The sequence below is a fragment of the Cnephaeus nilssonii genome (assembly GCF_951640355.1).
Source record: "Cnephaeus nilssonii genome assembly, chromosome: 7".
In the NCBI taxonomy this organism is placed as follows: domain Eukaryota; kingdom Metazoa; phylum Chordata; class Mammalia; order Chiroptera; family Vespertilionidae; genus Cnephaeus; species Cnephaeus nilssonii.
The window spans coordinates 87420079-87541974 of NC_137078.1; the positions used below are offsets into that span (position 1 = coordinate 87420079).

The window sequence follows — 121896 nt, forward strand, 5'->3', positions numbered from 1 at the left end:
AGTTCACTTCAGAGCGCAGGGACTCCCCAGCCTTTGTCTTGGGGGTGGAGTAATAGTCAATAATCTTATCCAAGTCCCTGCTTTCATGCTCTCTGGCACTCCCAAGTCCAGACACCAAGAAACTATGCTGAGACATCTCCCAGGTACAAGTTTCAGGCAGAGTTGGATGGAGGCGTGTGTGTGCGCTTGGTCGGGGAGGATGCAGATGTGAAAACCATGCTGTGCAGCTTGGCCCCACTGTTGTGGGGTCCCTCGAGGCTCCCACTGTGACAACACCACTCCCTCTGCCCCTGAAGCTGACCTTTGGGGCCAGAGATCAATAACCTGGACTTTGGCTTCAGTCCCCTTTAGCCCTCCAGTGACTATAGGCTGCTCAGAAGAGCTAGCAGGACTCAGGGTCATTAAGTAACTGTCACTCTTCCTCAGCCCCACTTGGGGCACTGATGGGGGAGGGGCCAGGGATAAAAACCGCTGTAGAGGCACACAGGTGTGGTTGATTTTGTCCCTCCCCACCAGAGGAGGATCGACCTCTTTGTCTCCCTAATCTCCGCTTCCTCTTCTTGCTCAAGATTTCCTCTTGACCTTTCTGTCCCCCGCTACATCCTTAGCACTGAGCCCCAACTCCCCTCACTGAACACCCAGCCTCCTCTCCGAGGCTCTGTCCTCTTTGCTGCACCCCTCCCTCCCTCACTGAAACTCTCTATTTATCTTCCAATCTTTTTCTATGAGCGCCCCCCCCCCCCCCCCCCCCCGCCACACACACACCTTGTGCTGTATAATCTGGAGGTATTTTACCCTTTTTCAATCAAGGCAGTAGACAGGAATTCCTCATTCACCATTTTCTATATAACTTCCAGGTAACTTCTCAGCCCCATGTCCCGCCCCTCCTTCCCAAGCCCCCTAAGAACAAATCCACTGGCCATAATGTTAACAAAATCCTGTTTCAGAAACACACTCACCCCCATCCCCACCCCACACCTACTCACCAATTTTCCAGGCTCTCTGCCCACCATTTCTTCCCCTCATCCACATATCCACCTCAATGCGCCAGCCAATCAATTCTGATTGATTGATTAGGGAGGAGGAGGAAGGAGAATCAGTGAAAGAATCTAGGCCTATTGTTAGTCAAAGCTAAAGGTCCAGGAGGGAGGGATATTAATTGTGGGGAAGATCAGGGGATGGTCACTATGAAGCTGAGGGTGAGGTGGTCCGTAGTGTGGGGGAGGATGGATACAGCGGCTCTGAAGGTTGGAAGGAGAGTTGTTAGTGGGGTTGATAGAAGTGAGAAGGCATACATCAGCAGGAGTTTGGCATTAGGTTTGGGTCTCCAAGACTACCCACAGTAGGAAATTTACCACCCCATTATTCCTCCCTGCTCAGAGGAGTCCTGAGTCCTGGGTCTTCCCGTGTCCAGCAGGGGGCGCTCTGTCCCCACATTCCCCTCTCCTCACCCATTAGGCCCAAGTTTCTTTGTTCGAAAATATTGCTTGAGTACCACTGTGTACTAGGCACTGTGCACCAGACACTGTGCCACGGACTGCAAAAATGCAAGCATGGATGAAACAGACAGACAGACAGACAAGGTCCCAGGCTTTGTGGTGCTTTCCAGGTAGTGAATAGTAAATAATTATAGTGGTTTAATTCAAGGGCTAGGGGATCAGACTACGCCCTCCTGAGAAACTAAAGTGAGACTTCACAGATGCCTAAATCTTGACCAGGTGACGCTGTGGAAAAGAGGGGTGTAGGGGCTGTGTTTCAGGCAGAGGGAACAAAATGCAGCAACAGGCAGGAAAGATGAGGGCCCCTTCAGAGGGAAGGGAAAGAGCCTGCCTGTATCTGATTCAGCTTTGGAAGGAGTTTAACCCTTTCTATAGTGGAGCACACACAGCTGGAGCCTTCACATTCCCCCCCAAGGTTTTACTTTCTTGATAATTGCTTTTTTTAGTTTTTATTTTTTATTTTTGAAGGGAAGGAGAACCAGCAGGTCTTTGGGACCTTTCTAGAGTAAACCAAACTTGGGAGAGAGAATTCCTGTTCACCCCCTTCCTAAACGCAACATTTTTTGTCCAGGAGTGGAACAGAAGATTTAGTTTAAGCTCTAGGGCCTCTCCCCAAAATATGGGGAGAACCAAGTCCTATGCTCACACATTTTGATAAAATGTGCAAAAATGAGATATTTTAATCACAGTTTGAAATTTGAAATACCAGCAACTGGTCTGTTATTAAGTAGTATAGAGGTGTGTCAGGCAATTAATGAATACAAATATGTTTTATGATGTTTGTGGTATTTTTTTCAGCTTTTAAAATTTGTGATTTATCATCATGTCTTTTCTTGTTCTTAATAAACATTCACTTGGGGGTACACATTTTATATTTATAACCTTGTATTCCTTTTCTTTTTCTTAAATTTTTTGTATTGATTTGAGAGAGAGAAACATCAATTTGTTGTTCCACTTATTTATGCATTTATTGGCTGATTCTTTTTTATTTTATTTTATTGATTTTTTACAGAGAGGAAGGGAGAAGGATAGAGAGTTAGAAACATCGATGAGAGAGAAACATCGAGCAGCTGCCTTCTGCGCACCCCCCACTGGGGATGTGCCCGCAACCAAGGTACATGCCCTTGACCGGAATCGAACCTGGGACCTCTCAGTCCGCAGGCCGACGCTCTATCCACTGTATTGGCTGATTCTTGTATGTGTCTTGACAGGGGATCAAACCCACACCTTGGTGCATCTGGCATGATGCTCCAATCAGCTGAGCTACCCAGCCAGGGTTTATATTCCTTTTTTCTTAAAGAGGGCCTCCTAAATTCTAAAAGCTCCAGGCCCAATTAGACCTGGGTCTGCCCAAGTGGGATTCCAAACCTTGTCCACTTGCTTCAGACCTTAACCTGTTGGTGGTCTCTTCCTCTCTCTTTGATCAGTTTCTCCTAGCCTGGTGGGTGCTGATGGGTAATGGAGGTGCCAAGGGGATAGGAGCCCTATAGTTCCTGTGGAGAAGCATGTTGAGGACCATAGAAAGCTGGAGCTGTGCCTCCTCAGCCCCTTCTGAGTTTGTCCCCAGAAGAGGAGCCACCTGGGACTATCCAGGATATTTAGGCTGAAATAGGAGTCTGTGTGGGTGCTGCGGTCATTAGCTCATTCCTTCATCATGCTGACCCATCCAGCAGCTCTAAAGGGCCTTGGTGGCTTTGATGTCTACTTCACAAGTGTGTTAGGCCTGAGTCAGAAGCATCTCCACAGACGGTTCCCAGGGAGTGCTGCAAACAAGGGGAGGCGGTGCACTTGACTTGTTAAGTGTTCTGAGATGTGGGGTGGAGGTGTGTGAGAAGGATTTGAATGATGTCATTTCTTAGCACAGATCATCTGACAGAGGGTGCATCCCTGTCAGGCACTCGGTGATACTGATCCCTCAGACCCACATGGAAGAGCCTTGGCTCTGAAGCTGGGAGGCCTTGTGATCTTGCACTGGGCTACATTTTATAAAAGACCCCTCCCCCCACTCCTTCACTCAACCTCTGGGGGTTTCCTGGAAACAGGGTGGTGGTGAGAGTGGCCACAGGCTCCCCTCAGGGGCTATTTTGGAAGGTAACACCTTCCCTCTGCTTACCACAGCCTCCTCCGAGCGCCTCCCCACCTCCTAGCACCCACAGCTGCTGACAGCTGGCAGAGGGAAACTACAAGACCAGAAGGTGAGCTAGTCTGATCAGGAGAAGCAGCGGTGGAGAGAGGTGGGGAACAAGGCCCCTGCGTGGCACACCCAAGTGGGCACAAGGTAAGGGGTTCAAGGCCAGTAGGCTTTGATGCCACAAAAGCAGCCACACTGCCCTAGAATCCTCTGCCCAAGAGTCTGTTTCTAAGGGGGGCACTGAATGACAGGTTCCCAAGATGCATAGGAGCTCCTCTTCCTCGCACCCATTTTAAGTCATAGAAACCAAGGAAGTGACTTGAAGAAGCTCCCAAAGCAAGTTAGTGACAGAATTGGGCTAAAACCCAGGTCTACCCTGTCTTCCCACAATTCCAATTTTCCCTTGTCCAGGAATCCCTGGTATCCAGAATTTTCCCAAATGTTTCCTGAGACTTCATGGAATATTCTAGAAACACAATTTCTTTTGTTGTTGTGTTGTGGGGTCGAACCCTGGAATCAAAAATAAGACCACCGGAGGCTGCTGATTGATTAAAAAAGCAGGCAAGGATTTATTGAGCTGGCCAGGACGGCCGCGAGAGCACCACACGCAGGTGGAGTCCACACTCACGACCGCGCCGTTTCAGGTGTAGGCAGTCTTTTTAAAGGTCCAAATCACAAAAATTTTCCTTTGTTCTACATTCTAAATTCTAAATGCTGGGAACAGCCCGCGGGGGTTCCCAGCCACATCCTGCTGGACATTGGAATGTGGCCCTATCTTGCGAAAGCAATTTTTACAGAAGCAGAATCAAGCAGAGTTAGTAATCTCTAAAGGTTATCTACAGTTTCTACTCCTGGAGCTACTGAGTCAATGGAAATCAATCTCTTGTGATTCTGGTCCACAGGCACAGGAAAATTACTGTAAGCAAGTAAGTGCGTGCAGGAAAATTACCTTAAGCAAGTAACCCCCTCCCAGAATAGCAGGGTTAAAATTCAAACAGCAGTTTTTACCTAAGTATGGTTGCTACCATACTTCAGTTGTGTGTGTGTGTTTGATATTTTTATTGATTTCAGAGAGGAAAGGAGAGGGAGAGAGAGATGAGAGAATCATCTATAGGCTGCCTCCTGCACACCCCCAACTGGGGATTGAGACCACAACCCAGGCATGTGCCCTGACCAGAATCTGTGACTTCTTGGTTCATAGATCGAGGCTCAACTGAACCACGCTGGCAGGGCTAGAAACACAATTTGTAATAACATTTATTGGAAAATACATGTATAATAAAAACTAAATACATTTCTATGATTGGTCTTGTTATGACATAATTATTGTCTTTAATAAATGGTATGCTGTCCCAAGTGTTGTGCACGCCCCAACTGTAATGGCTGAAATCCACCACCACATTCTCTTTGAGGCCACACTTCCCATGAGTTACTCCCAGGCAGTGACTGAGCGGGCAAGGACAGGAATGCAGGGTCATCCCAGGAGCTGAGGGAGTCCTCTGGTGGGCAGTTTTGGATAGAGGAATTCCCATTGGCTCTGCTGCAACTTTCTTAGAATTGCAGTCTAAGACTTTTCCTGCCCAACCTCCATTCCTTCCTCTGTTCTCCATGAGGTGTCACCTACACCATGATCTGACAGCATTCCTAGCTTCCTCTGGCTCCTTGTCCATTTTCCCCTCCCAGGTATTTTCCCCAATAAACCCCTCCCACATCTAATCCCCTCTTTAAAAAAAAAAAAAATTATTGATTTTTTTAAAAAAATTTCTTTATTGATTAAGGTGTCACATATTTGTCCTCATCCCCCCATTCCTATCCCCCACCCCTCCCCACGGATGCCCCCACCCCCCTGTTGTCCTTAACCATTGGTTAGGCTTGTATGCATGCACACAAGTCTTTTGGTTGATCTCTCCCCCCTACCCCCACACTCCCCTCCCCTTCCTCTGAGGCCCGACATTCCAATCGATGCCTCCTTGTTTCTGGGTCTGTTCTTGTTCATCAGTCTATGTTGTTCATCATTTCCCCTAGATGAGTGAGATCATGTGTTACTAGAAATATACTTATAAGAACCGAATGTGAGACGAGCAATAATAGTTATGCTGACAGGCAAATGAATCAGTCTGTAGTGAGTTTCTTTCTGGACCAACAGTTCTTTTGAGACCCAATTTCAATGTCCACCAGTTCCTTATGTGTACATGTCGGCACTGACTTTTCAGCTCTGGATGGTGGACAAATATTTTATTGATTTTTTACAGAGAGGAAGGGAGAAGGATAGAGAGTTAGAAATGTAAATGAGAGAGAAACATCGATCAGCTGCCTCCTGCACACCTCCTACTGGGGATATGCCCACAACCAAGGTACATGCCCTTGACTGAAATCGAACCTGTGACCTTTCAGTCCGAAGGCCAAGGCTCTATCCACTGAGCCAAACTGGTTAGGGAATCTAATCCCCTCTTAACATTTGCTTCTCAGAGGACCTGGATTAACACATCAAGAATTCCTACAATGCCGGAAACCAATCAGTTTTCACTAAAAGAGATGTTGACAGGAAGCCAGGAAGGCCCTTCAACAACCTTAATTGCTCTAACCACTCACCCTTTAGTTAAGACATTGTTAGCTGAAGCAGCCTCCACCTCTGTTTGTCCTATGTAAATTTCTGTTATTTCCTGCCTAAGGGCTACATGTAAGTTTCTGTTTATCTTGCCGAAGATGTTTTCCCCATAGCCTTAATAAAAGGGATAGCAGGGCCAGAGCAGAGTAGTAGTTCTCCCACTAGAGTTGGACTACCGCCTGGCCCCCCATATTGCCAAATTGAATTTCTTCAAGTCTCTTCATTTGTGTGCGGCCCTTCTCCAGAACTCGAACCCTGAACCGGAACCCTGAACCACGCGGGATGTGGAAAGGGGATCCCACACTATAAGAGTCAGTGTGGCTCAGTGTTTGAGTGTCGACCTATGAACCAAGAGGTCACAGTTCGATTCCCAGTCGTGGGCATATGCCTGGGTTTCAGGCTCCATCACCAGTGTGGGGACTGTGGGAGGCTGCAGATGAATAATTCCCTCTCATCATTGATGTTTCTATCTCTCCCTCTCTCTCCCTTCCTCTCTGAAATCAATAAAAATATATTTCAAAAGAAAGAATTCCTACAAGAGATTAACCAATGAACTTATATGCATAGCCCATGGACAGATAATAGTGTGGGGAAGGCCAGGGAGAGGATGGAAGTGAGGTGAAGGGGGACAATGGGGGGAGGGGGAAGGGACATCTGTAATAATTTCAACAATAAGAATAAAATTTTAAAAAAGAATTCCAACAATATTCATGAACTATACTTCAATGCATAAATGCATTCTTTTATTTCAATAGACATTCTTCAATTTCATATTAATGAATTCATCAACCACATATTGAGTTGACTTAAGATATTTGATAATTTTACTATGTTTTACAACTTGTCTTATTATTTCAGCATGTGATACTCAATGCTTATTGTCTATTCAAAATAAGAATCCGGCCCTAGCTGGTTTGGCTCAGTGGATAGAGTATCGGCCTGCAGACTGAAGGGTCCCAGGTTCGATTCCGGCCGGGGGCACATGCCCAGGTTTCGGGCTTAATCCTCCCCAGTAAGGGGTGTGCAGGAGGCAGCCGATCAATGATTCTCTCTCATCATCATTGATGTTTCTATCTCTCTCTCCCTCTCCCTTCCTCTCTGAAATCAGTAAATATATATATACTAGAGGCCCGGTGCATGAAATTTGTGCACAGAGGGAGGGTGTCCCTCAGCCCAGCCTGCACCCTCTCCAATCTGGGACCCCTTGAGAGATGTCCGACTGCCCGTTTAGGCTTGATCCCACCGGATCATCCCTCTCACAATCCAGGACTGCTGGCTCCCAACTGCTCACCTGCCTGCCTTCCTGATTGCACCTAACCGCTTCTGCCTGCCAGCCTGATCACCCCCTAACCACTCTGCTGCCAGCCTGATTGATGCCTAACTGCTCCCCTGCCAGCCTGTTTGCCCCCAACTTTCCTCCTCTGCCAGCCTGGTCACCCCTAACTGCCCTCCCCTGCAGAGTTGATCACCTCCAACTGCCCTCCCTTGCAAGCCTGGTCCCTCCCAACTGCCCTCCCCTGCTGGCCATCTTGTGGTGGCCATCTTGTGTCCACATGGGGGCAGGATCTTTGACCACAAGGGGACAGCCATCTTGTGTGTTGGAGTGATGGTCAATCTGCATATTACTCTTTTATTAGCTAGGATAGAGGCCTGGTGCACAGGTGGGGGCCAGCTGGTTTGCCCTGAAGGATGTCCCGGATCAGGGTAGGGGTTCCCTTGAGGTGTGGGGCAGCCTGGGTGAAGGGCCTGTGGTGGTTTGCAGGCCGGCCACGCCCCCTGGCGACCCAAGCAGAGGCCCTGGTATCTGAGATTTATGTATCTTCTACAATTGAAACTTTGTAGCCTGGAGCAGAGCCAAGCCTCCTGCTCGCTCCGTGGCTGGCAGCCATTTCTCTTGGGATTGATGTATCTTCTATAATTGAAACTTTGTAGCCTGGAGCAGAGGCCTAGGCCAGCCAGGGCTGCAGAAGCTTTGCTTCCTTCATTGCCAGGGGGCAACCCTTGCCTCCTGCTCTTTCCAGCTCCATAGCTGCTGCCATTTCTGTTTGGATTTGTTTACCTTCTCTAATTGAAACTTTGTAGCCTTGAGTGGAGGCTTAGGCCGGTAAGGGCAGGCGGAAAGCTTAGCTTCTTCTGTTGCCGGGGAAACCTAAGCCTCCCTCCCGCTCTCTGTGGCTGTAGCCATCTTGGTTGGGTTTATTTGCATATTTGCTCCTGATTGGCTGGTGGGCGTGGCTGGTGGGTGTGACAGAGTTAGGGTCAATTTGCATATTACTCTTTTATTAGGTAGGATATATGTATATATACACACACACACACAAAATAAGAATCAATTTTTGATCACTTCTTGTAGCAGTTAACTTGTGACACCTCTGTTATTGTGTGAGAGGCTAGCTATCTCCTTTAATCTAGAGGAGATGACCTTCAGGTAGGGTTTTGCTTATATATTCTTACTTTATAAGTGTTCCATAGGAAATGAGTTTGAAAAGGGCTGGGCCCGGCTGTTCTGGCTCAATGGTTGAGCATCGATCTATGAACCAGGAAGTCAAGGTTCGATTTCCCGTCAGGGCACATGCCTGGTTGGGAGCTCGATCCCCAGTAGGGGGCGTGCAGGAGGCAGCTGATCAATGATTCTCATCATTGATGTCTCTATCTTTCTCTCCCTTTCCCTTCCTCTCTGAAATCAATTAAATGAAAAAATAAAATAAAATAAAAAGGCTGGCCTGAACCCATCTTAAACATGCGAACCTTCTCAGCTCCTGAATCTGCTCAAGGCAATGGGCTTTAGACAGCTCCTTCTGGCTGAGGGCAGAGCAGAGTTTGGTATTGTCAGAATCCACAGGGAACAAGTCTTTCAGAATTTGTGCTTGCCCACCCTGACCAGAGAGGAGACCCTCAGTTTTGTAAGCCATTTCATGTTGACCCCTTTGGTCTCCTTTGATGTGATGATATTGTTGGATATCTGGGGGGTTTTGCTCAAGATGAGAATATTTTCAAGTTAACTCAAAAGACTTTTGCTATGAATGGTGTCTCAAATTTCTCTTGTACACTTTTCAAGGTGTTTTCACAAATTGTTCATTTAGCCCTTAAAATGATCCTGTGATTCTTAGAGCACAAGCTCTGGAGTTAGGCCTGGGTTTAAATTCTAGCTCATTATGTGACCCTGGGCAAGCCATTTAAAGTCTCTGAGTCTTATTTCCTTTCCTGTGAAATAGAGATGCTACCTCCTCTGGAAGGATGCGCTGAGATTCTGTGCATTTTAATGGTGAGCTGAGCAGAGGCTGCATCAGACGAGGCCTCAGAGGCTAAATCAGGGGGTTTGGGAGCCACTGAAGCATTTTGAGTGGTTAGCGACATGGTGAAATTACCTTCCCTGCCATGGTCCAGACAGAAGAAACCTCCTGCTTTGTGTTCTGTGCTCCCTCAACACTTTGTCTCTCTCTTTAAAAAAAAAAAGTATTTATTGATTTTTAGAGAGAGAGAGGAAGGAAGAGGGAGAGAGAGAGAAATATCAATGATCAAGAACCATCCATCAGCTGCCTCCTGCACACCCCCTACTGGGAAGTGAGCCTGCAACCCAGGCATGTACCCTGACCAGGAATCGAACCAGTGACCTCTCAGTGCATGGGATGATGTTCAGCCAACTGAACCACACCAGCCAGGGCAACACTTAGTCTCTTAAAGGTCTTCAGCATTACCCCTTATTGGGTCTTTTCTACTTAGACTGGGAGATTTCGGGGGCCAGAGCAGATGTAGAGGCTACTGAGGTTCAGATACTATGGGTTAGTATTATAACTAATGCTGCTATGCACATTCATGTACAAGTTTTTGTATGAACATGTTTTCAATTTTTTTGATGTGTGTGTGTGTGTGTGTGTGTGTGTGTGTGTGTGTAGAATTGTGGGGTCATATGGTAACTCTCTGTTTAACTTTTTGAAACTGTCAAACTTTTCCAAAGTGGCTGCATCATTTTACATTCCCAACAGCAGTGTATAACGGTTCCAATTTCTGCACATTGGCACCAACACTTGTATTTTATTATACTTTAAAGTATTATAACCATCCTAGTGGGTGTGAAGTGATAATTTATTGTGGTTTTGATTTGCAATTCCCTAATAACTTACTTATGTGGAATTTTTTTTAAATATATTTTATTGATTTTTTACAGAGAGGAAGAGAGAGAAATAGAGTTAGAAACATCGTTCAGCTGCCTCTTGCACACCCCCTACTGGGGATGTGCCCGCAACCAAGGTACATGCCCTTGACCGGAATCAAACCTGGGACCTTTCAGTCCGCAGGCCAACGCTCTATCCACTGAGCCAAACCGGTTTTGGCATGTGGAATATTTTTTATGTGCCATTTGTATATTTTCTTTGGAGAAATGTCTGTTCATATACTTTGCTTGTTGTTTTTTTCTTTTTCAAAAAAATAACTTCAATAGACATTTTTGGAATTGGTAGAGGGAATAATTTTTAAGTGTTAAACATTTATTATAAATATAATGTATGTATATAATTAAAGAGTATAGAAAACTAAAATAAAAAGTAAAATGAAAAAGTAGAAATAGTTTTCCCTTTTTTAATCTCCAGCCTTACTCCTACAAGTAACCACTATTAATAGCTTCTTATATATATATATCTTTCTAGGATTTCTCTCTTTTTTAAAAAAAATATTTTTATTGATTTCAGAGAGGAAGGGAGAGAGAGAGATAGAAACAGCAATGAGGAGAATTATTGATTGGCTGCCTCCTGCACACCCCCTACTGGGGATCGAGCCTGCAACCTGGGCATATGCCCTGACTGAGAATCGATCCCCGGCCTCCTGGTTCATAGGTCAATGCTCAGCCACTGAGCCATGCCGGCTGGGCTAGGATTTCTCTTTTTTATTAAAGTACTAGAGGCCTGGTGCATGAAATTTGTGCATGGGGGGAGGAGGGTCCCCTCAGCCCAGCCTGCACCCTCTCCAATTTGGGACCCCTCGGGGGATGTCCGACTGCCTTGGGATCGGGCCTAAACCAGTAGTTGGACATTCCTCTCACAATCCTGGACCGCTGGCTCCTAATCGCTCACCTGCCTGCCTGCATCCCCCACCCCCCGCCGGCCTGATCACCCCTCACTGCCTCTGCGTGCCAGCCTGATCGCCCCTAACTGCCCCCCCTGCTGGCCTGGTCGCCTCCAACTGCATCCCCCTGCCAGCCTGGTTGCCCCAAACTGCGCCCCCTACTGGCCTGGTCGCCCCTCACAGCGCCCCTGCCAGCCTGGTCACCCCTCACGGCCCCCCCACTGGCCTGGTCGCCCCATGCAGCCTGCTTGTTTAGTCGTTTGGTCTTCCCTCACTAACCCTCCTGCCGGCCTGGTCGTAGACAGCCATCTTGTGAGGGTGTGACAGTCAATTTGCATATCACCTCTTTATTATATAGGATAGTTGACATACAATATTAGTTTCAGGTATACAACATAGTGATTCTACTACTTTGCTTGTTTTTATTTGTCCTTTATTATTGAGTTGTCAGAGTTGTTTATATATTCTGGATACAAGTTATTTGTGAGATATATGATTTGCCAATATTTTCTTCCATTCTGTAGGTCATCTTTTCACTAAAAAAAAAAAAAAAAAAAAAAATCATTGAGGTGAAATTCACATAACATAAAGCCAGCCATTTAAAGTGAACAATTCCTTGGGGTGGTAAACACAGAATACAATATACAGATGATGTATTGTAGAATTGTATACCTGAAATCTGTATGATTTTATTACCCAATGTCACCAAATAAATTCAATAAATAAAATAAAGTGAACAATTCACTGGCATTTAATACATTCATAATGTTGTGCAACCACTACTTATATCTAATTCCAAACATTTCCAAATCTTTTCTAATCTGGATGCCTTTTTAAAAAATATTTTTCTTACCTAATTGCCCTAGCTAGACTCTCCAGGCAATGTTGAAGAGAAGTGGTGGGAATGGATATCCTAGTCTTGTTCCATTAAGTACAATGTTGGTGGTGGTGGTGTGCTTTTTGTAGTTAGGAGTATTCTAGCTCCAGTGGATTTGAATCCCAGCTATGCGACCTCTCGCCAGGACGAGGAAACTTCTTGTTCCTAGTTGGGTTAGTGTTTTTTTTTAAATACATTTTATTGATTTTTTACAGAGAGGAAGAGAGAGGGATAGAGAGTTAGAAACATCAATGAGAGAGAAATATCGATCAGCTGCCTCCTGCACACCCCCCACTGGGGATGTGCCCACAACCAAGGTACATGCCCTTGACCGGAATCGAACCTGGGACCCTTCAGTCCGCAGGCCGACGCTCTATCCACTGAGCCAAACCGGTTTCGGCGGGTTAGTGTCAAGTGCACTTTCTGCATCTATTGAGATGATCATGTGGTTTTGGTCCTTTATCCTATTCACATGGTGTATTACATTAATTGATTTTTGGATGTTAAACCGCTTCTGGTATAAATCCCACTTAGTCATGGTATATTGTTGTGGATTTTTCCATCCATATTCCTAAGGGGTCTTAGTCTTCTTTTCTTGTGATGCTTTTGGTTTTGGTATCAGGGCAATCCTGGCCTCATAGAATGAGTTGGGATGTGTTCCCTTCTCTTCCGTCTTTTGGAAGAATTTGTAAAGAATGATGATTAATTCTTTGAATGTTGGGTAGACTCCATTTGAGTCGTACCTTTGGAGACGGGTGAAAACATGGAAAGTCCTGGGCCTCTGGGACCTGAGGCCGAGGCAGTGGAATCCGGCACACAGATCTGTCCTGATTGGTGGGCACATTATTTTAAAACATTTGAACCAACTTTGAAAAATATATAGAAATTTCACATAAAAATCCTGATTTTAAAATTCTCTAGAAAAGTCAGAATCTGGCAACACTGGCTCCTAATTATGCTGAGTCATGGTGAATGGCCCCTGGTCCCTCGCTTGCCTCAGTCCCCATCCTTCCATGTGAATCCTGACACCAAGGCTGAGTGTTCTGTACCATCTGTACCAAATTTATTCCTGGGCCAGTTTATGTTAACTGCACGGCCGCTGTAAGTGTTTGAGTTGATGCTACCTGGTTACCTTTACCGAGTATTTGTTTGCTCATCTATTAAATGGGGACTTTGCACAAGCTGGTTTGGCTCCATGGATAGAGCACCGGCCTGCGGACTGAAGGGTCCCGGGTTTGATTCTGGTCAAGGGCACATGCCTGGGTTGTAGGCTCCATCCCCAGTAGGCAGGAGGCAGCCAATCAATGATTCTCTCTCATCATTGATGTTTCTATTTCTCTCTCCCTCTCCCCTTTTCTCTGAAATCAATAAAAATATATTTTTAAAAAACAACAACAAAAACACACACAAAACAACAACCAATACAGGGACATTAATAATTCTGACCATGGAAGATTTTGAGAAAGATTAGATAATTATAAAGACATTTGGCATATAGGAGGCACTCAATAAACCTACCCTTTGCTTTTTTTGCTGGCTGTATAGTATTCTATTTCATGGCTATACATAATGTGTATCATTCCTCTAATGGTGGACATATATGTGGACTTCAAAAGTTCCCTCTTTCACACAAAGCTGGAAAGAGCATCCATGTACATGGTATGCAGTGTTGCATGGTAGTTAAGAATATATTAGCTCCAGTGGATTTGAATCCCAGCTATTTGACCTCTTTTTACCTCCTATCTTCTTAGAATGGTAGAGATGAGAGGATGGATGGGATGACCTCAGAATTCATTTGAAGACCTATCTGCAAATTTTTCCACAGGACTGGAAAGTCAAGGTGGGTGCAGGGGAAGATGCAAGAGTCTTGAGGCCCCTTCTGCAAATGTGCGAGCAGGGCACCCTATCTCAGGATCTCTCCACCCTGGGGTGTGAAGCCAAAGGCCAACTCATTGCATCTGATAGACTGACAGATGGGGAGAAGAGATAAGTGGGTGTCAGGCAGAGGGAGGGAGGTGTCAACCACAGAGCAAAGTGAGGTGAAAGCTCTGTGGGCTGGGCTGAGCTCCCCACCCTCAGCCCTGCCCTTAGAGTCCACACACAGCCACTTAACCCTGGACCAATGATGGACCCAGACCCCCTCTGGACTCCTTCTCTGGTGCACTTCAGAAATATCCATGCAACAGAGCTCCGTGACCCACACACTAGCTGGCCGGTAGCGCAGCTGGCTGACCTCAAGACTGGCGTGGCAGCCATAGCCGGTTTGGCTCAGTGGAAAAAGCGTCGGCCTGTGGACTGAAGGGTCCCGGGATCGATTCCGGTCAAGGGCACATGCTCGGGCTGTGGGCTCCATCACCAGTAGGGGGCGTGCAGCAGGCAGCTGATCCATGATTCTCTCTCCTCCTTGATGTTTCTCTCTCTCTCTCCCTCTCCCTTCCTCTCTCTCAGAAATCAATTTAAAAAAAAAATAAAGACTGGCGTGGCAGTGGCTATAGGTTGGAGAGTTTTTGAGGTTTTCAAAAAGAAAGTAGGGCTTCTGCCTGCAGTCTTATTCCGTCTCTTAATTACTGACCAAGCCAGCCTGACACCCTTGGCTCTATTTTGCTTCCTGAACCCCCACCCAAAAATAATACGCCCTGATGCTTGTACATCACTTTCCGTTTCAGCAACATCCAGCAAGCCTTCTGATAACTGGATTGTGAGTTCCAAGGTCTGGATCATGTTCCTATGGGCTATGTTCCCAACAACTAGTCCAATGCCAGATACATAGTTGGCAATCAAGAAATGTGTGAATGGCCCCAGCCAGTCTTGCCCAGCGGTTAGAGCATCAGCCCTTAGATTGAAGGATCCCGGGTTCAATTCTGGTCAAGGGCACGTACCTCAGTTGCAGGCTCGATCCCTGGCCCTGTTTACGGCGTGTGGGAGGCAACCAATTGATGTGTCCCTCTCACATCGATGTTTCTCTCTCTCTCTCTCTGTCTTTCCCCCTCCCTTCCACTCTCTCTAAAAATCAATGGGAAAAAATATCCTCGGGTGAGGATTACCAAAAAAATACATAAATAAATAAAAGAAAGAAATATGTGAATGAACAAGTGAATGAATGAATGACAGGCTCTTGACGTGCTTGCAGGGTGCCCGATGCTAATTCCACTTGTTTGTTTCCCCAGTCCGTAAGTTGGGTCTCCGTCCATCTTGATTTTCCTGGGGGTCCTTTGGCTCCTGAAGGAAATCCAGACCCCACTATACCACAGTTGTGGCCCTTTTTACTTCTTCATGGGAACCCCTCCAGCAACTCTTCCCCGAGCTCTCCGCCCCCTCTGGGGATGTCATAGCCCCAACTTAGGTTATGTGACTTCGAGTCGATCACTTTCCTTCTCAGAGTGTCAGTTTTCTTGCCTGCAAAGCAGGGATCATTGCATCCATTTTGCAGGTTCATTGTGCTGACTGAGTTCAACAAAGCATGTCGAAGTGCTTTGCAGGGTTCCTGGCACATGGTGGGGGTGGAATGCTTAGAGCAATTATTATAGTGGTGTGTAGACTGGGGAAGACTGCACTGGGTGAGACCAATGGTCTCCAACCAGGCGTTAATGAACAAAGCAATAAAACGGAATGTAGTTCATCTCTAAAAGAGTGTGCTGCCCAGATTCTGGTCTTCCAAAGTGAGCCAGAAAGACCCATCACAATTTAAACACTTTTACAAAGTTGACTTGCAGATACTTGCCTGCCTAGGCAAAGATTGATGTCCAATATTAACAATATAGCCCTAGCCTGCTTGGCTCAGTGGATAGAGCGTCAGCCTGCGGACTGAAGGGTCCCAGGTTCGATTCTGGCCAAGGGCACATGCCGGGGTTGTGGGCTCGATCCCCAGTGAGGGACTTACAGGAGGCAGCCGATCCACCATGATTCTCTCTCTTCATTAATGTTTCTATCTCTCTCTCCTTCTCCCTTCCTCTCTGAAATCAATAAAGAAATATATTTTAAAACACACACACACACACACACACACACACACACACACACACAAACCAATATAACCCACATTGGTCAAGTGCTTGCTATGGACCAGAGCTCAATGTGAATTATCTTGAGGAATCTTCAAAAGAGCCCTGTGAGGTAAAAACGATCATTATCCCCATTTGACAGATGAGAAAAGAAGGACAGAGAAGTTAAATGACTTGCCATAAGGTCACAGAGCTGGGATTAAACCCAGCAGAGCTAATATTCTTAACCATTCTGCGTATTATCTCTGAATGGAGGTCCTTTCCAGTCCTGTGTGGAACAGAGAAAAATTGGAGTCCACCAATAGAGGAATGATATCTATTATGTGCATTCCTGCAAAAGAGTACTACATAGTCAAGAAAAAGCAGGAGACAGCCCTAGCTGGTTTGGCTAAGTGGATAGAGCATCGGCCTGCAGACTGAAGGTTTCCGGGCTCAATTCTGGTCAAGGTCACATGCTCATTGCAGGTTGATCCCCAGTAGGGGGTGTGCAGGAGGCAGCCTATCAATGATTTTTCTTTCATCATTGATGTTTCTATCTCTCTCTCCCTCTCCCTTCCTCTCTGAAATCAATAAAAAATATATTTAAAACAAAACAAAACAGAAAAAGCAGGAGGCAGATATGTTCTGGCATGAAATTATGGCCATGGTAGATTGTTGGATAGGAAAAGCTGAAGAACAATATGCATCACATAATCCATTTTTATCTAAAGCAAAATTTAAAAGCCCATCTACCTGTTCATAGGTTCATAGACAAATGTCTGGAAGAATAAACACAAAACAATCCCTTTGACCACTGGGAAATTATGAAGGAGGGGAGCTTCCATTTTTTAAAAATCCCTATTTGTTTTATCTATTCATGACTCACAAGCATGCGTTTTTCTGTGTTCTTGAATTATCTCTTGGGGCCTCCACACTCTGTCTGGATTAGAGAAAGGATTTCCAGGAGAGAGAGATCAGAGATGGGACCGGGGAGGAAGACGTGTTTGTTGCCTCCTGCTCTCTCCTCTGTGAGATCAGATTCCTGCTGTCTTCTCTGTCTCACCCAGGATCCTTCTGTTGCCTGCTCTCGTCTCTGCCTGTTCCTGTCCCTGCTGTCACCTGTCTTCCCTGTCATCATCACTGTCCATCTCTGTTTCAGTTGGACCCCGTCCCCAGAAGGACCCCAGCTCCAGCCTCTGAGCCCTGCCTGTCCCCCTCTTGCTCAGGGTTCTCTGAGAACCAGAGCAACCCCCTAACTCCTCCTCACCCGCACACACTGACATCTCAGCGGCCCAGTTCACAGTGGCCCCAAAACCAGCACGTTCAATGAATGACAAACACATCCATTTGGACGGAGTGGATCTCTATGCCAGTCATTTTATTTTATTTTATTTTTTTAAAATATGTTTTATTGATTTTTTACAGAGAGGAAGGGAGAGGGACAGAAAGCTAGAAACATCGATGAGAGAGAAACATCGATCAGCTGCCTCCTGCACCCCCCCCACTGGGGACGTGCCCACAACCAAGGTACATGCCCTTGACTGGAATAGAACCTGGGACCTTTCAGTCTGCAGGCTGACGCTCTATCCACTGAGCCAAACCGGTTTCGGCATATGCCAGTCATTTTATTATTCAGTCTACGGGAAGTGTTTGATGCACATAAAGTACCTCTGACCCCTTGTCATAACTTGGTGTCCCTGACGGGGTACTTAGCCACCAACTGAGAACCACTGACTTAGACCTGAAACGTGATGTGAAAACAGGAAGGGATGCTCAATACGTCCCTAACGTGTTTCCAAAAACAAAACCAAAACAAACCAACAAAACACCATCACGGTGTCCTCTAGAGTTGCTACGTGTAGACAAAGGCTGGTGGGCGGTGCCCCCCCCCTCGCCCCCGTTGTCAGGTCTCACAGGGCCCCAGACTGCCTGCCCGCCCCCCTTCTTCCTATTTGCGGCATATAAATAGGAAGTCAAATGTAGCACCTTCCCATCATCTCTTGCAGCCATTGGGGCTTCAGCCACAGGCAGCGGCTGCCCCAGCAGCCAGCCTACCTCCTCCCTTCCCGGCCGGAGGGGACTGCAGAGCCAGGTGGAGAGCCTCACGCAGGAGGCCCCTCCTTTGGGGGTTTGCTGTGAGGCCTGGGCAGGGTTGGAAGGGGTTGGGGAAAAGGGAAGGAGTCTGAGCTTTGGTGGGTGCTGGGGTGCTCAGGAGCACGTGGGGTAAAGAGGGAAGGGTGGTTACTGAGGGGAAGGGGAAGTGCCTTGGGACATGTGTTGAGCTGAGGTGGTCGCGTGCTTCGTGACCTTCAATGAAAGATGGCAGAGAAGCGAGTAGACGACTGAGCAGACAGCTGAGCTCAGGGCATCTTCCTGGCAGACCAGTCAGGGGCCCGGAGCCACTCTTGGCCACTCTCTGAGACAGACGCTGGTGAGAGAGCTGGGGGGCAGGCTCGGGGGGCAGGATCTGGGACCTCCTTAGCTGCCCAGAAAAGCTGTGTGGGTGAGCGGATGCAGGGCTCTGCTTGGTGGACAGTTTCCCTTGGCGGGAGCCTGTGGTGGGTAGTCTGCAGTCCTGAATCCCTCCCAGCATGGAGGAGAGTGGCTTCCCAGTTCCCTGTGGCCCCAAGGAGTCTGGAATATTCCCTCAGATCTCTGAGCTCACTTGGGAATAATCTTCATAAAGACCTTCCTCTCTCCTCTCTTCCCCAGGAATGGGAATCAGTCTGGCTCTGCTCCTCACCTCTGATTGGCTACAGGAGCCAGGAGCACATCATTGGCTTCTAAATGTCAGCACTGAGAGAGTCCTCACACATCAAATAGTCCAACCCGCCCATTTTGCAGATAGGGAAACTGAGGCCAGGAGGGCAGTGACTGGCTCAAGGTCACTCGATGGTTTAATGGGAAAGCCAGCCCTTGAAGCCATGCCATTTGGAGGACCTTTACTGCTCACCTGTGACTGACTTGTCTTCCCAGCAGGTGGTGGCGGTATGAAGGGGGGACCTGCTCCAGAATTGGGTTGTCACAAGACCGAGCCCCTGAGGAGCACAGGGAGCTCCCTGTCCCCCAGCCTGGACTTCCAGTCCTGCCAAGACGACCAGGTAAGGTGGAATCGCAGCCCTGCTTATGGAGGGAGGGGACGTTAGGAGGAAGTGGGGGAAATTTGAAGGGACCTGGGTTCCCATTGTCCCCTGGTCCTGAGCACCCCTACCCCAGCACATCATGGGGATGGACCCTTGAGGTGCCAGACACCCTCTCGCGTGCCCTGGGGGCCAGACTCTCCTGTGGGCCACGAGAAAGGGGCAGGGCCACTCGGAGGCTTGGCTGTATGATTGTGGCCTTGGCTTTAGGGCCCGTCTTGTGGGGTTTGCAATCTTCTTTGTTGTTGTTGTTAATCCTCACCGAGGATATTTTTCCATTGATTTTTAGAGAGAGTGGAAGGGAGATGGAGAGACAGAGAGAGAGAGAGAGAGAGAAACATTGATGTGAGAGAGACACATTGATTGCTTGCTTCCCACACTTGTCTCAGCTGGGGCTGGGGATTGAGCCTGCAACCTAGGTACATGCTCTTTACTGGAATCGAATCCGAGACCCTTCAGTCTGCGGGCCGACGCTCTAACCTCTGAGCCAAACTGGCTAGGGTGGGTTTACAGTCTTGATGAGGATTTTCTTCAAGTTGTCGTTGGCTCCATTCAAAACAGAGTAGATGGTCTGAGACTTGGTGGGACCAGGGTGGTTAGGAAGAGAGGTGGGAAGAAGAATGCTAGGTAAGGGGCTCTAGGGGCAGAGGGAAGGCATTTCTGGGTAGGCATGAAAGTGCCCGGGGAAAGGAATCTCTGAGTGAGGGAAAGGGAAGCCATTTGAGTGACAGATATAGCTTCTCCTCCTGCTCTGGAAACCAAATAGGGGTGGGATCATCCCAGGGACCCAGGAGTCACAGCCCCCAGCCCCTTGCCCCCTGCCCTCCAGGTCTTCCCAGCCTGCAGGCCGCTTCCAGACACAGTGGACATCCACGGCCCGTCCTGTGCCAGCTGGCTGTGCCCCTGCCGCTGACAGCAGCCAGGTCTGCCCTGCCGGCCTGCCCCAGAGCCTGGATCTCTACCTATGTCCCTGCAGCCGGCAGCCCCGGGCACAGCCCCACAGGGCCTCGGAGAGGACTCCCTGAACACCAGTAAGTCCAGGCCCCAGGGCTGCAGTACGTGGAGGCTGAGGTGGGGCACTGTTAGGCTTCAGGGTGGGAGGGGGAGGGGACCCGGTGTCACTGGTAAGGACAGAGCCTCAGGCACACTTGACTAGCACACTTTGGCCTGGAGTTCGGACCTAGGCGTGCAGGGGGCTCTCAAGGCGGTGACACCTGAGCCAGAGGAGGTGGGCAGTGGGATCAGGTGTAGGCTGTGAGGATGGCACTTGCCTACCTCTTTGAGCTAGAGGAGCACTGACTGGGAGTTGGGGTGGAGCCCCGGTGCTGCTCTTTTAGCTCCAAGACCTTGGGAACATCACTGAGGCCAGTTTCTTCTATAAAAGTCAGCTCTCACTATCCCTATGTTCTAGGCTTGTTGCATTTTATTTTAAATATATATTTTTATTGATTTCAGAGAGGAAGGGAGAGGGAGAAAGAATCATCAATGATGAGAGAGAATCATTGATCGGTTGCCTGTTGCACACCACACACTGGGGATTGAGCCCACAACCTGGGCATGCACCCTTGACTGGAATCGAACCGGGACCCTTCAGTTTGCAGGCCGACTCTCTATCCACTGAGCCAAACCAGCCAGGGCGGCTTGTTGCATTTTAATACACCATTCCCTTAGGCCACTGTGACCTCCTGGAGGGCAGGGACTGCGTGGCTGTGTCCTTTGTCACCTACCCCACCCCCTGCAAGAGCACAGAGCAAAACAGCTCAGTATAGCGTTGGTTGAGTGAATGAATGAGAACTCAAGCAGACAATAGATATGTATTGTTTTTACTTCCTATCACTCCTGATTAGCTCCTACCTCACTGTCTGTTGCATCTCAGTCCCCTTGCAAAGCTCTTCTCTACTTTCCTCCTAAATATTCACCTGTTCCAGAACAGTCCAGCGCCCTCTTCCCTTCCCTTCTCTCCCTTCCCCTCCCTCCTTCCCTCCTCCTCCCCTCCTCTCCTCTCTCCTCCTCTTCCCCTCTGCTCTCCTGTTCTCTTTAGAGTGGCACTGTGTGCTAGGACCTCCTGCGATGATGGAAATGTTCTGTGCCTGTGCTGTCTGATATCATACCTCCTACCTATTGAGCTTTTTAAATGTGGCTAGTGCCCCCGCGGAGCTGAATTTTTTATTGCCTTTATTTTAATTAATTTCAGTGCGGACACGTCTCAGGTGTCCATTTTGGACACAGCAGACCTAGTGTCATCCTCAGGTGATATCATCTGGGCCCCTGGCACCCAAATGTATCTCTCCCGCTCGGACCTCGCCTCGAAACTCCAACCGCCCACCTGACTGCTCCACGTGGCTGTCTAACAGGCGTCTTCAATGGTTTCCTCTCCCTAAAATGGTTCCGCCCTGCACCAATACTAGCCGCTTTTCCTGGCAAGTGTGATTGCAGACAGGAAAGTCCAGCGAGGGAGAAGGTCTTGCCCAGTTACCAGCCCCAGGGGGCAGGCTCGATGGGGGCAGGACTCTGGCCCAGCCCGTGGGGCCCTGACTGGCGCCCCTCTTCTTCTCAGAGCGCCAGCCACCAGGGCCACATGCCGGCTCCACGGATGATGACCAACTCACAGCCTCGTCCCCTCTGAGCAGGGATGAGATGGGGAGCCAGCAGGGAAGAGCGGATGAGGAGGCCCCCTGCCCACCCTTCTCTCCTCACAACAGCTCTTCCCCAGCCCCCTGGCAGCGTGGAAAGTGCTCCAGATCCTTGGCTTTCTGCTCCCGCCCCTCACCCGTTCCCATCTCCCAAGAACTCCCATGCTGCCTTCACCCCCTCTGCCCTTCATATCCATTTCTCCTGCCCCCACCTTATCTGTTCACCTATGGGGCCCCACCTTCTGTCCAATGCCACCCTTTCTTCATGTTGCCCCAAGATACCTCCTACCCCACCAGGGCTGTGCCCAGTGTGCTGATGAGTGTCCGGGAGCCTGGGCGCCACAGCTCCTGGGGGGAGGCCCTGCGTCCCTACCCAGGGGCCTCTCAAGACTCTGGTCAAACCCCACTGTCCCAGGCCCGGATTCCAGGCCCTGGGGCTGCCGGGACCTTCTCCCCGGGGCCGGAGCACGCTGGCAGGGCGGCTCCAGCAAAGCGGGCCCCCCCGGGCTCCCGAGCAGCCCTGCCTTACCCGCTGAAGAGAGAGAACGGCAAAATCCTGTACGAATGCAACGTGTGCAGCAAGAGCTTCGGGCAGCTCTCCAACCTCAAGGTACCGGCCTCCTGGGCTCCGCTGCCCACCCCCCACCCCCCAGCATCTTTTAATTTAACGGTGGATTTAGGCCTTGATCTCGGTCTCTCAGCATCTAGTGCAAAGCCCTTTCCTGAACAGCCATTCCTTCTAGATTCCCAGTTAAGCCTCCTCGTGTTTGTTTGTTTGAAGTTCAGTGGGCGAAGGAGTCGATCTCAGTGAGTCCCACAGAACTGAGGACCAGCCTTTTTCAAGTGGGATCCCACAAACCAGCGCCCAGTGCCGTTGGCGTCCACCAGGGGGCGACCATGGGCACACCTCCATGTCAGCAAAGATGGGCAGCTAGGCATAAGTCGGCACTGCTGAGGTTGAGGAAAGGTTATGATTACTGGGGGGAGATGCCTTCTTGATCCTCTAGGGCATGAGTTCCTAAACGTTAATGAGCCGCAAACTACCAAAAGAGCTAGTGAACATGCAGATTCCCAGACCCCAGCCCAGGGATTCTAATTCAGATGGTCAGCGTGGGGCCCGAGAATCTACATGTTTAATGTTTTGATGTACTTCCGGGTGACGCTGCTGCTGCTGGTCTGTGGACCACACTTTGAGAAGCACTGCCCCCACCTGGCCTTCTGACCACTGCCACCTCCCTCCCTCAGGGCAACAGGAAGAGGGGGTGTCTGAGGAATGGAAGAGAGGCCCCAAGGGGGGAGTGACAGGGAGGAGAGGGGACTGAGAGGCCTTGATGCCAGAATGAGTTCCTGTGGAGATGTGGGGAGAGGTTCAGAGAGGACCCCAGGCCCTGCTGGGGCCCTGGGCTGCTGGCAGCATTTCTCCCACACCTGGCTCAGGTCCATCTGCGTGTGCACAGTGGGGAGCGCCCGTTTCAGTGTGCCCTGTGCCAGAAAAGCTTCACCCAGCTCGCCCACCTGCAGAAGCACCGCCTGGTGCATACTGGGGAGCGGCCCCACAAGTGCCTGGTGAGACCCTTCTCCCCTCCTGCACTCCTGCAGGCAAGTGAGGAAGGCGTTCCAGACCCTGGGGGGAGGGCCCCTGTAGCCTCCATTTCCAATCCTCCTGAGCAAGCAGAGACTGGACAGGAGGCAAGGGTGGGGCCAGGGAAGGAGGTGGAGGAGGATGAAAATGACCCCTCAGCCTGGAAGGGCCAGGAAGTGCTATTGGAGGTCACTCCTGGGGTCTGGAGCGGGGAATAGAGGTGCAAGTCTGTGCGGGAGGATGATAAAGTTGGGGGTGGATACCTATTACCTTCTTTCCAGCGTTGCTGGAGAAGTTAATGGCATAATGTGTACAAAGTATACAAACACTGCACATAAATGACATCAGCTCAAGGTTGGCTCTCTCCCTCTTTGAGCCTCCTCACTGCCCTTGGGTGGTCAGAGGGCAGGGACTCCTTTCCTGTTTGACACAAACAGAAATGAAGGCAGCCTAGTGGCTATGAGTCTGAGCTGCGTGGGTTCAAATCCTTGCTCTGCCTCCAACTTGTTGTGTGGCCTTTGGCCAGTGGCTTCACTCCGCTGAGCCCCTGCTTTCTCGCTGACTTATAGGAGTTGCCCTAGTATTAGTCATGCTTCTTCAGGGTCCTGGGGAAGACGACATGAGACCAATTCCTAGCCTGTGGCTGCTCCCAGTAAATGTTAATTATACCCACTGAAGCAGCAGCCCCACTCACAAAGGATGCATGTGATTATCTCGTTCAGTCTATCATACCGATGAGGTTAAGTATGAATAGTCACATGTTACCAATCAGGTGAACAAGGCTCAGAGAGGGGAAGTCGCCTAGACAAGGTCATGCAGGGAATAAAAGAACCAGGATACCAACCCAGGTCTGCCTGGCTCCAATGTGCCAGACACTGTGGGTCCCAGGGTGGAATCCTGGGGCGGTGGGGGCGGGGGGAGCTTCAGAGTCTGTATTCCAGGGAAGTGGGGAGGGAGTAGGGAAGGGAAGCGGAGAGCCGGAGCCAGCTGGGTGGGCAGGACTGATGCCAGTGCTCATTCCCATCAGATGTGCCACAAGCGCTTCAGCAGCTCCAGCAACCTCAAGGCCCACCTGCGCCTGCACTCAGGGGCCCCGCCCGCCCCGTGCACTGTCTGCCCAAGTCGCTTCACCCAGAACGTTCACCTGCAGCTGCACCATCGGCTGCACGCTCCACTGCCCTGCAGCCTGGCTTGTACCCACCTACCTCTGACATCTCTCACCTGCCTTGCCGGGTGGCACCAAGGGGCACTAGATCTTGTGATGGCGCCATCAGAGAGGCGGGTGGGCCAGGAAGCTGACAAGAATAAGGTGTCCTCAGCATCTCAGGGAAAGCAAGGGCAGCCAGCCTGATGGTGGTGTCGGGACTGCTCTGGGGAGGGGCAGGGGCAGAGCGATTAAAGGATTTTCTCTATCACCAGTTGGGGCCTCTTGAGCTTCAACAGTGGAGGGGGAAGCCGCCGGGTATTTGCCAGACTTCACAACTCACCTTGGAGCAGGTCAAGGCAGGAAGACACATGGAGTGGGTCCTGCAGTCACTACCTCGGGCTTGGGTTTGGCTTCTGCTCCCTCTTGGGACCAGGTCCTTCATCTCAGCTCACAAATGGACAGTCCAGTCTTCCAGGCCTCTGCAAGGTGCAGACTGTGCTGCCAAGAAGGGGCACATTGCTCTCTCATCTGTCCAGATGTCTGTCTGCTGCTTCCCACCACCTCTTGTCTTAGTTCTTAGGAGGCCACGGTGCCCCTCAGCTGGTTACTCCCTGCCATGCATGATGTCCCGTGTGCCAGGACCAGTCACCACAGAGGGCAAAGGGCTAAGGAGGTGCTGGGCTCAGTGAAGGGGAAGAGGCCCTTCAAGGACTATAGGCAGAGAAGAGCTGGCAAAGAGAGCCTGGGGAACTGGGACCCTCCCGGTGGCCTTTCTGCGGTCCTAGAGGATCCCCTCAAAGGTGCAAGGTGTCCCCTACCCGCACCTGAGAGATACAGAGGCAGCAGCAGGTGGGAAGGCAGCAGCTGGGAGGCAGAAGGTCCAGGCTATATCACAGCGAACAGTAGCTGTTATTAAACAACAATGGCTGGACATCGTCCAGCAGGGCGCCATTCCCAGCCATGTGGGTTTCAGGGCGGTTTCCCCACGGGGTGCTGGTGGAGATTCTGGCTGTGTCCGTCTCCAGGACAGAGGGCTCTCACAGGGAGCCCACCACGGCAGACAATGGCAGGGTGGGCTTCGCCACCCAGTCACCGCTTTGGACCCCCCCCCCCCACCGCCCCGCCAGGTGACAACCACTGGGTAAGGCCCCGCCCAGTCGACGAGACCACGCCCACCCCAGCACACGGCCCCGCCCCGTGTTCTAGCTCCTCCTTCGTGGGGGCGGGAAAGACCCTTCGCTCAGCCCCGCCTCCTGGCCCCCGCTCACCTCGATCCCTAGGTCCCCGCCCCCCTCGTGTAGACCCAGCTTGGGGGATGGCTGTCTCGGGGGGCCCTGGCGCCCCCAGGAGACCCAAAGGCGCGCGGGCAGGGCCCGGGGGAGAAGGGGTCAGTCGCCGGGGTCCGGGCGGCCCCTACAAAGCGCACTCGCTGTCCCCGGGTATGGGCAGCATCTGGGTGGGTCCCCGCCGGCACGCGGGCGGGCGGGACCGCTGTTTGCTCTGGGGGACGGGCCGGAGTAGGCGGTTCTCCGCTCAGGAGCGGATCCGGGTGGGCCCGGCGGCCCGAAGCGGTCAGGCGCCCCGACGTCCCGGGCCCGGGGCCTTGCCCGCGCCATGGCCGAGCGGCGCGAGGGCCTGGGGGTCCGCCTGGTCCGTCGCCTGGCCGGGTTAGGGGTGCGCAGGGGGAAGCGGACCCCGGAGGAGGCCAGAGCCCGGGATAGGTGAGGGATGGAGGAGGGCCGCGTGGGGTGCCCTAGCGTGTGTGTGCGTGTGTGTGTGAGTGTGTGTGTGTGTGTGTGTGTGTGTGTGTGTGTTGCTGTCTGAGATTGTAGTAGATATTAAAATAAGCGTATGTGAGATGTGAGTGTCTCGGAGCATAAAAATGTGTCGATTTTGGATATGTCAATGCGAAGACGGTCTTTATAAACTCCCTGTGCTCTTCTGAAACTTTGAAACAACTTTTGCGATTTCCTTAAGTCAGGCTGGCCGCCCGCAGACAATTTCTTTACGGAGGAGTTAGAGGCAAACGCAGTCACTCCTTCCGCCTGTGTGGACTTTGATTCTCACCTAACAGGCCAGTTCCCTCTGGTCTTCCTGACGCTTTGTTAGGAGTGTGACCGGCCCCTGAGTGGTCTCAGGCTGCCCTGCACTTGCCCTTGGTGCCACGGAGAGGTTTTCCCTGTCATCCCAGATGGCAACAGCAATCAGCCTTTCTTTGCCACCTGCTTAGTGCCTCACTTGAGCGATCTCATTGAATCCTCACAGCAGCTCCATGAGACAGGTATTCAGTGTGATTCAGACATGGAAATGGAGGTTCAGAGAGGCAAAGTGCCCGGTCCACCGCACCACTGGGGCGTGGTGGAGCTGGAGTACCAGCTTAGGCAGTCGGACTCCAGAGCTCACATCCTGAACCCCGGCTGCTCCGTGGCCTCGAGAGACTGAAGGCCTGCAAGCAAGGGGGCCAGCGTCTGTCCCAGCCTCGGTGCCACTGGCCACGTGACCCGGACCAAATGAAGTCCCCTCTCCGAGCCCATTCACTGGCAGCTGATGTTTGAATGGCAGGAAAAGGCTCTGTATGGCTAGGAGCTGGAATCGAGGACCCCAGTAGCTCCTGGGCCTATATCCCAGGAGAGGGTGGGGTGTTTGTGTGTCTGTGCTGTTCAGTTACCCAGCAATTTGTTCTGATCTTATCATGACACAACTGTTTTCAGCGCACCTTGGGAGGAATGGGGGCGTGGTGGAGGCAGAGTGAGGGGAAGGGTTTGTACTGCTCTCTCACCCCAAAGAGAGAGGGGAGGGGCAGGGAGGGCCTAGCCACCCTATGCTGGGAAGCCTGGGTGACCTGGGGGGTGGTAGTGCCATGCCCTACCCCGCTGGAAGACACGCCCTCTCCCTTTACCCTGCCTGGCAGAAACCTGCCCTATAGGCCCAGGTGGCTCTGCTCCTCCCTCTCCCCACTTGAGAGGAGGTGGGGTTGGGGTGTAGGTGGTTCAGGGATTGGAGGGCAGGGGCGGGACTGCGGAGGCTCCTGCAGTAGCATGTTGACACATCCCGTGTATGCACTTGGATTCAGCTCTCACCAGCTGTGAGAATGGGACTGAGGCACAAGCCTCTGGTTCCTGCCGATTTCCCGGGGTGGGGGTCAGAGTGCATGGAGGAGGCCGCCGAGGCACATCCTCATCTTGCCCCCCCGTAAGTGTGGTGATGTCCAACCAGCCTTTGAAGTGGGATGGTCCTATGTCTTACTTCCAAGGCTCATTAGTCGTGTGAGTCTAGGATTCACCTCTCTGGCCTCAGTTTCCTTACCTGAAAAATGGGGGCACTAATACCCACCTTTTAGGCTTATTTTGAGGCTTAAAGGAGATCACGTAGGCACAATACCCAGTGCTAAGCCTGGCATAGGGAGTGCTTCAGCAAATGGCGAGCTTTTGAATTATCGGGACACCGTCTCTTTTCTGTATTCTGGCCCTGATACAGGCCCAGTCCCCACTTTTCTCCAAGCCCATCCCTCTTTCTCTGTCTTCTGGGGGTGGAGTGGACAGTTGTGGGAGGGAGCAGAGAGGAGGCTGCTGTACAAGCTTCCCCTTCCCCAGATTTCAGGAGCTCATCCAGGCTGTGGGCTCTGAGAGAAGTGAGGGAGGCCGCTGGGTCACGTCTTGGGGTGGGAGAGGAGAAGGCTAACTCATTCCCTTCCCCCTGTGCTTCCTTTTCAGGCCCTGGGGTGGCCAGAGTTGCCCTGACCTGGCCCAAGGCCAGGGCAGCACTAACAATGTCAGCCTCAAGGTAGGAGAGAATGCACAGGGGAGGCCGGGAAGGGGGGGGATGGGGGAGGGGCGGGTCCTGAGAACTTTGACTCATAAGTCAGGCAACTGGAGTTCTCTAATCCTCCCTTTGTCACTTATTCACGGGGTGAACCTGGGCAGATCACTCTGCACCTCTGAACCTCAGTTTCTCCATCTGCAAAATGGGGACCACAATGCCTCTCAGGGCTTCTGTGAGAAATGAGGTAATGGATGTAGAACATCCAGCATGGGGTCTAGATGCTCAGGAAACATGAGCTTCCTAATGCCGGGGTCCAGGGAGGCATGTCGGGTCTCCGCCTGTTCCCAGGACCCCCTTTCCCACACTTCCTGCTTTAGCTAGACCTCCCTCCCATCTTTTGTCCTTTTAACCCACTTCCTGGCATGGACCCCCCCCCACCCCCAGGGGTGATGCTGGGCCAGTGACTTAACCTTCTGGCCACAGTTTTCCCGTCTGAGCCACGGATCGGGCAGCACTGGGTGTCCTCCCCTTGGAGTTGGCTCAAGCAGCCGGGTGTCTCTCTGTGGTCCTGAATGCCATTCGTAATTACTAACACGTAATTGAGTACTCGTTATGGGCCGGTGCTCTGCATAGATTATCTCATGAAATCTTCGCAGCACTCCCAGGAAGCAGGTACTGTTATTTTCATGCCAATTTTACACATGGGGAAACTGAGATGAAGAGGTATTGCAGCTAGGAAGTAGCAGAGCTGGGATTCAGGCCCGGGTTGCCTCGCTCCAGGCCCCCACATGAATCATTGTCCTCTTCTGTCTCTTGAGGGGTTCAGCCCCTGGCTGCACCTATTTCACAGATGAGTAAATGGAGACATTTGGGATCAAGGGTCCCTGCTAGAAGGAATTTTGACCCAGACTTGGCTTCTCTGTTGCCAGAGCATAAATACCTCCTTGAAAACTGGTTTTTGGTGGGTGGGGGACAAAGGGGGCAGTGTCCTTATGGGTCTGGGATCCTGGGCCCTTTCCTCTTATCCCCACAGCCAGACTTGGCCCCAGGGAAACAGCAGACACAGGTCAGGCTTGTCCCATTTCAGGGGAACCCTCTTCCCGGACTCCCTCATGTCCCAGGTACATCTCTCTGCCCAGGTGTGCCTGGGGATCTCAGGTGGGAGGGTCCTGGGGAGGTGGCTGCAGGCAGAGGCCATGGGCGCCTGAGCCCCTCATCCCCAGGGCAGCTGGGGAAGCAGCAGTTGACCTGAGAGTTGGGCCCTCATGTGTGACTATTCATGTCGGTGTCTTCTCTGGATCGCCTTCCTCACTGTAGAGTGGGAGTGGAAGGGCCTTCCCGGAGCTCTGCCCCTTTGCCCAGCTCTCACGGCCCTGGCAGCCTCTCCTGGCAGCTCTGCTTCTGTGCAAGGAGGGCAGTCAGGGTGATTAGGGTGCCTGGAGGCCAGGGGAAGATGCTGTCACCAGGCCCCTGCCTCTGCTTTCCCTCAGACCCAAGCCCAGAGCCGCTCAGAATGGGACCTTCAGGAAGGGAGCCGAGGTTCCTGGCTTTGGAAGCGACGACACAGCTCAGGGGGGCTCGCTCAGCCCCTGGGGCGCCTACAGAGGCCAGCTGTGGGCAGCGCCTCTGACATGGCCATCTATACCTCCATGGAGCTGGAGAGCCCAGCACCGGCAGCAGACCCTGCTGGTGCCAGGCACCCCTCATGCCCAGTGCCAGTGCCTGGACATTTGGAACAGGAAACCCCAGACTGCACTTGCCTGCAACCCCCATACATGGCCCCAGAGGTCCCTCTGAATCCTGAGCCACCCAGCACCGTGGAAGACATGCCGCCCCGCCCAGCATCCTTTCCCAAGGCAGAGGGGGCAAAGGGCAAGCCTGCCACCCCAGGGCCAGCACTGCCAGAGCCAGCCCAGATCCTACCGGAGCGTCCCTCTGCCAGGAGGACCCGCTACCACATCACTGTCGTCCTGCAGGGGCGTGGGCTGACACCTGGGGAGGAGGGGGGGGAGCCCAAACCGGCCCAACCAGCTCTTCACCCCTTCTGCCCTGAGGAATTCAGGGCCTGGCTGAATCCTCCCCAGGGGCCCCGCCCCATCACGGGGTGCCCAACTGACCCGCCCCAGGAGCCCCGGCTAAGAGCCCCACGGCATCAGAAGAGCACGGCCCAGCAGCAGGAGATCCAGGCCCACCGGACACCTGGGTCCCAGCACACACGGTGAGTACATGGGGCGGCCGTGGCAGGAAAATCTAGCCTGGCTGCCCTCTCTGGGGTCTCTGCCTCATCTCCAGACTCTTCAACTCCAGGCCCATTCATTCCGCTCCCTGAGCATGAACTGACTGCCATCCCCTCCCCACTCACCTTGCCTTCCTCTCCCTCTCCTCACTCACTCACTCCCTCCTGAACCCACTGCTGCTCTCCTCCCCCGTCCATCTGAGGAGGGGGCGATCCTTCATGAAGAGGCTGGGAGAGGGGTCACCTTCTCCTCAGCAACACCCACCACTCCCTGCTTCTGTTCAGGCGACCACAGAACCCACCTGGGAATAGGCACTAGCCAAGGTGCTGAGTGTCCTGGGGCAAATTGCTTAACCTCTCTGGTCCCTGAGTTGTCCAGTAGATTTGGTAGCTGGAGATGAGGTAGTTACAGGATCATGCTTTGAACTCCAGAGCTATGGGCTGCCAAAATAGCAGGGATGCTTATTAATAACACCTCAGCCGCAGCAATAATTACCTACCAGGCTCTGTGTCAGCGGCCACAGGAACGGGCACTGAGATTCCCAAGCCTCGATTTTTATTTGTTTTGAAACGATTCTCCCAAATCTGCTTGGTGGGCTCAGAGGTGAAAGAGTGGGTTCCCTAAAGCTCACCTAAGAAGGGGTGAATATGGCCCTGGGGCACTGGGCCTCAAACAGGGCTCTGAAAAGTTCCTAATGATGGTGGTGGCTGTCATTGATGGTTTGTTTTGTAAACATAATCCTATTTCGTCCTCACAACAGCCCCATGGAGTAGGACTATTCCTGCTCCACACCCCCATCCCCTGGTTACAGTAGGGAACTAAGGCTCAGAGAGGTTCTATCACTTGCTCAAAGTCCACTAGAAAGCGAGGGGGCCTGAATTTGAATGCGGGTGCCTGTGCTCTAATCATTTCTCCATCCTGCCTCTCTCAGAGGCCTCGTTGGCCCTGTGCAGACAGGGGAGGGCTGAGTGTGGTTGCTGTGCGGACTGCAGGGTTTTCTCTGACTCTGTGGAGGTGGATGTGGCGGCATTGTGCCAGGTATGCCCAGGCCTCTGGATGGGAGGCAGGGTAACTGGTCCTGTGACAAGGAAGAGGGAGATGTGGGACCTTGGCTGGCTCCGATCTGCTCGGTGACCCAGCCGGGGGAGAGGGCTGCAGAGTGAGGGAAGGGGTGGAGGAGAAAGGCCTGGCAGAGAGGGCAGAAGCGGTAGGTTTAGCTGGGGGGCTGGGGCTGTACCTGCCACTCCCCGGCTGTTCTGGGTCCAGGTGGAAAATGACAGACTCTGGCGGAAGGCTAGGGTTCCCTTAGAGAGGAGGAAGCAGACCTCCAGGGACATCACCCTTCTATGTGCCCAGGGTTTCTGGGGCAGGATGGGCAAATATAGGGGTGGGGAGGCGGGACACAGTTGGGACTGCAAGTGGGAATGCCTGTGCATTCAAGGTTGTGTCTGTGCTTGACTGTAGGCTGTGAACTGACTGTGTGCGTGTATTGTGAATGTGTGCTTGTGCCATCCTGTCTGTGACTTGTGTGTTGCTGTGTCTCTTGAGTGTTTGGAGCTCTGTATGTTTGTGTGTTTGACTGTGTAAGTCAACATACTAGTGTCTGTGTTTTTGTGCCTGTGCTGCTCCCTGGGTCCGTGCTGGTGGCTGGCTGCGTGACAGTGCGTGCCGGTGTGACGCAGCATGTGTTTGTGGGATGTGGGCCTGTAGACTGGTTTGGCCTAGTTTGGGGGTGACTCACAGGTAAGCGGGGAGAATCCAGGACTTGTTGGGTTAGACAAGGCTCTTTCCCACACTCCCCTCCACCCCTTCCTCAGCCTCTCCCTTCCCAGCCCCACACCTTGTGCGGAGGTCACAGGTTACCCTGCCAACAGGTTCACTTCTGATATGGGGCCTGGAGAGAAGAGGGAATGCGCACTTCTGCTGGCCTAGGAAAGACGTCCTGGGTCATGGGGGCGTGTCTTCAAAGCAAGGACAAAAAGGCGGATTCCAGCATAGTCTGAGGAACATTCTAGCAGTCATGACTGTCCAGGGATTGGTCAGGTCAACTGTCAAATGGTGACCTCCCTATCCCTAGAGGTATGCAAGCAGAAGCGAGTGACCACATGCTTGTGGGATGAGTGTCTCTCAGGGGTGTTGTCCAGGGGCTGGGTTGGGTTGAGAGAGGCATTGCATTCTGATTATTGGGAAGTCACTGACAGTATCTAATTTGACTATCAATGGCTTCTTTTGAATCGGATTTCCTGTTGCTTTGCCAAAGCCTATGGGGCCTTCCAAATGTGGTTCCTGTTTGTTTTTATGTTAATTTGTTGACCCCTGGACTCCCTGGACTCTTCATGGGAAAGTTGGCTTTGGATGAACATAATCAGGGACTAGGGCATCACCTAACACAATTAGCATTGAATGAATGAATAAGTGAATGAGTGAATGAACGAATAAATGACTTAGAACCCAGGCTTTGCCCCTTACTATTAATGCCATTAGGGACAGGGAATCTCAGCAAATGGCAGTTGCTATTATTGTTATTCAGAAATGAAGAGGAGGCTGGGGGGAGGGGGGGTTCAGTGAGGGGGTGAAGCAAGGAGGACAGGGGTTCTGTCAGATGAAAGGGGGGCTCCTTAGGGAGAGGGTCAGGGCCTCAGTGAAGGGCTATGAATCCAGGGCCTAAGGTGTCTCCTGTGTCCTGCTCTCAGGAATTCTACCTGGAGAAAGGATTGGGGCTCCATCTCGGCCCACCACCTTTCCCATACACAAGGCTTTTCTGGGGCCACTCAGACCCCGTCCCGGGCCAGGCCACATGCTGTCATAGCTACCAGCGGTCCCTGAGTCAGGCCAGGCTTCCCTAGGCCTCAGCCCCTTTCATCTCTGCCCCTCATAAAACCTGAGTCACTGCTGGGGCCACAGGACAGGGTCAAAGTCCTGGCTTCCACCAGCTTAGTAGAGAGGAAGATAGAGATGGGGGTGGGAAGCTGGCAGCATGGGTCCGTTTCTGGTCTTAACTTCCCTGAGAGTGGTCTAAGGGATGCCTAGTGCAGGGGAGGAGCAGACCTGAAGACAGGTTGGGCCTGCGGCTGGGGATGAACAGGTTGACTTCACTGGTCCTTGGGGCCTGTGGATAGGATTGCCCTGGTCAGTGTGACTTGGAAGTCAGAGCGGGGGCTGGATGGCCCCTCCAGGCCTGCGTAACCCCCTTTAAAAGCACATTTCCAAACCATTGCATCTCAATTGACCAGGTAAATACATTAGGGAGTTTTGTATGGTGATTAAGCACCCAGGGCTGGCATTCAAGTCTTGCCTCTGCTACTGTGTTACTCTGGGCAAGTTTCTTAACCCCTCTGAATGTTCCCCCTGCCCTCATCTGCTAAACGGGAATGTTTGTTCATAATTTATTAATACCTTATTCTTTGGGAGTTGTCAAATGCATGGAGTTCTTTGGAGGATTCCATAGGACAACGAACGTAAAGGAGTTAGCAAGGTGTTTGGCACAGAGTAAGCCCTCAACAGATGGCTGTTGTTGTTGCTGTCCCTATTAAAACAGGTTCACCAGAGAGTTTCTAGGGAGCTTAGAAGTCTCCTCAGACAGTTGTTATTATCGCCCCCTATTTAATAAAGGAGGTAATGGAGACCCAGAGATCAAGGAGGTTCAGAGAAGAAATAAGACCTTAAAAGAGTGATGGTAAGAGGTGCTCTTCGGGAGAGGACCACAGGCATAGCCGGATGTGCTCAGAGCCTTGGCCTCGGGAGCAGGTGGGAAGATGCCTAGACATGGACTTAGCTACGACTTCAAACCCCGGCTTGCAATTTTACAGGTGCATCACCCTGGGCCAGTCCCTCCTCTTCTCTGACCCTTGGTTTCTTTATCTGTGCAACAAGGGAAACACTCACAGAGGAGAACATTGAGGGAGAGTGCATGCAGTCCAAAGTGCTGGGTCCCGAGGAGTTTCACTAAGACCCACAGGTGTACCCAGAAGGTCACACCACATGCTGGTGCTAGTACACACGCACACCTGCTGGTGTTTGCTCACAGTTCTCCGAGGGGACACCGCGAAGTTTATGAGCCAGCATTGTAGTTTATAAGATGAGTTTTTGTTCTTTCTCTCTTATTTCATCCTGACAATAACCCTATGAAGCACATACTCTTATTATAACACTAGAGGCCCGGTGCATGAAATTCGTGCAAGAGTAGGCCTTCCTTCCCCCGGCTGCCGGCACTGGCTTTCCTCTGGCACCCGGGACCCAGGCTTCTCTTGCAGCCTCAGCCTCATCCGGAAGGATGTCTGGTCTAATTAGCATATTACACTTTTATTATTATAGATTTTGTGGCTTGGAGCCCTGATGCTTGAACCGGAAGAGTGGCCACTCAAGGTGATCTAGCTAGTGAGTGGCAGAGCCAGGGGAAACCAGCTCTGCTCAAGGCCAAAGTCCGTCTTTCCTTCGCTTTCCTTATAATGGCAGGAACAGGGTCAGCACAATTGCCTCGTTTTCAGCTTTCTGGTTTTCCTGTTTGGGGCTCCTGGAGGACTAGAGTCCCAGCCCCCTCCATAGACCAGTGGGTCAGACCATATGCCTTTCTCTCCATCCGGGCTCAGGCCACAGCTTCACCCATGGAAGGACGGTGGCATAAGGGGTCACCTGGAAGTGGGGAGAGGGCTGAGAGTATTAGGCCCATTTTACAGATGAAGAAACAAAGGTCCAAAAGGTGAAATTGTCTTGCCTGCGGTTACGCAGCCTGACCTTGGCAGAGGTAGTTGTTCTGTACTACAGAGAGCCACCTCACACCCTTGACCCTGTCTCTCTCTTTCCTGGCACCATCTGCAGGGAGCTGGGCCTCAGGGAGCCAAGGACACTTCAGGACAGGTTGCTGGGGCCCAACATGGAGGAGGCAGGTGGGCCCCCAGCTCAGGCCGAGGCCCGGGTGGTGAGTGCCAGGCTGACATGGCGACAGCGGCCCCCTGCCAAGGAAGAGGTGAGGCATCACTTTCACAAGGTGTCCCTGGTGTCAGAGGCCCGGATGGAAGCCCCCCAGGAGGAGACGTTTGAGTACAGCCCCCGAGGAGAGAAAGTCAATGGCTTCGCTGCAAGGAGAGAAGAGACTGTGAATCATCAAGCCCCCCCGGCTGGGGCTGCGTCCAAGAGCTGCCAGAGCCACGGGCCCATCTTTTCCAGGAAGTACACGCTACCCCCCAAGGAGAAAAGGCTGGTGAGGAGGCTCAAAGAGGCCGTGGACCAGGGTGATGGCAGCTCCCAAGACCCTAGGACTGAGCCACCGAGCCTGGGAGCCAGGGCCAGGGCGGAGCTTTTGGTGCCCCTGCCTGGGCCCCGTGAGCCGAGCCCCCACCCGTGTGTGAGCCATGAGGAACGGCGGGTGACACGCACCGTGCGGACCACTGTGGTGGTGGGCGGGCATGTGGACCGAAGGGTGACCAGCTCTGTGACCTTGGAGCCAGTGCTCGCGGGCGAGGCCCTGCCAAGGGGCCGCAACGCTGTCCGGGCCGTGGTGGTGAGCCACAGGGCTGAGGGCTCGCCCAGCCGCAGTCAGGCCCTGGAGCTGCTGAGTAGCCGGCTTCCCAGGCCCGTGGCTTCTGTGTCAAGGAGTCCAGGTCTGGGCAGTACAGAGGGCACAGCCCTGGGGCAGCTGCCTGAGATGGGGACAACAGAGCCAAAAGGCAGACCTGCCCTGGCCCCTGCAGGCATCCCTGAGGGTGCTCACCCCCCTCAGAACCAAGAGGCCCCTGCAGCCCATCCAGACCGAGACCAGGGCCAAGCTCGGGATGCCACGGCCCAGAAGGTCCCAAGGGTGCAGGAGGCCTCCAACCCCACCCAGCTCCCTCTCCACACCCCTCAGGGCCATGCATTAGTACCCTCTTCTCCCAGAATCCAGATCCACCCCCCCTCCCTGGGCCTAGACCACCTTCCTGAGCAGCCTGTGGTGCCCACTCACCCCAGGGCCCAGCCTACTCTTGATCCCAGGGGACCCCAGGCCCTGCCCTCTGTAAAAAGGGAAGAGCTCACAGATAGCCCTGCTGCCACCATCATGCCCACGGTAAGGAGTGAGGTGGTCATGGTCTCTGGAGACCCCCCATCCCCTACAAGAAGAAAGGCTGTCTCTAGCCCAGGCCATCTTTCTGCTCCATCTTCCCCAAGGAATAAGGTTGCTCAGGACTCTGAAAATGTCCCTATCTTCTCCCTCCCCCAGAAAGAGATCGTGCAGGGCCCTGATGTTCCTGCGGACCCCTCCCCCACCCAGAGAGAGGTTGTGCAGGCTCCTAGTGCTCCCGCTGCCTCGTCCCCCGAACCAACCAAGGCTGTCCAGGGCCCAGAAGACAGGCCTAGCTCCCAAAAAGAGGTTGTCCAGGGTAGTGAAGGCAGCTTTGGCGCTTCCCTCACCAAGGAAGCGTCTGTTCAAGGCCTGATTGCTCCTGCTATCCCATCCCCCCAGGAGGATAAGGTTGTCCAGGGCCCTGAAGGGAGCCCCATCTCATCTCCCACCCAAAAAAAGGTTGTCCAGGGTCCTGCTGTTCTCCCTGCCCCCTCCTCCTCAGTGGGCCAGGTGCTCCCCAGCCCAGGGGGCCCCTCTGCCCCAGCGCCAATGGCAGCAGAGGCCAGCCAAGAGTCCCGGCTTATCCCGGACTCCACTGAAGACAAGATGCTCCCGGAGCCATCGAGGGAGGAGGAGGAGCTGGCCCTGGCAGCTGACCTGGAGATGTTCCTGGACACCCTGCGGAGCATGGAGCCCCCTGAGATCCTCCGCACGCACCGGCTGCCTCGAGCCCCCCGCTCCTCCTACCTGGCCATGTATGCCACGCTGCCTCCTATCGAGGAGGACCAGCCCTGGCCTTGGGTGCTGGGGCCCTGCCCCCAGGAGGTGCCAGCACTGGAAGAAAAGGAGGAGGAGGAGGAGGAGGAGGAGGAGGAGGAGGAGGAGGAGGAGGAGGAGGAGGAGGAGGAGGAGCCAGAGAACCCCTACCTGAGTGATGATGAGAAGCTCCGGCGCAGGCAGGAGAAAGCTGGGCCCGGGCCCGCCTGGGACTTCCTCCCTGCCAGGCCCCCCCAGGCCTCTTCCTCTCCTCTGGAGATGATGAAGAAGCATGTCACAGATGCCAAGGGCTCCCACCCGGAGCCAGGGCCAGAGCGGCAGGCGGGCATGAGGCCCTCCTCCCGTCTTGAAGGCAGTCTTTTCTTTGGGGGTATGGTGTCTGCCACCAAGGAGGCCCCCACCTCGGAATCACTAGGCACAAAACTATCCGCTCTGCCTCCCCATGGGGCACCAGGGCTCAGAAAGGTGCCAGGACAGCTGCCCCTGCTCTGCAGTGAAAGGTCGCCGCCAGAGAAGCCCCCATGCGCCAGGCCCCCTGAGGGCTGGGTGAGTGAGGCCGTGGGTGGCCAGGGAGGGTGCCAGGCCTCACCAGGGTTTGGATGGCGTGAGGACCATGGTACTGGGAGGCAGAGTCTTCAGATGCAGACGTTTGGGCCTGAGGTATGGCTTAGTGTGATCCTGTGCAAGCCACGTCTCTCTGGGCCTCGGTTTCCCTGTCCAAACAGAGGACGTTTGCACGGTCGATTCCCAAGACCTTAATGGCTGCAATCTCTTGGAAGCCGGAGAAGGGGAGTGATAGGGTGGGTTGGGACAAGTGTGGTGCCCTCTGTGGGGGTGGAGGCTAGTAGGGAGGATGTGGGATGCCTGGGAGGGCAGGTGGTGGGAGGCAGTAAGCAGGCAACCTGTAAGACTTCTTATCACTGCCTCCATTCCAGAGCCCGGCATCGAAGACCCAGGGCAAGCTGAACACGAGGCCGGGAAAGGTAGGGGGTGGAGGGCAAGTGTGTGGAGGGGCAGCAGGAGGTGGGAGCTCAAAACGGAGCCTGAGGACCCCCGTCTGCGTCTTGTCCAGGTGATCCTCTTCTCGGAGCCCGGCTGCCAAGGCAGCAGCAGGGAGGTTTGGGAGGACATCGCTGACGCCTCCAGCTGGGCCCACGTGGCCTCCATAAGAGTGGTCCGAGGCTGGTGAGTGCAGAGTGCCCAGGCGGCAGGGGCCTGCCTGGGAACCTGGGGCAGCAAGCACAGCGAGAAGTGCCCAGGCCAACCTGGCAGAACCCCCCTGAGCTACCCAGAGATCCTGCCGTGTGGGTACACCCTCTCCAACCCAGTGACCCTGGGTCTCTGTGCCCACAGCTGGGTGCTGTACGAAGAGCCAGAGTTCCGGGGCCGGAAGCTGGTCCTGCCCGAAGGAGATGTGGACCTCAGAGCCGCGGGGCCCGCATGGAGTACCCAAAGCATTGGCTCCCTCAGGAGAGTTGTCCGGGTGAGTGGGCTGGGGTTGGGAGCCAGATGTCGCCCTGTCTCCCCTGGGCCCCGGGCCGCGAGAGGGAGTTGGAATCTCCCGGACAGAGATCCCAGCTCGTACTGGGTAGGGGCAGAAGAGGGTTTGTTATGGACTCACCTATAGATTCCAGACCCTGGAGCCAACTGGGGAGACTAGCCTGGCTGGGGAGGCAGGGGCAGGCAGAGGCAAGCCCCAGCTTGGGAAAGCAGCCCGAGGAAGTTTGAGCTGCCTCTGGAGAAGGACTCGCTAGGATAGCAGAAACAGGTGGGGGTGGAAATGGGTGCTCCCCGACCCTCAGAGCCCAGGGCTCTTAGGCCCACAGCAAGACCCAAGGTGCCCTGGACGGTTGTTCATTCATTGGCTCAAGGATGCTTGATAATGTCTGCTTGATAGTGCCAGCCACCAGGCCAGGCAATGAAGAGTGGAGGAGACTGACCTCTGCCCTGCAGGCCTCAGGGTCAGGCTAGGGTCTCAGCGTGGGGTTCGAAGCAGGAAAGCCGTACAATCAGATTAGCACTTTATGAACACCCCTCTGGCTGCCAGGACAGGAGAAGAGACTGGATGGGATCCCAGAGGCAGGCAGACCAGGAAGGGCTGTGATTTCCAGCCGAGGAGCCCTTCTGAATTTTGAGGGAGGGGTGTGTGGTTTGTAAAGGCATAGTCAATATCACAGTTTCATATTTGTAAAGTGATAGTTTACAAACTACCAAAGTTACGTTTGACAAAACCATCTTGGCTGCTAGGGAGAACCAGAAGAGAAAGCAGGGCCAGTCAGACGTTTTGTTTTGTTTAAAAATATATTTTTATTGATTTCAGAGAGGAAGGGAGAGGGAGAGAGAGATAGAAACATCAATGATGAGAGAGAAACATTGACTGGCTGCCTCCTGCATACCTCCCGCTGGGGATCGTGACCTGACCGGGAATTGAACCATGACCTCCTGGTTCATAGATCGATGCTCAGCCACTGAGCCATGCCGGCTGGCTGTTTTGTTTTGTTTTTAATGAGAGGAGGAATAACTCTGAGTCCAGAGCTGTTGCAGCCCTCCTGGTACGAGAATACGAGAGCTGATGATTCTTAACTAGGGCAGTAGCCCAACCATGCAAAGGAGGGGCGTTTTCAAAGCCTCTCCAGAAACACAGAAATGTTTGTGGACAATTTATTGTGATCTTCTCACAATAAAGTCATCACTGTGTGGGAGGTAATGAGGTACAAGAGAAGAAACAGGGGCTTTGAAGTCAGGTGGACCTGGATTCCTTTGTTAATCCAGCATAGAAGGTGCTGGGTGAACAGAACCTGAACTGCTCTGTTCTTGGCCCTACTGCTTACAGCAGGGGTCCTCGAACTTTTTAAACAGGGGGCCAGTTCACTGTCCCTCAGACCGTTGGAGGGCTGGACTATAGTTTAAAAAAAAAACTATGAACAAAGTGCCGAGACCGGTTTGGCTCAGTGGATGGAGCGTCGGCCTGTGGACTCAAGGGTCCCAGGTTCGATTCCGGTCAGGGGCATGTACCTTGGTTGCGGGCACATTCCCAGTGGGGGGTGTGCGAGAGGCAGCTGATCAATGTATCTCTCTCATCGATGTTTCTAACTCTCTATCCCTCTCTCTTCCTCTCTGTAAAAAATCAATAAAATATATTTAAAAAAAACACAAAAAAACTATGAACAAAGTCCTATGCACACTGCACATACCTTATTTTGAAGTAAAAAAACAAGACGGCAAAAACACCCGCATGTGGCCCGCGGGCCGAAGTGTGAGGACGCCTGGCTTACAGGTTGTGTCCCTCGGGCAGGCTGCTTAACTCCACTGAGACTCACTTTCCTAGTCTGTGAATGGAGTAATAACTCCCTCTGAGAGGAGTAAGTGAGATGGGGTAGGACAGTGACTTGCACTCAGTAGGTGCTTCATAAACACCTGATAAAGGAGTGAGTCCATGAAAATGGTCCTGGTGAGGAAGAAACAGCCAGAATGCAGAGAGGACCTGCTGCTTGCTGGGAGGAGGTGCAGGCAGAGCCGGTCTGAACAGAGGCATGGATCGTACGTAAAAGAATGGTCAAAGTTAGACCTCTGGAAGCAGCTGTCCACCCCACTGTCCCTCCACCAGGCTGGAAGCCAGGTTACCCAGAGGGAAGGCGGAGGGCACGGTACTTGGCAGGCTCTTGCTGAGAACTTTGGTCTCAGATCCCCGAGGTTCAGGGCGGGACCAGCAAGGGCTTTGGTCTTGGGTTGTCTGGTCAACCTTAAGACTACATCCCAGTCTATCTCCTGGCTTCTGGGGAGATAGTCACAAAGTTTTCCCAGAAGCCCCCCGGAGCCCCGGCTGGGCAGACTTGGGGAAGCAGGTACGGAAGGGGTTAGTCTCTGAGGGGTGGCGTTTTACACTTCATTTTTCCACCCCTCTTTTGCAGGGCTACATTACCCCAGAGATCAGCCTGTACTCCGAGGAGGGTCTCCAGGGGGAGCAAGTGAAGCTAACCAAGTCCTTGGAGGACCCCCATAGCCTGAAGAGGCCCCTGCAGGTGGCATCTGCCGCTGTGTCTGCAGGACTGTGAGTCTGGGCTGTTCTGGAATCCCTTCACTTACCATTCAGTGTGCTGGGCGCTGGGGACACATAAGCAAAAGGATACACAGTTCCTGGCCTCAAGAAGTGCTCAGTCTACTGGTGGGGACAGGGAAGTAAGCAGACAGCGGCAATTCAGGGTTCCAGGAGGGGGAGCACGGAGCTGTGGGAGCACAGAAAAGCACCAAACCAGCCTGAGGTCACAGAAGCCTTCCCGGAGGAGGAGACGCCTCTGCTGGGAGGAGTTGGCCCAGAAGAATAGGTCCCTGAGGGCAGGGGTTGTGCATGTATGGTTTACTGGGAGTCCTTCCTGCCTAAAGCAGAGCCTGGCATGGGATGGATGCCCTTAAATATCTGTTGATTGAGTGAACAGGGGAAAGAGTATCTCTAGAAACAGGAAGAACACTTGCAAAGGCCCAGAGGTGAGAGATCTAAGCTTTGAAAATTCAGTCTGGTCAGAGGAAGCAGCAAACAGGGAGCTGTGAGGCCCAGGAGGAAGGTAGGGGGACAGACGGAAGGGCCTCTTTGTGCAGCTGGGCTGTATTGAGAGGCCAACAGGAAATTACCGGGGACCTTTAAGCAGGTCTGTGCACTAGAAAGAACTCTCCAGCTGCTGTGTGGAATGAGGGAGGGCCAGGCCAGAGGAAGGGACACTGGTGGAGTGGCTACTGGGCGAGACTATGGGGGCCTCAAGTGTCCTCCAGAGTCCCCTGGACAGAGGCCTCTCCCTCAAAACCTCCTTCTCCTCTCCAAACCTTCCCTCCCATCCACCAGCCTGTGTCCCTGGGTATCTGGGGTTCAGCCACCTCTCTGTCTCCCCCAGGTGGCTGCTGTACCCCAAACCCTTCTTTGAAGACACTCCCTGCATCCTGGAGCCTGGAGAGTATCCCACCTCCAAGGACTGGGGTACATCAGACCCCAGCGTGGGCTCCTTGAAGCCGCTGAGATTGGTAAGGAATAGGTGGCCCCAGGTAGCCTTGTCCTGCAGTCTGAGGGAAAGGCAGGGCCTGGGAGCTCCTACTGGGAATGGGATTGGAGGGGAGGTGGGATTACCCCAAGAGGCGGGGGTTTGGCCATTTTTGGAGTCTCAGGACCAAGCCAATCCTAGGCCACCAGCCCCATCTGCCTTCCCCCACCTCTGGGCTGGTGGCTCAGCTCCGTCTTCTCTGCAGGGCTGCCCACGAGTGGAGAAGCCAGGGGAGCCCAAGGTAAGATTTTGGGTGGGTTGTGTGTCTGTGTGTGGTGGCTACTGTGGCATGAGCTGGAGGACAGGAGAGGAGGGTCCTGGGAGCCAGAAGCTGGGGCTTGGAGGATGGAACCTGATGGATTCACTGGGAAATGGCTTTTGATGGGTAAGAACCAGGTCAGAGGTCAGAGAAGAGACAGGAGTCAGGGCCTGGAGCTCCGTGAGGGAGCGGGAGGGCTGGGCTAGGGGCTGAAGCTGGGCAGAGCCATCCTGGGCTGGCTGGGTGTGTTTGGGTCCAGATCACTCCGCACCGACACCACCACCCCTTTCCCCCAGGCTGTGGTGTATGAGGCCCCAGGCTTTCAAGGCCAGAGCTGGGAAGTGAGCCGAGACATCTACAACCTGCAGCAGCCGGAGGACAGCCACAGCCCCCACCTGGCCTCTGTTGGGTCCCTGCGGGTTCTTGGAGGCTGGTGAGGACTCGGGACCCTTCCTTCTGCCTTAGCCTCCCCGCTGGCCTCTACCCTGGGGGTGGGGCGTGACCTGGCCGCCCGGGAGTGGGGGCAGCAGTCTCACACATCCAGGGGCCTCCTGTGACTGCGTCTGTCTGTCTGCCTCCGCCCTCCCCAAGCTGGGTTGGCTATGAGAAGGAAGGCTTCCGGGGCCACCAGTATCTGCTGGAGGAGGGGGAATACCCTGATTGGTCACACTGGGGAGGCTATGACGGGACGCTGACCTCCCTGCGGGTCATCCGGACGGTAAGCAAGGGCAATTGGGCCCTCCCTCTGCTTCCAGCCACAGCCATACCCTCCCCACTGACCCCCCCCCCCCCGTTCAGTTTGTGGGGAGAAGAATCTGTGCTCCATCTCCCTGTTCCCCAGAGCCCCTGAAGCGTGCCCTGAGGTCTAGTTCTCTCCCTCCTGCTGCCTTTCCCCAGGCCGCACGGGTCCCCTCACCCCAGAGTCCCTCGGGTCGGCCTCCCTGAGGTCTGGTAACCCCCAGGGGTGTCCGTGGGTGGGCGGGCGACGCCTGACTGTCCCTGGGGCCCAGGACTTCGCGGACCCGGCCGTGGTGCTGTTTGAGGCCGTGGACTTCGAGGGGCACGGCGTGGAGGTGAGCGAGGCCCTGCCGGACGTGGAGCTGGCGGGACACGGCCCCCGCACGCAGGCTATCCACGTGCTCAGCGGCGTGTGAGTGACAGCGGGGCGGGCCGGGGGCGGGCCCGGCGGAGGGGCGGGCGCCGCCCCGCTGACCCGCGCGCCGGTTCCGTAGGTGGGTGGCCTACCAGGAGGCGGGCTTCTCCGGGGAGCAGTACGTGCTGGAGAAGGGCGTGTACCGCAACTGCGACGACTGGGGCGCCGGCCACAGCGCCCTCGCCTCGCTTCAGCCGGTGCTGCAGGTGCGTGGCGGTGGCCGAAGGCCGGGCCTCCGGGAGGTGGTGCTTGGAGTCTGGGGTGCGCCCACCTCCGCTCTGGTACCGGGGGACCCTGCTCCGAGCTGCGCGGAGGGGGCGGGGCCTCCGAGGAGGGGCGGGGCTAACGCTGATTTCAAACGGGAGAGCTAAGGCTGGGTTTGGAAATTTATTTTATTTTCATTTTTTTATTTTCATTGATTTCAGAGAGAAAGGGAGAGGGAGAGACAGATAGAGACAGCAATGATGAGAGAATCATTGATCGGCTGCCTCCTGCACGCCCCGCACTGGGAATGGAGCCCGCAACCCAGGCAGGTGCCCTGACCGGGAATCCGACCATGACCTCCTGGTTCATAGGTTGACGCCCAACCACTGGGCCACCCCAGCCGAGCTGGCGCTGGGAATTTTGAAACCAGAGGAACTGAGGCTAGCGGCTGGTACCCTCCTTAAGTCTTGAAACTTTGGTCTCTCCCTTCAGGTCGAGGAGCAAAATCTGCACTTTATCTCTAAGGTGAGGAGCTGGTGGGGCCCTATGCCGCCTCTTCCCTCATTTCAAATCTCTCCCTGTTCCCCATTCAGTCCGCTCACTCCATCGCCCCTCCTTCACTCCATCTATTCCCTCTCTGCCCTCAGATCCAGCTTTTCTCGGGCCCCGACTTCCTGGGAGACCACATCTCCTTCGAGGATGACCAGGCCTCTCTGCCCGCCTCTTTCCAGCCCCAGTCCTGCCGCGTCCACGGTGGCAGGTGAGGGTGTGGGAGAGGGTGAGGAGGAGGCTTGGAGGTGCGGGGGGTGAGTGTGGAGACAGGACGAACCTGCCCGGAAGCTTTCGCTCAGTGTGGAAGTCCAGGCTGCAGGAAGAGGGCCTTTATTTCAAACGATGTCCTTACTCTGGCTTCCTTGAAATTAGCTATTCTGTCCTGAGGCATTCAATCTTAAAGCAAAATGAAGTTTTAATGGAAATGTAAAACTACTAGATAGCATAGTATAAAGAACCCCAATCTTGATTCATCCATCCCTCTGCCTTTTTTTTTTTTTAGTGGAGTATTTAAAATTCCAGGCCCAACGTAATATTTTACAGGTAAATACTTCCAATGTATCTCTAATAAGAAAGGACCCATGCCCTAGCCGGTTTGGCTCAGTGGATAGAGCGTCGGCCTGCGGACTGAAGGGTCCCAGGTTCGATTCCGGGTCAGGGGCATGTACCTTGGTTGCGGGCACATCCCCAGTAGGGGGTGTGCAGGAGGCAGCTGATCGATGTTTCTCTCTCATCGATGTTTCTAACTCTCTATCCCTCTCCCTTCCTCTCTGTGAAAAAATCAATAAAATATATGTTTTAAAAAAAGAAAGGACCCCTCCCTCATACACACATATAATCACAAGTTATTATAGCATCTAATAAAATTAACAGTAATTAATATCTAATACCCAGTCCATGTTTAAATTTCTCCTGTTGTCTCAAACAATGCTTTTTAAAATTGGTTTGTTTTTCTGAGGATCCAAACCAGATCCACACTTTGCATTTGGTCAGTTTGGTCTCCAGTGTATAACAAGCCCCCCTCCTCTTCATTTTGTGTTATACCATTTATTTGTTTGAAGAACCCCCGTAATTTGCCCTGTACATTTCCTATCTTCTGTATTTGGCTGATTGCTTCCTCGGGGTGTCTTTTAACTTGTTCCTCTGTCCCGCACATTTCCTGTAACCTGGCAGATAGGGAGGCTTGATGAGATTGAAGGTGTTAGATGGCATGGTGAGCTTCCCACTGCACAGATAGCATCCGGAGACCAGTGTCTGCTTGTCCCACTTTTTTTTTTTTTTTAATTCCTCACCTGAGGATATTTTTCCATTGATTTTTTAGAGAGAGTGGAAGAGAGGGAAAGACAGAGAGAAACATTGATGCTCTCTCACATCGATTGGTTGCTTCCTGTACGAGCCCTGACCAGGGCCCAGACCGGGGAGGAGCCTGCAACTGAGGTACATACCCTTGACGGGAATTGAACTCAGGACCCTTCGGGCCGCAGGCCGATGTTCTGTCCACTGAGCCAAACTGGCTAGGGCTGCTTATCCCACTTGTAAATATATTAAGATCCCAGCATCATAAGATTTCCCATTTACCATTCACCTAATGGTTTTAGAAACGTCATCAATCAGCAGCCCCCCACAGGGGATGGAGCCCGCAGCCTGGGCATGTGCCCTGACTGATGGCCTCTTGGTTCCTGCTCCACGTTCAACCGCTGAGCGACACAGGCCGGGCTACATTTAAATATCTTTAAAAAACAAGAACAAAAAACACACATCACCTTCTGTCTCTGTCCCTGCTACCTTTTCCCCTCCCTCCCCTCTAGGTGATTATTTTTGGTGTTTAGTTTACTCATCCATTGTTTCATTTTGAAGATATAAGTAAATATACATCCATAAATTTATGTAAAACTTTCTATATCACTTTATATATCTTTAAGAGATCATCCTCATTCCTTTTTACTGCTATATTATACTCCACATTCTTTTCTTTCTTTCTTTTTTTATACATTTTTTTAATTGATTTCAGAGAGGAAGAGAGAGATAGAAACATCAATGATGAGAGAGAATCATTGATTGGCTGCCTCCTACATGCCCCCTACTGGGGATTGAGCCCGCAACCTGGGCATGTGCCCTTGACTGGAATTGAACCCGGGACCCTTCAGTCCGAGGGAAAATGCTCTATCCACTGAGCCAAACAAGCTAGGGCTCTTTTCTTTTTTTTAATTGACTCTAGAGAGGAAGGGAGATGGAGAGAGAGATAGAAACATCAATGATGAGAGAGAATGATTGATTGGCGGCCCCCACATCCCCCACACTGGGGATTAAACCCGAAACCTGGGCATGTGCCCTTGACCAGAATTGAACCTGGGACCCTTCAGTCCACAGGCCGACGCTCTATGCACTGAGCCAAACCAGCTAGGGCTATACTCCACATTCTTAGTGTATTCAACCAATCCCCTACTCATGGACATTTGGGCTGCCTCCACTTTTTGCCATTGCAAACGGTGCTGTAATGAGTGGTCGTGTTTGCATGTGTCATTTTATGTTTTTGGAGGGGGTCCTTGGGATAGATTCCAAGAAATAAGATTACTGGGTAATGGTATGTATAGTTTTGCTTGATGTTACCAAATTTCCCTTCTTAGGGGCAGTTAATTTCAGTCAGTCCTTTTTAAAGTCTGACCTTAGTCACTGCTGCTGCAGTGCCTGCTCATCCTTGGCTTCCCCTGGATTTGGGGGCCATGATCAAGTCTGCATCCACTCTGCTGTATCTCGGGGGCCTGGGCAGGCTCAAATCCCCACCCACTCATGTCCCCCACCCGTCCCCTTCCCCAGCTGGATCCTGTTTGATGAGAAGAACTTTGAGGGCGACCAGCACATTCTCTCCGAGGGCGAGTTCCCCACTCTCACGGCCATGGGCTGTCTGGCCTCCACGGTCCTGGGCTCCCTCCGGAAGGTTCCCCTGGTGAGTACCCCTGTTCAGTTCCAGGCAGTCCCTGAGGCAGGGGGTGCTGCCGGGGGTGTCCCAGGCCTCCTGTCACTGTGCAGTGGGCGGTTGGGGCTTGAGTCCTGTCTTCCTCAGAACTTCCCCAGGTCCCCCTAACCCAGGGCTTCAAAGCCAGCTCAACTTACTAGAGATTTTTCGAGTACCTGCCAAGATAGGTCCTGGGGACAATGACATAAATCGGACACAGCCCCCCCTTCAAGAAACCCAGGGTCACAAGATGGCTCTGCTGTCGTGCGGAGAGCAGAGGGGTGGGTCAAGGCAGTGGGGTTAAGACAGTATAGTACTGTTATAATAAGACAGGGGTGGGTCAAGACAGTAAGCCAGAATACATCACGATGTCCTGGACCAGGGGAGAGATGGAGAGCAGTGACTCGGGCCACATTAAAGAGCTCACGTCTGTAGGACTTGGTGACCAGCCCTGGGTGGGCCAGCAGTGCAGCACGAGCCGAGCAGCTGAGGTCTACTGAACACACACCATGCTCAAAGCCCACGCTCCGGCTTTTTAAAGAAGGCTTCCAGCCCGGCCGGCATGGCTCAGTGGTTGAGCGTCGACCTATGAACAAGGAAGTCGCGGTTTTATTCCCAGTCAGGGCACATGCCCAGGTTGTGGGCTCAATCCCCAGTGTGGGGCATGCAGGAGGCAGCCGATCAATGATTCTCTCTCATCATTGATGTTTCTATCTCTCTCCCTCTCCCTTCCTCTCTTAAATTAAATTTAAATAAATAAATAAATAAATAAATAAATAAATATATATTTTAAAAGGCTTTCCATATACTAAGGCATTCAGTCCTCACCACAACCCTATACGGTTTGTTACTATTCCCATCTCCCTTTTCCAGATGTGAAAACTGAGGCACAGAGAGGTCATGTGACTTGCTCCAGGTCACGCAGCTGGTAACAGGCAGAGCCAGGTTCTCCCTGAGGCAGCCCAGCTCCTGAGTCCAAGCTCTTTACAACTACTCCCTGGGCTCTGAAGGCAGATAGACCTGGTTCGGAAGCCCAGCTTCGGGGGTTTAATCTTCTCCAGCCTCAGTTTCCCCTCTGCTAAGCAGGGATGGTAACAGCACCTACCTTATAGGGTTGTTGAGAAGTTAGAATGAGGTCAGGTAAAGTGCTTAGCACAGAATCTGGCATGAGGTAAGCCTCAAATATATGAGAACTGCTGTAATTAGCAGTATTATTAGTATACTATTCTTAGACATGCCATTTACTGGGGAGAAGGGTTGGGGGCATTGGGGGGCCTAGTCTGGCACATGCTGCCTCTGAGAGTCTGGGGGACCCAGCCGGCAGTGTGCAGGAGTCAGGAGCCCTGTGGGGTGCAGCTCAGGAGGGAAGAAGGCCTGAGTACCCATCTGGGAGTCAGGGGCTGAGTTTGGGGCCAAGGCTGCCGTGGTTTCAACCCTTCCCAATGCCCTGGACCCCAGCACTTTTCAGAGCCCTCCATTTTTCTGTATGGACTGGAGTGCTTCGAGGGGAAGGAGATTGAGCTCAATGGAGAGGTGCGGAGTCTGCAAGCCGAGGGTTTCAACAACCATGTGCTGTCCGTGCGGATCCAGGGGGGCACGTGAGTGGGTTGTGGGGCGGCACAGGGGGTTGGGGGCTGTTAGTAAGTGAAGGCTGGTTTCAGGCTTCTTCCCTGAGGGGACTCAGAGGGTGGGTTCCCTCCCCTCCCAGCCAGGAGGGAGGGAGAGGTGGACTGAGGAGGGTCATTGATCCTCAGGCTTGGACCCCAGCTCAGGGGGGAAGGGGCTCTTCAGGACCCTCCTCTGCCCTGCAAACCTCAATCCACTTCCCAGCCTCCCTCTCTCACCCTGGGACCCTAACCCCAGGCAGAGGAGTCCCAGCAGGAGAGAAAGGGAGGTGGAGAAAGTTCTGACATTCGTGCCTTCTTCTCCACCTGTCTATCTGTCTGTCTGTCTGTCTGTGCCTCTGGCACTTGCTGGGCCCAGCTGGGTGCTGTGTGAACACAGCGACTTCCGGGGCCGCCAGTGGCTGGTGGGCAGTTGCGAGATCACGAACTGGCTGACCTACAGTGGGACTCAGAGGGTGGGCTCCCTCTACCCCATCAAGCAGGTGGGTAGCACGTCAGGTTGAGTGTGTCCATCTGGGTGTGTGTCTCTCTGTGTGTTTCCCAAACTCAGCATTTTGGTGCTTTTATCACAATTTTCGCCACATCGTCATTCCTCTTGAACCATTATCTACTTAATATTTTTTTCTAAATCAGCACCATTTTTTCCTACTCTATCCTTATCCTAAGGAATAATAGTCATAAAGTCATGGGTTTGATGTGGATGGATGATTTTTCATTAATAGGAAATAAATACATTACCATTAAATTTTTTTTTTACTGCCATTAAATTTTTTTTAGAAAATATTTTTATTGATTTCAGAGAGGAAGGGAGAGGGAGAGAGAGATAGAAACATCCATGGTGAGAATCATTGATCAGCTGCCTCCTGCATGCCCCCTACTGGGGATTGAGCCCACAACCTGGGCATGTGCCCTTGACCAGAGTCGAACCCGGGACTCTTTAATCTGCTGGCTGAAGCTCTATTCACTGAGCCAAACCAGCTAGGGCTGCCATTAAATTTTTAACAATAAGTTTATCTATGTAGGAGTAAAAATTATCTCAGGTAGTAAGCACACCTCACTTTAGGCAACTCTGATTCCACATGTCTGGCCATGCGTCTGATTTCTTACCTGTGCGTTAATGTGGAGGCATGGCCCTGGGATGTGTGTGTGTGTGTGTGTGTGTGTGTGTGTGTGTGTGTGTGCACGCGCGCGCGCGCACGTGCTGTCTGAGGGCATTTCTGTGTCTGTGCAGTCATTTGTGTCCATGTGTCTGTGTCGGTGACCTGTGGTTTGTGTGTGTATGACTCCACGTGTCTGTGGCCTGTTGAGAGTGTGTGTGTCTTTGTGCGAGGATATTGTGTGGTCCCTACATGCACAGACTCTTAGAACATCAGTGCTAGGAGAAGTCTCGGAGGTTATCTCCAACGCCCGCATTGTACAGATGGGGAAAGAAGTGGACAAGGATTTGCTCTGCAATCTTGGGCAAGCACTGTACTTCCATGGACCTCAGTTTCCTCGTCGTTAAAACGGGGGTAATACATACGATGGAGTTGGTTTGAGGACTGAGGAAAAGTAATGTATGTAAAGTCCTTAGTACAGTGCTGGAGTGGGTAAACACCCAACAAACATTAGCTGCGGTTCTTATTACTGTTACGGCCGTCACCGGTGTCCGAGGCCCCCGGCTGACCTGACCACGGGCAGTGCAGTGTCTGCCGCGCCGCGGTTCCTCTTTAGCGTGGGGGGGGGCGCACTTCTGAATACCTACATGCATCCATCCTTTTAGCAAACATAGGTGCCTGGGCGGAGTAGGCTGGGGGACCCGTGCATCGGTTAGGATGTGTGGGTTTGCGTGGCTCTGAGGATCTGTGTGTTTGTCTCTGCTGCGAACTTCTGTGCAACCACGTGGACCCTGGGTGTATCTGCCAGCGTGTCCCTCTGCGCACGTCTGTGGGTGTCTGTGGACATGGAACTGTATGCGTGTGGGTGTGTGCTCCGGTGGGGCTTTGGTATTTGTGTGGGAAACAAGGGGTGACTTAAGGGAGGGCCAAGGGTGGTTTAGGGGCAGGAATGAGGGCTTTGGAGCTTGGGATGCTGGGGGGTCCAGAATTATGGGTGTTGGGAGCCCAGGTGGGAGCATCTCTGCCCGGGGAGCCCTGACTCTCAGCTCCCTCCACTCACCAGCGCCGGGCTTATTTCCGCCTCTGGAATGTGGCACTGGGGGGCTTCCTGGCAGTGCCAGACCACGTGGAAGACATGAAGGCGGGCCGTGTGGTGGTTTCTGAACCTGGAGCTGGAGGTAGCTGCATCTGGTACTACGAAGATGGGCTGCTGAAGAACCAGGTACTGGTTTGGTGGCTGAGACAAGGACACCAGGGCCCCGGGCATTCACAGACTCACCGTGGGGAGTGCCAGCCCAGCCAGGAACAGGACCCACCCGTGGGTCAGAGAGACACACTCAGAGACCGAGACCCTGGGGAGTGGAGAATGCAGGCTGTGCATCCACCCCTGGGCCATTTATACTCTTCTCTGGGCCTCGGTCCCTCATCTGCAAAACAGGGGCATTGAACCAGATGCTTCCAAGGGACTTCCCCGCGCTGAAACCCTGTGACAGAACTCGGGTCCTAGTAGTAATGATAGATTCACCCCACAAACATCTCCTGAGCACCTATTGTGTGCCAGGCCTTGTTCTGGCTGGGAATACAGCGTTGAGAAGACAGAAACGACTCTTGCCCTCCAGAAGCGAACATCCTGGTAGGGAGTGCCAGAAACAACTGAGTAAAACACTTTAGCACCTTAGATGATGCAACAGAACAGCCATTTTCAACCTTTTTCATCTCACGGCACATATAAACGACTAAAATTCTGTGGCACACCCAAAAATACATTTTTTGCTGATCTGACAAAAAAATAGATATCATTTTGATTGATTTACCAACAAATAATAATAATAGTAATTACCTATCCTTTTTGCTCCAGAGTGACTTTAAAAAAAAAAACCACACACAGTTGCCTGTACTTGTATATAAGGGTTTCGGTATCAAGAATTGACGAATCGAAGGCAACCTTTTTATGTGGCCTGACCAATAAGATGCAACTCTGTTATATGATCTATATATTTATGTTTAAGACAGGGCATTCACACCAGACGGCTATGGTTGTGTTGGCTGTTGTCATTTTTTATTTGACAGCCTAAGGGAAAAGAGGTCAGTGGGCCTGACTAAATAGTCAGGTGTTGCATGTTTCAAAAATTCTTGCGACACACCGGGTGAAAATTGCTGCAATAGAGAGACAGTAAACGGGTAAAAGGAATAGGCAATATCAGTAGCTCTGACAGGGAGAGCCCTTTGTGGGGCGATGACGATCGAAGAGGCAGCCATGCAGGTACCTGAGGGAAGAGTGTTCCAAGCAGAGGGGACTGTAAGTGCAAAGGCCCTGAGGTAGGAACACGCCTGGCATTTTCTAGGACTAGCAAGGCCACCTGGGTGACTAGGGTGAAGCGAGTGAAGAAGGAAGTAGCAGATGATATCAGAAGGGTTATGGGAGTGCGGATCCCGACAGGCTATTGAAAGGGTTTGTCTTTGACTTAGAATGAAAGGGAACACTGGCTGTGTGCCAGGTGCCATGCTAAGCCCTTCACATGCATACCTCTTTAGTCCTCAGAGGGTACTGTGGGCAGATTCTATTTTACTCCATTTTACAGGGTAGAAAAGCTGAGAACAGAGAATGTAAGTAAGTGGCGGAAAGTCACACAGCCCATAATTGTGTCTGTCGAGGCTTGTCTGATGCGAAAGCCTGTGTTTTGAGAGTCAGTCATGGAAGGTTTCCTGGAGGAACTAACAGTTTTCCAGCCCTTTTATGACTTCTCACCCTCACAACAACCCGCACTCGGGGATTCCCATCTCCAAGGAAACCAAGGTTTAGGAGGATTAAGAGATTTGCCCAGGGTCACAATCCATAAGGATTTAAAGCTGGGTGTGTCAGGGGTGTCTTTCCTTGGTGGGGTCCCTGTGGAGAGGAACAGTGCCTGATGACCTCCTGGGGCCTCAGGGGGCCCCCACCATGAGCCTGCAGGTGATTGGGCCCCCCAGCGCAGGCTCCAAGGTGGTGCTGTGGGCCGAGAGCCGCCTGCCCCGTCAGACGTGGAGCATCAACGAATCGGGCCACATCTGCAGCCAGATGTTTGAAGGTCGGATCCTGGATGTGAAGGGTAAGGTGGGGGTGTGTGTGGGAGAAGGCACCCGAGGGCAGTGGAGTCCCCAACTTGCTCTGACCATCTCTCTCCCCATCTCTTCCTCCTGCCCAGGTGGCCGGGGCTACGACCGGGACCATGTGGTGCTGTGGGAGCCGGCCAAGGACAGGGCTTCCCAGATCTGGACTGTTCATGTGCTTTGACACTCCACCCTCCCAGCCCTGGAGGCGTTCTCCGGGGTGGAATGTTTTTATAAGTGTTTGTTGTTGTTGTGTAACATGAATTGTTTTCTAATATCCTCCTGGGTATCCTCCTCTCTGTGCACTTGGTGTTTGGGAGGGGGGTGAGGATGCCTTCACCTGCCTTGGTCACCCTCCATCCAGGCTGGCTTCTTCCCTCCCAGCTCCTCGGGGGCTCAGATGTAAGGCCTCCCTCTGCCACCAGAGGGAGCCCTGGGTCCAGACTTACTAACTGGTGAGTGTGGTCTTTTATGCAGTCACCCCAAATGATGTGTTCCGAGAGCCTGCTCTGAGCCAGGTCTGGCACGGGGCTGTGAGGACACACACAGGAACCAAGCCCCTGGCCCCCCCCCCCCCCCCTCAGGGAACTCACAGGTCCAGGGGAGGGTTCTGATGATGAAGTGTCAGGTCTCTGCAAGGTGATCCTCAGGGGAGGAGCCTCAGCATTTGGACTTTGGATCAGGGAAGCTGGAGCGGGAGCTCCCTGGCACCACCTCCTGCTGATGGGGGCATGCGTGGCTCCCTGGTGCTGTTGCAAACCTGGCGTTTGGGGCCCCCTGACGTCAGTGACCACACATAGGACCCAGTTCCAGGTACAGGACAACTTTATTGACCCCCAGCTGGGTGATGCTAACACCTCCACATCAGTACCTCCCTCTGTAGGCCATTGCCCCCAAGGCACTTTCTGTCAATTTCCACAACTGGTGACCTCTGGTATCAACCCCTCCCAAGGATTGGGGATGGGGAGTTTCTCTTGCCATGTCTCTGAGGACACGGGGCTAGGGCTGAGGCGTGTCACCTCAGCTGAGGTGGAGGAGCTGGATGAGGGTGTTGGTCAAGAAGATAAGGACACTGCCACTGCCCAGGCTGCTGAGTGCTGGGGCCCCGCCCTTGATTTTCTTGATGGCGAAGGTGGTGGTCGCGGTGGTAGTGGTAGTGGACTTGGTGGAAGAGGTGGAGGAGGGGGCGGAGGTGGCGGAGGTGGAGGAGGTGGTGGAAGTGGTGGAAGGTCTGGAAATGTTTTGCAAGATTCCACTCTGTATCTGCAAGAGAAGTGGGGCAAGCTCAGGGGGCTTTTGAATCTCATGTTTGTTTAGAGACACAGATCCCCTACCCAGTACAATAGTCATCACTTCTCTGTCCCACCGGTTCCCATGGAGACGGTTGGCTGCTTCCTGCCTTGACACAGTCCCTAGCCCACCTCCCACAGAGCCTTCCTGTCATCTCCATACCCCCAGCTCCTCCAGCATGTGGAAGACGGCCGAAGCTGTGGCCCCCAGCCCCTGACCTTGCCAGTTGGGCCAGAGGCTTAACCTATCTGAGCCTCAGTTTGCTCATTTTCTGAATGGGGAGAAGAGCGCATTACAGTTGAGGGGGTGGGGGTGGGGGGTCACATGGGAAGGCACCTGCCAAAGTGTGGGTGGGTGGGTGGAAAGATGGGGAGAGGACAATTTCCTCCCTGAGGACATGGCCAGATGGTGATCAAACTGTTCCCAATGCTTGATCAAGCTGCCGCTAAAGTTGCTCTTAATGGAGATTAAGCTGCTTTTGATGGTGCTCAAGCTGTTCTCGATGCTTGATCAAGCTGCTCTTGATCAAGAACTTGATGGCTCCCAGCTCTTACGCTGACTAGAGCCCTCTGGGCATGGGATGCTGCTAACGCTGCCTCCTGGGATAGCAGTTGGTTTTGAGACTTTGCCTGTTTCTGGAGTGGGTGACTTCTACCTTCTCTACATTCAGAACACCTAGGCGTCTCTCCCTGGGGGTTCCCTGCCACCTCCAGAAAGGATCAGGTTCCGCACGAACATCTCCTGGCCCCTTCCAATAAAACCATTGCCCCCGGTTCCTTGTGGGTTGATGCCACCCTCACTCGGGGCTGTCTTCCCAGGCCTCTAAATTCACCACGATTCCACAGCGCCCCTTGGGTGCTTCAGTGTTCCTGGCACCCTGAGCGTGCTCCCAGCCTCAGTTACAGGCTTCTGTTCGGGGGCAGCCTCAAGTAGTCTGAACACAGCCAGAAGGGCTGGGACCCTGGGAGCCAGACCCCCCTGGACCGTGGTTTGCCTACTGGAGCCTTTCTGCCCTTCCCCCGGGAGAAGAGGGGTGCCCAGGGGTCTGTCCCTTCCTCCAATGCAGGCAGGGCTGGTGGGTCTCGGGCAGTGGTGCCAAGGGCTGGGCGCTGCTCTTACCTGAATCATAATCAGGAAGCTGATGGTGAATAGGAGGAAGTAGAAGCCCTTCATCTTGGGAGGATCTTGGTAGCAGCTTTAGGAAATGAGCACAGGGCTGTCTGCAGCGCACCTTGGGGTGAGCTGTTTTTGAATCAGGGAGGCGGGGTGAAAGGGAGAGGAAGGAGGGCCTATGGGGTGGGGTGTTGCTTCCTTTTTACAGATTTCAGGGTTGAGGACACGGGGCCCTAGGTTCTAGGGCCCTGGCTGACAATGCATTCTGGGATGGGACCCAGACAAAGCCCAAGGGATGGGAGGTAGACAAACAAGGGGCAGCTGTGGGGCAGTACACAGGGCTCCGGGCTTGGAGTAACGCCTACTGGGGATTGAATCTTGGTTTAATTACCTATCAGCTCTGCAACCCTAGGCCAGAAACTGTACCTTTCTGAGCTTTTAACAAAAGAATAGCCATAGAATTAAGTGCAATATAACCCGTTTAAACATGTGAATACATAGTAAATAGTATATACTTAAAAAAAAAAATCCCTAGCCGGTTTGGCTCAATGGATAGAGCATCGGCCTGTGGACTGAAGGGTCCTGGGTTCGAGTCTGGTCAAGGGCACGTACCTTGTTGCAGGCTCCTCCCCGGCCGCGCAGGCAGGAGGCAACCAATTGATGTGTTTCTCTCACATTGATATTTCTCCCTGTCTTTCCCTCTCTCTAAAAAATCAAGGGAAAAATATCCTCAGGTGAGGATTAAAAATAAAAATAATAAGATTGGGGCAGGGTACAGGAGCTAAAAGAGAAAAGGTTGGGATAGATTTAGAGTTAGAGGTAAGGTTGTATGTGGCTCCATAGGTCCAGAACATTAATATTTGGGACTGGGGGTGGGATAGTAGATTTCTGTGAAAACAAAGGAGCCCTGTATTAGTAATCTGGGAATCTAGCTTCTGGTGGGCCCATTTCCTTTCAGCCTCATATTTCTATTTCAACTAGGAAGACTATAGTAAATATTTCAGAAGTTTCTTCAGACCTAGCATTTTGTGATTTGGGTAAAGAATATAGCACATGGGTTGTTTGTGTCAATCTAGGATGGATGGACGGGGGGCTAGTGGAGGGACAAGCAGGTAACTAAACTGACTTGTCCAACTGACTTGCCCAACATAATAAATGGTAGAGCTAGTCTCATTTGAACTTGAATCCAGGTCTGCTTGAAGCTACATTCATGCATGTAACCTATGGGGCTGCCTAGATGTCTTGATTCCCTGTAAATTTCCATCCTGGAGGATCTAGATGTTGGCTCTGTAGCCCAGTTCCAACCTCACCTACTCTCCTTTTCTTGTCTGTTTTGTGCCTAATTTGCATACCAAATAGTAAATGAAAACCCCCTCTCACTTCCCTTTGGGCCTCCTGTTGCAAACCTCCTGTCGCAAGCCTCGGAAAAGCCTGAGTAGGACCTTAGGGGCCTCTAGCCCTGGCTACAAAGAACTGAGAATCCACTGGTGAGAGGAAGTCAAGAAGTGCAGAGGGAGGGGGCAGAGCTTTCTACAAATGTATGGGACTAGAGGTAGAAAAACTATAGTTCAAGACCCACTAAGAAAAGGTAAAGCCCCTCACCCCCAACTAGGCTTTGGGTTGGGACCATGAAAGATGACATCTGAGGAGTGAGAGTGAATAGGAAACAACAGCCCAGCCCTCACGGAAATGGTAATACAAACAATTGCATGGAAGATCCAGACAATGGAATTATCAACTAAACTTTCAAATAGCAATGCTTAGTATATTCAAAGATACATAAGACAAGATTGAGAACTGGAAATTGTTGAAAGGAACCAAATGGAATTTCTAGAACACAAAAACACAATAATAGAAATTAAGAACTCAGTAACCAGGTTTAACATCAGATTGGACACGAATGAAGAGAGAATTAGTGAAGTGGAAGCTATATCATGAGAAAATATTATAGCATAATATATTCCTTAAGTGCCTACCGTGTGTCAGGTACTGGTCTAGGCAATGGGTATATAGAAGTGAACAAAAAGGCGGAGTTCCTGCGCTTATGGAACTGACATTCAAATGGAGGAAGACAAATACAAAATTATGGCAATTTGGGTTTTAGTAAATGCTGTGAAGAAGTCAAGAGGGCAACGTGAGAAAAGAGAAATGAGAGAACATATTCTAGGTAAATGTTTGTGTGTTGAGACCTGCAGAACAAGAGGGACCTAAGCATGCAAAACACTCAGCCCACTCCCTGTCCCAGTTTCACGGTGTTCTTTGATGACTGTCCCCAAGGCCCATCACAGTTCCACAAAGGGCAGGTGCTCAATGTGTCCTTGAGCTCAATGATGGAATGGAATACTGCAAGCGTGAAGGGAGGGGAAGGGGGTGGCAGCATATCTTACAGGATGATCTGCTTGCATTTTTTATCCCCACTGAAAGAGGGCTGTGATCCAATGGCACCTCACAGAGCTCTCCGAGGTAAACCTTCATCCATCTGTCTGTTCATCCATCCATTTCAGGCAATTTATTGATACCTACTGTGTGTCAGGCAAGATGAATGAGTGAGAGTCCCTTCCCTGAGGAGTTCATAGTCCAAGAGGGAGACACATGCTGAAAAAAATCACAAACCTGAGTAAGAAATGCTCTAATGGCAGCAGGACTATTAGGATGTAGAGTGTAATTCTGCTTGTGGGGCGTGGGAGTATTCATGGAGGAGGGAACATCTGAGCTAGTTCTTGAAGGATTGAGGAGGAAAAAGCAAAGGAGGATGTTCCCACTGGAAGAATAGGCCTGAACATAGCATGATAGTTTCTGGAACATTGAGAAGGGCGGAGGGCAGAACGCATAATATAAAGGCCTGAAATGTCATGCTAAATGAGGGATTGATCCAAGGAGGCAGTGATGTGAGTGAAGAAGAGGAGGAAGGTGGGAGAGAGAGCTGTTTATTCTGAGGAAATGCGTGAACTTAGAGAATCTGTCTGTCCTTTATTTACTTTTACCTCCTGAGCTGCTAGGTCCCAATAAACTCTTCAGTCCCAAAGGGGTCATGACTGATAAGGATCTTTCAGGAAATGACCTAAAAGCAAAGTGGACTATGCCTATTCTGAAGAGTAGGGACTTCTAACTCCAGGGCTGGGGTCTCCTACAGGTGCGAAAACAGGCCTGGAAAGATCCTCATTTAGGACCTCCCTTCTCCCGGTCCAGGACCTCTCCACCACTGTCAGGCAGTGGGCATCCACTGTGGGACGGAATCAAGAAGAGGCCAGTGGCCACCATCCCAGAGGTCAAGGGAATCCTGGGTGAACTTGGGAGCTAGACAGATTGACCTCCAATGTCCTCCCAAAACTCCAATCTGTAAACCCAGAGACCACGGAAAGATATTCAGAACCCTTTAAATTGGGGAATAGAGAAACACGTACAGGTCAGACAAATAAATTAGATGAGGTTAGACTCTTTTGTTTTCTTAACTTTGTTTTTGGGAAACACCTTTTTAAAAATAATAATGTGGCAAGGTTATGATAAATTTAGTTTACACAATAATCCCGTGAAGTAGGTTTTTAAAAATATATATATATTCTTGATTTTTTTACAGAGAGGAAGGGAGAGGGATAGAGAGTTAGAAACATCGATGAGAGAGAAACATCAATCAGCTGCCTCCTGCACACTCCCCACTGGGGATGTGCCCGCAACCAAGGTACATGCCCTTGACCGGAATCGAACCTGGGACCCTTGAGTTTGCAGGCTGATGCTCTATCCACTGAGCCAAACCGGTTAGGGCTGAAGTAGGTTTTTATTAGAATCTCTATTACAGATACAGAAACTGAGGCTCAGAAAAGGGCAGTCGCTTCAGCAGGAACAGCCAGCTAGTGAGTGACAGAGCCCAGCCTCATAGACTTAAGCTATGCTGACCCATAATATAGTCTCATATATGACCCATAATATAGCTATTATTATTTTCCAAATTTCTACAATGAAAATGCATACTTTCATAATAAGGCTCTGACTTTCCCCAATAAATGTTATTAAAAAATAAAATAAAATGGCCCGCCAGGTTAAAGGGCTCCCATCTCCCTCACACAAACTAGATGCTTGCTGAGTGCCTGCTTCAGGATATCGTAGGGTCCTGGGTAGGAGGAAGGTACGTGGTAAAGCCTGATGCCTAGGTATATGCCAATTCATGCTTCCCAGTCTTGCTGGGGCAGGAAGCAGTGAACAGAACACAGTAGGTCTCACGAGGCCAGAGCCCCCCCGCCCCCCGCCCCAATTCCCATGCTGTTGGTCCTTGCTGAAGGAACACAGCTAGGTAACAGTATAAGGTTGCTAATCCCCTGACCATGGCTCCAACCCACCCAAAAACACTTGGCCCCAGGATGACCTCAAATTTCTTATCTCATACATCAAGCCTCAGAGAATTTTCTGGGAGCAGCTCAGCAGTAAGAGAACTCTCCCAGGTCCAACTTCCGGTCACACTTTCTACCTGAACCCCTTCTTTGGCAGTGGGCACGTACCAGCTACAACTTGGCTTACCTTTGCCTGCCTGTTTTACTAAAGTGGGAACTTCCAGACTCTAGAGACAGGCAGTTCTGGGTTTTAATCTACTTCTACTGCTTTCTACCTGCATAGACTTTTTAAAAAAAAAAAATTTTTTTTTTTTTTTATTTCAGAGAAGAGGGAGAGGGATAGAGAGATAGAAAAATCAATGATAAGACAGAATCGTTGATTGGCTGCCTCCTGCACGCTCCACACTGGGGATCCAGCCCGAAACCCAGACATGTGCCCAGGAATCCAACCGTGACCTCCTGACACTCAACCACTGAGCCACGCAGGTGGAGCCTACCTGCATAGTCTTAAGCAAGTCACTTCATTTATCTGTGCTTCAGTTTTCTCTTCTGGAAACCTCATAATGTTGGCATTGGGCACTTAGAAGGCACTCATTAATTGGTAGCTAGCTTCCTTCAGCCTCCAATTGGTGTGTCAAGAATGCCTCAAAGAGCCTGCCCTCCCTTGAATGCAGTAGGCTAGAAAGTCAAATCCTATATAACAAAAGCTTAATATGCTAAGTGTCCAGTCATCCAGTCGGCCATTCAACCAATCAAAGCATAATATGCTAATGTATGCTAAGGCCACTCAACTGCTCTCTATGATGTGCACTGACCACCAGGGGGCAGACGCTCTGACTGCTAGGTTAGCTTGCTGCTGGGGTCTGGCCCATCAGAACTGAGTGAGGTGGGCCTGACACAGCCTGGAGCCCTCCTGTGGTCCCTCCCCGGCTGGCCAACCTCCCGTGTCCCTCCCTGGCCCCAATGTGCACCAGTAGGGTCCCTCAGCCTGGCCTGCGCCCTCTCACAATCCAGGACCCCTCGGGGGATATCAGAGAGCGGGGTTTCGGCCCAACGGTGGAACGACCGGTCGCTATGATGTGCACTGACCACCAGGAGGCAGACGCTCAATGCAGGAGCTGCTCCCTGGTGGTCAGTGCACTCCCACAGGGGGAGCATCACTCAACCAGAAGCCCGGCTTACAGCTGCCGAGCTCCTGCCCCTGCAGCAGCACTAAGAATGTCCCACTGCTGCTCCCCGTGGGGAGCAGGCCTAAGCCATCAGTCGGACATCCCCCAAGGGCTCCTGGACTGTGAGAGGGTGCAGGCCAGACTGAGGGACTGCCCCCCAGTGCACGAATTTTGTGCACCGGGCCTTTAGTGGAAACTATTAAAAAGTGCGGTCTGAGACACACAGAGAAAGGGCTTTGGTGGTTGAGCCCATGTCATGGGTGCCTGAGATCAGAAGTCATAGAATCCCAGACCATCACCACTGAAGGCTGAGGGATAAAGATGATGGCAGTTAAGACTTACGCTGCATGGGTGTTGGGACAGGTACCTTGTATGAATTCTCTCATTTCATCCTCATGGAAACTCGGTAAGGTGGGTATCATCCCCATTATATAGATTAAGGAACTAAGCTGAGTAACTTGCCCAAGGGCGCACAAGGCAGGAGCCAGCCCAAAGTCCATGTTCCACGCTCTTGACTACCTAGCTGCTCCAATCTAACCCCTTAATTTTACCGATGAGGTTCAGGGAGGGAAGTGTCTCACACGAACTTTTACACAAAGGAACTGTAATAGGAGCGTCCCTTCAGAGTTCCGTCTGGTCAAGAAGTCTTCAGAGAAATTCAGATTTAAGAAACATTTATTAAGTACCTGCATCATTTCAATTCATACTCAAAATAGCCCCCTCCAAATACTGTAGGATTAGAGGGGGAAACAGGCTCGAAGGGATAATTCACCCCCAAGTCAATTCAGCAAAAACGGCGGCATTAGATACTCCGCTCCGCCGCCAGCTAGTGGCGCAGAGACCCCGCCCCCCTCGGATTAGCCAATGGGAAGCAGACGAGCCTGGTCGCCTGGGAAACCGCGTGACAACAAGATGGCGGTGCCGCGGGACGGCTCCTTGGCCCTGCCTGGTGAGTCCCGACCAGGGTCGTTTTGCCCGCGGAGTACTCCACGCATCCTGGGGCCTCGCCCCAAGAGTACCGAGGGCCCAGAGGTCCCAGCGGGCCGGCTCCCCCCGCAGGCCCCCCCGCAGGCCCCCCGCGTCCTGGGATCGGATTCGGGTCCTACCTACCATGGCCACGCGTGGAGGAGGCGACGCGGCTCCCAGGGCGGGGTTAGGTGATGAAATTGGTCTCTCCGAGAGCGCTATAAAAAATGGAAACCCAAATGCCCATCAGTCAATGAATGAATGAACAACTGTGGTATGCCCCTATAGTGGAATATTATTTGGGGATCCAGGGAGTGCTGGCGTGCAGCTTGCCGGGCCGGCAGGCACTGGGAGCACCCGGACTTGGGGGCGCCAACAAACAGGCCGAGTAGCGATGAAAGATGTCAGTCAAGCACAGTCTTGACTCGGGCCCCAAAGGTGTAGACACAGCTTTTCCCTCAAAGCCCAAACCTTAAGGGGGGAAACAGTGCAACCTTTAGGCGTCCCAGGCCTGACGGGGAAGACACAGTTTGCCCCCGGGAAGTCCCCAGGTGACATGGCTCTATCCTCAGGGACCCCAGGTCTGAGGGAATAGGAGCCCCGCGGCCAGGAGTGCCCAGACTGATGGAAAGATATAGTCGTGGCTCTCAGGGGTCTCCTATAATCCTGGGAAAGTTTATCTGGAGACATTGTTGGACTGGCCTGGAGTGAGAGTGGAAAAAGGGAAGTCAATTGTGGGCCATTGTGACAGCCCCAAAGAAGGACAGTGAAAGCCGCACTAGAATGGCCAACAGTGGGCATAGGAAGGAGGAGTTATGTGTGAGAAACATGGGAGTTTTACCTGCAGGATCTGGTACCCGATAGGATGGGATTAAGAGAGAAGGAAGGAGAGAAAAATGTTGTGGTTGGATGATGAGGTCCCATTAAGAAGGGGAAAGATGTTGGGTTTGGTTTGGGGACCAGGTCTCTCCCCCCCAGCTTTTTTAAATATATTTTTATTGATTTCAGAGAGGAAGAGGGAAAGAGAGATAGAGACATCAATGATGCGAGAGAGTCATTGATCCGCTGCCTCCTGCAGGCCCCACACTGGGCATTGAGCCCACAAGCCAGGCATATGTTCATAGGTGAATGATCCCTTAACCGGAATCGAACCCAGGACCCTTCAGTCCACAGGCTGAAGTTCTATCTCCAGAGCCACACCGGCGAGGGTCCCCCTTTATTTTCTATGATTGCTTTATTGAGATGTAATTCACCCCTTTAAAATGTAAATTTTAATAGTTTTTAGTATATTCATAGGGTTGTGCAACCATCACCCCAGTGAATTTTAGAACTTTTCATCAGCCAAAAAGGACACTCTGTACCCTTTAGCAGTTACCTCCCATTTACTCCACAGCAGCCCCAGCCCGAGGCCACCACTAATCTGCTTGGTCACTATATGAAATGCACATTTTGGACATTTCATATAAATGGAACCATAAAAATATGTAGTATTTGTGATTGACTTCTTCCCTTCAGCATAATGTTTTCAAGGTCCATTAACTTTATAGCATGTATTTCATTCCTTTTTTTTTTTTTAATTGATTTCAGAGAGGAAGGCAGAGGGAGAGAGAGAAACATCAACGATGAGAGAGAATCATTGATTGGCTGCCTCCTGCATGCCCCACACTGCAGATCGAGCCCACAACCCCGGCATGTGTTCATAGGTGAATGTTCAACCACTGAGCCATGCCGGCCGGGCCTCATTCCTTTTTTAAATTGTCCAATAATATTCCATTATAAAGTTATACCACATTTGTCTATTCATTGATTGATTGATGGACATTTGGGTTTCCACTTTCTAGCTGCTCTAAATAATGCTGCTATGAACATGTATACAAGTTTTTGTGTGGACATAAGTTTTCATTTCTCTTGGGTATATGCCTAGGAGTGGAATTGCTAGGCCATAAGGTAAGTGTGTTTAATCTTTTAAAGAAATGCATACTGTTTGCATTTAAAGAAATGCAAAGCAGCTGCACCATTTTACAGCCCAAAAAATTACAATCCAATTTCCCTACATCCTCAACAAGACTTAATTTCTGTCTTATTTTATTTTACCTTTTCCAACACCATTTATTGCCTCTATGCCCTCTTCCACCTCAACCCACTCCAATTTCTGTCTTTTTGACTAGTTTCTTTTGAGGGGGTCATGGTGATGAGCATTTGGAGAAGGAAGGGATACAGGTCTGGTGGGAGATTATGCAGGCCTGTTTTAGGGACTAAAGGCACAGTGCATAGGGCTCATTAGAATAATGAAAATGCTCTAAAATTGGTTGTGATGAGAACTCTGTGATATGTATGTTATTTTTGAATCCCATGGGTAACCCTCCCTGATACCATTCCCATCCCCACAAAGGAACCAAGGTCGGGGTTACACTGGTGAATGACAGAACCTGTCTAGAGCCTGGATTCTTTTTTTTTTTAATTAAAAAAAAATTGATTGATTTTAGAGAGGGGGAGGGAGAGACACACACAAACACATTGATTTGTGTCCCACTTGTGTATGCATTCATTGGTTGCTTCTTGTATGTGCCCTGACTGGGGATCGAACTTGCAACCTTGGTGCATCGGGATGACACTCTAACCAACTGAGCTACCTGGCCAGGGCCAGCAGCCTGGCTTCTTGACCTCCCTGCCATGTGGACTGTGTCTTGGTTGAATCCTGCCCTTGGGTTGCCCCTCTCTGGCTCTGGTGGGAGGGGAGGGGGCACCTAAACTTTGTGTTGACCAGCTCCTTGACGGATGGACAAAAGCCCCAGGCCTCTTGGGTAGTCTCATGACTGGGCTCTAAGTTTGGGCAAGTCCCGGGCTTCTGGCACATTTCCGCAGCCTACTCCATCCCCAATGCCCGTTCCCAGGACAGAGGCCTCTGGGGTCCAAGCAGGAGCGGGATATCTGGAGGAGCAGGTGGATATTGATCACCGGGGTCCTGAGGCCCAGCTGCCTCCAGAATCCTCAGCAGGAGCAGTGGGAAGAAGTGAGCTGACACTCCCTGGACAGTGTTCCTTTTTGGGAACATAACCAAGGAAGAGAGAGTTTCAGGCCACTTCCTGGTCCTGAGGGAGTGACTCCCAGGGCTGACTTCTTTTTTTTTTTTTCCTTTGTTAATCCTCATATAAGGATATTTTCTCCTTTGCTTTTTTAGAGAGTGGAAGGGAGGGGAGGAGGGAGAGAAAGAGAGAAACATAGATGTAAGAGAGACACATCAACTGGTTGCTTCCCGACCTGGGCCGGGGGATCGAACCTACAACCCAGGCATGTGCCCTTGACTGGGAATAGAACCCTTGACCCTTCGGTCTGACTTCTTTCTACTCAGGGAGTTCCTGACAACTAAAATCTAGAAGAACTATGAGCTCACCTTTGTCCTCCCTTGGCAAGACCCGGAAAGTGCCCTTGCTGTCGGAGACTGTGAATTCAGGGTAGGAATTCCCCCATCTCTCCCTTGCTCCTCCCTGGACAAGAAGAATGACTCCTAGTGTCTTGGGGAGAGCACTGAGGATTCACGTAGCTTTCCCTGACCACCTTCTCCTTCTCTAGCTTCTGAGAGGCTCTCCGTGGTCAAGCACACACTGGGTTGTGCCCTCTAGTAAGGTTTGGGCTCCATGCGAGTAGCTTAGCATCCATCTACTTATTCATTCGCATTAATTGTGCAAACACTGGTGGGGCACCTGTTCTGGGCCCTGCCATGTGCTGGGCTCTTAGGAAAGGGAATTCTTTACATCTGTCTAGCATTTTCATCTTTCCGGAGAGGAAGGGAGACGGGGAGAGAGACAGAAACATCAATGATGAGAGAGAATCATTGATTGGCTGCCTCCTGCCCACCCCCGACTGGGGATAGAGCTCATAACCTCGGTGTGTGCCCTGACCGGGAATCCGTCCTGGTTCATAGGTCGACGATCAGCCACTGGCCGAACCAAATAATTTTTTTTTTAAACTTTGTTGCTCTTATGAACATCACTTGGATCATTCGTAGACCAAGGGGATCCAGAGGGGTTGAGGGACAGGCCTGGGGTCCCACACCATTTCAAAGCAGAGCTGGGGCTGGGCTCCTTGACTTCGGGACTCTCTTCCACCCCAGACTCTGCCCTCCGGCTCCCCTGTCCTCCGCTGGGAGGAGGTGGATCCCCTGAAGCCTGCTCGTCCCAGTGCCAGGATGGGATTGGGGGGTGGCTGTCCTCAGGAGGCAGAGGCCCACCCTCCATCTCCTTCGGGCTTGGCCGGGGGCTTGGTGCCCAGGGCCTCTCCCCTGATGGCATTCCAGGGGGTCCTAACGTGTCTGTCTTCCTTCTCCTTCCTGCCCGGATTCCCAGGAGGCGAGGGATAAAACTCTACGGAAACGGTGAGTGAGGGCTCTGCCCTTGTGTCTTCCTCACCTCCCGCCTGCCACGTCTCCTTGTGGTTGGGCAGAGGGAGAGAAAGCACAATGAACACTTCTGTCCGCCAGAGCGGCTGGCCCAGCCTCAGTTTCACCTGCAGCTCCCACCCCTCCTGAGGACAGGGCTTCCTCTTGGCAGCTCTCCGTAGGAGGCCCTACACCCCTAGCAGAGATGCCATCCCTAACATTTGAACCCCTCCACCCACCTTGGGGTTGACTGGTGAGTGCTGAGAATCCAGAGGGGGCCAAACCCCAGCCCTCCTTCCCCAAACAGCCTCCTCCAGCCCATGTCACCCGTTTCTCCCGGAACCCCTGTCCTCACATCACTGCTCTGGCTCCTGCAGGCTTAGATCTTTGCATCTCAACCCCACTCTTGCCCCCACCGGGGTCCCCCCAAGAGCCAGGCTGGGAGAACTCTAAGGAGAGGCCTGTTCTCGTTGGATTCGTGCTCGCCAACATCCCATTTTCCGTCCTCGTTTGTTTGGGGGAACAGAATGCAGGCTGCTGCATCTTGGCCAGGGCCCCAGCTTGCTCTGGGCCTTAGCCCCAGCAGTGACCTGGGCTCTGTGTCTGCAGAAGATGCAGTGAACGTGCTGAATGATGGACAAGACTCAGAGGAAAACTTCTCTGTGCCTTCCTGCTATGGTGGCATAGGAGCTCCTGTGGGTAGGCAAGGTGAGAGCAGAGGCCCAAAGGGGTCTGGGTTCCCAGCAGCAGGAGAGGGCCCCAGAGGAGAGAGGCCCAGAGGGGCATGCGCCTACTCCCCCACCTGCTGGATCTGGGACAGCTGTTCCCATTTCTGGCTGACCATGGCCATGGTCCTGCCCCCCGAGACCCATCCAGGGCCGGGTTTGGCATAAAGCTAATTGGGCCCCACTCTTAGCTCAGGAGGTATGGCCACGCCCCAGGCCAGGCTGGAGGCATCAAGTGTAATGTCCGAGTGCCCAGGATCCAGGGTCAGAGCAGTGAAGGGCCTGAGGGTGAAGCTCTGCCTTCAGCTATCTGCTTCCTGCTTTGCAGGGCTCTGGGCAAGGCCCAAAGTCCCTAGGTAGCCCTCCTCGCCTGGCCCACACCACCCAGAGGGCGTGGTGACACTGCGATCAGATCATGTAGGTGCCTAGAGGGGGACGGGGCTCATCAGGGAAGCTTTCCGGAGGAGGTAGGATTGATCAGGCCTGGCAAAGGGGAGACCTGCAGACAGGAGGAGCTGGGCGGAGCGCTGGGCAGGGGCAGGGTCGGAGCTGGGAGTGGAGGAGCTGGGATGCAGTTAGAATTCTCCACTAGCTGTGTATCTCAGATAAGCTACTTCCTTCTCTGCATCTCCGTCCCCTCTTCTGTGACCTGGGCCTGGGGACACCCAGGTCAGCATGTTGAGGTGAGGATTCGCTGAGGGGATCCTCCACCAAACACCCAGCCACTTAAATGGTAGGGAGGGGAGTTGAGAGGGAAGAGGAGGCAGAAAGAGCCTGGCCCACAGCCACTCAGTCACAAAGCCAGTGTCCTCCCCGCGGGGGACTCAGTAGTGATCACAGCGAGCAGCTCCTCCGCTTAAAGGGCCCGTCACTGCTCTCCGTTTACTTCTCACCAGTGTCTGTGCCCTCAGGGCTCGCCTGTCCTCTCACCGCTCCGCACAGAACAGTCCACATGGTTTGCTGTTCCCTCCTCAGAGCACCCGCTCGTACCATTGGACAGTTTACTGAATCTCTCTGTGCCTCAGTTTCCTCAAGCAGCATTTCCTCAGAGGCATGTTGTAAGGATTGCACGAGTTGACATGAAAGTGTTTAGAGTGGCCCCTCTTATCTAGGCGACAGCTGTTATTACCCTTATTTCCACTCCTGGGGATCCCTCTCCCCCTCCCAGGACCCCCATACCTCAGCCTCAGCTCTAGCCATGGGCTCTAGGACTCTGTCTGATTGGCAGCTGCTGGGTCCCAAAATGGGGAGCTGCTGACCACCATGGCAAGGAAGGTGCAGGACCTGGAGGAGCTGGTGAAGGCCCAGGCTGACCAGATGCTGTCCAAGGTGGGACCCCTGTGGGGACACGGCCAGGGTCCAGTCTGAAGGGGGCGGGGGTCCAGGCTGGTGTGACCAGTGAGGCTACTACTGCAGTGGGCCAGGGTGGGTGGGTTCTAGAACCATCTCCACACTGAACTGCCCAGTCGAGGGCCAGGTGTGGCCTGAGACTGATGGGTCCCTGTGACCTGAGGAGAGAGGGTAGGGGTGTTCTCCACAGCTGGGCGAGGCCCGTAGACCTCGGAGTTCTGGGGCACTCAGGGGACCTCCACAGCTTCCCCTACCTCCGTGGCACCTCAAGGGTCATCTGAGGTGCAGGAGCAGTGGTTATGCCAAAGGGGGGCAGGGGCTTTAAGCTCCCTAGGCCCCACAGAGGCACACATTCCCGATCTTCCCTCTGGAAGGGGCTCCCTTGGGCTCTTGGAACCACCAGGCCTGCCCCCCCCCTCCCCACACCTGGCTCCCCGTCTTGTCGCTGCAGGATGAGAAAATACAGGCCCTTGAGGACTTGGTGACGATCCTCCAGGAGCAGAAGGGTAAGAGGCTCTCCCAGTGGCCGCTCGGCCCTCCCGTGGCACCTCCCCTGGGCCGGTGGCCCCTGGGCACCAGGGCTCCAAGGCATCCGGTGGTGGGGTCTGGACAGCTGAGCCCAGAGGGGCAGTGACACTTTTGGGATGGCGCCCTCCAACTCGGGACTGAGTCCCCCGAGGGCAGGCGCAGCCTCAGGAGGGTGGCGACCTCCTCAGGGTCAGGAGGGCCTCCCTTGTCAGGGTCAGGGAGAGAGGCTCGAGGCCATTCTCAGGGGGTCCCCGGAGTTCTCAAGGGGCAGCTTCTTCAGATGACCTCAGGGCACAGCTCTGGTCCAGGCAGCCCGGCAGCCTCCATGCTGGGGCAGCGGAACCCTCCCCATCTCTCCTGAAGGCAAGATGTCCCTGCAGCGGCAGGAGGAGCTGGAGGCGCTGTGCGAGCAGCTGCGGCGGCAGGTCGGGGAGATGGAGGTGAGAGGCCGAGGCCAGGGCGGTCTGCCCTCAGGATCGGGGGCAGAGCCCACCTCTGCGGCCCCCTCGCCACACCCGCACCGGGCCCTGCCCTGGTGTCCCTCCGCGGGACTAAGCTGGAGCTGACAGCCAGAAAGGTGTCCAGGGTGGGGCACACTCCTTCCGGCCTGGGCTTCCGCTTCAGTTTCACCTTGAACCACACTCCCCTCCAGCCACGGGCCCTGCCTCTGGTTCTTTGACCACATTGAGCGATTTCTCACCTCAGGACCTTGGCCCATGCTGATCCCGCTGCCTGCAGTATCCCCCCACCTTCCCCTAGCGAGGTTCCACTCATCCTCAGTCTCCCCAGGAGCCCCTCTCTGACTGAGCAGGGCAGGCTCTGTGTCCCGGGCTTCCTTAGGGCCTCACCTCTCTCCTCCCTCCCCCGAGGGGACCTCGAGCCCAGGACCTAGCATGATACCTGGCCATATGTGTTTCCTGAACTGAACGTGGCATCTCAGTCGCCCTGAGTCACTTGCCCCGTTCATACAGCGAGGCTCACACAGGAGGGACCCACCTTTCAGGGAGGGTCCTGGGGGCGTGCTTTGTCAGTGCCTGCCACTCTCGCTGGCCCCACCAGAAGCTCTTCCTGGGGTCCAACTTCTCCCTCTCCATGTAGGGTTGGCTTCCAAAGCCCCAACCTAACTTAAGGCCACCGCAGCAAACCCACGGCCGGGCCCAGCTGAGCGCCCGGCCCCGGGCCTGCTCATACCTGGCTGTGGGCTCCTCTGAGCAGCTGCCACAGGGCAGAGGGTATCGCAGCCCCATCCGGTCATATCATTCACACACGTATTGCTTCATTAGTTTAACGAACTCATACAAAGTATCTCCTATTTCCCAGCCACTGGGAGGTAGATGTGGTCCCGCCCCCATGAGGCTGAAAGTCTGGAAGGGACAGAGACATAAGCAAGGACACGGAAACATACACAAGTGCACAGATATGATGACATTTTCAGTGGGTGACACAACAGAGATTTGGTCCACCTGCGGGTGACATTGGGCAAGAGATCTAGAGGTGGTGAGGGGACATGAGGGAAGGAGAAACCAGGCTGAAGACATGAGCAGCTCCACCTCCCACCGTAGAAACCTGGCTTATGGTGGGTGGTTGTGGGAGCAAGAGGGAGAGCCAGGCGAGGCGGTGGGGATCACATGGCGGCCTGGGGCGGGGAGGGGGGAGGGGGCGGCGGCTCACCCACAGAGTGGGGCTGGATTCAGTTCTGCAGGAATGGGGAACCACAGGAAGGTTTCAGTTAGAGGAGTGGGTGGGGGAAGGGGCAGGTAGAAGCTCCGCCTGAATTGTCCGGGAGGGAGCTGAGGGAGGCTAGAACGAGGGTGGCAGCAGAGGAGACCAGTGGAGTGGACAGATTTGAGGCGTCTGGGAGGTGGAGCCCACAGGGGCGGCAGGGAGAGGCACCGCCATGGATGAGGCCTAGGCGGAGGGTTTCATACAGCAAGGCTCACATAGGAGGGACCCACCTATGTTTCCTGTTGGCTGAATGCGGAAGACCTGGAGGGGAAGAGGTCTGGGAGGTGGGGGCAGGGGGTGGTGACCGTGTGGGTCAAGTTCATCCTGAGATGCCTGTTAGACATCTCAGTGGGGACGGCTGGCAACGTGGAACCGAACAGGAACCGCCTGTGTTACAAGAGACGGAGACAGAGTGTGCCCCCTGGGTTTGGCCGGGCAGGTTGTTGGAAGCTGCACCTGAGCAGTGGGCTGAGGAGAGAGGGAGATGAGGAACTAGCAACAGGAAGTGTAGACCATTCACAAGTTTTCCTGCGGCAGAGTTGTGAGAGCCAGCCCTAGGGAGGCTGTATGTGGGGCTCCATCCTCCCGGGCCTGCAGAGCAGCTATCCCTGCCCCTCCCCCCACTCAGGCCAGGTCCACCTGGCTCCCCACCGCCCTCAGGGCTGCCCTCGTTGTTCTTGTGCCAGGCACTGTGCGGGGTACTTGATAGGGATTATCTTGCTGAGTCCTCCTCACAAGCTCATTGGGCAGGTGCTGTCATCTCCGCTGTGTAAGGAGGAGCCCGAGGCCCGAGGGGGCGAAGTGGCTTCCCAAGTTTACAGCCACAAAGTTGCCAAGACCCCGAGCCCCCCTCCCCTCTGCCCAGCCCGCTCTGGGAGCTGAGGCCTGAGGCTGGGGGCTGGGCCGAGGCCGCCTCTTCCCTGGAGAGGGACTGAGCTGACAGCGCCCCCGGCATCTCCCCTCCAGCGGTTCCTCGGTGACTATGGTCTGCAGTGGGTGGGCGAGCCCAGGGACCGTGAGGACTCGGAGGACATGACCAGCTCAGAGGATGACAAGGACTGGATGATAGCCAAGAAGTTCTGGAAGCCAGGTAGAGTAGGGGGTTCGCCCCAACCCCTCCCACAAAGGGAATTCTCCAACAGCCTCCTTTGGGCCAGAAGCATCCAGAGGCCATCTCATTCCGGCCCCTGCCTCCACGCTCAGGTGCCTGAGACACCCCACACCTGCCACTGACCCCAGACAGGCGGGCAAGGCCTCGGCCTCCACCACTGACCCTAACCTGCCGCCACGTTCTTCCTCTGGTCTCCCCTCACTCTCTGTTGTTCATCTTTCAAAGACCCAGAGACATAAGATGCAATAAGACCTCATTTTTACAAAATGTCATCCATCCAAAAGTTGTTGCTTTTAAAAGCCATCTCTCTGCTTTGGACGCTGGCCCTCAATTCCAGGCTCAGCCCCCTCTTTGGGCTCCCTTTCCAGGTTCATTTATAGCCAGACCATTGGAATCTACCTGCCTCTATGGGACTCACCACTTTTTTTTTTTTTTTTAATTGATTTTTTACAGAGAGGAAGGGAGAGGGATAGAGAGTCAGGAACATCGATGAGAGAGAAACATCGATCAGCTGCCTCTTGCACACCCCCCCACTGGGGATGTGCCCGCAACCAAGGTACATGCCCTTGACTGGAATCGAACCTGGGACCCTTGAGTCCGCAGGCCGACGCTCTATCCACTGAGCCAAACCGGTTTCGGCTCACCACTTTTTTATTTTTTAAATTGATTTGAGAGAGAAAGGGAGAGAGAGAGATATTGATTTGTTGTTTCACTTATTTATGCATTCACTGGTTAATTCTTGGTGTATTGGGATGACACTCTAACCAAATGAGCTACCCAGCCAGGAAACCACTTTTTATTTAAGAAATATTTATATTTATATATATACCAGTGTATATTTAAATTTTAGAGAAGAAGGGAGAGGGATAGAGAGATAGAAACATCTATGAGAAACATCGATCAGCTGCCTCCTGCTGGGATTGAGCCGGCAACCTGGGCATGTGCCCTGACTGGGAATTGAACCGGTGACCTCTTGGTTCATGGTCGATGCTCAACCACTGGCCAGGGCATCGATGCTCAACCACTGGCCAGGGCACCGTTTTTTATTTTTAATTCGATTGCTAATATCTAGAGGGATTTGAGATCGTAGAACGAACTGGCCATTTCTGAAAGCCAGGTCTATTCTCTTCAAAGAATGGAAGGTTGTTGCCTTCCATGAACACCAGGTTTTTCATTTGTAGCAGCTTTTGCTCCTGGGATTCCCCTCCTGGCTTCTCTCCATCCTCCCTTCCACTGCCCTGTCCCCAGATGCCAGCCTGCTCCTCCCCCAAGGGCCCCTCGGATCCACCAGCTGGCCTCTTGCCGACCCTGGTTCTCCCTCCGTAGGTTGGACACCATGTCCTAGGCCTGGGCAGCTGGCCGGGAAATGGCGAGCCGAGCCAGGGCATCTACTGGGGCTCATTCCAGTGTTCTAGGGCCTGGACTCTGGCCTCAGGGGAGAGGGCCCAGCAGGGGGAGCCTTGGGAGAGCTTGGCCGCGGGCTGGATGATTCACCCTTCCCGCCAGTACTTGAGCCTCAAATGGATGCTTGCTGGGCTTCAGGTATTGGTGCTTCAGGGTATTCGGAGACATGAAAGGGACAGTCCTCTTTGGTCACAACAGGTATTGAGCCTCAGGGCTGAGAGCTCCAGTGAACTCTGAGCTCACCACCCCTTCCCTGTCCCTCTCTGAGCTCCTCACCACCCCTTCCCTGTCCCCCTCTGAGCTCCTCACCACCCCATCCCTGACCCCCTCTGAGCTCACCACCCCTTCCCTGACCCCCTCTGAGCTCCTCACCACCCCTTCCCTGTCCCCCTCTGAGCTCCTCACCACCCCATCGCTGACCCCCTCTGAGCTCACCACCCCTTCCCTGACCCCCTCTGAGCTCCTCACCACCCCTTCCCTGACCCCCTCTGAGCTCCTCACCACCCCTTCCCTGACCCCCTCTGAGCTCCTCACCACCCCTTCCCTGACCCCCTCTGAGCTCCTCACCACCCCTTCCCTGACCCCCTCACCACCCCTTCCCTGACCCCCTCACCACCCCTTCCCTGTCCCCCTCTGAGCTCCTCACCACCCCTTCCCTGACCCCCTCTGAGGCCCTCACCACCCCTTCCCTGTCCCCCTCTGAGCTCCTCACCACCCCTTCCCTGACCCCCTCTGAGCTCACCACCCCTTCCCTGTCCCCCTCTGAGCTCCTCACCACCCCTTCCCTGACCCCCTCTGAGGCCCTCACCACCCCTTCCCTGTCCCCCTCTGAGCTCCTCACCACCCCATCCCTGACCCCCTCTGAGCTCCTCACCACCCCTTCCCTGACCCCCTCTGAGCTCCTCACCACCCCTTCCCTGACCCCCTCTGAGCTCCTCACCACCCCTTCCCTGACCCCCTCTGAGCTCCTCACCACCCCATCCCTGTCCCCCTCTGAGCTCCTCACCACCCCTTCCCTGACCCCCTCTGAGCTCCTCACCACCCCTTCCCTGACCCCCTCTGAGCTCCTCACCACCCCATCCCTGTCCCCCTCTGAGCTCCTCACCACCCCATCCCTGACCCCCTCTGAGCTCCTCACCACCCCTTCCCTGACCCCCTCTGAGCTCCTCACCACCCCTTCCCTGACCCCCTCTGAGCTCCTCACCACCCCTTCCCTGTCCCCCTCTGAGCTCCTCACCACCCCTCCCCTGACCCCCTCTGAGCTCCTCACCACCCCTTCCCTGTCCCCCTGAGCTCCTCACCACCCCTTCCCTGACCCCCTCTGATCAGTGCCCCCACCCTTACCCCCTACTGAGCTCCTCATCCCCCCCATCCAGTCATCCCCTCCCCCTTCCAGCTACCACCTCTGCCTACCACCCTTTCTCCCAAACCCCAGCCTCTTTGTTTACGTGGGAACCTCCCTCCCCTGCTCAGGCAGCCACAGACTCCATGGGCTGCAGGAGCGTGGCTTGTCCTTGGGCTGCCTTTGAGCCCCTGGAAATGGCCTTACCTGGACCCCAGGCAGCCTACACTCCTCCCCACCCTCACTCCCCTCCAGGCCAGTGCTGTGTCCCTTGAAGTGCCTTGTCCCCTTTTCTCCCCTCTGAGGCTCAGCTTAAACAAATGCCCACGGAGTGCCTGCTCTGTGCCAGGCACTGTGCCGCCTGCAGCGGCCCCGGGCACGTGGGAAGGGGCTGTGCGTTAGAGTCCTCGTCTGTAGAATGACTGACGTCTAGGCCACCGAGAGCATCAGTGTCACGGTGCCTGTGGAGTGCTCTGCAGGCTGACACTTGGTAGATGAACAATGACCATGAGCCAGTGGCTTAGAGTGCTCAGCACAGTGCTTTCCCGTGGGCCTGGCATTGCACATGCATGTGATTGGTGCGTGGTACCCCGGTGCCCAGGCCTGGGTGATCAGAGCACGCTGGGACAAGCTGACGGCGATGCTCCGCAGCAGGGGCCAGAGATTTGGGGGTGGCCCTGGCAGAGTAGTGAATGTGGGTAAAGTCCCCAGAGCAGGGCGTGACTTGCAGGTTTGTGGAAAGAGTGGGTTCATTTCCTGTTCCCCAGTCTGAGGTGCAGATGGGACATGCTGGGCGCTACCTTGTCTTTCATGGCAGCAGATGGTCCTCCCAGCGAAGGTGCGAAGAACCAGCTCGATGCGGGCCCACCACGCACCTGCTGATAGCGCCAGGGTCTGGCCCTCCCTCCTCTGGGCTCTGTAGCCCCGACATTGGCACTTACCAATGCCATTGTCACTGATTGGCGCCCTGCCTCCTTCACTCAAGTATGGACCCAAGGAGGGCAGGACCCTGGGTGTGGGCATAGCCGTGGTCCTCTGGGCCTAACATGTTCTCGGAGCTGCTTCCTGAGCATCCTCTCTTGGCCAGGCCCAGGGCTGGATGCTCTAGCCTGGGTTCAAGAAGTGTTTGCGCCCTGGCCGGTGTGGCTCAGTTGGTTGGAGCGTCCTCCTCCACACCAAAAGGTCACGGGTTCGATTCCTGGTCAGGGCACATACCCTGGTTGCAGGTTTGAGCCCCTGTCAGGGCACCTGCTAGCGGCAACTGATGGATGTTTCGCTCTCACATTGGTGTTTCCTTCTCTTCCTCTCTCTCTCAAATCAGTAAAAACATGCCCTTGGGTGAAGATTAAAAAAAAAGAAGAAGCGTTTGGTGTGGTTGGAAAGTCAAACAAATTACAACAGCCTGTGACACCTGTGGCAAGGGGCAGGGAGTGGCTCAGGGGCTTCAGGAACCCCCGGCGGAACCGGGGCCCAGCCTCAGGGGAAGGGGCTTCCGGCAAGGCTTCTCAGAGCAGGTGGTGAAAGAGCACCTGAGCCCAGCAGTGAGCAGGAGGACGGGGGGCTAGTGACACAGCCGCAGCCGCCAGCACTTCCTCAGACAGCCCCGTGCAGCGGGCCTGCCACTGTGCTTGTTTTATAGAAGAGGAAGCCGAGGCCCAGAGAAGCCGGCCCGCTCGCCCGGGGCCACACAGCTTGGAGGCAGCAGCCCTGGCACTGTGGCTCCAGAGCAGGAAGCGGGACCCCAGTGAGAGGGGTCTGGGGAGCCCAGGCTCCGACGGTCCCCAGAGCTGGGCCAAGGAGTTTGGACTTGCTCTCCAGGCCAACTACTACCCTTTTTCATAAAACCACGGGCCCTCCAAGTTGAGTGAGGCCTCAGAGAGGCTCTTGCTGCGCCTCTCCTTGGAAAGGGACCCCAGTGAGCAGTGTCCGAAGAACCAACACTGAGAGGCAGCGTGCGGTCACAGAGAACACAGGCTTAGCGTCACCCGATCCTGCAAGCTGCATGGCCCTGGGCACGGTGCCTTACGAGGCCCAGCGTCCTCGTCTGCAGAACGGGAGTGGCACACCTGCCCCTGGTGCTCCATGTGAAGTAAACACTGAGCCATTGTTATCATCTCGGTAGACAGTTGGATTTTGTGGGTAGGATGACGATTCCCATTATCTGCCCATTTCATGCAGAGGAAAGCTGCAGCTCAGAGAGGAAATGCCTCACTTGACCTCTAACCCGCCTTATCCCTGGTCACCTGGCTGCACTGGGTCGGGCTTCTGCCGGCTTGTGTTGGTTATGACGGGCTCTTCCTGCCTTCTCCTCTCAGCCCTGCTCTGCCCAAAGCTGCGGTTCCTTCTCAGGGACTCCGTGCCTCACCTGCACAGTGCTCCACCCAGGACCGCCCTGCCCACCCTGCTTTCCCTTCTCCACTCATAGCCCACGGCTGAGACCTGTTGGGCTGATTTTCTCAGCAAACCCTTTCCCCCCTCATTATTATTTTTTTTCATTATTTTTTTAATAAATGTTTTTATTGATTTCAGAGAGAGGGAGAGGGAGAGAGGGATAGAAACATTCATTCTAGAGAGAATCACTGATCGGCTGCCTCCTGCACACTCCCTACTGGGGATCCAGCCCAAAACCTGGGCATGTGCCCTGACTAGGAATCCAACCATAACCTCCTGGTTCATGGGGTCGATGCTCAACCACTGAGCCACATCGGCGGGACTCCCTCTCATATCTTCTTGGCATCCTCCCCTAGGCTTCTGCCTGCCTCTTCCCCTGGCAAACACCCCATGTCCTGTCAGCTCCCAGAAAAAGCCCTCTGGCCCCAGGAGGCAGCTGGACTATCAGGCAGCAGATCCGATGGTCCTCCTGGCCCTGCTCGGCGGGGTCTGCCTGGGCCACGTCGGCTTGGCCTCACCTTTCTGGGCCTCGCTTTCCCCACCTGTAAGAATACAGGGAGCAGGGCAGACGTTGAAGCTGAGCTTTTCTGCTGTTATTTTTAGGTTTCCCAGTGTGTTCTGAAAGTAGTTGTTAAAGGGAAACAGCGTCCTGACATGGTCCTGACTCAGACCAGGGATGCTGTGTTCTGGGACCTTTTCTCGGGAGCCTCAGGGACGCCGGGAGGAGCCGGGGCCGTGCAGCCCCCATAGCAGTAGGGAAGGGAAGGAGAGGGAGGGGAAGGACAGCAGGGCCTACTGTTTCAGCAGCACAAAGGCAACAGGAAATGGCCACCCACATCTGTACTTCCCCTGGTGTAGCCACTACTACTGTGGGGAAAGGAATTAGGCCCCCAGAGCCCTGACCCACATCCTGTGGCAGGGTGGCTGTCCTGGTGAAAAACAGCTTCCAAGAAGGCCCGAACAGTCACCGCTGCGTGAGGATTACCCGCTAGGAGATGACTTACTGGGGAACCAGGTCCTTTCAAGGACTGAAAACAGGCCCCTGCCTTCTGCCCTTTCTGCTCTGGCATCTGTCACGGGTGTCCCACCACCCCTTCTGCACCCCCTGCAGCTTATGCACGGCTGTATATGCAACACAGTTTTTCAGAACAGGAGGCCAGAGCTTCTGTCAGCTTCTCAGAGGGTCTGTGACCCAGAAATAGTTGCATACCCAAGATCTGCCCCACATCTGTTCTGCCCAGCAGCTGTTCGGACATCTTCCTTAGTAGCCATCTGTCCTTTCTGCGACCTCTTTCTCCTGGTAGTGCAGGTGGGCGAGAGAAACAGACTCTAGAGTCAGCCCCTCCTCTAACTTGCCTGGGGGCCTGGGACAAGTCATTTTTTATCTCTGTGGGCCCGTTTCCTCCTGTGTAAAATGGAGATAAATAACCCCTGCCTCACAGCCTCTGGGTTGGCCTGAGGTCCATTTTTTGCAAGGCCGAGTTGGTAACAATAGCTAACTTGGACAGAGTGCTTGTTCCCAGCTAGCCCTTACATGGTCATCTTCTTGGAATCCAGCTGCTAACCCAGCACCTGACACAGACAGATCAGATCCTGCTCTTGCCTCTTCCTCTGTGCATCCCTAAGCATGCCATTAATCTTCTCTAACCCTCAGTTTCTTCATCGGAAAAATGGACTGATTATAGCCCTACAGCACAGGGTTGGAGGACGAGAGAATGGGACAATGGATATTAAACCCCTAGCACAAAGTATGCACTCAATAGCCCAGCCAACATGGCTCAGTGGTTGAGCGTCCACCTATGAACCAGGTCACGGTTCGATTCCTGGTCAGGGCACATGCCCAGGTTGCAGGCTCAATCCCCAGTGTAGGGTGTGTAGGAGGCAGCCAATCAATGATTCTCATCATTGAGGTTTCCATCTCTCTCTCCCTCTCCCTTCCGCTCTAAAATCAATAATAATAAAAAGTATGTGTTCAATAGAAGATAGCTATTATTATCTAGTGTTAGCTGTCCTTCCTCCTCCCCAGGTGGTCACTTAAGGAGATGCTAAAGCCACTGCTCATTATGGGGGAGGGCATGGAAGCCAGGGCTGCTAGGGCACATGGCATCCAAGAAGAGAGGCTCATGGGTGTCTATCCTCTACCAGCGGATTCATTGGTGCCCCCTGAAGTGGACTTTGACAGGCTGCTGGCCAGCCTGAAGGATCTCAGTGAGCTGGTAGTAGACGGTGACACCCAGGTGACACCAATGCCCGGTGAAGCACGGCTCCATGATCTTGAGCCCATCCCACTGAAGCTCTACCGGAACGGCATGATGATATTTGACGGGCCCTTCCGGTCATTCCATGATCCCTCCACACAGGTAAGAGTTGGGGGAAGGGAAGACAGGCCTCTGGTGCTCCCCACTCTGTTCATCATTAGTTGGAGGTGGCGGGGCCCAGTTTACCCGCTATGGGCACTCAGTCCTATGCAAAACTTACAGAGCTCCCATCCCCACCTCTGCTAAGTCCTGGGCCAGAGTATGATCCACTGGGTAAGCCTGAGGCCCAGTCCTTACCTTTCCTCTCCCCGCTATAGAGCTGCCTCCGAGACATATTGGACGGCTTCTTCCCTGCAGAGCTCCAGCGCCTGTACCCTGATGGGGTCCCCTTTAAGGTGATGAGCTGCTCCTCAAACCAGTCAGCTACTCCCTAAGTGGGGATTTGGGAGGTGGTGGGGATAAACAGTTTCCTCAGGCATCACCCAGTCTGAGGCTTGAAGCAGATGCCCCACTTCAGGAGACCCGATCTGATGAACTTCAGGAAGGTGAGCCTGAAGCCGGGCTGGGAAGGGCGTGGGGATGCTGCCATGGCCACAGTTGACATAGCAGCAGCCAAGACAGCCTGTAGCTGAGCAGCAGGCAGCGCCCCGCTGCTGGCACTCCGAAGGCACAGCCCTCAACCACTGCCCCGCCTCCAGCATTTGGGACAACTTGACTGCCTGGAGTCCCTGAGGAGTCTGTGCAAAAGTAGCTGGGCTCCCCCTAGAGGCTCCAGGAGCCATCTGATTGGGATGGAAGGTAGTGCCATTGTGGGGGGAGGGGCAGGGCAGAGGAATATATGGGGGCTAATGCACAGGAGATGGAGCTGGTCCCTGCTGGTGTGTAAGATGAAGGGTGCTGTGATGGGAGCACATGAGGCAACGTCCCAGAGGGTGGTGTGTTAGTTGCACAATGAGAGCATGTGAGGGAGTGTGGACCACCATGGCTTGGAAAATAGTGGGAGTCATGATTGGGGGACCATGTCAAGACAGGGGCTCAGGGGGTGTGCCTTCCTGGGGAGGTGATATGTGCAATGATGGGGTCTGCACTGCAAACTATAGGCAGCAAGAGCTTTGCCCTCTCCTAACACCCTCATCCCTCCCCTCCCTGCCGGCTTCCGAAGGGGCTTTCTGAGGAGGATGTCAGGACTGTGGTTCCAGTGAGGGCTTGCAGGAAGGGCCCATGTATGCAATAGCATGAACTACAACTCTCTTGCTCTGTCCCAGAGCCCGTTTCCATACCTGTAAAATAGGGGTTGCATCAGACTATCCCTTGGCCTATTCCTGGGGCCTGGGCAAGCAGGGGTAGGGGTGGAGCCAGACTGAAGATCTGGTCCTGCCGCCGCTGTCTCCCTTCCTTCTTGTCAGGTGAGTGACCTGCGCAATCAGGTTTACCCAGAGGATGGGCTGGACCCATTCCCAGGTGAGGGCCGAGTGACAGGCATGCAGAGGATTCGAAAGCCCCCACTCACGGAGCACCCAGGTGAGGTTGGCCGAGGCTGAGCCAGGTGGCAGGGGTGCTGTACAGGACAAGGTTCAGGTGGCCTCCTCCATCATCACTCTCAGTCCCTCCCTGTGACGAGGCTCCCACTGCCCTCTCCACAGGTTCCAGGATGACCCCTGAGAAGTTTCTGAACAGGCTCCCCAAATTTGTGATCCGTCAAGGCGAGGTGATTGACATCCGGGGCCCCATCCGGCATGCCCTGCAGGTGAGGCCAACCCTAGCTCCCCCAGTCTCTCTCTCCCTTTTTTAAAGGCAAGATTTCCTTTTTTTTAAAATTGATTTTAGAGAGAGGGAGAGAACATCAATCAGTTGCCTTCAGCATTGGCCCCAACCAAGCCACACCGGCCAGGGCACCTCCCCCAGCCTTCTTGGGGGCTTTACCATCAACCCTGGCCCAGCCCACCACAGCAGTATTTTGTGTGGAGGCCCAGACTTGGGGGTCCCTGAGGAGGGTCTAGGTGGAGAGATGGGTGTCTCAGATCTGTCCCACTGTCTTCTAGAAACGAGTTGGTGAGGGCTCAGGACTGGGACAGAGAGAGCAGGTGGGTTGGCAAGGGTGTGGCTATAAGAGGGGGGAAAGTCAGAATTTAGGCCAGAGGTGGGCCCAAGGCCTAGGCCGCCCCCTCAAGTTCCAGCCCAAAATAGCCAGTTCAGTTCTGGAGAGCCCTTCTGGGCCCTCACACTACTCATCTTCCTCCTTACGCCCCAGCCTGCTCCTCCTCCTGTGACAGGTAGCAAACCTGTTTCCCAGGACTCTCTACCTCGTTTGCCCCACATTGCCAAGTCCTATCTGATCTGTTGGTCCCCATAACTTCTCCTGGGTCCATCCTTCTCTCCATTCCCACGGCCCACCATCTTAGTCTAGGATGTCTCTCCCCCTCAACTGCAGTGGTCTAACCTTCCACGTCCACTCCTGACCTGCCAAGTATCCTCCCCTAACCAGCCTCCTTTTAAAAATGTAAACTGGATCTTGGCTTTTTATTGAACCCTCTGGTGGTTCTTGGGTAAGTCCTGTCTTTTTACTCTCCCCCCGCTCCCCACTCCTAACCTTTTCTTTCTTCCAGTCCAACCTGATTCCCAGCTTCGGTCCCACAAACTGACACTTCCCCAAAGTATTATCTCCTCTCAGAAGTCTTCCCTGACCTGGGACCTTCCCATGCTGCCTGGAATACCCTTGCCCCCATTCTATCTCGTAGGACTCCTCCTCCTCCTCCAGTCATTTCCCTAGGGAAATCTTTCCTGACCCACTGGCCTCAGCATCCAGCCTGGTCTTCATGAGTGTGGGGTTCTGTCCCCCCGACTAGACTTAGGGATCTCAAGTCTTCTTGGGGGGAATGACGGGGCAGTGTCCCAAAGCTTCCGTTCCATTGCCTCTGCTTGCACTCTCCTTCACACAGAACACCCCACCTCTCCCTTAGGCTCGTTGGTTTAATAAATTCCCCGTCATGAACAAGTCCCCTCTAAGGGTGGGGGTGGGGTGTGACTGGCAGGATTCAGGGCTCTGTCCACTCCACCGATGCCTTCCAGAACTGCTGCCCATGGCCTCTTCCAGTCCAGGAGATCATGGTGGAGACGCCTGCCTTGGCTGCTGAGCGTGAGAGGTGAGGGCAGAGTGGAGAGGTGAGAACCTGGGGGTTGGGCTGTGGGGGCACTGAAGGCCTCTGGGCCCGCAGGAGCCAAGAGTCTCCCGAGTCGCCTGTGCCACCGCTCTCCGTGCTGCGCATCAAGTCTGAGAACGGCGAGCAGGCCTTCCTGCTGATGATGTGGCCTGAGGACACTGTCGGTGATGTGAGAGCCCTGCTAGCCCAGGCCAGGTGGGTGCAGGGCCACAACGGAGGAGGCAGTGGGTCTCTGGTCCCAGGTCCCACGACCTGACCTGATCTATTCTGCCCGGTCCCCAGGGGCATGGACCCAAACGCCTTCGAGATCTTCAGTGCGTTCCCGCCCAAAGTCTACCGCGAGGATGAGCTCACGCTGCAGGCCGCCGGGCTGGTGCCCAATGCAGCTCTGCTACTGCGGCCGAGCCGGGCCCTGCCGCCCGCCACTGGACCCCAACCAAGCTCCCATCCCAAATAAAGCGCCCGCCCCCAACACCAGCTGCTTCCTGAGGCTCCTGTGGGGCAGCCCCGCTGGGCGCCAGGGAAGGCTGGGGCCCAGCTGGGCCGGGGAGGGGGCGGCGCCGACCTGCCCTCTCAGTAACTTGAGCCCCAGCTGGCAGGCCTGGCTGCTGGGTCTTTGTCCTCTAGGTTCCTCTTTCTCCACAGAAGGGTTAAGCGGATCCAGCGAAGGGAAGGTGGGCCCCAGCACAGGCTCGGCTGGGGCAGCCAGCAGATCCCTGTACACAGATATGCACAGAACCACAAGCAGGTGGGGACACTTCAACACTATGCACAAAGGCACGGCCCCCAAACTGGCAGAACTACAGCTGTGTACCCAGTCCCATGACACACCCACACCGAGCCAACCTGCTGGAACACAGGCAGACAGCCACATGGCCCAGCCACATTACTGACAGACATGCAAATGTGCAGCACACACCAGGACACAGGTGTGTCATGGACCATCACATGCATATGAACTGGAAGGGGACCCACCCACAGTTTCCAGAAACCATTGGTCCACACAGGTATGTGTGTGCTGGCCACATATCCAAACACATGCACTATCACACACAAGTGCCACACGGGGTACAGCTCAACCGACCTGCCCTGCCCACAGCAGCACAGCCTCAGCCGACTTACACCCACCGGCCTTGCTCAGAGCAGGAACTCAGGATGTCTAGGCAACACCAAACAGACAAGGCACCAATGGAATGGGACATTTAATTGTCTCTAGGGTGCTCCCAGTTGGGGATTGCGGGGCCTTTGGCAGAGCCCAGGCTAATGGAACCAACAAAGATGCCCATTAGCCAGTGCCAGGCAGGGTGGCAGGCCCAGAGCCAGGTTGAGACAGCCAGCACTTGGGCTGTTGCTTAAGACAATTTCTGAGACTACTGGGTCAGGAATGCTGCCTCTGAATGAGGGGGGGGGGGGAGAGCTACAGTTAAAGGGAGGAGGAGAGGCTTGGGTTGGGGGACAGGGCTCCAAGGTCAGAAGGTTAGGAATAACAGGGAGTTGGTCACAAGGTCCTTCATGGCCCACAATGGCTGGGGGCTGGGGGAATGCGGGGAGGGAATGCAGTTGGCCAGCTTGGGCTTGGCTCAGGCCAATTTCAGGAACTCCTGCAGCGTGTTTTGTTCCACAGCCTCCACAAACAGCTCATAGTCCTGGGGGAGGGATGAGAGAGGTGGTCATCTGAGAGCTGGTGCTTTGTCTCAGGTCTGACTCTGCCATCTATAACATTCCCCCCATCCCCTACCCCAGGCCCATACCCCACAGTACTGGTCTCCATTAACAATCTGGGGTGGGGTGGCCTTGGGGTTGCCCGCCAAGGCTCGCATCTCATCCCGTAGGGCGTTGTCCTGGGAGATGTCCACTAGCTGGTACTGGATGCGCTTCCCATCCAGGATGCGGGTTACTTCGCTCTGCTGGGATTTGATCTGGGGGCAGAAGGTGGGCAGGGGTTATGAGCAAGCTGGAGGACTGGGGTGGAGGAAAGGAACCTGGGCAGACAGGGAGTGCGGCGAGGAGCTTTTGTCCCCCTGTCCTGACCACTGGGACTTTTGAGGATGAGTCAGGCTTGCGGTGGTATAGGGTGAGAGAGGGACCACCAACCATGGAGAGGGAAGTCAGAATGAAGGGAGTGGGATCAAGCTCAGGGTGGGCAGAGCCAGGAGCTCGCGGTGGGGAGGCAGAGTAGGCCTGGGTAGAGGCTGGTAAGGGACCACCCTTCCCTGGTCCACACACGGTGAAAGAGAAGGGCAAGATAAGGACTCATGGGTCTCCGGAAGGGGGTGCAGAGAACGGGCGTCCGAGTGACGGAGGGTGGGCGCGGGCAGCTCATGCTGGTGCTGCTGAGGCCCCAGGATGCGCGACGAAGGCTCTCACGTTGGGGCCGTGAGGCCCACGGTGGGAGCCGACCCAGGAGGCCGTGCCCGGAGCCTCGCGGCCCCCGCCCCGCCCTCGCCCCGGGGGCGGGTCCCGGCGCCCACGCTCTCCCCCAGAGTGGGCCCCCGGCAAGCACTCACTTCGCGGGACCCGGTGACCGACGTACTGTAGACGCGCAGGCCGCTCATGCTGCGGGAGGACGGACTGGCGGGGGAGCGGCGGTGGCTGCAGCTGCACGGCCTGGAGACGCTGCCGCTCGGGAGCGGTTTCCTTCCTGCTCAGCCCGGGAGTCACCGCGCTCGGGACCAATGAGCGGCGCGGGCGGGGGCGGGGCCGGGGCCGGGCCTGCGCTACCCCGCCCAGCTCACCGCCAGTCCCCTCCCCTCCCCCTCAGGGCTGGGTGCTCCGGGGACCCCAGTCCCACGCTGGACTGCCCGCTTGGCCCTCTCTCATCAGGGCTGTGTGGGGCTGGGGAGGGCCCCAGGCTGGAAAGGCCGGGAGGGCAGGGGCGAGGGTTTGGCGAAGGCCGCCTCCACAGCCTCGCCTGGGTTTGCCGCACCCAACTCCCATCCCCGGTGCCACGACAGCGCAGCCAGCTCTGGGCTTTCAACTTTGAAGGCTGTGTTCAAACCTCAAGTTCCCAAGCTAGGGAACTGGCTCCAAGAGGCCCTTCCACAAAGCCCACCAGGAGACACCCAAATATGGCTAACGCGTCAGGATAGGAGGCACACCGAGGCAGGGACAGCCCCTGCTTTGCCCCAAAGTTCCTCCCCACGCACAGGTTTAGACAAGGAAGGGTGGCGGCAGGAGACAGGGCCACGCCCTCAAGGAACCAGCTGGAGGCCAAGAGGCTGCTGGTTCCGGAAAGTCAGTGTCAGGACTCCTTGTTGAAGACCCACAGCTGCCCCAGCTCCGTCTGTCTGAGTGGATAGAGAGTAGGCCTGCAGACTGAAGGGTCCCAGGTTTGATTACAGTCAAGAGCACCCGCCTGGGTTGTGGGCTCCATCATCAGTGGGGGCGTGCAGGAGGCAGGTGATCCATGATTCTCTCTCCCCCTCTCCATTCCTCTCTGAAATCAATACAAATATATATATTTAAAAAAAAGACCAACAGCTGATCTTGAGGTAACCCAGCTCAACCCCAACTCCAGCTGCAGATGGCACTCTGAAAACACTCCTACTCTCAGGAAAAATTCAGGGTTCAGAGGGAGCAGACTCCAGAAACCAACCCAACTTTAGAGATTGCTGTCTGCCTGGGCTTGGGCATGTTGCCCCTGAGCAGTCCCCCCAGGAAGGCAATCCTAGCTCTCGCGCTGGGGAAGCTACTTCCTCATGGTGGCAGTTGACTTCCTCTCTGAGGATTACCGACTCCTTCCAATGGCAAATTTGTTCTATGATTCACGGCAGCTTTGCCCAACAGCAAGTTGTGTGGGAAGAGATCTAATTTTTCCCGTAGAACAATAGAGAAGTAGAGATACAGACACGAGGCTGGACCTGCCAACGGTCCCTCCTTGCTGTCTGGGAACTTGGCTAAACTCCCAGGCTTTGACTTCAACAAGCCAAAATAAGGGGTGGAGTAAGGGACTGTGGTGATGGAAGGCAATGGAAAACTGAGGAGTCTGTAAATTTTTATTTTGTAATCAAAATAGGCAATACAAACCAGTTGACATAACAATAATGCATATAAATAACTGCTTATAAACTTTACGAGGAAAAATACCCGTGAGCATGGTGGCTGGGCTTCCAACACAGGGTGGAGACCAACCAGGCGGGTCTGCTTTCAGGAGCGGAGGCAGAGCCCAGAGGCTAAGGGGATGGCTGGGTGGGGCTGCTCTGAATGGAAGGGATAAGTCACTCCATAAATAAAACACAACTTGTAAAAACACTTAAGGAGTCTCATTCAGACCCAGGAGTGAGGTCTAGGATATTGCCCTGACAGCACAAAGCTCAGCAAGAATCTCATGGTTGCTGTTTGAGGCTCCTATAACTGTTCAGTGTTCCCCATACCTACACATGGCCTCCACTTGGCTGGGCTCCAGCTCTTGAGGGGGCCTGGGGCCAGCTGGGTAATCAGATACAAACAACTGTGAGATCGATGCTCCTTAAAAGAGGCGGCAAGAGAAAACCGAAAGCAGAGAGTTCCAAGGCCCCAGAGAAACAAACAAAAAACCCAGAAAACACTGAAAACTAGACCTCCAAACTCTCAAGGAGCCCAGAGCATTAATAGGAACCCCCCCCCCCCAACCAAAGAGGCACAAATTAGGGCTGGGCATTGGCCCCAGCCCCAGGGTGAGGGGATGAGCAGCTTGACAGTTGCCTGTGGTATTTTGGGGGAAATCCTGCCTAAACCCAGAACCACAGGGACGAGTTTGCACTCAAAATCCAAGAAGGGGGCTACGTGGGTGGCCTAAAAACCAAGAAGGGAGCCAAGGCCACAGGGCAGCTGGAGAGTGGGGTCTCCTATAAAATGGCACAGGTGACGGAGCCCTGGTTATAATCCTTGGCCTCCAATTATGTGGGCACTATGCTAACGAATAGGTCACCCTGAGGTGTCTGTGACAACAAGAGCCCTGAGAAAGCAGCAGTGCAACTGGGCCTAAGTAAGCCCAGAAAGCCAGCTCAGCTCCCAGGAAGGCTGGTACTGGGGCCTGAGAATTCTTAAATGGCCATTGTTACTGTACTCAGCCTTTCCAGGCCCCTCTAATGAACTCTGGGCAACAGCAGGACCAAGGTATGGAGTGGGAATGAATGTGGATCCAGCCCAAAGGATGGAGAAGGGAAGTGAGCAGCCTGTTAGTCTTTGACATCAGCCTGGGGCTGGGAATAGTCTGTGAAGACTTATCAGGTGACCTGCAAAAGTTAACTCACCCTCACAGTATGAATCAAGATGACAGAACAAATGCAATCCAACAAGGCAAAGCCAGTGTGTGACAGGGCAGGCACAGTTCCCTAGTCAGCCCCTGGCCCCAGATCAGGCTCTTACCTCCCTTCTACACCTTCTCTCTGGGAATAGCAGCAAACAGGAGGCAAGAGATTGTCAGGGCAGGACCTGCTGGACTGGGCTCTCGGCACACCAGATCCTTCTTTGGGGAATACAACCTGTCCCACGCCCAGCATTCCTCATTGCGTGACACAGTTTTCTCCCATGTCCTGGGCATATCTATCTGACATGGTGGTCCTTAAATCCTCGATGTCATGGCGCAGCTGTTGAACCTCTTCTAGTTTCCTCCTGATTACATCCGGCTTCTGTAAATCTAGTGGAGTCCCTGGGTGCTGTGCAGCTGGGGAGGAGAGCATTTTGAGAGAATGTTAGTCAAGGGAAGCTTTCAGGTGGAGGGAGTAAGGCCCATGGTCTTGAGACACAGCACTTTAAAAAAAAGTAGCTGGGGATAGTGGGCTGAAAACTTGCTGCCTAAGGGCCACTTTTTGCTTGTCTCGTACCCAGGGACCCTCCCCTCCCCCCAAAGACGCCTATTTCCAAAATAGATTTTCTGAACACCTACTTTACAAAACACAAACTCTCAGAGGGCAGTGACCAAGCCTCCATAGCCCTGTTGCCACGTTACCATAAAGATGGGAAAGGTGGATGAGGATGAGAGAATGAAAGCCATTCCCCTCTCCTGGGTCCCAGACTGGTCTGAGGACTCACAGTGAATGCCCAGGAGCAAGGAGAGATTGGGGTCGTGGCCCTGGGCCCTCTGGGTCACAATGCTACAGACAGCTTGCAGATCTTGAAGACAACTGGCCAACTCCTGGTGCAGCTCAAATGCCAGCTGGGCCGTGTCTGGTGAAGATGGGCACCCTGGTTGAGCTTGGCGCAAGTGTTCCTGGAGCGTCAGATTCTTTTCAATCAGGTCCTGGTTCTGTGCTGAAAGCTGAGTGGATAGATGGGCAAGAATATTAACGCAGGCCCCGAGAAAGGCAGTGTATCTGTACCTGTGTGGATATACATGTGTGTGAAGGGTGTGAGTCAGATGTCCCTCCTCCTCATCCCTACTTACAGACTTAGCATTCCCCCTCCCTTCTCCATACCAGGCCTACTTCCTCCTGTAGGCAGGCCAGGCCCACAGGACTCCCGAATTGGAGAGGAAACCACTCCCTAGAAGGCTCTGAGTCATCAGCCTCCAGGTTTCTGGTCAGGAACCAGAGAAGATACTCCCGCCCCTCGGAACTCTATCTGAAGCCAGTCCCTCAGCCAACACTGTTAGCCAGGCTATTAGAGAAGGCTTAATGTGAACTGTGAAATCTGAGGAGACACTGGTTTCAATCTCTCCCTGCCACCCTGATAAAAGTGGCCACCAGCCAGTCTGATCAGAGGGTGTCAGAGAAATAAAAGGAGCAATAAAGACATGACAGCTAGTGGACACTGGGTGGGGAGCTGGAGAGGCTGGGGACCTGGAGAACACAGTGCTGTAATTTATCCTTCCTTTTCAGACTTTCACCTCAGTGGAGTTGGGCTCACTACACAGACCAGTTACTCACGTATTACCTGTCTCTCTTTCCTTCTCTCACCCGGAACAGCTTAACCCACTCTGCTTCCCTCCCTATCTCTATTCTATTTTAAAAACACTGAACAATTCCCCCTTCACCCATGTGACAATCCTTGCAATGGCAGACTCCTTCCTAGGTACTTGGTCACTGATCTTGGTTGCCCCCCAGTTGATAGCTGTTTACTCCATGAGGACCACCAAACCCTCGGTCTTCTTGAACCCTTCCCTTCCCAACCCCACAAATCTGTGGCTGTAGGAAGACAAAGGGAGAGTGACTTTCCACATACAAAAAGCATTCCTGGGTAATTATGGCCACTCTAAGACAGGCTTAGGACCTTTAATATAAAAGATGATGCAATGTCCCTTCTTATTCCTCCGCCAAAAAAAAAAAAAACACCCCTCAGCAGGCACCTTTCAAACATGGGAGCTCAGGTGGGAGTCGGGGCGGGAAGGGTCCACAGAGAGAGTACCAGGACTAGCTGATGTGCTCACCTCTTTCACAGCTGTGCGAAGCTGCTGCAAGGCTGTCTCCCTCTGCTGGGCCTCCTCTTTCAGGGCTTGGCTTGTTCCTTCTTCTTGAGCCACTTGCTGCTCTAGGCTCTAAATTCCATGGCAAGGAGTGATGGGAGAACACACCAGGGGTAACAAGTCTGGTTCAGACCATATCACCTCTGGCCTGGACTATATAGGAAAGCCCTACCCTGCCTACACACTGCTGCTAAGAGATTATTTTAGAACAGCCCTGATTGAAACCCTCCTATAGCCAGTGACCATGTACAAAGTAAGAGGCTAGCTCCTCAGCAGGGCATTCCAGGCCAGTCTAGCCCTTACCTACTTTTACAGCCATATCTCTTTTTACCCTCCACACAACCTCCACTTCAGCCACACGGAATAACTGGCTGGCCTTCATCCCCAAAGGCTCCAGCTTCAATACTGTTGCTCACTCCTCTTCCCCTTCACCCAGACTTTTCTGTTCTGCCTGTCACCCAGGAAACCTCCTCCAAGGCCACCCAAGCTTTCCTCAATCTGCAAATCAGATTCAATTAATCATAACCTCACTTGCTACTCATACTTCCCTCAGAGATCATGAGTGCTTTTGTTGGTTGTGCACATGATTCCTCCCTCCAATAGAACATTACTTTCTTTTTTAAAAATATTTTTTAATTGATTTTAAAGAGAGGAAGGGAGAGGGAGAGGGAGAGAGAGATAGAAATGTCAATGATGAGAGAAAATCATTGACTGGCTGCCTCTTGCACGCCCCCCCACTGGGGATTGAGCTCGCCACCTGGGCATGTACCTTGACTAGGAATCTAACTGTGACCTCCTGGTTCACAGGTCTGAGCCACGCCTGTTGGGCAAACAATTACTTTCTTGACGGCAGGGAACATCCATTAGGTCAAATTCAATATTTGCTGATGACTATGACATGCACTGAGGTACTGAAAAGAATGCCAGTCTTTAAGGAGCTCACAGCCCAAGCCCCTCACAATATTGTTTTAAATGCTTTTACACAGATGAGAAGGGGTAGGAGAACACTCCCACAGGCACCAAATCTAGACAGTAATGTGTGTGTGTGGTGTGTGCGTGCAGGGGTAGCCAGAGGGAGGGAAGTATTTATATTTATTATCTTCTGCTTCTTATTCTATTCATTCCAATTTCCCCCCAATTTTGTAACTGATTCAAACAAATACAATATTGTAAAGATCTGAATTTTTCCATTTGTGTTAATAAAAAACATCTAACTTCCCAGGAGAACATCTCATCACCATGAAATACCCAATGCAACTATCCTGAATCCACATAATTTCATCAAATTCACCTAATTTGCCTGAGAAGTCTCATCATGGCTAAATGTATCATTTAATATGTTAAGCTTTTGCAACCTTTGTGGAACATAGGGTTCCAGAAAACAGAGCCATTAAAACTCTACTAAAAAATCAAAATCTTAACCATATTTGGTTTGACTATATTCTAATAGGACTTGAAATATGAATTAGGTGAACTAAATAGGCATTGCCTGACCCACATAATGGCAAAGGCGGGATTGCAGCTTTTGTTGCTCCTCAGAGTAAGTGCATTCTATCCATTTTAGTGTGAAACCTCTTTTAGAATCCAAAGAGAACCTGAGTGAACCTGCTTTACCTAGGATTTCTTAGAGAACCCAATTAAGGACATGCCCACTCTGGCCCAAGACAGAAACCAAGAGTTCTCTTTGATTTTTCCTTATTCTTCAATCCCCTACATTCTGACAGTTGCCGATTCCTCTCAATTTTGCCTCCTAAAATTCACAGAAATGCTGCCATATGCCAGGTTCCTTCATCATCTCTCACTAGGATTTTCACAACAGTTCACTGGTCTCCTGCTTTGCCTCTCTCCCAAGTGCAATCTTTTTCATACCAAAGCCTGAATTGCTAACTTAACCACACCACACTCCAATTAAATGCTTTAGAAGATTCCCAACACCTACCTAAAGAATAAAAGCCGCCTGGCTGGTGTGGTTCAGTGGTTGAGCATCGACCCATGAACCAATATATCCTCAGTAGGGGGCGTGCAGGAGGTAGCTGATCCATGTTTTTCTCTATCCCTCTCCCTTCCTCTCTCTCTAAAATCAATATATTGCCCTAGCTCCGTGGTCGGCAAACTGTGGCTCGCGAGCCACATGTGGCTCTTTGGCCCCTTGAGTGTGGTTCTTCCACAAAATACCACAGCCTGGGCGAGTCTATTTTGAAGAAGTGGCATTAGAAGAAGTTTAAGTTTAAAAAATTGGGCTCTCAAAAGTAATTTCAATCGTTGTACTGTTGATATTTGGCTCTGTTGACTAATGAGTTTGCCGACCACTGCCCTAGCTGGTTTGGCTCAGTGGGTAGAGCGTCCGCCTGCGAACTGAAGGATCCCATGTTTGATTCTGGCCAAGGGTTGCAGGCTCGATCCCCAGTAGGGGGCATGCAGGAGGCAGCCAATCAATGATTCTCTCTCATCATTGATGTTTCTATCTCTCCTGCTCCCTTCCTCTCTGAAATCAATAAAAAAAATAAAATAAAATAAAATTTAAAAAAAGGAGCTTGGCCAGTGTGGCTCAGTGGTTGAGCATCGGACCCATGAACCAGGAGTTACAGTTCAATTCCGGTCAGTGCACATGCCTGGGATGCAGGTTCATCACCAGTAGGGGGCGTGCAGGAGGCAGCTGTTCAATGATTCTCTCTCATCACTGATGTTTGTTTCTATCTCTCCCTCTTCCCTTCCTCTCTCTGAAATCAATAAAAACATATATTTATTTTTTAAAAAGCTAACTTAATTGGAGACAAATTCCACCCATAGCCCAGTTCTCCATTCACCATCTTACTTCAACAATATCACACTGCTTGCAGCTCCATGTGCAAAACTCTGCTGTTTCATGCCTCCATGTTCCTACCTGTGCTGTTCCTTCTATTTGGAGCTCCAATACCATCCCTTCCAGCTCTACTTCTCTGCCTGCCTAATTCTTCCTCCTCCCTCAAGGGTCATGACCTCCAGAAACCCCTGATCTCCTCCTCCCCAACCAACTCTTCTATCCTCCCCTAGGGTAATATGAACATTGCTCTCACAGTATTGTGCTGAAACCCTTTCCCAACAAGACTGTAGGCTAAGAGCACTGACTGGATCTCATTCTTGTTGTATTCCTAACACTGAACAAATTGTATGGCAATTTGTTGGCTGAATTCTAGAGATTCCATTATTAAGTCCTGCCCACCATATCCCAAGGACTCCAGCTCACCTGTACTTGGGAGTGTAACTGACCCATTTTCTGCTGTTGCTTTTCCACAATCTGAAAGGCAAAGTTATCAAGGAAGGCTATAAGCACAGGTTGATGTTGAGGTAGGAGGCAAGAGGGCAAGAGGCTACACTAGGACCTGTAGTCTGGCTATTAGCCCTACTGGCTACAGCCAGCCAGTCAATAGTGAGATCAGGGTGAAGTCAAGTTAACTCTACCTACAGAAATATAACCCAGATTCCTTATCCAACAGGCTAACCAACTTCACACTCCTGTGCTCCAGACACACACACACAAATGAGTGTGGACTTATTACTACTGGGGGTGAGAGACAACCTCACCCTGATGACGGTAGGCCAGTGGAATTAACTTTATATATAGCCAGCATACATTCTTGTTCTTTGGTCAAGGACATGACTATAAATTCAGTTGAACAAAACCTGCCTTATCCAGGGCTGTGATGTTTGTTACTTATAGCCTTCTCACACTGAATGTTGAAGGAGAGGACCTGAATAGGCCCAGTTTCCTGTTCTTTGAGACCTCAGGTATTCTCTGAACTATTTCTGGGTCTTCTTTTTTGCTGATTTGTGATCAGTCTCACCAACAGGCCCAGGATTGCTCCTTCTCTGCTGAATTAAGGCCACATCAGTGGTTAGACCTCTGTCCAGTGCCAGAGACTGGAGGGCTGGAGCAATGAATGAAGTGCAACATTTTGGAGCATCCAGTCTGAATGTTCAGAGGCATGTCCTCCCATCACTTTCTTACCTGTCATAAGGATGAATAGCTTAAAATGCAAACTTATTATGCAGGAGTGACTTCTCGGGAAAGAGGGAAAAGCTCTGGGTAACACAGATGGCCCAGGGCCGGAAATTCATGGTTCCTTCCCAATACACACATTTCTCTTTCCTCTTAGCCTACCACCTGTTACAGCCTGGATACCCTCAGTCACCTTTCGGAGAGAATCACATTCCTTCTGCCAGGACTCCATTTCCACTTTTGGACCTTCTTCCTGTTGGGCTGGACCTTCTCCACTGGCCTCCACACACTGCTCATCTTGCAGGCTGAAAGACAGTGGCCTCTTCAAGAAGTCTGAAGTCAGAGAGATGTGGCTCTGACTCCTGATCTGCTTGTATGTTTGGGACAAAACACTTAGGCCCTTCTGAGCCACAGCTGAGGATACATTAGGTCTGTTGTAATGGAAGGTGTGCCACACTGAAACTACTTAGTCTATATGAGTTCTCTTTCTTAGAAGCCACTATCTATACAATGGCCACCTGCCCAAGGCTTTTATTCGTTGTTTTGATATCTAAAATTAACATTCATCACATGTATTTAGATGATAAAAGTCATACATGTATACTGTAGAACTTTGGAAAACACAAAAAATCTCCTTTTTTCTTGGTATACGTAGTTTGGGGCAGAATCAACTTTGTCCCCTAATCAACTTATGACTCCAAACAATGATCTCCCCCAATGGATCCCCACAGTCACTTTCATCATGGCCCATCTGCTAAGATAAACAACAGGGTCACTGTGGTATATTGGGATGAAAAATCCAATCCATCCCATTAGAAACTGGATTTGATCCAAGAAGCTGTTGAAACACAGCCATTACATTTTCAGAAACTGCTATTAACATGAAGGAGGCTCCCAAGACACCCTGAGAGTACATTATGGTATTTTGTTTTGTTCTCGGGACCTGTTGTGGCAATCAAGAGCAATCCCTAGTGCGGAGGAGAAACAGATTCTGCTGGTAGTCTTTAGCTTACAAGGTTCAAAATGTGGATAACCCCCCGTTCTCAGCACCAGGATCTACTTTTGCAAATATACAGACAACTTATTTCCCAGTTTATAAAGTGCTTTCATTCATTCAACACAAATACTCAAGGATTATTATCTAGCATTATTATGGCAGGCACTGAGTTGGACCCTTCTAAAGGATAAAATGACAAGTTCCCACTGTACCATTATGTTCCCCATACTCCATCTCAAATACATAGGTCGTTTTTCTATTATTCACAATCCAAACAAAACGAAGCTCAGAGAAGTAGAGATTAGAGCAGTCACACAAGTAGTATGGAGTAGTCAGGACCAGAACCTAGCTCTCCACTTCCTCAACCTCATAGGGATCTTTACCTATGTCCAGTGGAGAATTCTGCTTCTGTCTGTCTCAGACTTTCCAGTTGAACCTCCTTCTTTCTGCAGGCTGCCTGGGTCTCCTCCAGCAAATTCTCCAACTCAGTCACTCTCTCCTGCAGCTCTGTGATCTTCAACTCAGAATCCTTAAGCTGAGAGACAGGATTTCATGCTTAGGTCAACAAACTAAAAAAGACCGTCTGGGTCTTTTAAAACTGCTAGTCCAGCTGTGTCCTGACATGACTGGGGATTTTCCTTTCAGGAAACCACGGGGTAATTGCATACAGCAGAGGCGGAGGAAGTCCACCTGGCTTGGCCACTCCCTGCTTGCCCAGGTGTGCCCAGACATTGCTGCTACCTGCTGGCTCTGCTTCTGATGGTCTTCCAGGGTGGGCAGGTCAGCCAGGTAGCGCTCCAAGGTTTCAATACGCTGCTGCTTCTCCCGGTTCTGCTCCGATTCCTTCTGACATTTCTTTTTCAAATTATTGATATGTTTATCACGACCCTTGACCTAGGGAAAGAAATATCTAGAATCTGTCTTCATAGACTCCTCCAGGAACCTGAACATAAACTTTTTTTTTAACATAAACTTTTTTTTAACTGACCATTGTCTCTGTCCTTAGAGCTGTAAATATTTTTCTACTACAATGAAGGCAGGAAGTGGTTCAAATTTTGCCATTTGAGATTAGGGCATAAAGTGCAGAGTTAACACACCTGAACTTTCCAATTAAAGACAAGGAAGAAGAGCTCCCTGGGCTGTTTTCAAAAACTGCCCAAGTACTTCTGCATAATAAATAATTTGTCTGGCCCTAGCCGCTGTCCCATGCATTCCGGTTTGATTCCTGGTCAGGGCACAAATCACTAGTAGGGGGCATGCAGGAGGCAGCGATGAATGTTTCTCAGGTAGATGTTTCTCCCTCTCCCTTCCTCTCTAAATAAATCAATAAAAACAAACTAACAAACAAGAAAGTCAACAGAGGAGGAGACAAAGTATATGAAATATTTGAATATATTTTCAGAAGATGAAAGTGGCTGGAGGGATAAATAACTTGGAGCAGAGGAGTTATAATCTGCAGCGGGAATTAAAATTTAGAAAACAATGTGCTCTTCACAACTCCCAATGACCTCTGTACTGAAGGCACCAGGTACTCCTGAGGCAGGTAATCAGCCATAGATCTGAAAAATAGGGGGATTTACTGCAAGTCTATATACAAGTTAGCTGGATACCATCCTCACCCTAGGTTTTCCCAACAGGAGAATGGAGATTTAATCTCTGGAGAAATTAAATGAGAGATTCCAGACTCAGGAATATCAATCACAGCAGGCAGACTGTGAGGTTGAAAATAAGTACCAGTAAAAATCAATGTAGAGAACTGTGGGACTCTAAACCTAATCTTGTTCTCAGTGTCAAGAACCTAACGGCTAAAAGCATTCCTGCTCCCAGCTGTTCCATGGAACAGGCTGAAGATTCTTTTCTAGAGAGAGATAAGACTGGCTAGGGTCAAGTAATTCTTTTTTTTAATATATTTTATTGATTTTTTACAGAGAGGAAGAGAGAGGGATAGAGAGTTAGAAACATCGATGAGAGAGAAACATCGATCAGTTGCCTCTTGCACACCCCCTACTGGGGATGTGCCCGCAACCAAGGTACATGCCCTTGACCGAAATCGAACCTGGGACCCTTGAGTCCGCAGGCCGACGCTCTATCCACTGAGCCAAACTGGTTTCGGCAAGTAATTCTTTTTTATTTTTCCTACCCCTAACCGAAACTAAGTTTAACCTTACTCTTAACCCTAACCATATACCTAAGCCCAACTTAAACCTAACCCTAACACTAAATCATACCTAACCCTCCTAATAACCCTAATACTAAACCCTAATCCAAAAACTATCTAACTTCTTCCACTAAGTGAAACCCTAACCTTATACCTAAACTCATCCCTAACTCTAAAACTAACCTTACACCAAAACTCAACCCTATCCCTAACTCTAAACCCAACCCTACCCACTATAGCTAACCTTAACACTAACCCTAAAACTAACACAAAAGTTAACCTGATGTTTAACCTCAATACAAACCCAAACTCTACATTAACCTGTGATCCTAAACCTAATCCTAACAGTAACTCCATACCTAAACTTCACCCTAACCATAACACTAATGCTAACAATGTACCTAATCTTAAACTTAATCCTAACCTAATCCCAACACTATAATATAAATCCTCTTTGTAACTCTAACCCTAACCAAAATCCCAATCCAAACCTATACCTACCAACACTAATCCTAACACTAATTCTAGACCTAACTCAACTATCACTAACTTTAACCAGAAACATAACTCTGTACTATCCTCAACCCTAACCTTGTCCCTAAACCAACCTCAACCCTAATACTATATCTAACCCTAACCCTGTACCAAACTCAACCCTAATTCTAACTCAAAACCTAATGCTATATCTAACCTCAATCCTAACCCTATACTAACTTTCATACCTAACTTTAATCCCATAACATTATACTTAACCCTCTCTATAACCCTAATATAAATCCTAGCCCTAAACCTGTATCTTAACTTTATCCTTAATCTAATTATAACACTAACCCTACCAATATACCTAATCTCAATCCTAAACTTAATCCTAACACTAACCTTATACCTAAACTCAAACTGAAATCCAACCTTAACACTAACCCTATTTCTGTACCAAGCTTCAACCCTACACCAAACCTTTACCCTAAATCTTACCCTATCCCTAACAGAACTTAACCTTATACCTAACCTCAGCCATAACCCTAAACCTAGCCCAAGCTAACCCTAAACCTAAACTATACTTAACTTTAACCTAAACTTTACCTTAAAACTAGCCCTATACGTGAGTCAAATCTAAACTTACCCTAAGTGACTCTTAAGCACATTAAAGTTTAAAGTTTAAGCACTGCTCTAGTTGATTTTGATGTAGATGGTCCAGAACTAAACATTACTAAACTGCCCCCACTGCTAGAACATCTGCATTAGAGAAAGCTGTGAATAGAACCAAAAGATTTTAAATCAGCCCTGGCTGTGTTCTCAGTGGTTAGAGAGCAGGCCATGCACCAGAGATCGTGGGTTCGATTCCTGGTCAAGGGCAAGTACCTGGGTTGGTTCTCCGGCCTGTGTAGGAGGCAACCAATCAATGTGTTTCTCTACATCAATGTTTCTCTCTCCCCCCTTCCCTTCCACTCTCTCTGTCTTAAAAAAAAAAAAAAAAAGATTTACAATCAGCTCCTTCTATGACAACCAAGCTCACCCAAAGACAATTCTAAGAGCAATGGCAAAAATGTAAAAACTCCCAAGCTGGCTGCACACATGGAATTCTTCTCCTTTTTAGGTAGAGTGAAGAGAAATCAGGCTGAATGGTGCAAATTTACCATAGGTATTTAAACATCATGCAATAGTAGCATCTGGTATGACTGCTCAGGCCGGTTTTCCACCCAGGTCACCTGGTGGCCCATCAGAACCTGGGGCAGTGAGGGCTTATACTGTGGTAGTTTTGTGGAGATGAAACAGAAAGGAGTTCCATTTCTAGCAGACCAGTTCTGCATGAGAAGTCAATGCAGGGTCTGACCCAATTGGCTCCCCCTGGTTCCAAGAAACAGCTTAGAGTTTGGCAGGAGAAGGCTGACTGTCAACTCCTTTGTGAATCAGAGAGCTATTAGCTCCTTAGCTCACCCTATCTTCCTGTTTCTTCCCCTCCTCTGAATGCTTCTGCAACGCCACTCTGAGAGACTCTCTGATGAGTTGAACTTCAACTTCTGAAGCAGAAAGTTTCCTTTCAAGCTCGATCTTTTCTTTGTTCAAGGCTTCTGTCTTCTGCGCAAACTGCGCACGTAAGAAAGTGTTCTCTCGTTGCAATTCCTGCAGAAAGATTATCAATATATCTATTCCTTACTCTTAAAGTGCCATGTAATTTACTTATCCCAGCAGACTTCATGATCAAATATTATCTTTCTCTGAAAATTTCAAGCAGTGCTTCTCAAAATGTGATCCTAGGACTAACAGCATCAGTATCACCTGGGAATTTGTTAGAAAAGCAAATTCTTGAGCCCCATTCCAAGACCCACTGAATCAGAAACTCTGGGGTTGGGTCTTAATCTGTGTTTTAAAAAGCCCTCCAGCCGAAACCGGTTTGGCTCAGTGGATAGAGCGTCGGCCTTCGGACTCAAGGGTCCCAGGTTCGATTCCGGTCAGGGGCATGTACCTTGGTTGCGGGCAAGGCAGCTGATCGATGTTTTTCTCTCATCGATGTTTCTAACTCTCTATCCCTCTCTCTTCCTCTCTATAAAAAAATCAATAAAATATATTAAAAAAAAAAAAAGCCCTCCAGGTTCCTGGCTGGAGTGGCTCAGTTGGTTGGGTGTTGTCCTGTGCACCAAAAGGTTGCCAGTTAGATTATTGGTCAGGACCCACACCCGAGTGGTGGGCTCAATCCCTGGGAGGGGGTATTCAGGAGGCAGCCGATCTATATATCACTCTCACACAATGTTTCTCCCTCTCTCTTTCTGAAGATCAATTTAAAAAATCTTTTTAAAAAAGCACTCCAGTTGATTCTGATGCACATTCACATTTCAGAACCACTGCCGTAAGGCAATACTTGAGGAGTTATAATATAACAGAAGGAACACAGGACAAGGCATCAGAAGACCGCAACTCAAGGGCTCAAAGGCCTGATTGTCCGGCACTCTTTCTGTAAAGGATCTTCCTCCTTCTTGGGCCTCAATTTTTTCATCAGTAAATTAGAGAACTGAACTAGATTTTATCGAACAACTAGAGGCCCGGTGCATGAATTCGTGCACGGGTGGGGTCCCTAAACCTGGCCAGCCATCAGGGCCGATTGGGGCCAGACTGATCAGGGCCTGCCAGCTGGGAGAAGGGATGGAAGTAAGGGGCCATGGGAGGTTGGCCACCGGCCCCCAAGGAGGAAGACGGCCCTTGGCCCCCCTGGGAAAGGGGCTGTGTCCACCGCCACCGACCCTCAGTTCCCCATCCCAGCCCGGGGCCCAAAGGTCCCAGCAGGGTCAGGAGAGGAGGCCATGGTCACCAGGCCAGGTGTGGGAGGAATGGATGCTGGACACCGACGCCACGTCAGCACCCCACCACTGCGCAGTTCCCTGCCTCCCCACCTCCTCCTTCCCTCTCATAGCAACTGGTCAACCGGTTGTCCCAGTTGTTTGGCAGTAACGGTCACTTAGGCTTATATATATATAGATTTGATTCTATAAGATGGAACAGTCCCCACTAGGTGGCAAAACCAGTACTATAATCTGTCTATATCCATCACTCAAAAGCCCAAATTGCAGAGAAGCTTGGCCAACAAAGCTGGCTTCTTCTAGAGCCAATGACCTCAGCGAGAATATGGCTTCAAAACTTAAGATGCTCCTACACATGGAAGATAAAAATTAAAATGGCTCTAAATACACTGATACATCTGCCTCTCCTTCCATTGGCCAGGGCTGGTAGATTAAGATTTCTCAGAACATCATCCAACTCTAGGACCTTACAATGTACCTTGCGCTGCCTTCCTTTTCTCCCAAGTATGTCCTGACACCAAAGCATCTGGACTTCCACCTGATTCTACCCCCAAGCCTTTTCTGCCCCCACATGGGCAGGACAAGAGATGCTTTATAATTAGGATGTTTATTACTCTTTGAGGGAAGAGACACCTTCTATCACTTGGTTTCTTTTTTATCTCCTGGATACCTAACAGTGCCAAGCATAGCTAAGATACAAGCAGAATGCCAACCCAATTGCCAATGCTTACCTGCAGCCTCAGCAAGCAGACATCCCCAAAGGGGGCAGGGCGGCCCAAAAGGGCACTGTGGACTTGTAGTTCACTCTCTCGCACTTTCTGCTCCAGCTGAGAGATGTGTTTTCTCTGTCTGCAAAAGCCAGAAGAATAGGGTCCAGGATTCTAACCAACTTGCAAACATAAGCCCCCACTTTCCTTAGATGGGTACAAATGATACTATATAAGCAAGGACCTTGGATTCTGGGCAGTACTGTTTTGCTGGAGAAGGAACAAATGAGAAAGCTGACTGAGGGGAAATGAAGAAAGATCAGCTGCAAAGAACCCGCTGCCTACTTCAGGCACTCCCAGAGCCCCTGCAGATACACAATTAGTCTATCACATTAGTCAGCTAGAGGACTAGGCTGCTTATCAACCTAGCTCTACCATGAGGCAAGGAGTGAACATAAACAGAGGGGAATGTACTACCCTTGAGGAAAATTCATTAAGTGTCCTCAGTGGGGGCTGAGAGAACAGAAGCTGGTCTATGGTAGGTACCCTTTGCTCTCTTACTTGTCAATGAGGAGTTCCTTTTCCTTTAGTAGGTGTTCATTACTGTTCAAGATGCTGACCAACTGTGCTGGTTCTAACATGGGCAGTGAAGAAGCAAATGCAGCAGGATGGTGGCAGGAGGCTCCATTCTGAAGCTGAAAGACAAGCAGGTCCAAAGGGGCTTGATCTTGACTCACAGGCACCTGAAAACACCTGAGCAGTATCCTGGGTCTGTAGTCAAGGCTCATTTTGGCTCAGACCAAGAAGGCCCAGTGTTTACGAAATAATTTTAGCTCTGATGCATGACTGGAAAGAACCTGCCAGGGAGATTTCAGCCAACTGGACACAGCTCAGAAAGGCTCTAGTTTCTAAGAAAAGGTCAGTTATCTTTCATTATCTGGCAACAGAAGCAAACCAAGAGCTAAGATATCCTCAACAACTATGAAAAAAGAGTATGTTCATCTTATTTCCTTCCCACTCTTAAGTGGCCCATGGACTTTTTAAAAAACACAAAACTGGTATAGTGGAAAAAGCATAGGGATTCAAGACAATTTTTAAACCCTAGTTCTGTCACTTAACCAGCTTTGTGACCCTGGGCAAATTAATTAGTCTAAGAACATGGTAAATTTCTACATATACCTCATTAAGATGCTATAAGGATTAAGTAAGATTCTGTATGTAAAAGTACCTAACCTAGTGACTTTTTTGGGTCTTCTCTTGTAACCCTCTACTTTGGAGAACCTATCTGGTGTTTAATTAGACCACCAACAGATTCAATGGCATCCACAAGCCTTTGTTTCCTATCTATAAACATTTCCCCTTTCTTACAAATGTTTTCTTTAGAGTCAAAACTTAGAAGACACAACCTACACAAGTTCAAAGATCTGTACCGAACCCCAAAATTCAAGGAAAGAAGCACCTCCACCTACCTGCATTTGTTCCATCTGTAAACGAATCAACTCCAGATGCTGCCGACAAGTGCTGAGCTCACAAGACCGCTCTCGGGGATGCCAAGGGTCAGAATTTGGCTGCCACACCTGAGAGGATAGAGGCTTGGAGAGTCCAGGAGCAGGCTGGAGTCCCAAAGGGAGCAACCCACTGCTGCTAGGATGTAGTCCATTCCGCTCACATACCACACCACTGTCTGGTGTCTTCTTGGTCTCAGGCAACCCTTTGTATAACTCCTTGTTTGGGTCGGTTCTTAGGTTGTGGAAGTGGACTCTGTAGCGAGGATCTGAATAAAGTGTCTCCATCACTGCCGACTGATTAAGGGTGGACTCCATACTGGGAATATCAAACTTCCTCATCTCCTCTTCTCTTTCATGGCCCACTGCTGGAAACCAAGACCGTTCAATTCCATTTTCTCCAGCAGTACCACAATGATACATGAAATCTCTAGATAAGCCTGGAGAATGTTTCATTCCACCGAGGTCTCCATTTCTTGTCATCCCCACACTTTCAGCCAATCCTGACAAAGGGATTTTGGAGGAAGAGGGTCTGGCAGGTGTAGAATTTGGCTTGGCAGGAGAGGTCCCCAAAGTAGAAGGCATCACATGAGCTGTTGGAATGGTCACGTGGCTTTTGATGGGCTGGAAAGACGGACTGCTACTTGAGCTGCAAAAATCTGTGGAGAGAATAGTCTTCCATAAGTCAAAATCAAAGCGCAAGCTTGGTTGAGTTGAGCTGTTATGTCTGATGTTCTCTGCCTATCCTGAGACCAAGGAGAGAGGCATTATCATCACAAGTATCAGGCAAAAAGACACGACAGCTTAATTGGGAGATGTGTGTTCTAGGTTCTCAAATGCTATTCACAAGGTAAACCAACAAAAGGCAACACTGGCTTCACTTTCAATTTACACTCTATCCCTTGCATTTTAATAGAAAATCTTGCCAGTCAATAAAGCTGAAAACTGAACTTAAAAAAAAAAATCAGCCCTAGCTGGTTTGGCTCAGTGGATAGAGCATTGGCCTGCGGATTGAAGGGTCCCGGGTTCAATTCTGGGCATATGACTGGGTTGTGGGCTCAATCCCCGGTAAGGGGCATGCAGGAGGCAGCCAATCAACGATTCTCTCTCATCATTGATGTTTCTCTCTCTCTCCCGCTCCCTTCCTCTCTGAAATAAATAAAAGCATATTTTTAAAAAATAAGAAAAATAAACAAAAAATCACTTACTTAAGGGAAATGGATTAGGTCCTACTCTTCTGGGAGCTGGGTACCTCTAAGCTATAATCCAATCTAATAAAAATATCCTTTCCAAGATCTGCAAGATCCTCTGTGACCTCCAAAAGCTCCCCAGTGAAGGTGAGGAATGAGTCTAAACCATCTGAAGAATAAGGCAAACTGGATAGTGCCGCTCTATATCCAAGGCAGGGAATACAGCATCTGAATCAAGATTCTGTTCTCTCTCCCACACACCAGAAGCGACTGCCTGGATATGTGAAGTTATTCTTAGTAACTCTCAGGTTTCACTCTAGCACAGTGAGCATTCTCAAGTGGGTACACACTGAAATGCTCTATTTTATATTTTGCCTTTCACTTACCCCTTTGTTTGTATCCAACTGTGATTTTTTCCCTCAGACTGGACTTATGTTTCTTTTAGCTCCTTCCTAGTCTTGGAGGACAACTCTTATTAGCCCTGCCGCAGAAGGTTCATATTTCCAACTTTTAAGTGCTACTCTGAAGACGACTACAAGGTCACACAGTACCTAACATGCCAGGGTAGTGGGCTACAAGAAAACAAGTAAGAAAACATACCTGTTACCTAACTCAGGCAGAAAATTGAGTAAGGGGACAAGGAATATAAATGTCTTCCCTTTTCAATTATGTCCAGTACTCTTTTCTAAACCAAACACATCTACCATGAAAAGAGTGGACTACCAATCTGTTTCTTTTTTTCTTTCCATCACCCAACACAGAACACACTCAGCTACCAAGGACAGATACTATAACCTTTCCTAGAATTATATGAGTACATATGAGCGACCATCTTCTCATTGAGTTTGTAAGCAGCTCTTTAAAAACACAGGCAAGCCAAATTACCCCTTATAATGTATGTAGAATATCTAATTTCCTATACTCAGATGATCTTAGGGATATATAAAAGGCCATACCAAAAACAAGCAAACAAAACAAAAAACAAGTAATTTCTAACAATATGTGTTAGTCTCTCAGGACCAAGAGAGAGGGACATTTCAGTCAAAGAATGTTTTTTATGTCCCACAACTTAAATATAGGACTAGTCAACAGGTAGACTGGTGATGATGAAGACTTCCAAGACCAGCCTGGCCGGTGTGGCTCAGGGTTGAGCTTCGGCCCATGAACCAGGAGATCACTGGTTCGATTCCCAGTCAGGGCACATGCCCAGGTTGTGGGCTCAATCCCCAGTAGGGGAAGTGCAGAAGGCAGCCAATCAATGTTTCTCATCGATGTTTCTATCTCTCTCTCCCTCTCCTTTCTTCTCTAAAAAAAAAATCAATAAAAACACATTTAAAAAAAATAATATGTAGGTTGTGAAACATTTCAATAGTGAATAATATTGTTTAAATTATTTTTTAAAAAGGACTTCCAAGACTAGGAAGCTCTCTACTTAAAATCCTCCATAATGCCCGGCCGGTGTGGCTCGGTGGTTGAGCGCTGATCTATGAACTAGTAAGTCATGGTTCGATTCCTGGTTAGGGTACATGCCTGGATTACAGGCTTGATTCCCAGTAGGAGGCGTGCAGGAGGCAGCCGATCAATGATTCTCTCTTATCATTGATGTTTCTATCTCTCTCTCCCTTCTTCTCTGAAATAAAAAAATAACTATATTTTTAAAAATCCTCCATAACAGCACAATAGTATCCATTCTCACCAACAGTTCCTGCTCCCAAAATATAATTTTGGAACAGAAGAGAGTGACTGCTATGAAGGGCTGCTAATATGGTGAAGTTAGTTAACACCTCTTTCCATTCTCCATCCACAGCACCACTCGCTCTCTCTAGACTCACCAAATTCAGTTTTGAGCCTATAACACCCGAAGTAGTAATGCCAAAATGAAGCCAAAAGGTACTATCTGACCCAGGAGAATATAGTTTTTCTAATTTCTTGGTGAGTGTGGTCCACCTATGGATGACAGAAGTGAAGTCTTTGTCAGCATTTGTCACTTGTCTACTGGGTTTGTTTATTTATATTAAGGAAACTGCCTGATTCTTACAAAATACTAAAAAGTTAGACCTGAAGTATGTTTTTAAAACAGAAGCACTTATTTTGAAAGGGCTCACTACCTTGCACAATTTTCATAGGCTTTCAAAATTTAGTATATGGGATATGTTGTTTTTATTTAGAGAAGTCTGGCTTTTACCTGAGCCTCTCCCTGAAAACTACTAGCCATTCTTTTAACCACCTTGAAAGCCCTCTCCCATGAACTGACCAAATGGAAACAATAAAGCTTTCTGCAGCAAAACCAAAACAAAATCCAAACAAACAACAAAAACACATGTGGGACAGGGCCAGATCACAAGAGAACTGAGGCCTCTGAATTTTATCCTGTAAATAATGTAAACAAGTGAGGATTGCAGAAAAGGAAAATTATGAAATCAGGCTTTTAGAAAGATTAATCTGGCAGTAGAGGAAATGATTTGAGGAAAGATTAGAAGTTGTTTGTGATAGGACAAACAGTAGAAATTGAGAGGAAGGAACCAGCTGTGGGAAGCATGGAATAAGAATCAGGCAGACTTAGTGGACTGACTTATGAATATTCTGGAAATGACAATACACCTGGAACATAATCTGAAAACGACAACACATATTGGTAATCAAATTATTAATCCAAACTTACCCTCCGTCATGTCTGAGCATGATGTGCCAATGGCTGTGTCCCCACTGTCAGTAACACTTGAACAGCGGCTGAAGCGGCTCCGAAAGGCCTCCGAGATAACTGGAGTCTGCCATTCACAACCCAGAGAACTGCTTTTCTTAATCACAATGGAACCTGAAACAAGTAGCATTTCTACCTTTAGAGTGAACCAGCTGATGCAACCCCACAAGACTGTTTTTGAAAAATCACTTAAACTTGTGAGAAATAGTAGCATCCACCCCTTTCTCTCTCCTGTGCAGAGAGAAGGGGGTGGGATGCTATTTCAGCAACTCTAAGTTTGTTAATTTTAAATGGAAATAGCATGAGAGGTGAGAATGTTCAAAGACAGAACCAAGACCTACCAGGAATCCAGGAGTACTGAGACAGAAAACAATAATATTTGATAGTAGCTACCATTTCTGAAATCTAGAAGCCACAGCACTTTATAAATATGATCTCATCTACCTATTTACTGAAAAGTATTATCATATTAACACCCCTATTTTACAGAAGATAGAACTGAGATTGGAACCTAGGTTGTTCTAACCCAATACCCACATTCTTTCTTCTTACAAGGTTTCTCAACAGGTGCTGTTAGCCGTGTGGGCAAGACAATTCTTCAATGTATAAAGGATGATTTAGCATTCCTGGTCCCCATCCACTAAATGCCAGGAGTAGCCCACTCCATCCTACCATCACTGTGCAACCTGAAATTACCCAGTATGTTTCCAAATGCTCCCTAGGGTAATAGGAAAACCATTGCTTGACTGAACCACAGTGCCCTCATGAGCAGGGTGAATCCAGATCAAGGTGAGTCTTGAAAGTCAACCTGAAGAGCTTTTGAGAACAATGCAAAAACAAACACCCCAAACCAAACAAACAAACCACTAAAGTTTCTGAGTGGGTAAGATATAAGGCTGATGAAATTTATTTGACTTTACTAGCAAAGATTTAAATTCAAATTATTTATTTTAAAAAAATTTTTTACTTACTGATTTGAGAGAGAAACATAGATTTGTTGTCCCACTTAGTTATGCAATCATTGGTTGATTCTTGTATGTGTCTTGACCGGGAATGGAACTGCAACCTTGGCATATCAGGACAATGCTCTAACCAACTGGTTACCCAGCCAGGGCTCAAATTATTTTTTAAAAACCACTATAATTTTTCTAAATTGTAACTGATGACCCATGTAACAAAACAAACAGAAAAAAAGCAAAAACAAACAATAAAAGGTAATGGAAATTCTTTCTTTTTTTTTTTTTACTTAACTCTTTTAAAGCCTTTTATTTATATTTATTTTTTTAGAGAGGAAGGGAGAGAGAGAAACATGGATGTGAGAGAGAAACATTAATTGGTTGCTTCCTGTACATGTCCCAACTGGGGATCGAATCCACAACTGGGACACGTGCACTGATCTAGAATCGAACCTACCACCTTTTGGTGTACTGGAAATGTTTCAACCACAATGGTCAGGGCATGTAATCCTATATAATAAAAGGGTAATATGCAAATAGACTGAATGGCAGAACAACCGAACAAACAATCAAAGCTTATATGCTAATGATATGCTAAGGCTGCTCAACCGCTCACTATGATGTGCAATGACCACCAGGGGGCAGATGCTCCAACCGGTAGGTTAGCTTGCTGCTGAGGTCCAGCTGATCAGGACTGAGCGAAATGGGCCAGACACGCCCTGGAGCCCTCCCAAGGTCCCATCCCACCCAATCGTGCACTGGTGGGGTCCCTCTGCCTGGCGTGCGCCCTCTCGTAATCCGGGACCCTTTGGGGGATGTCAGAAAGCCGGTTTCAGCCCAATCCCACAGGTCACTCCCCTTGGGAGGTGGCGTTGGACTGCGGGTTTCCGCCCGATCCCTGCAGACCACCCAGAGGGACCCCACCCGTGCACAGATCTGTGCACCGGGCCTCTAGTTATCTATCTACACTAATAAAAGAGAAACATGCAAATTAACCACCACTCCACTACACCCACAAGCCACGCCCACCAGCCAATCAGGAGCGAGTATGCAAGTTAACCCAACCAAGATGGCGGCCGGCCACGGAGCTGGAGCAAGCAGGAGGCTTGGGTTGCCCCGGCAATGGAGGAAGCCAAGCTTCCCGCCCGCCCTGGCCGGCCCTGGCCTCCGCTCAAGGCTACAAAGTTTCAATTATAGAAGATAAATCCTAGATACTTGCTTCCAGCTGGCCTTGGCCTCCGCTCAAGGAGGCACTGAAAAAAAAAAATAAAAGAAAAAAAGGAGGGGCTGGGACCTTGGGTCGCCCGGGGGTGATCAGGCCAGGATGGGATGGCAGGGGCCGTTGGGGGTAAGCAGACCAGCAGGGGGGCCAGTTAGGGATGAGCAGGCCAGCAGGGGGACAGTTGGGGGTAAGCAGACCAGCAGGGGGGCCAGTTAGGGATGAGCAGGCCGTCAGTTGGAGGTGATCAGGACAGTGGGGGGGGGGCAGTTTGGAGTGAGCAGGCCAGCAGGGGGGCAGTTGGGGGTGAGCAGGCCAGTGGGGAGGGAATGTGGGGGCAAGCAGGCCAGCAGGGGGGGCAGTTGGGGGTGAGCAGGCTGGCACGGGGGGCAGTTGGGGGTGATCTGGCTGGCGGGGGGGCATTTGGGGGCAAGCAGGCCAGCATGCAGAGTGGTTAGGGGCAATCAGGCAGGCAGGCAGGCAGGTGAGCGGCTGGAGCCAGCATCCCGGATTGTGAGAGGGATGTCTGACTGCTGGTTTAGGCCCGATCCCTGTAAACCGGCGGTAGGACGTCCTTCAAGGGGTCCCAGATTGGAGAGGGTGCAGGCTGGGCTGAGGAATACCCGCCCCCCCTGCCCCCGTGCATGAATTTCATGCACTGGGCCACTAGTCTTTAATAAAAGACATAACCAACAATCAGATCTTCTGATCAGCATAAGATTAGCCAGTGTTAACTATACTAAATTAGTGTAATTCTAGCCAGAAGCAAAGAAATTTGACCTCTTGGTGAGTCTATATAGTGTTACCTCTCTAGTCAGTGTACAGTTTACCAGGCCTTCTGAAATAGTAAAAATTGACTGAGGATCTGTATTACCATGTTCCTGGCCTCCTTCTAGAAACCACTCCCTGTTATTACTAATCTTCCATTCTTCACCACTAACCACTTTTATCAAGCACCTACTCCATATATCAATTCTACTAGTAAAGACATATTTGCTAAAATAAAAGTATGTTTGGTGTATAGAGGCTTATGCTTATTTCAAAATTCAAGTTTGAAAGCTGGAATTTTCATATCACATGTCCTATCAGTAGCATCCTTATCAAACTTTAACCATTATTAATGAAATGAAAAACTACTGAAGATAAAACCATAAAAAGAAGTTGAGCTTTCTTAGGAATTGCTACATTCCAGAAACTTGCATTATACACATAATTGTTATAAGAAACTAGAGGCCCGATGCACGAAATTCGTGCAAGAGTAGGCCTTCCTTCCCCTGGCTGCTGGCACCAGCTTCCCTCTGGCACCCGGGACCTGGGCTTTCCTCTGCCCTGGCTTCATCTGGAAGGACGTCTGGTCTAATTAGCATATTACCCTTTTATTATTATTACAGATTGTACAATCCAGCCTAAGACAGTGCATGGCACATAATGGATGTCCAAATAGTTGCTGAATGAATCTTAAATTGATTCAGCAAATGCTTTTCAAAGTGCTTACTATATGCAAGGCAGCATGACTAGGCGAATAAAACAACTATTTATCAAATGTCTGCTTTAAGGCACCGTGGGATTTTAAAGCTAAATAAAAATACCCTTAATTGAATAAAATATATACTTTTTTTCATAAATACCACAGAATTCAAAAAGTTATTTTTGGAATGCTACTTCCTATTTAAATGTACCGTATCTATTTAATGTGTATTGTGTGCATATATATTTATCTAGGTTTAATATATATACTTAACCTTTTGCACTCGGATGTCGAGTGTGACTCGAACACGGTTAGCATCGGTAGCAGCTCTTTTTATACTCTTTGAATGTATCAATAATTTGAAATATAAAAAAATCCAAATAAATAAGTTTGTATGAAAAGAAACTCCAGTTTTTTATTCTACTGCCGCACTTTGTAAAATCTGGGGTATTTAAAAAATTAAATCCCGAGTAGAATAAAGGAATCGAGAAAAAAGCAAGCAAGTGCAAAGGGTTAATACATCCTTTTAGTATATCTACTGAGTTTTCAAAATCTTGTCAATCCATTCTAGAGACAAATTCCTGAGTCTCTAGTGACAATACAACTGAGACTGTTGGCATTCAAGAAGAATTCCGATCTTTGTGGGCTAGCAGATGACTGACCCACTCACAGAACTACAAAGACAACACAGAACACAGTAATTTATGCTGTGTTTTTCTGATTTCAAATAGCACTATGTTCCAAAGTCATTCTGTTCCAATCCTTTATGTGTCCTCCTGTCTCAACCAATCACATGGTCTTGTTGTAAGCCATGTAGGACCAGACATAAACAATCTTGGAGAGACCTGTTTTTCCTTTCAATATAGCCCCATTTTATTGAACTCAATAACAAAACCAACAATTAAGTATTAATACCAGCATCTCAGCAAATATTTGCTTGCTCATTTTGTCCTTTAAAGAAAATTTCTGTTATAAAATAACAGAACAAAGGTCAGAATTTACCCAGAAAACTTTTGACTACTCACCTGGTGAAGTGGGATGAGAGTTTCTCTCACTTGGATATTTTTCCTGCATGGCCATCAACACAGTTATTTGAGCCAACTCTAGAATGAAGGAATAACCAGTCAGATCTCTCCACTATCTTTTAATTCCCCATAACTCAACAATCAACTAAAACAATCAAAATCACACAGAGGATGCAAGTATTCTTCCACATGTTTACTTTTAAGGATATTTTTTAAGGCAAACCAACTTCCAATACTCCACCCCAGTTTTCTTCCTAAAGCAAGGAGAAAAAAACCTAGACTCAAAGAGACTCCCAACACTGATCCTATATGGTCTTAGAACCCCTTCAATTGTTGCAAAAATTAAAAATAATATTACTTTTAATTAAACTTTGCCATGGATCTTCTTAGCCATGGGGACAGGATGGGAGGATGGGGTGGAAAAGAACTAATTAACCAACCCAACAATAAAGTATTATGACTTCAATTATGATTAACATAAAACAAAATTCCCTTATTCTTTCAGTAATCACATGATGCACAAAGATGGACAGAATTCTTGGTCATTAGCAGAATCCCGGTCCTTAGGTGGGTACATGAGGATTTCTTCTTATTTCTCCACTCCTTAAAATATTTATATTTACTCTAATGTAGGTTCTGAGAATTCAGCAGAAATCTGATTACTATCTGTGTAAACAAAAGCTTTAATTAACTGTAATAATAGCAAGTAGTAATATTTTATATTTGCATAATATTTGAGAGGCAGTACAGAGAATTGTTTCACAATTTGGACTCTATTTCTCTATAATACTCTTTAATACTTTATTTTATTGATTTTCTTTTTTTTTTAAAGAGACAGGAAGGGAGAGGGATAGAGAAACATCAATGTGAGAGAAACATAGAAGGGTTGTCTCCTGCACACCTCCTACTGGGGATCGAGCCCGAATATTGGGCATGTGCCCAGACTAAGAATCGAACCAGAGACCTTTCGGTGCATGGGAAGATGCCCAACCGAGTTACACCAGCCAGAGTTCACAGTATGAACTCTTGATCAGACAGCTTGGGTTTGAAGTCTGGCTTAGCAATTTATTTGCTTTATAAGGAGGGCAAATTTTTTTAATATCTCTGCACCTCAGTTCCTTTATATAAACATGAGGATAATGACAGCACCTAATTCACGCTAATTCTTTTAAAATTAACTTACAACAGTGCCTGAAACATATTAAGTGCTTTGTTAAATTTTTTTTAATTACACATGTCAGTAAAAGTGGCAATTTGGTCCCTGGAGGATGAAGTATAAATTTGGAAACTTTGAATTCATAAGAACCTACAAAGAGTTTAGGACAAACTCTTAGAAATTAAAACTTTGGAGGGAAAAAAAAGAAGCTATATGGTACTATTTCTTTAATGTACTTTACTGACCTCTACAGTTTTCTTTTAGTAACAGCAACCAAACCCTCACTAATTCACTGCATTTACAACAGAAATCCCAGGTCTTCACATACTGAGTAAGAGAAGTTTTGTTCAGCAATAAAAGCTTCAATTTATGGCTAGTATCATTCAGTGTGTTAATGGTGACACAGAAGGATTAGATTACTTACCTACTAGTGATATCTAACAATCAATATCAAAATCCTTTTCTTCATCCCTTTCTTTCTTTTTTAAAAATATATTTTATTGATTTTTTTACAGAGAGGAAGGGAGAGGGATAGAGTCAGAAACATCGATGAGAGAAAAACATCGATCGGCTGCCTCCTGCACACCTCCTGCTGCGGATGTGCCTGCAACCAAGGTACATGCCCTTGACCGGAATCAAACCTGGGACCCTTCAGTCCGAAGGCTGACGCTCTATCCACTGAGCCAAACCAGTTAGGACCATCCCTTTCTTTAAAGTAGAACAAAATGACAGGCCCACTGGATTCTAAGATCTTTCCAAATTGATATAAAAATAGAATGACAATGGAACTTTCAGTTAAACAAAGAGTTACCTTATGATTCAACAGATCCACTTCTAAGTATATAATCTCTTCAAAAGAAATAAAAACATAGGCCCACACAAAAACTTGTATGTAAATACTCACAGCAGCATCCTATATAATAAAAGTATAATATGCAAATCGACCAAATGGCAGAACAACCAGTCAGTGGGGGGTGGGGCTGGCGAGCAGGTGTTGCCAGGCCAGTCAAGGCGCATGCCAGCAGGCAGAGGGAGAGGACGGTGATAGGGTGGGATGGGAGGTGGCAGCAACCAATGGTGGCGGGGTGATGGGGGCTGGCGCCATCCCAATCGCCCATCTGGTCACCTCCTGCAGAGGGAGGCCAGACTGCGGCTTAGGCTCGCTCCCCCGCTTCCCACTCCCCTAAGCCATCAGTAGGACATCCCCTGAGGGCTCCCAAACTGTGAGAGGGGGCAGGCTGGGCTGAGGGAATTTCATGCACTGGGCCTCTAGTTATTTATAATAGCTAAAAAGTAGAAAGAATTCAAATTTCCATCAACTGATGAATGGATAAATAAATGTGGCAATAAAAAAGAATGAAGCAGAGAGAGATTAAAAATGGAGGCAAAGCAGGAGGATGCTGCACATGCTCCGAGGAACAAGCTGGAATTACAACTGAAATATGGAAAGGCTTCCTGAATAATCAATGGAAAACTCACAGGAGAGAACCCTGATACCCAAGGACCGAAGGTGGAGACCGCACAGAAACTGGTAGGAGGGGCGGAGGCACAAAGGGGCTAGCCAAGCACCCACAGATGGCAACTGAAATCCCAAAGAGATATCTCAGCTGTGGAGGGGTGCCACTGAGAACTCTGGGATCTAATCCCAAAGCTGGGCTCCCCAGCAGAGAGCACCAAATCTGAGGAGAGTACCCATATAACATCTAGCTGTGAAAAGCAGTGGGGCGCTGTCTGCCAGGGAGTGGCAGCTGAAAGTTTGGGCTCCCTCTTGAAGGTTTTTTCTACATCCTTCGCCGCCCCCCCCCCCCCCCCTCAGGCTCACCGAACCCTTGGTTGTGCTGGAACAGCACAGGTAAATATTATTATGCTTAAAATCCTTTTATTCTTGAAATATTAATGTTTACTGCATGTAATCCTATATAATAAAAGGCTAATATGCAAATCAACCGAATGGCGGAGCAACTGGTTGCTATGACGTGCACTGACCACCAGGGGCAGATGCTCAATGCAGGAGCTGCCCCTGGTGGTCAGTGTGCTCCCACAGGGGGAGTGCCACTTGGCCAGAAGCCCTGAGCTGGGCTGGCGAGCGCAGCGGTGGTGGCAGGAGCCTCTCCCACCTCTGCAGCAGTGCTAAGGATGTCCCACTGACGGCTTAGGCCCGCTCCCCGCCTCCCCCTCCCCCCCCCGCCCCGGTTCCCGCTTGCCACCATCTGTCAGACACCCCCTGAGGGCTCCCAGACTGTGAGAGGGTGCAGGCCAGGCTGAGGGAACAAACCCTCCCCCGAGTGCATGATTTTCATGCACCAGGCCTCTAGTATTATATATAAGATCATTTTTCTTTTTTTTTAATTTCTTCATTGATTAAGGTGTCACATATTTGTCCTCATCCCCCCATATATATAAGATCATTTTTCTTGAATAATTGGTGTTTATAGCATGTAACATTATCATATTTAAAATAGTTTTCCGAGCTATTAATGTTTATTGCATGTAACAATATTATATTTAAGATAATTTTTCTTGAAATATTAGGTTTATTGCATGTAACATTATATTTAAAACTAGAGGCCCAGTGCATGATTGAATCATGCACGTGTAGGGTCCCCTACACGCTTTCGCTTTTCGCGGTGGAGCTGGGTGCCTGTCCGCTGGTGCACCAGGCCTTTCAGAAGCCTCCGGCTCGGCAGAGGTGCCGGAGCAGACAGGCACCCAGCTCCCACGCTTTTGATGGTCCGCGGCCGCTGAGGGGGGCTACCCTGCTGTTGAGAGGCACAGGGGGCCTCTCAACGGCTGCTGAGGGGGGCTGCCGCGGACACCTGGCTACCCTGCCGTTGAGAAGCGCAGCTGGGTGTCCGAGGCAGGCCCCCTTAGCGGCCGCGGATCTGGATGTTGAGAGGCACAGGGGGCGGGAGTCCCGCCCCCTGCACCTCTCAACAGCAAGGTAGCCCCCCTCAGTGGCAGCGGATCCGTGCCTCTCAATGGCCAGATAGGCCACCCCGAGTCCCGCCCCCCAGCCTCCCGCAGCCCAATTGTGGGCGTAGCGGAGTGATGGTAATTTACATGTTACTCTATTATTAGATAGGATAGTTTTTTCTTGAAATAAAAAAAAAACTGAAGAAAAAATAAAATAAAATAAAAAGAAATGAACACTACCATCACGATAAGAGGATTACACCATAAACCAGAGCAGAGAGCGAGGCTGTGGGATGGGAAGGACGCTTCCCAGAGAAAGCGATGACAAGGCCGAAATCTGTAGATAACTCAAAGAACTGAAGGACTTAAAACACACCACCCTCACTCTCCAAACTTCTCATTTCTTAGCCTGATTGCTCCCAACCTGAATGTGGAACCCACACATCTTCCTGGACAGAGACTGTATCTACTCCTCCAGGTACCTGTTGCACCTGTAGCCCCCACCCGGCCCCGCCAGTGCACAGTAATCAACCTCAACACATTTTGCTGAAAAGAACTGAAAGCAATTTTGCAAGTCATGCAGATTGCCCGAAGTATTTTACTTTTAAACATACAGTACAGCCTGGCCGGTGTTGCTCAGTGGTTGAGCATCAACCTATGAACCAGGAGGTCACAGTTCGATTCCCGGTCAGGGCACATGCCTGGGTTGCGGGCTCGCTCCCCAATATGGGGTGTGCAGAAGGCAGCTGATCAATGATTCTCTCTCATCACTGATATTTCTATCTCTCTTCCCCTCTCCCTTCCTCTCTGAAATCAATGAAAATATATTAAAAAAATAAATACAGTCCACAGGCAAAAAACAAAGAATGAAGCACTGATACATAATACAACATAGATGAACCAAATGAAAGACGCCAAACACAAAAGGCCACATATTGTATTATTTCACTTATATGAAATGTCCAGAATTGGCAAATCCAGAGAGACAGTAGATTATTGGTTGCCAGGGACTAAGAGGAGGGTCATGGGGGAACAGGGAGTGAATGCTAATGAATATGGGGTTTTTCCCAAGGTGATCAAAATGTTTGGAGATTAGATAGTGGTAATGGCTGCAGCAACCTTGTCAATATACTAAAACCACTAAACTATACACACACAAAATCAAATTTTATGATATGTGAATTACTTCTCAATTAAGAACTCCCACAAGGAGTAAAATAGTACAGAATAAATAATTCTGACTTTTTCCCACTAACTTCAGAAGTAGATGGGCTACTGGTGGAAATTTTTAGGACTACTGAAGATGAAAATTTAGAGAGGTGAAGATAAGATGGCTAGGAAGAGGCTTCACAGCCAGGACTGTGCTCTAATGCTATAGGAATCAGCATTCTTTCTGTGTACGACAGAGAAATAAAGGAAGTTCTAAGCCACTACAAGTTGAAATTTCTGCCTCAGATAAAGCCAGATTTGCAAGCCCCAGAGCAGTAAGGAACGGGAATAGCTCATATAATTTCTTCACTTTGCCCCTGATAACCACCCAGGCTCTATTTCCCAAGTTGCTACCCAAAATTAAATTTTTACTGTTGTATTTCTCCCCTTGAAGAATTACAATCTTAGTGTGGAACGTCGCACTGGGCAGCTGTTGAGAGAACCACATCAAGAGAGGAAAGAATTTGCAGGGATAATACAGACAGCTGACACAGACACATTAAGAATCTCACACCATCACACTGTTTTCATGGCCTTGATAGTTCATTAAATCAGCTCTAAAGAGAAGCCAAACCATTGCCAAGAAGTTGCCTTGACAAAGAACAAGTCCTGAAGCACACACAACAGCAGACCATTATAAAACAGACAAGGCCCAAGGGCAAGTAATGAGGCATGGTTATCTTACCCAGCCTAGTATCTCCACTCCGCCCTACCTAGCACACTATTCATCAATCAAAACTTACCGAGTGCCTACCACTTGCCTACCTCTATACCACGTGGTGAAAATAGATTGGCGTAAAAGACAAACAGAGCCCGGCGGCCTGGCTGTGGTTGAGCATCCATCTATGAACCAGGAGGTCAACGTCCAACGGTTCGATTCCCGGTCAGGGCACATGCCTGGGTAGTGGGCTCGATCCCTAGTGGGGAGCGTGCAAGAGGCAGCCAATCAATGATGCTCTCTCATCACTGATTTCTTTCTCTCTCTCTCTCTCTCCCGCCCCCCCTTTCCCTTCCTCTCTGAAATCAATAAAAAATATTTTTTTAAAAAAAGACAGAGCTCTGATCCTCCCAGTTTTTTGTGAGGAAGCAAGTACTAAGTACCCTCTATTGAACAGATAAGTTTTGACGCACTAAATGCCAACAGCTCCTCCTTGTCCAAAGCAGGGTCCCTCAACCTCAGTACTGACACTGTAGGTCGGAAAAGTCCTTGTTGTGGAAGGCTGTGCTGTCACGGTAGGATTATTTAGCAGCAACCTTGACTTCTAACCACTAGATGCCAGGAGCAATCTCTGAGTTGTGATCATCAAAAAAATCTCCAGACGTGGCCAAAAATCCCGTGGGGAGAGCAAAAAGGCCCCGGCTCAGAAACTAGCCTAGAGCCCTCACACCTCACAGGTGCTCTCGGTCCCCCAAATCTATTCATTCTCCAAATCTCAGCTCCAACTTCATCAGGAAGGGTTCCCTGCCCTTTCAGACTACATCCGCAACTTCGATTCCGTGCTTCGCGCTCCACCCTACACTCCTGAGGAAGAGTCCGCGTCAGAACGGCTCCTTTCTCCCGGACGGTGCGCTGCCGGAGGGCACGGACCCTGCTTCCCGCCGTCCACCCGGCACAGGCCGGCGGCCCTTCACTGAGGTACGGCGACTGCTGAGGCGCGAATGACGACGGAGTAGAAAGCAAGGCGAGAAACTCCAAGGGGCGTGTGTGGGGAATTATTTTAGGAAACCCAGCTAATGAGACCGAGGGGGACGGCTTAGTGGCCGTGCGCATGCGCTTTCGCTCAGCCGCGCCATCCCCGCCCCCCCCCCGCCCCCCTCTCCCGAGAGGTAGATAGGTCGTGCGAGTCTGAGGCTTCTCCGAGGCTCCCCAAGGTGGGGCAGGGGTTGTCAATCCGACGGAAGTCCCCGAGGGGAGGAGGACTTACGTGGGCCCGAGAACAGGCGGCGAAATACCTCACTCGGGGACACCAACTGCGGTCACCACGTCGGCCACCGGCGCCGATTCCGTCCCTCGGTTCTCCTAACGGCCGTTGCACGCCCGCCTGGCCGCGCGCCTCAGAGCGCGCGCCTCCCGGGCCCCACCCCTTTCTGCGCGCCTGTGACCAATCAGGAGTCGGGCCGCGCCGGTGTCCCGCCCTTGCCCGCTGCCCTCGGTTCCAAGAGCGGACGGATCCTTCTGCGCATGACCCCGCCGCCCCAGCCAGCCTTCGGGTCTGCCCCTTGCCCGGGTCTCGCCTCTGGGCGGAGTCCTGCTCCCCCAGGCCTGGAGTGAGCTTGCTGGGCATGTGCAGATGGACAAATCATTTGGGAATCCCATTCAACCTGCCCCTCCCTTCTCCGGTTCCCCACTCCTGAATTGTACTCCCACCTGAAAATAGTTAGGGTGTGGGCCACTGCTCACAAGTGAGGGTTAGGGCTGCTGGGGCTGGGGTCAGGGCTTGGGCTGAGTCAGTGGTCAGTTTGTGACCAGTACTCAGGTTGAAGGATCAGTCTTGCCTTCCTACCCAAATTCAGTCCCCAGGAAAAGGAATTAAGTTCATTGCATTAATAGACATTTAAAAATCATACTTGGAAATTGTTTAAAGAAGGAACAAAACCATCAGCCGAAGGATAGTGAAATTCCAGGGTATCTGGAAACCTGACTTAGGAGGGAGAGAGTTTAAAAAGCTGTGTGATTTTTTTTTAACTTTGAAGAACCAGACTAAACTTTAATTACTGGATCAAATTCACTCTACAGGAAGGAATCTAGGATGTGCTCCAGGGTTTTATCAGCACCCTCATATTTTTAAGAATATAGAAGGACCCTGACAGGTGTGGCTCAGTTGGTTGAGCATCCTCCCATGCACTTGCTGGTTTGATTCCTGGTCAGGACATATGTCCAGGGTTTTGGGCTTGATTCCACATTGGAGTGCGTGCTGGAGGCAGCTGATCATGTTTCTCATAAATCTCTCTCTTTCTCTCTCTCTCCGCCCCCCCCCCCCCATGGAAAAAAAATATCCTTGAGTGAGGATTAATGAACTAATTAAATAAAAATAAGGGCAAGAATTAATGCCTTTGGCAACAGGGCTATTTAAAATCTACTCCAGACCTGTAAAGTCAATATGATTTCCCAATGAAATGTAATTAATCGTACTGATTTAATAAATGTGTGACTTTGTTGTATAGGAAAAATTATTTGGATTGATTATTTAAGTTAATATTTTTCAGGAGCTGTTAAAGCATTAAATGACAAGTTTTTTTCAACTAAAACATTAAGACTGTTAGTTAAATTAAACTTTTATTTTATTGCTTGTACCAACATATTTTCCCAAGAAATATCCTTGGGTGAAGATTAACAACAACAAAAGAAAGGAAGGAAGGAAGGAAGGAAGGAAGGAAGGAAGGAAGGAAGGAAGGAAGAAAGAAAGAAACTGCAAAACTGTAATTCTTCAGAGCATTTGATATCTTGCTTCTCAGTATTTGTTATTAGTTTGGACTAAAAAAAAACTTGTAAAAACTCTCTATGGGTTTAGACGTTCTTATGTTGACACTATGACTACCAACAACCTCACAATAACTCATGTACTGCTAAGGAGGCTGAGACTCCAAGAGGGTAACTGACTTCTCCCAAGTCACAGAGTTTATCAGAAACAGGATCCAAGATCAGCACCTGCCAGAACCCAGCATGCACCCCCAGGCCCTGGTGCAATTCCTGTGTACCAACCTGCCGAATTCCTGCTGCAGGAGGCATTGAACTCTAAAACCACATAGAAAGTTTAAGCTTGAGGAGCCATCCTGACAGGACAAGAGCAGCACACTCCCATCATTTCATCAATATTGGGCAAAATGGCTGACCCCTTTTTGAAGCTGGAATTCACAAGGGTGTAATGATAAACCTTCAGCCTCTAATAAGAATAGACTTACTAAAGACATAGGCTTTCCCTTGAGGGTGGGATCTTGAGAGAATTGTCATGGAATAGGAAGAAGGGAAAGACAGTTTCAGACCAGCAAGAAGGATCTACAAAAACAGGCTGGCACAAGGCACTAACAGATTGGGAGAATTATCCAGTGTGTCAGAAAGGCAAGAATGGGAGGAGAGCACTGCGGGTATGGCTCAGTGGTTGAGCGTTGACCTATGAACCAAGAGGTCACAGTTCATTCTCTGTCAGGGCACATGCCTGGTTGTAGCTAGATCCCCAGTGAGGTGCGTGCAGGAGGCTGCAGATCAATGATTCTCTCTCATTGATGTTTCTATCTCTCTCCCTCTCCTTTCCTCTCTGAAATCAATTAAAAAAAAAGTATATATATATATATATATATATATATATATATATATATATATATATAGACACACACACATACACACACAAAAACAGAAAGCATGGGAGGGGAGAAACGGAGACGACTCAGATTGGACGTTTAATGAGAAAGAAAAGGATGGGCTGGAGCCTCTCTAGAGCACACAGGAAGGCCAGGAGGATATGGGCTTGGGGAGGAGACATGCATTTAGGAAGAAGAGGGCGTGAAGGTAGGAGGGGGCTCAGTGAAGTGTCGGGGGTCTCAGAGCGGGCCAGTGAGAGGCTCTGGAAGAGGAGTTAGGGAGGCCCCCAGATGATCCAGTTACCGCTTATTCAGTTGGGCCCCAACACCATCCAGCCGGAGTGGCTCTCGGGGTTCTTGCGTGCCCAGGCTCCATTCTTCCCAGGTGGATTCTTCTGACTACAGGTCTGCGGGAGCACAAGCTTAAGGGTAGTGAGGTCCCACCCACCTCAACCAGGCGGGCCTTTGCCGGAGACCCGAGATAGGCCCAGAGAGTTCAGCAAATCCACAAGACCTTGGGCTCCCAAATATCACCCTTTTGGACCGCCATCCTACCCCTCCCTCCCTAGTCCTGCCTCCAGGGTGACCGCACAGCTGGGCGTTTGGCTGCCCGGGCGATGGCCAAGGAACTGCAAGGTAGAGGCTGCAGCGTTGGCCCCCTACCGGAGCTGTGTGTTCACCGGCTGGCGCGGACGTCCCGCTGCTAGTCACACAGGGTCACTCAGCAGTGCAGGTAGAGCGTATTGCTGTTGAAGGCCAGCATCACCTACAGAGAGGCCCCGTTGGCCTGCAGGCCCCAGAGTAGCCGGTTGCTGACTGGACAGCTGTGGGGAGAGGCAGTGTCACCCATTGCTAGGAGCCTCAGCTTGGGGTCCTCGGTGTGGATGGACAAACATTGATTTCCCTTTATGTGCTTGTAGATGCTGGGTCTCTTGATGAGAACTTTGCATGCGTTATTGCATATCAGTCCTAGAAGAAAGACAATACTTTTGCCCCCTTCCTTTTCTTTTTTTAAAACTAGAGGCCCGATGCACAAAGATTTGTGCAAGAATGGGCCT

General features: G+C 51.1%; 6 protein-coding genes across 8 annotated transcripts; 3 read left to right on the top strand and 3 right to left on the bottom strand.

Annotated features, from left to right (window-relative positions):
- Nucleotides 1-19146: 19146 nt before the first annotated feature.
- ZNF683 (zinc finger protein 683) lies at nt 19147-24862 on the top strand (the record flags this gene model as incomplete). Its single annotated transcript, XM_079777868.1, has 5 exons — nt 19147-19257; nt 20273-20327; nt 21854-22539; nt 23367-23495; nt 24539-24862. 5 exons carry the CDS (start codon nt 19147-19149, stop codon nt 24860-24862), a joined length of 1305 nt encoding a protein of 434 aa, XP_079633994.1.
- A 5430-nt stretch (nt 24863-30292) lies between these two features.
- CRYBG2 (crystallin beta-gamma domain containing 2) lies at nt 30293-53646 on the top strand. Its single transcript, XM_079776060.1, has 20 exons — nt 30293-30638; nt 35476-38020; nt 38410-38457; nt 38547-38659; nt 38828-38957; nt 41386-41525; nt 42361-42487; nt 42710-42745; nt 43060-43196; nt 43355-43481; nt 43774-43913; nt 43996-44122; nt 44613-44645; nt 44768-44880; nt 47490-47619; nt 49087-49226; nt 49612-49735; nt 51414-51572; nt 53280-53439; nt 53536-53646. Exons 2-20 carry the CDS (start codon nt 35531-35533, stop codon nt 53622-53624), a joined length of 4563 nt encoding a protein of 1520 aa, XP_079632186.1. The 5' UTR covers nt 30293-30638; nt 35476-35530; the 3' UTR covers nt 53625-53646.
- A 654-nt stretch (nt 53647-54300) lies between these two features.
- CD52 (CD52 molecule) lies at nt 54301-55927 on the bottom strand. The gene is made up of 2 exons (XM_079778251.1): nt 55850-55927; nt 54301-54703 (listed from the first exon to the last, which is right to left on the bottom strand). Exons 1-2 carry the CDS (start codon nt 55901-55903, stop codon nt 54461-54463), a joined length of 297 nt encoding a protein of 98 aa, XP_079634377.1. The 5' UTR covers nt 55904-55927; the 3' UTR covers nt 54301-54460.
- A 6342-nt stretch (nt 55928-62269) lies between these two features.
- On the top strand, nt 62270-83739 carry UBXN11 (UBX domain protein 11). The gene is made up of 15 exons (XM_079776703.1): nt 62270-62286; nt 65656-65758; nt 66650-66678; nt 67291-67389; nt 68635-68735; nt 69208-69262; nt 69648-69724; nt 71976-72099; nt 79403-79617; nt 79833-79910; nt 80922-81036; nt 81159-81262; nt 82585-82658; nt 82731-82871; nt 82959-83739. Exons 2-15 carry the CDS (start codon nt 65688-65690, stop codon nt 83131-83133), a joined length of 1458 nt encoding a protein of 485 aa, XP_079632829.1. The 5' UTR covers nt 62270-62286; nt 65656-65687; the 3' UTR covers nt 83134-83739.
- A 122-nt stretch (nt 83740-83861) lies between these two features.
- Nucleotides 83862-85342, bottom strand: SH3BGRL3 (SH3 domain binding glutamate rich protein like 3). Its single transcript, XM_079776705.1, has 3 exons — nt 85184-85342; nt 84428-84595; nt 83862-84322 (listed from the first exon to the last, which is right to left on the bottom strand). Exons 1-3 carry the CDS (start codon nt 85229-85231, stop codon nt 84257-84259), a joined length of 282 nt encoding a protein of 93 aa, XP_079632831.1. The 5' UTR covers nt 85232-85342; the 3' UTR covers nt 83862-84256.
- A 1137-nt stretch (nt 85343-86479) lies between these two features.
- On the bottom strand, nt 86480-118586 carry CEP85 (centrosomal protein 85). 3 transcript variants are annotated; one of them, XM_079776529.1, is made up of 14 exons: nt 118465-118586; nt 111262-111339; nt 106555-106707; nt 102667-103361; nt 101759-101892; nt 101222-101339; nt 99133-99318; nt 95778-95930; nt 95420-95571; nt 94233-94344; nt 93287-93337; nt 90025-90132; nt 88692-88917; nt 86480-88323 (listed from the first exon to the last, which is right to left on the bottom strand). In XM_079776529.1, the coding sequence occupies exons 2-14, from the start codon at nt 111314-111316 to the stop codon at nt 88163-88165; spliced, it is 2304 nt and encodes a 767-aa protein (XP_079632655.1). In that variant the 5' UTR covers nt 111317-111339; nt 118465-118586; the 3' UTR covers nt 86480-88162. The 3 variants fall into 3 exon arrangements, with proteins under 3 accessions (XP_079632655.1, XP_079632656.1, XP_079632654.1); XM_079776530.1 differs by lacking the exon at nt 118465-118586 and adding an exon at nt 112842-113969; XM_079776528.1 differs by lacking the exons at nt 111262-111339; nt 118465-118586 and adding an exon at nt 107565-108893.
- Between the last annotated feature and the right edge of the window lie 3310 nt (nt 118587-121896).

Bases quoted from the DNA above. Each gene is read 5' to 3' on its own strand.
- CEP85 (XM_079776528.1), bottom strand. From the start codon at position 107,667: ATGCCAAGGTTGCAGTTCCATTCCCGGTCAAGACACATACAAGAATCA. The intron at 95,931-99,132 runs GTGAGCTAAGGA...TTCTTTCCCTAG, and splicing joins GGAAGAAACAGGAAGATAGG to GTCAAGGGTCGTGATAAACA. The intron at 94,345-95,419 runs GTAAAGATCCCT...ACTGTCTTTCAG, and splicing joins GAATTCTCCACTGGACATAG to CCTGCAAGATGAGCAGTGTG.
- UBXN11 (XM_079776703.1), top strand. From the start codon at position 65,688: ATGAGCTCACCTTTGTCCTCCCTTGGCAAGACCCGGAAAGTGCCCTTG. The intron at 79,911-80,921 runs GTGATGAGCTGC...CCTTCTTGTCAG, and splicing joins CTGATGGGGTCCCCTTTAAG to GTGAGTGACCTGCGCAATCA. The intron at 82,659-82,730 runs GTGAGGGCAGAG...CTGGGCCCGCAG, and splicing joins TTGGCTGCTGAGCGTGAGAG to GAGCCAAGAGTCTCCCGAGT.
- CRYBG2 (XM_079776060.1), top strand. From the start codon at position 35,531: ATGGAGGAGGCAGGTGGGCCCCCAGCTCAGGCCGAGGCCCGGGTGGTG. The intron at 38,660-38,827 runs GTGAGTGCAGAG...CTGTGCCCACAG, and splicing joins ATAAGAGTGGTCCGAGGCTG to CTGGGTGCTGTACGAAGAGC. The intron at 47,620-49,086 runs GTGAGTACCCCT...CCTGGACCCCAG, and splicing joins CCCTCCGGAAGGTTCCCCTG to CACTTTTCAGAGCCCTCCAT.
- SH3BGRL3 (XM_079776705.1), bottom strand. From the start codon at position 85,231: ATGAGCGGCCTGCGCGTCTACAGTACGTCGGTCACCGGGTCCCGCGAA. The intron at 84,596-85,183 runs GTGAGTGCTTGC...TTCTGCCCCCAG, and splicing joins CGGTCACCGGGTCCCGCGAA to ATCAAATCCCAGCAGAGCGA. The intron at 84,323-84,427 runs GTATGGGCCTGG...TCCCTCCCCCAG, and splicing joins ATGGAGACCAGTACTGTGGG to GACTATGAGCTGTTTGTGGA.
- CD52 (XM_079778251.1), bottom strand. From the start codon at position 55,903: ATGAAGGGCTTCTACTTCCTCCTATTCACCATCAGCTTCCTGATTATG. The intron at 54,704-55,849 runs GTAAGAGCAGCG...CTTCTCTTGCAG, and splicing joins GCTTCCTGATTATGATTCAG to ATACAGAGTGGAATCTTGCA.